The 133,671-nt window shown below is 44.5% G+C and overlaps 1 protein-coding gene and 3 long non-coding RNA genes across 13 annotated transcripts; 2 read left to right on the top strand and 2 right to left on the bottom strand.

The window, feature by feature from the left end:
• Positions 1-6,506: 6,506 nt before the first annotated feature.
• On the bottom strand, positions 6,507-8,231 carry Cldn23 (claudin 23). Its single transcript, NM_001033062.1, is given in 1 exon segment — positions 6,507-8,231. A coding segment is annotated over 1 exon segment (888 nt). The 5' UTR covers positions 8,130-8,231; the 3' UTR covers positions 6,507-7,241.
• Positions 8,232-20,764: 12,533 nt separating this feature from the next.
• On the top strand, positions 20,765-26,041 carry LOC120097487 (uncharacterized). Its single transcript, XR_005494920.2, has 2 exons — positions 20,765-21,223; positions 25,717-26,041. It is a non-coding gene; the product is annotated as an uncharacterized LOC120097487 (long non-coding RNA).
• A 16,811-nt stretch (positions 26,042-42,852) lies between these two features.
• Positions 42,853-51,347, bottom strand: LOC120097468 (uncharacterized). 3 transcript variants are annotated; one of them, XR_010058417.1, is made up of 3 exons: positions 50,918-51,278; positions 48,004-48,398; positions 42,853-45,160 (listed from the first exon to the last, which is right to left on the bottom strand). It is a non-coding gene; the product is annotated as an uncharacterized LOC120097468 (long non-coding RNA). The 3 variants fall into 3 exon arrangements; XR_005494880.2 differs by lacking the exon at positions 42,853-45,160 and adding an exon at positions 47,080-47,657; XR_010058416.1 differs by lacking the exon at positions 42,853-45,160 and having other exon boundaries at positions 47,080-48,398; positions 50,918-51,347.
• LOC102552468 (uncharacterized) lies at positions 51,061-73,047 on the top strand. 8 transcript variants are annotated; one of them, XR_010058420.1, is made up of 4 exons: positions 51,061-51,558; positions 53,312-53,437; positions 69,103-69,653; positions 72,771-73,047. It is a non-coding gene; the product is annotated as an uncharacterized LOC102552468 (long non-coding RNA). The 8 variants fall into 8 exon arrangements; XR_005494878.2 differs by lacking the exon at positions 69,103-69,653 and adding an exon at positions 54,054-54,206 and having other exon boundaries at positions 51,286-51,558; XR_005494879.2 differs by lacking the exon at positions 69,103-69,653 and adding an exon at positions 54,054-54,201 and having other exon boundaries at positions 51,287-51,558; positions 72,774-73,047.
• Positions 73,048-133,671: the final 60,624 nt, after the last annotated feature.

The following is a 133,671-nucleotide window of genomic DNA, read 5'->3' as shown; positions in this document are numbered from 1 at the left end:
AATCCAGTTTGACTTCCATGGAGCTCAGGCTGTGACTCAGCTCCAAGTCAGCCCAAGTCATGTGACCCAGTGCCAGTCGGAAGTTCTAGATTTAAATCTTAGCTCTGACACTGACTTTGAGATAAGTAGTCCTCTGAACCATGTTTCTGGTTCACCAAAGAGAGCGATCTTCTTGTCATTCTAGTTAAAAGCCAGGTTTTGGTGTAATAGGAAATGTTCAAGTATTTGGTCTTTAGCATCAATCACTACCCTGGACAAATGTTACTTCTGGGTTGGCAATTGTTTATAAAAAAACATTTATTTCCTTTATGACAATGTCAATCAATTTTGAAACTAATGGAAAAGATAAAAGTACTTTGCAGATATAGAGTCTCAGACACGTGATACGTCTCGTGCTATTTAAAATAACATCAGTGGATACTGTTGTCATCGACACAGGATATGGGCTACACTAGGATTAATCCTAACTAGCGCTTGCCCCATGAGGACCAAACAAGTGCTTGGCCTGCTAACATGTCTGCTCATGTTGCTAAGTGATAGTGCTTTCTGGGGAATCGAAGGCATTGAGTTTGTGATGTACATAGGGTCACAATGGTAGTGTGGTCAAAAACTTGGTAGGAGCAACCTTGGGCAAATCACTTTGTCCTGTACAATGCCTAGGTGTGGTTTAACATGGTGCCTGAATCCAGTCACATGAGTCTAAATTGTAATAAGCCCAATATCACTCGGGAGTTTCCTTGTTTGTGATCTTTTCTCGTCTTTTGCATTTTTGTCTCACAGAATGAGCTTATACAAGCCACTAATGAGAAGCCCTAGGCTTATTACTGCAGGCAGTGCATAAAATGTTCCCTGCTCTTCAATGGAGTATAAAATCTTCTAAGTAAAGATCAACTTGACCCGAAGAACAAATGCCAGGGGAGCCTCCCTTCCTGATTAGGCTGTGCTAGGTCTTTCTGGCTAGAAGGTAGGACAAGCATCACTAAGTTGTGCAGAAGCTCGGCTGTACCAGAGAAAACTCATCTCCACTTTCCAGAACTCAGTGTCCCCTGAGCCACAAAAGAATTTGTTTTTCCTACCTCCTAGGAGCTAACATCGCTGTTCATTCTGCCCTTGACAAGTCCCTGTCTTCACTCTTCACGCATGTATGAAAATGCCATGAGAAAAATCAGGCTTGAAAGCAGGTGATGCACATCACTATTGTCACTTTGGATAGGATGGAGTTGCTGCCTTGGTCCCCTCAGGACCTTTATCCTTCTTCCAGTCCTCAGGTCTTGTATTCTGGCTTACTCAGTCAGCCTCTCCAGGCTCAGTGCTTGACTGTGACTGTCAGTCACTCCTCAGACACAGATTGCAATGCAGACCCCAGGAATTCCTGCCATTTCAGGGGGAAGAAGGCTACTGACCATTGTCAGGCAGTTCCTCCTCCCCCTCCTCCCCCTCCTCCCCCTCCTCCCCCTCCCTCCTCTTCCTCCTCTTCCTCCTCCTGCTCCTCCTCCTCTTCCTCCTCTTGCTCCTCAAATCCTTGAATCCTTTGTCTGGACAATCTATGTTTCCTATGAGTGTATGCCAAGTGTACTCCATCCGAATCTATTGTAACATATCCCTTAATGCTTTTCCCTATTCAAGAATTTATACAACATACTGAATATCCTTTTCAGCAAAAGGACATGATTTTAGAATGGATTCTCCAGACTTTATTTAACAATTCCTAACCACCCGTACCTCCTGAGCTGGCTTGTCAATTTCATAACTTCCCCCCCCCCACTGGTAGAAATGATGCATTTTAAACCATAAGAGCTTTCTAGTATGACAACGTCTATGTTATATGCTAATGTGTCAGTGTCTTTACGTGTGTTCTCAGAACCTCAAGTTTATAGCGGTCTTAGTTAGGGTTGCTTACTGCTGTGATGAAACACCATGACCAAAAGCATCTTCAGAAGAAGAGGGTTTGTTTGGTTCAAACATCCTGAATCACAGCCCATTTAGAGGAACCAAGGCAAAAATGCAAACAGGGCAGGAACCTAGAGGCAGAGGCTAATGTAGAGGCCACAGAGGGCTGCTGTTTACTGGCTTGTTCAGCCTTACCTCTTCTAGAACTCAGGGCCAGCAGTCCAGGGTTGGCCCTACACATAATGGACTGGGCTCTCCCACATCAATCACTAATTTAAAAACTAATCTACAGGCTTGCACACAGCCCGGTCTTAGGGAGTCATGTTGTCAATGGGGTTCCCTGTGGTAAGACAACTCTAGCTTGTGTCAAGTTGACATAAAACTAGGCAGCATGATAACATAGTTGCCAATGAATAAATGGAACAGGAAATCTATAATAGAAGTGGAATCTCTGGGTGTTCTTCTGGAAAAATAAGGGTCTTTAGAATGTTGATTGACCTGTGCACATTAGGCTCAAGGACATACCACACACATGACTTTTGCTGGCTTTTTTTTTTTTTTTTTTTTGGCTAGCATGTTAAATTTAGCACTTTACACTTCTTACAGAAAACAACCAGGCAAAGGGGAACTCTGAATACAGAGTTTGTGGCTCTCAGATCAGCTTCTAGCTTGTTTTGCCAATCAGCTTCCTGAGCCTGCCCTGTCCGGATTCTATTCGTGTGCTTTCAGCCGAGCTCTGAACTGTTGCCTTCAGTGTACTAAAGGAAGGAGGCCCTCTGGTAATATCCAAAGTCTTTCCAGCATTACAGATGAAGCAAAGGCAAGTCTCATACCTACAGCATAGACCACACACATGCTAGGAAAGTGGACTACACTGTTTAGGCCCTGGTAACCCAGCGATAAGAGGACTCTATTTTGGAGCACCATGGCCATAAATGGCAGTGGTGTAGGGAGGGGTTTGGCAGGGACATTAGCCATGCAAGTGGCTAAGGTTCATGAAATCTGTGAAGTAATATTCCTGCTCTTTCAGGCCCTCTCCCTACCTAATTGCTTTCCAAGTGGGACAACTGACTCACCTCCTTGTCAGGGTAATGTGTAAATCAAGTCTTCTGTCTCATCCTCTGTTCTATTGTCTGGTGCAGGGTCTTGCTGTGCCAGCCAAACTGGCTGTGGACTCCCAATACCCTTACCTCAGCCCCCCTCCCCCAAGTGCTGGGATTGTAGATATAAACCAACACTGAAGGCAGCCCTCCGCCTTCTCCCACTCACCAGCAGTGGCCCCTTGCTAAGCTTTATCTGTGCTTTCCTTGGTTTGAATAAGTTCATCTTCGTGTTTGTGACCTCCTTTATCATCACAGGAGGACGAAGGGAAGAAGTCATTTCACTGCCTGCTGCAGAGTGAGGGCCCAGAGGAACATGGGTAGGGGTGAGTGTCACGAGAGGGTGAGAATTTCAAACACTTTTTTTAAAAATTTGAAGTAGTAGATAACAGAGTCCCTATTTTTATTCTTCTCACATGGGAAGAAGAAGCTCATCTGCAGTGACGCCCACCTGGGAATTGGGAACAGATATGTATGTATGTATGTATGTATGTATGTATGTATGTATGTATGTATATACATATATATGCATGAAAAATTATGTATGGAGGAGAAGAAAGGGTCTGTGTGTGTGTGTGTGTGTGTGTGTGTGTGTGTGCAGAGAGCAAGTATCACAAATGTCCCTAGGCTGACTACCAACTCACAATACAGCCTTTTATGACCTTGCACTTCTAATCCTCCTGTGTCTACTTTCCAAATCCTAGGCTTATAGGCATGCACCATCACACCCTGAGAATCCAAGTCTGTAGGCTTCCAGTTACTTGCCTGATGGTTCATGGGGCGACTCATACCTTGGCAGAATAAAATGTTCCTTGGTAGCTAGCTAGTCATGTGTCACATTACCTTTTATTCTAGAAGCATTCTCTAGCACTAATTGTATTTGTTCCAGGATGTGTCTCCTACTAAAGATACTATCATTTGCCCAATAGAGAGCAAATGTCAAGGTGTTCCTAGTCTTCACTGCTAGCTTCTAGTCCTTACCATGTGACTGTTGAATGAAGGAAGGTGAAGGACAGAAGAAAGGAAGCAGATCCAGGGAAGGGTACTCCAACATTACCTTTTCCCTTCTCACTGTTCCTAAAACATCATCCCCCTCCCTCCATCTCCTGACCCTGACTTACTGTTCTCCACCCTGTTCTAAGATATCCCTCAGTAGAGTGTGCCAGAGCCAAATTGTTTCCTTTTCCAGTGTCTACAAGTGTGCTTGCAAAATGTCAGGTGTTTAAAATGCTTACTGGGTGGATGACCTGTGCATAAAGAAGAGGAGGTTTTTGGAAGCAGTCTGCTGGCCCTTCCCATAGCCTCCCTGAGGATAAACAGCTTCTGGTCTAAAAACCACACCTCACTCTACCAGGTGAGGCTGGAGTCCCAGGGAAAACCCTACCACGGGAGAACCAGCAGAGCCAATGCTGTGCAAGCAACCCCTTCTCTTCTTCCAAGGGCACTATGGACTGCTAAGGCAAACTTGGGGAGCATAGAAAGCCTGGAAGCATTAAATGGTGTCGCATCCTCTGTGTGCTGACTGAAAGGGTTTATCATGGGTGTAAAAAGCTTGATGGCAGAGCCATCCTACATCAGTGAGTTAACATCAGGGCAGCATCCTTATTGGTCAGCATCAACCTGGGGTTCATATTCACAGCAAGGCTCCAGAGTTTGCCTCCTCCAGCATCTTGTTTAAAGCCCACTGTCTGTGGTGGCAGAGAATGATCACCAGGTCAAGAAAGGATCCCAACCCTATGCAGGAGTCTCCTCCCATGCTGCCCTGGACATTTTAATGACAAAATACCTGTATTTCTAAAAGGAAGTTTGGATCCATTTCTGCTGATGGAGGGGAGGGGGGTTTTAGCTTTCAGTGACCAAATTTCAATCACCAGAGAACAAGGAACTTTACCTATAAGCCAGGGAGAGTAAGTGAGGGAGGAAAGGTAAAAGGTTCAAGAGTAGTACACGCTAGCAGTACTTGGTGTCAAGATGCAGGTAAAGTTCAGTACTTTTAAGAAACCAGGTCCTCCAAATTGTTAGCTGCATCTGGACTTCAGAACCTCTTGCTTTTGTCTTTGACGTGGAGGCTGAATACATCCGGGCCACCTTTCTATATTCCTAGCTCCATAACCACAGTAGGCTGGGTAGTTTTAGGTCAGCTCATCCCAGGCTAGAGTTATCTGACAGGAGAGAACTTCAATTGAAAAAAATGCCTCCATTAGAGCAGGGCATTTTCCTCAATCAGTGATCGAGGGGGGAGGGCCCAGCCCATTGTGGGTGGGGCCATCCCTGGGCTGGTGGTCCTGGGTTCTATAAGAAAACAGGCCGAGCAAGCCATAGGGATCAAGCCAGTGGGTATCACTCCTCTATGGCCTCTGCATCAGCTCTCACCTCTAGGTTCCTGCCCTATTCGAGGTCCTATCCTGACGTTTTTTTCAGTGATGGGCTATGATGTGGAAGTATAAGCCAAATAAACTCTTTCCTCCCCAACTTGCTTCTTTTGGTCATGGTGTTTCATCATAGAAATAGAAATCCTGACTAATACATTCGGTAAGCTTCCACCTTCTAAAGCATCTCTGTAGTAGGTGCTCTGAGGTCTAATGATGAGTGGCCTCCTGCCCCCGACTGCAATTAAGTGAGCCACTTGGTGCACCTCCAGGACCCTGTACCTTGGGGCAGTGGTTCTCATCCCTTCCGATGCTCTGACACTTTAATGCAGTTCCTCACGCTGTGGTGACCCCCGACCATAAAATTGCTTCATTGCTACTTCAGAGCTGGAATTATGCCACTGTCATGAATCATAATGTAAATATCCGATATGCAGGATATGCACGACCCCCTTCGGGGGTCGCAACCCATAGGTTTCGAACTACAGAGGTCTTCTAGAGTCTACTTATGAAGCAGTTTTAGGGGAATCTGCATTTGGAAAAAAAAACCTCTAAAGTGATATGCCTAGATATTAAACAAGAAAGCAAGATGACCGCTCCAAAGTGGCAGGGGCTGTGAATTTCTACTTTCTTGGCCCTCCATAAGCTTCAGTTCCTTCAACTGTAGCTCTCCACCATCAGCCTTGCCTCCATGTTTGATTGCCACTTCTGAACTCTAAATAAACAGGTTCAGTTCAGTTAAAGGCACTTTTAACTCCAGTGTTTAGCCAGACAGAACTCCTGCGGCTTTCAGCTCCCTCATGCACCACAGCTGCCTACCTGGGACATGGAGTTCCTGGGCCAGAAGAGGACCAGAGCTCTACCATCTTGTCCCTGAAACTGGTGGTGCTAGTTTTTTTTTTTTTTTTTTTCCTCCCAACAATAGACTTGGCTTGCACTGAAAACAACCGGAGTCTGAAAACAAAGCCAACCGGGATTTAAGTGGGGCCCCTTGGCTCCTTTTAGTAATCTTAGGCGGAGAAGGACGAAGATGTGAGCGCTCGATTGCAGACAAGTGGCTCAGATGCCAGGAAGCTGCTTGGTGACAAATGCCACCGAGACTCCCAGCAGACACCAGAGACTTGAGCTTTTGAAGGGATACAGAAACTGACATTTACAATTTTTATTTATAAATAAGATATGTACATACGGGCTTTAGCCAATGCAGCTTAGCAGTTCATTTTGTACAAAATGTGTCTCTCTGTTCAGGGTGAGGTATCTAGGGAACAGGACAGCGTAGCATCGTCCTGGCTTCTGGAAGGCAATCTCTTGACTAAGCTCAACCTCCTACACAGAAACAAGTGATTAGAAAAGATAAATACTATGTATGCACAGAGAAATATAAATATGTGTTAACAAGTTACTTCACTTCATAAAAGACATTAAGGCAGCTGGCTTTGTGGCACAACCTTCAAATACAGCCAGACTTACATTTTTGGCCATTTGGGTTCACTGGAGACTGAAGCAGGGAGAAAAGCAAAACCAAACCAAACACCTCAAGAGTGATGTTTGTGAAGGCTCATGGGTAACTTAGAATACTGTATTTTCAAGGACTTCTTAAAGCCTGTTGGCTGATTGAGATTTTGTTGTTGCTACTGCAATTAACACTATGCAAAATGCCACCCACTCTTGTCACAGAAAACCTGGTCCCTCTGCAGAGAAAAAGTAAAACTCCTTAAAAGATAAATGAACCCAACCTAGTATCTGGAGAGGAGCTTGGCCAGGAAAGGAAGGCTTGCCCTCCAGTTAGAGGAAGGCGTCCAGGGTTCTGGTTGCAGATGTACTGGCCATGTAGAAGTTCAAGTCACCCTCAGACCACAGGTGGAGCTCAGTTGAGCCCTGTCTACAGGTCGGAGTCACAGGGCAGCGAATTTTGGCAGGGCCGAGTGCTGCGAGATGAGGAACCGTCTTGGGAGGAGGCTGTCTTCTTTTCTTCTCCCTCAAGCACATCCATCGGGTTGGTGTAGGCCTTGGGTGGCGGTCGTGGCATCGGGAATCCGACCTTGAGTTTGCCGGTGTCCCTTTGCTGGGCAGGAGGAGGTCGATGCTGACCCTCGCTGTAGTACTTGATGGCGGGTGTGAGTGCGGGTTCCGGCCAGTCCACGTAGACGGTGCTGATGCTGCTGCGGCGTGGGCCTGCTGGGGGCGCCTTGCGACAGCGGCAACAACGCTCTTCACACCAGGGCGCAAAGCTGAGCGCCAGCGAGAAACCGCCCAACAACAGCAGGCAACTGCCTAGGTAGCCCAGCACCAGACTGTAGCTGACCTGCACAGTGACCGGTTGGGCCGGGGCAGCCAGGACGTCAGGATCTGCCAAGAAGTGGTTATACCAGGAGACGGGGATGAGGCTGAAGAGGCCGGCGGCGAAAAGCACAACCCCCGAGAGGCCCGCTAGCCCGAAGTGGGGCTCTTCTTGCCAACAGCGCACGCCGAGCGAAGCCAACAGCAGCCCTAGGGCGGTAGTGGCCAGTGAAGTGATCATGAGTCCCCGGGCCACCTGCACAGGCTGAGTCCCGAAGTAGTTCCACTGGTCCGGCTGGCCGCACTCGCGCTCGCGGCTGCTCTGCTCGCGACATATGTCCCACAGCCCCTGGTACAGCACCACGTCCACTGGCTGGTCCCGAAAGCCCTTCAACAGCCGCCAGCCCGGGGCCAGTGTACTGACGAGATTGAGCAGCAACCCACAGGGCGTGAGCACCATGCCCAGCGTCATCACCACCGGCGTCCGCATCCCGCGTAGCCTCGTGGGTCCCCAGCAGCTGTGGCTGCTCCGCGGCGCACCGGGTCCTCAAGTCTGCGAGGTTGCCGGGCTGGGTGGCAGCGATGCTCACCGCGCTCTCTGGGAGCTCTTTGTCTCCCGCGCGGGACTGTCCCCACTAAGCCTCTCACACCGAGTCCCCTCCTCTCTCGCGTCCCGACCGCTCCGCCCTCTCGCCCAGCCGCTGTCCCTAATCGAAACTAGCTCGAGTCCGGTCAGACCGAAACCGCGCGCCCAGGTGCGGCCCCGGCGGCCAAACCCTACCCGGTGGGAGGGGCGGGAGCGCCGGGGCCACTTGGCAAGAGGCGACCTCGGACTCTGAGGACCCGGACACCCCACCCCAGCCCGGCCGCTCCTCCCCGCCCGCCCGGATGGTTTAGGGCTCGAGCAAAGGTCGCCCCGCCCTAGCTCCCTGGCACCGCCCGCGCGCTTGTGGGAGGGACGAAGGGGGCGGGCCGCTCCGTCGTCTCACCTGTCGCAAGGCTACACCTTCCCCTCTTCCCAGTCCTTCTCTGGTCAGGTCGGAAAGCATCCCTACACCGCCCCCAACTCTCCCCAACACTGCCTGTGGGCCCTGCCAACACGAATCTCCTTGCACTCCCAGCTGGTGACCAGTGTCCCTTGAAAGTTTTGCGCTGCGGTCCACAGCCATTTGCAGCAGAGCGGTGGGTCCAGGATGCACAGGACCAGTGTGCACCGTGGTTTCCAGGCCCAGGGTTGTATCCAAGCAGTTGCACATGGAAACTTTGCTAGACTTGCTCAATAAAGGCTCCACGCTCTGCCTGAAGTTCAACTTGTAAGAAAGGGAGAGTATTTTGGGGTTGAGGAGTTTCGAAAGAGTTTTCTTTTTAGTCGTGTAAAGTCCTGCAGTGACTTGATGTGTATGTGGGGTAATGCGGGGGGGGGGGGGGGACTGGCTCAGAGGAGAATGCGGAAGGATCTGAATGAGGGGGTATTGTGAGGAGAGAGGGGCTAATATTGGGATGTAAAGTGAATAAATTTAAAAATTAATAAACTGAAAAAAATTCAAATGGATAAGAAGTTGACTCGATTTTCCCGTTCAGAACTTGGCAGGCCTATGATGTATTACAGAAACCTTGAGGTTCTACAAATGAAGTTCCAGATAACTGCAAAGGAATGGAATATAATTGATTATCACCCAAAGAATGTCACTAGCTTTTTTTTTTTTCATGAAAAAGGACAAACTTGTAATCAAGGAAAATATGAGAAGAAGCACGATTTTCTCCTTGATTGGTTAAAAATGAGAGCTTGAAAATCTGCTTTGGCAACGGTAGGAGCTAGTGATTCCCAATGTCACTGCTTTAGTGTACAGCCTTTAATTAACCAATGTGACAGAATACAATGTTTACCATCCACATGCTTAGGTTTCTTTTTAAAAGGTTTTTATAATGAGTGTATAATTACCCACAATAACATACTGTGTTTTGCTCATCGAATACCACCTTCTTTGGCACTAGCTGTCAAACTCATCTTAACATTCCCGTTGGCCTAGGTCTGAGCTGGTCTCATTCTCCCTAAATACCCTAAATACCTTAGGGATTTGGAACATGTTCACTTTATATTGGGCAAGAGTCATGCCTTTCCTTTAAAAGTCTTCTCTTACAATATTTCTCCGTATTCTATATATTTCTTACAATGGAAATATATTTTTTATAATTTTCCGTAATTAAAACTATTTACTAAAACCAGACGATTTAGTGTTGTAGATCACACTGGTTCCCTGGTGATGTAGCTTCAGGTGACTGTGGGCCACTAGATGTGGTTGTTAGGACTCTAACCTTCATCTTGTACAGGAACAGTACAAGCTCTTAATCACTAAACCATCCCCATATTTTAAAAACTTCAACTGTTACTAAGGATGCAGCCCTAGCTTGCTTTCTGTTTATATGATAAGACCAAAACCAACCTCGGAAGAAAAGGGTATGGTATATAAGACTTTGTACTTCCATAAGCACCCCGGTCCATTGTTGAGGTAACTCAGGGCAGGGACTGAGGCAGAAGCAGAGGAACCACTGCATACTGGCTTGCTCCTCAGTTGTGAGCTGTTTGCTTTCTTATACAACTCAGGACCACTTGCCCAGGGCAAGCACCACCCACGGTGGGCGGAGCCCTCCGCATCAGTCCTTAATCAAGAAATACCTCGCAAAAGACTTGCTCACAGGCTAAGCCAAAAGATGCAATTCTTCAAATGAGGCTCTCTCTTCAAGAGTAACTCTAGCTGTGTCAAGTTAACGCAACGTCACCACCCTATGAACCTACTATAGAATTCACTGGCTTACTCATTTTTAACTGCATAGTTTTACAGCATGAGGCACACTCCCATTGCCCAACCAGCAGCAGCACCCTGCTCCAGAGCTTCTGGATCTTTCCAAACTCATACTGACTGTTTAGCAGTGACAAGTGTGCTCCTTCATCTCTGAACCCCTCACGAAACACCACTCTACCTTCACAGAGTTAACTGGATGCTTCCTGTAAACGGAAGCCCGCTGTGCCTACGTCTAGTTTATTTCACTAAGCAGAATGTCCTGAAGGTTTACGTGGCTTGTAACTGTATAAACTGACCTCATGACCAGTCCATGGTGTGGTTAAAAGGAAGTTGATTTTTTTTAATTGAAGCTATGAGAGAGAGAGAGAGAGAGAGAGAGAGAGAGAGAGAGAGAGAGAGAGACAGCCAGAGGCATCAGGAAGAATCCAGAGCAGGGAGAGTGAGTAGTAGAACGAGCATGGCCAGCAGACTGGACCTGACCATGAGAGAAGCAGAAACATGGTCAAGGGTTAGAGGGAGAGGGAGGGGGAGGGGAGAGGAGGGGGAGGGGGAGAGGGAGGAAGGGGGAGAGGGAGAGAATGCAAAAGAAAAGAGAGCATGACTGAAATAGCAGGGTTATAAGGAGAAGGAATAGCTGGAGGGGGAGGGAGGCCATGAGCTGGAGAAGCTTAGGGTAGGGAGGAGCTGAGAACTAGGATGCTGTAATGAATTCAGAAATTTGTAACAGGTACCTGTCATACTAAGGGAGCCTGGAGGCCACCATGCTCTTTGATATGCTAATAGGCACCCCAGATAAACATTAGTCCACTCCCAGTGTTAAGGAAAATGGTTCCTTTTCGTAGAAGGGAACTGGCTTCTGTCTAACAGAAGGAATCTGTGAAAATGGAGTTTCCTCTGGACCTAACAGTAACATGTATCATATTCTTTTTCAAGGCAGAATAAGTGTTTCCTGTGCTGTTTGGGCCTTTTGTGTTTATTATGCCTTTTCTCAACAGGCACTGGGTCCTTTGAACTCTTTAGGGATTGTGAACTATGCTTTCAACATGAGTGTCCTGACGTCTTCTGATCCAGTTCTTAATTCTTCTGAGTCAGGTCCAGGAGCAAAATTTATCCATATTCTCTCTCTCTCTCTCTCTCTCTCTCTCTCTCTCTCTCTCTCTCTCTCTCTCTGTGTGTGTGTGTGTGTGTGTCTGTGTGTATGTGTCTCTGTGTGTGTGTCTCTCTCTCTATGTCTGTGTGTGTGTCTCTATGTGTGTGTGTGTCTGTGTGTGTGTGTGTGTGTGTGTGTGTGTGTGTGGAAATCAGAGAACAATTTTGGAGAGACAAATGTCTCCACCTTCAGTTGATTTCTGGGGCTGAATTCAGGTTGTCAGGTTCATGCGGCAAGGACCTCTGACTGCTGAACCATCTTGCCAGCCTTTATCTTATTATCTTTGGTTTAAATAGATCTTTAGAGAATCCTATTTCTCCACTTTAAAAAGTACTTTCAAATTAAAGTACCTTAAAATACTTTGCTCTGATGCAAAGAACAGAGATGGATGGATGTTGGCGTTTCCACTGGGGTTTGGATAGGTGTTTTCAGAAAGAATGGAGAAAGGAGATGTAATCTCAGAGTTTAGGGAACCTTGGGAGGAGAGTTGTGAGTTTGAAGCCAGCATAGTGCTAGTTAGAAGGCGCTTTGTTTCCCAACAGGTCACCCAAGGCCAGCATGGTCCCATGAAAAGAGGTTTTTAATGAATTGGGGGGGGTGAGGAAGAAAAGAAAGAGGGGGGAAAGGGGGGAAGGAGTCAGGATGTCAGTCATTTATTCAGACCATGATGTAGATGCCATGTAATGAATGATGCGCACAGGTGAAGCATACACAAGGAGTGTGTGGCAGTTGCCATAGCAACAGACAAAAGTGGGCCCTTGTCACCTGGGAATGATGTCATCAATGGATTCAGAGGCTGACTGTAAAAAAAAAAAAGTTTCTGATGCTGACACACAGTGAGGCCCTGTAAACTGTAAAGAGGTGTATTTTAGTGGCTTTGTTGCCTATCTCACCAGCATGGACAGCACGACAGGAGTGAGCTTGCTTCTGTCTGTCCTGTGGTGGGAACCCCCTGAGCAGCTTACTGTTAGGTCTCAGGAAGTGCATGGGTACAGGAATGGCTGTCTTGACTTAGCTCAAGCTGGAATAAATACTTTATAAAAACATTCTCTAAGGACAAGTATTAGAAGTTACCGACCACCTCTTCCACAACTCCCATGTAACACCAAACCCTTGAGAAGGGCTGGATCCACTAACAGATCTTGATGCTTAACAAACAGGCCCAGATGCCTAGCTCAGTGGTAGAGTGCGGGCCTAGCCTGCCCAGGGCCCTGAGGTTGATCAGTATTACTGCAAAAGCCATTTGAAATGGTGAAAGAAAGACCAGATGTTTGCGTGAAGAGAGACAAGTTCTGGGATGAGTTTTCACAAGTTTAAGTACCTGGACTAGGTTGCTGTTACTCAGCTTTTCTCTCGCTGTGACAAAACACCAAACAAGGAAATGCTTGCTTGGCTCATAGTTTCAGAGGTTTCCATGCACAGAAACTTCCTGCCTCCCCACCTCTGGCAGGGCAGTGCATGAAGGTGAAAGGCTATAGAAGAGGAAACATGCTCGTACCGTGATACGGAGGAACACTGGGGACAAAAGTCTATCTTTCAAAGTCATGCCTCCACAGATTAACTTCCTCCAGCCAAAGACCCACATCTGAAAAAGACACAAAGACCTCAGCTATGAAGTGGGCTAAGCCATGAAAAGATCAGAGTCTCCATGAACTGGAACCATTCCCTTCTCAGAGACCCCACCTGTGAGCACCTTTGCCTCAGACCCAATCCTTCAACACAGGAATCTCTGGGGGTACATTCCAGGTCCACCCCCACAGTAGACAGTCTATGGGGCTAGGATTAAGAGCACTTGTTCACAGTAGAATGGAAATCCCCTGAGGCCCACATTGCTATGCTGAAACCACACTGGTGAATAGAAAGTAAAGTATGAGTGAAGCCAAGGAAGCATTTAGCAAGAGGGTGCCCATAGGAAGAGGGAGCTATCACTCACTGGGATTGGGTGGGCGGAACCCTATGGGTGATACCTGACTGCAAGAACACAGCTTCAAGACTGTAAAATGATCATTTGTTCTTCCTACCTGATAGCTTTTGATTACCACGATCTTTCTCCCCAACCCTGTCTTTCAGCCCTTGTAACCATATTTAGGACAAGTCAGAGTAACGACACACCATAAAGTATGGGGAAATGGGCTATAAGTGGCTGTCTCCGTTTCTTTTTACTTGCTGTGTTAAAACACTGTGACCAAAAGCTACTTAGTGAATAAGAGGATTTGTTTCGTTGCCTACTGTCAAGTTACAGCCTATCATTAATGGAGAACTCAAGTCAGGAACCCCGTAGGCAGCGTTCTGTTATTCCACACAGCATCACCTCTGGTCAGGGAACTGGTTCATGGCAAAGGGAACAGAAGAGACCACAGGGGATGTTGCCTGCTGCCTGCTGCCTGCTGCCTCACTCCCTGCTTAGCTAGCTTTCTGATACAGCCCAGGACCGCCTGCCTAGAGATGGCTCAGTCCCTCTCACATCAATGATCACTCGAGATGCCCTCAGGTCAATCTGATCTAGGCAATTCCTCAGCGGAGGCTTTCCACTCAGATGACTCCAGGCTGTTCCCGGTTGGCACTTAAAACTAAGTAGAATGCTGTCGTGCAAGAAAAGTCACGTAGATGAGGTACAACTGATGAGCCTACTCTGCATATATCACAGCTATTTGAGACCTCTCAAACCCAGGCTAACTGACTTGCCCATTTAACGTTTCAAAGCAGACCTGACCACCAGGTCCTCCCAGCCTATCTCAGCCTCTGCCTGTTAAAGGGAGGGTTAGTATATTCTGCCCACTACCCTAAACTTCTCCAGCCCAGAGGCTGGGCTGCTCTTCCTCATATAATCCAACCATTTTGGTTACTCATCACTTTGGTCTACCCTTTACCCTCCTGCCTCTTGGTCTGGCTGTCCCCTCCCCGCTTTCCTCATATGGCTCATGGTCATGTTCGCTCTGGACTCTCCCTGGTGTGTCTCCCTCAGATCTACAGTAACCGTCCTCTTCCACCACAGCAAGGAGCAGTCATGCCTTTGTTTTTATTGTTTTTCATCGTTCATTCCATCACCTAATAAACATATGCATCCATGCAAAATACCAAAGTAACCAGGATGTAAATGCATCGATGACCCTCAGAGTTGTCCCCATATTGAGCCTCTCTCTGCCAGGCCATCCCTGGGGACCACCTGCCTGCTCTCTGTCAATACGGAATAGTCTGTACCTTCTAGCGTTTTGTATTATGGAGGCACGGGGTACACTTAGCCTGCAATAGAATTTACCTTGTAAATTGCAGCTCATGGACTTTCCAGTTTGATCACAGGGACCACCTAGAGTGCCTGAGTCACTCTCTAAGGGAACACAGTGATCCCCCCTTTAATTTACAAGGGCCCAGAAAGTTCTTGGGCTAGGAAGGACAATTTCTGCTTTTGAAAGCACTTTACGATTTGCCTCTATCTTAGAATCAGAATTATTGTGCATGAAAACAGGTCGGGTGCATCGTGAACATTATGCTTTGAAACGTCTTCCAGCACCTTATCTGTGCCGCGTGAGCAAGCCCCAGGTATCATTTACCAAGGGGAGGAAGGAGCCCTGTCTACTTTCCTGAGTCACACTTTAGTTCTCTCCGCTTCTATTTCTTTCCTACTTCCTCTCTATAGACTCTTTAAGCTGATTGGCAGTACTCCTTTGGGGTAATTCCACTCTTCATTGTCAGCAAACCAGCAATTCGGTCCAATCACAAACACCAAACACAAATCGGTAGCAGCAGCTCAATCCAGCAGAAACTGCAAGGCTCCACCCAATTGACAGAAGTCAGCAGAGGTGGCAAGAATCAGCCATAACACCTTGAGAAGTTCCTTGGCACATTTCACTCTATGAAGTAAGACCATAGAAAACCAGTGAAAACTAGCAAAGCACTGCAAGGCGTAGCAATGCAAGAGCACCTTTCACTGCCTGGGGGCTTTACCTATACTCACTCCAACATTACATGTCCTCTCAAGCACCTGCTCCAGCAAAGCATCAGGTGCCTTCTCCCTTGTCTGTTTCAGCAAACCATCCTCTCTCAAGACAGCGTTCAGAAAAACAGCACGTGACACAACTGAGTCTTCAAAGAAATCAGAAATGTCCAATTCAGAGACCTTGTGCCACCCAGCTCTAACTCTGACTTCCTCCCTGGCCTCTTCCTTTCCTCAGTCCTCACCATCTCTACCTCCTCATGCTATATAACCCAGATGTACTGGCTGGTTTTGTATATCAGCTTGACCCAAGCTAGAGTCATCTCAGTTGAAGAAATGCCTCCGTGAAACCCAGCTGTAAGGCATTTTCTCAATTAGTGATCAATGAGGGAGGGCCCAGTTCATGGTGGGTGGTGCCATCCCTGAGCTGGTGGTCCTGGGTTCTATAAGAAAGCAGTTTGAGCAAGCCATGGGAAGCAAGCCAGTAACCAGCACCCCTCCATGGACTCTGCATCAGATCCTTCCTCCAAGTTCCTGGCCTGTTTGAGTGTCTGTCCTGACTTCCTCGCAATGATGGACTATGATCTGGAAGTGTCAGCCAAATAAACTCCTTCGTCTCCAACTTGCTTTTTGGTCACGGTGTTTCATCACAGCAGTAGAAACCCTGACTAAGACACCAGGAAAAGGCCTTTTTCCACAGCTTGTGTTCCCCCTTTCCTTCCGAAGCTCTGCATGCGCCTTCTTCTTCCTCTAGGGTTCTGTCTGCTTCTTCTGATCCACCAATCAGATCTTTGCCAGATGCTCATTTCTCTGGTAGTTTCCTCGTTGCTGGGTTAAGCTACCCTGTCCTATGTTGTACTTCCGTCACCCTGCTTCTGTCAGCCCACTTGCCACACCCTTTACACTTCAGTTCTACCTAGTGTGTGATTCCTGTGAGCTGGGGACTGCTCATCCTCTCCGACTGTCCTTGAGACCTGTCTTGGTGCTGGCCCACTCAACCAACTGAGTTTGTCCCTTTCTGCTATATATTCTTCAGTATTGTAGCCATAAAATTTTCTTAGGACTGGGTGCCTGGCCAAAATAGATAGTTATACACGTCTCCTCAGAGAAGCCTGTTTAAGGAATTTAAAGGCTCCTTCAGAATGAAAGGAGTCTCGGTTGAGGAAATGCCTCCATGAGATCCAGCTGTAGGGCATTTTTCTCAATCAGTGATCAATGGAGGAAGGCCCAGCCCATGGTGGGTGGAGCTGTCCCTGGGCTAGTGGTCCAGGGTTCTATAAGGAAGGCTTTATTATAGTCTTCTGATGAGACTATGCTAGTCTCCAACATAGTAAATAAGGAACAACAGGCTAGGTCGGGAGATTCATAACCAAGAAATGGAAGCCTTGGAAGTTTGCTCCCACTGCAAAAAGGGAAAGGAGGAATTGTACTAAGTATAGCACGAGATTGCAGAGCCGGCCTGTCTGTTCCACAGGCTCCTGAGCTGAATCTGAGAACCAAAGCTTGACTCAGAGCTGCCAGAGTCTGTTACTAAGGACAGCACTCCCCATGCCAGTTGGCCCCAGATTCTCCTTTCTGGAGAGCACACCCCTACTCTCACCCCTCACCCCTCACCCCTCACCCCTCACCCATCCCCATCCCATCCCCTGCACTTCTGTAAGGAGCTGTTGACAGCCCCAGGGCTCAGGACTGTGAGCATCCACTGACTATTTCTAAGCATTCTCACTGAACTTCCCATTAGTCTTCTGATCCCCAGAGCCCACCTACCACAGAGTGGCGACCATCTGCACTGAATTCACCATGGAAAGCCACATCGCAAACTGAAGTCAAGAGAAGTCACCAACCACATCAGTTTGTGGCCAATAGATGCCAGCAGGTTCTCTGTTGCTGGCCTCCATATTCTGTAGTCCATGATTAAAGCTTTGAACATTACTGCTTGTCTTCCTTATGATAAACCCAATTCAGTAGGGTCAAGAATACAAGTTAAACTGAAAAAGAATTAAACTGTAACTTTTTCTCTCCTTTTTAATGATGGCACTGCCATAGACTGTGGACATCTTGTGTTGATACAGAGTCAGCTGGTTATGTTTTTTAGCCATGTATACCAAAAATATAGACTATAAATAAAACCTTAACTTAAACCTAGTCCTTAGAAACTCAGTAACACATTACTCTGTTTGTTTGACAAACCCTTGATTTTCTTGTTTTAACTCTTAGCTCTGAGAGAAGTTTTCCTCAACTTCATGATCACACCATGATGTGTTCTTACCAAGAGAATAATCAAGCATAGACCAGAATTCCCAAAACTATACCACAACTCTTCCTCATTTTCTGTGTGACTATGTATGTATAAGTGTGTGTGTGTGTGTGTGGTTGTGTATGACTGTGTGACTGTGTGTATGTGACTGTGTGTTGTATGCAACTCTGTATGTGTGACTGTATGTGTGTGTGCATGTGTGCGTGTGTGCGTGTGTGCGTGTGTGTGTGTGTGTGTGTGTGTGTGTGTGTACCTACAGAGGTCAGAAGAAAACAAAGGCATTCTGTTCTACCACCCTCTACCCAAGTCCTTAGAACCAGGATTTCTGTCTAAGCCTGCTAACTATGAAGTCCTCTCGATCTTTTTGTCCCTGCCATCCACAGCACTATGGTCACAGGCCCAGGTGGCCACACCATGGGAACTGGAGTACAAACTCAGGCTCCCATGCTTGAGCTTGTGCCTACCAAACCACGTTTCCATCCTTAAACCCTTTTGCCTTGTAAATTAATTACCTCAGATATTCTGTTGTAAGAAACTGATTAACCCCATTATGTAATTACATAGAAAACAAGTGCATTCGAATAACCGAAAGAATGTAAAGGTGAGAATATACACGCAGGGTATGGAAAGACAAAAATTATGGAGAAGGGGACTCCGTGTATGGAAGTTCAAATTATTTTGATGTCAAACAGCGGAAATTTCAAACAAAATTAGAAGAAAAATTAGCTTATGCATCATAAAGGAAGTTAGTATTTTGTATTTATCTAGGAAACACAAAGAAAGCTCAGCCCTACAGTGAGCATGGACGAAGAACGTGTGGAGTCCAGGAGGAGAGGAACCCTCTAAGAGCAAACTCACAGATGACAAGACCTGCGCTCCTTCCATAAATGCACACCAGATGAGAAGACAGAACAGAGAAAGGTGAAAATAGTATTCAGTTGGGGTTAGCATCAGAATAAGATTTTTACTGGAAAGTTCCAGGCAGGGCATGGCAACGAGCCAGAGCTCTGTTTCAAAACAACAACAACAACAGAAAACAAAACAAACAAAAACTCAAAGCAAAAACCCCTCAAACGACTGGAGGTAGAGAAAAGGTGTGCTTAATTCTGAGACAGTCTGATATCTGTTTCTCGGAGCTTTACCGTGTGACTGATCTTTTATTTCTGAACTAGCATTTGTCCCAAAGAAATATGCAGTAAATATGGGAATATTTACTAGGAGGAGATTCACCAGAGTGTGCCACAGAGAAATGTTAAATCACCCTGTCAGTTTGGGTTAGCCTGCAGCGATGGGATTCACAGTTGGTTGGTTTCTTTTGAGCTCTGACCCAGTTCCTTTCTCAAAACAAAAAGATGATTTTTTTTAATAATTAAGTTGCTCTATTTCTTTTCCATTGAAATAAAAAATATTTTTTTATATTGACAGAGTTTCATTATATTGTCACCCCGCATGGCCTGTATCAACCAGACTGACCTTGTCCCAGAGATCCTCTTGCTGCTGTCTGCCTTAAAGGTGTGAGCTAGCTGTCATACTCTGCCAATCCTGTGTCCTTGGGACACTTTGCCTTCTTAATTGTGTGCATATAGTCAGTCGTTTATGACCACAATTAGGCCTAATCTGATACAGGAAGTTGGGAGCTAAGTTCTGTTTTAATGTGACATCAGGCAAGTCACAGAAATGCATGCACAGTAAGTGACAGGCACACATTCCATCTCCCTTATTAACATAAATTCATCTTTTGTGTGCATGACATGGAAATGCTATAGAAACACACAGCAGTAGACAAATTTGACTCATCAATCAGTTATAATACTCAAAATTTATAATTAGCATTATTTTAAACCTTAATGTTAATCTTATCTTTTCCTATAGGCGATCTTTAATATCACATCAAATCGGCGGAGAAATATTGAGAAACGCTTTTTTTTCCCCTTTCTTCCTGGAGTTCCGCGTACCCTTTCCTGGTTGCTAGGCAGATAAAACAATTCTCTGAATGACCTAATGCTTTGTTTACAGTGTCATGCTATGTGAATCCTGGTTATGTATGAAATTACCCTGAGCCTAAAACCAGAGACAACAACTATATGTGGCTTACTATAAATTTTACCAGGAGAATTAAACGGGATTTACGAGAGAATTTTAATCTAAAAATAAAGAGCAATAGATACTTCGCAGAAACTAAATAATAGAACAGCTTTACTATTTGGGATAATGTAAAAATTAATCATGGGTTTTGACTCGTGGGTCGTCCAGTCTTGAAGAAAAGCCGTTTGTAAGGCTAGGGCGGCTCCTCTCCTTGGGCAGTAGTTCCCTTTCGTGCCTCAAGGGGCAGGGCGCGCTTCTCAGTTGAAGACTGTACAGCTAGCTGTCCTAGAAAGTTCCATTCCTGTTTTCTGTTGTTCTCACTGAATTTTACAGAAGCAACCATGATCTGAGAAACAAGGGAGTCACGCGCAGCACCAGCAAGTGTGCTGACTACCTCGGGGCCTTGTGTCCACCGAGACTGAGCTGCGTGCTGCTCGATTTAGGCGAGGTGTGAGAGCCGATGTACAAAATGGATGTTATAAAATAGAGGCCTTTATAAACGTGAGCCTTTGAAAGGGGCCATTCTCGGGCAGTTGGGCGCGCGCGCTGCCTCCTCCGCCTTGTAGAAGCCATTCCGAAGGGAACCTGTTAAACTTGCAGAACTTGTCAGATGTTTGTGAAGCTCGATGCCATCGGGGAAGGCTTTTTATCAGTTTTTTCGGTGCGCTTGAGTCAACAGCAACACAATATCACTGACTGGCCAAGAATACTTGGGTTCCTGACCCTGAGAGGCTAGGACAACCTGAAATGCTCTGATAGGGATATAGGAATGCTCCTTGTCCTCATGCCTCTCTCTCTCTCTCTCTCTCTCTCTCTCTCTCTCTCTCTCTCTCTCTCTCTCTCTCCTCTCTTCCTCCCTCCCTCCTCCCTCCTCTTTCTCCCCCTCCCTCCCTTCTCCATTCCCCCTTTCTCCCTGCCCCCTTTTCTCTCTTCTTTCCCACTCCACGACTCCTCTTAGTACTGGGGAATCAAGCCCAGAGCTTTGTTCGCACTTTAGGGCTATCCCTAGCCTGGAAACATTCAGATAAGCCAATCATGACCCTCAGACAAGCTTACAACACATGTCTGTGAAGTGTCTAGATTTTTGTTGTTGTTGTTGTTGTTTGTTTGTTTGTTTGTTTTTTCTTCACGATGAGAGGTCTGTGGTCCAGAGAAGAAAGGCAGCTTGTAGAGGGATGGGACAGTCGCAGCTGCAGACAGGATCTGGGGCAGAGCTGAGTGTGGACAACAGGCTCAGCCCAGAGTTTTGCCTTAGGGCAAGCTGTGTTCTCCTAAGCCATTGTCCTGTGAAGCAGCTCGGCTTCAGTGGGTTATGGGTCAGGTGAGGAGGTTCCCTATGAAGCACACAGGACAGGTAGGCACTTACAGAAAGTCAGTTTTTAAATACCATTAACAAAACCTAGATAAGCCCAGTTTTGAACCATACTGCATTTCTACCTTCCACGCCTGTTTAAGATTTCTCAAGTTTACAAGGAAGGAATTGTGTGTTTAAAATGGGCCCTGTATTTCTGAAGAGGATGCTGTGGTATTGACTGGGGGGTAGTGGTGGTGGGTGGGTGGTGTCTTGGAGTAGCAGACAGCCGCAGTGTCTAGCTGGTAAACCAGAGCCAATGTAGGATCCAGTTTCAAAGCCAGCATGTGCATCGACAAATCAATACAATCGAGGGATATTATCAATAGCTAGTCTTTCACTCTTTTTCCATTTGTGTTTAGACTCAAGTTTTTCATGCCATTCATCAAAACTGAATGTTGAAAATGTATCCCCGTCTAAAATTGAAGTGGTAAAATAATAAATAAATTAATTAATTAATAAAAACCGAGTAACTAATTAATAAAAACTAAGCTAGTTTGGCAGAAGAGCTTGTCTAAATCTTAGCATTTGGTTCTAGCCAACTTTTATATAGAATAGTAAAGTAATTAAAAGTATTTTTTTAATTATTCAAAATATAACCAAACATTTCTAAGTCTGACTAACTATCTAATTGGAAAACCTGAATATAAAATCCCAAGTCGGGGTGATCAAATGACACTGTTAAGTGGACACATGCTCAGCTGGCGGAATGAAGATAGAAACCTACAGAAAATGAGGGATGGGGTGTAGCTAAGTTGGTGAACAGCTTCTTAGGGTACAAGAAACTGTGGGGCTCAACAGCTGCGAATAGGTCGATCACAGTGATAACCCCAGCATTTGTGGAGTGGAGTCAGGACGATTAGGAAATCAAGCCTATTGTTGGCTTTGAGGCTGTCTTAAAACAAAACAAACATAAAGGAAAAAAACTAAAACCTTATGAACTAGATATCTCTTCTTAGGGATCTTAGAGGGATGTCCATACTGGGTCTATCCCTTTATCAGATCTGAGAGATTTGGACTTGAATATAAATCTCTTAAGCACATGATTTTCTCGGAATATAATTCGTGGACAATTTTATTCATACACTCGCCCAGCTGCTGACTGTTCAGAAGAACGGGTTTAATTAATTGCCAGATGCTGCCACCCTTTTGGCCTGGGAATGCCTGCTGATTGGGTCCACTGGGAGGATGCTGTCTGGATTTAGGGGCTTAGTCAGCTGGAAAACTCTTGGGAGAAATAATGACCTCAGAGGCAGAAGTCTTGAGCTGCTACTCATTAGTCACCAGCATGTGAAAATGGCCTTATTCTCTAGTTAACAAAGCCACCTGGTGTGGGCAAAAGTCCCTCCCTGTATGTTAATTTAAAATATTATTTAATTATTCAAAGTGTAATTATTCAAACATTTTTAAGTCTTAATAATTTTATCTATTTGGAAAATCCAATACTCAGCCGTCAGAATGAATATATATATATATATATATATATATATATATATATATATATATATATACATATATATATTATATAATGGAGGGAAGAAGTTTCTGGAATGAAATGAATGAATATTGAACTCACAATAAGTATGTGAAAGCAAGGGCAGGACACGTAGGGAATGACGCACTGTGACTGACATAGTCTAAACCCCAAGAAAATAGACACTAGGTAATTGGTAATGAAGGGGAGTCTGTGCTCCCACACATGATCATGTACATGTATGTGTGGTTATACATGTGTAGGGGTTCACATAGAGGCTTAAGGTCAACCCGTACGTCATTCTCCAGGACTACCAATTTGGTTTTGTTTTTTTCTTTTCTCAATTTTTTCCTAATATGTTTCTCTTGTGATTCTTTTACTCTTTGTGAGTTTCACACATGTCTATAATGTGTTTGATCCTATTCACCTCCCCCTCCACACCCCACTGAACCCTCCAGCACATCCCCCTTTCAACTTCAGGTCATCTTTTTATCTGTATAACTCCATGAGTCCAGTTGGTACTTCCCATGGTGCCTGGGTGCAGGGCCAGCTACTGGATGATGGGCAGCCAATGACCACACACGGAGAGAAAGATGATTGTGCATTCTCTAACAGCTGTGGACCTCTCAGTGGGACCTGGGCTCAGCAGGTAGGCCAGGCCATTGAGTTCCAGGAACCCACCCGTTTCCACCTCCACAGCACTTTGGACTACAAGTACAGGAAGTCATACCTGGTTCTTCCATGGGAAGCGGGGAATCGAACTCAGGTCCTCATCCCATACAGCAAGCACTTTACCCATACACTTTCCTAGCTCCATAGTAACAGGTTTGGCTATTTAAATGGAACATGACTGTAACAGACTTACACATACAAGTGTTGAGTCAATTACCCTTTGTTACTTAAAAATTATAATGGTTCATGACTTAAATGACAGTTCTTTGCTGTTTGTTTTGATTGTGTGGCTTGGCTGGGTGACAGTTCTGGTATAGCCTAGGCTTCCTGTCATGCTGAGGTCAGCTGGCAGTTGGGATGTGAAAGCAGAATGTTCTTTTTCTTGTCCTCTAGGGGGCTGCCATATTTCAGAGTGTAACCCTGTCCTGCCTTTCTCTGTGTGGGCTCACATTTGCTCAGTTACAAGGACAACCCAGGGTGGGTTGGAGGATACAGTGAACATCTAGAGTGGAAGTTCTCAACCTGTGGGTCATGACCCCTTTGGGGGTCACATATCTGACATCCTGTAGATCAGATATTTACATTATGGTTCATAACAGTAGTGAAATTACAGTGATGGAGTAGCGACAAAAGTAATTCTACGGTTGATGGTCACCACGACCTGAGGAGCTGTATTCAAGAGTCCCAGCATTAGGAAGGCTCCAGGGTATGGAGAGGGTGAGAGCAAGCTGGAGACATCACTGAGACCTCCACAGTTGTGCTCAGCTTATACATGTAAGGTATTTGTAGACCGAACACGCATAACCTGAGAACACGGCCACTCTAGGTGAGGACCGTTCAACAGCTCTAATCCTAACGTGAATTGTGTGTGCTCCTGCCTGGGGTGCTTTAGTTGTGGCCCCTCAAGGTGTGTGAGTGCTGGAACCTTGGTCCCCAGTAAAGCAATGAGGATGGTTGGAAACCTTAAGAGGGGATAAGGCTACTCTAGGTATTGCGTTGCGAAGGGATTAGTGCTGGTCCCACAGGGGACATTAGTTGTTATAAAAACTGTAAGTCTGGCTTCTCCCCAGTGTCTTGCCTTCTATCTCATTATATAACACCTGTTTTGCTATCACTTATGTCCCCTCTTGGCCTTGTCTGCTTTATTGTAATCTAACCAGGAAAGCCTCACTGGAGCTAAATAGATGCTGTTCCTACACTGGGCTTCTAAAACTGTGAGCGAGACAAACCTTTTCGTGATTATCATATGCCTACCATTGGCCATTTGTTATAGCAACACAGGATAGACTAAGGCAACATATAAATTTCCTCATAGCCACATTATAAAGGGGTTTCAAACAAGCAACATTATTTTTAGTACTGAATTTTTAAAAGCCCAATGTATCCCTTAATGGTAAAAAATAAATTAAAAAAAAATAAAAATCTGCTTAAATCAATAGCCAACATTTGAAAGGGGTCAAAGAACAAAAAACGTTCCTACAAGCCAAGAATTCAAGAACTGCTTTTAATCACTGAAGGTCTAATGTGTGCAATTAGATGGAAACCTGAAGTTAAAGACTTTGGGGAAGGGGAAGGGGTGGTGGTGGCAGGGCCAGGGAAAGGCAAAGAATAAATCTCCTTTACAGAAGTGGCAGGGAAATAAAAGCTCCTTAAGGTTGCTACCAAGTCACAGTATTAAAAATGATGTGCCATGTTAACATAAAAGGGGAAGACATTTTGCAAGGTCCCGCCCCTAGACAAAGACCTCCAGGTAAGCGGTAACTGCAGAGACGAGAAACAGCTTCTCCCACGGATAAGCCCCCTGTTGAGTGTCCAATGCAGAGTGGTTGGCCCTGAAGCCAGACACACACACACACACACCCAAGAATGAACTTAGCTTGTGTGAATACACACACACGCGCACACACACACACATACACACACACACAACCAAGAATAAACTTAGCTTGTGTGAATACACACACACGCGCACACACACTCACACACACACACGCACGCACACAAACAAGAATGAACTTAGCTTGTGTGAATATATATATACACACACACACAACCAAGAATAAACTTAGCTTGTGTGAATATATATATATATACACACACACACACAACCAAGAATAAACTTAGCTTGTGTGAATATATATATATATACACACACACATATACACATATATATTTGTATTTACACACACACGCACAACAACAATAATAATAAAGAGCCTATCGACTTGAGATGGGGAGGCCTGGGAAGTGCTTGGGGGAGGGTAGCTGAGGGAGAAATGATGCAGTTGAATTTTAATTAAAAACCTATTTAAAATCGAAAAGTGAATATTGCTGTTCTATTTGATCATAGGCAAAGTTTAATTTCTCCCTTCATCGACTCGGCATGGCCCTGTGGTTTACCTTGCTCAATAGATCTCCAACGCACCTGACAGCAGCACGTGCTCAATAATTGCTCAGCTTGGGGCTTTTAGGAGTGAGCTCTGCTGGTGTGTGCAGGATGGAAGGCTTCTTAGCTGAGAAGCAAGTCCCAGCCGCAGCTGCCCCGAGGCCTCTGACGTGTCACGACTCCATCTTGCACCTCCATCCCAGCCAGCTGAATGCAGTCACAAGGAGCCCAGAAAAGATCAGAAAGAAACCGCTTATCAAAACCCAATAAAGTCAACTCTATTCTCCGAGTCCTTTGCTATGTGGCAGATTAACTGGTACAAAACACTGTTTTTAGAGCCATAGAATCGCAGCTACAACTTTTCAAATACCTACTGGTGTATTGCTCTGATAACAAGGGACACTGGAAACCAGACCTAGAGAAGCTAAGTGAGGCTGGCCCGGGACAGGATTGTGTTTAGAGTTAGTTCCCACAAAACGTTAATTTGTCTATCCATTCACTGGACTATGCTGGTGACAGGAAGAGGAAACCAGCTTTATTTGGAGGGACAGACAGACACGTTAAGTGCAGTCATGATCCAGAGAGGTAAACACAGTCAAAAGTATGTGTGGAGTACTATTTTTGGAGACAAGGCAAAGGTGGGAGGGTCACCAGAGTGACGCGTGCATTTGGTCATAAAGGGCTTGGCAGAATTGTGTGAGTCACAGACAGTTAGGACAAGGCAAAGGGCAAAAGCTCAGAAACACTCAAGGACAGGTCAGGAATGGAACAGGGTGGACAGTCTGGAGCTGCCCGGGAAGGTCACTCAATTTTTGTCCTTTGTCAATCTTGTTCTCCAAATTCACTTCAGAACATTAGCCTCATGACAAGGACACCACAAGACCTACAGAGAACTAACCTGGGGCCATGGGGGCTCACAGACTCTGGGCCACCAACCAGGGAGCGTGCTGGAGCTGGACCAGGGCCCCCTACACACTTGTAGCAGATGTGATGTGCACTGTGGTCTTCATGTGGCTCTCCTATCAAGCATATTGGGGCTGTCACATTCTGTCCCCTACTTTTGGATCCTTTTCCCCCAACCTGGACTGCCTGGTTGGGCCTCAGTGGGAGAGGATGGGCCTAATCCTGCTGGGACTAGATATCCCAGGGCAGGCTGGTACCAAGGAGGATTCTCCTCCTCTGAGGAGAAAGGGAGGAGGCAATGGGGGTGGCGGGGAGGGATTTGTAAGAGTAGGACTGGAAGGAGAGGAGGAAGAAGGCTGCGATCATGATGTAAAGTGAATAAAAAGAAATAAATTAGTGAAAAAACGTTAGCCTCAAATAGTTATAGCAAATTTCAGCTGACTTTTAAAGTCCTTTAAAAATATTAATTTTGTGTATATGTGTGTGCCTATACATCACATGTGTGTGTCACGCATGGCAGCAGAGACCAGAAAAGGACATTGGATCGCCTGCAACTGGAGGTACAGGTGTTTGGTGAGCCTCGGTGTGGGCGCTGGGAACCAAACATGGTTCCACTGCAAGAGCAGCCAGTGCTCTCAACTGCTGACGCGTCTCTGCTGCCCTCCGACCTTTCTAAGTAGTTCTGTAATGTGAAAACAACAGCTTCTGGAACCATCCGCCATAAGGCTTGGATGCACAGGTCTCCTTTCTGCCTGCCTCTCTTCATCAAGTCGTAAGCATCACCATTGACTGGTTTTATAACAGGCCAATCAGCACCCAAGCATGACGCTTGGAGGCGGGTCCTGATCTAAAGTGAACCTGTGGGTTTCTTTCCCATTAAATGGAAGGGGAGACCCTTCCTAGTTTCCGAACTGGTTTCCCATCTCTGAAACAGCGCGCCCCTTCAGCTGCCTTGTTGTGGTGTCTCTGAGTAACTTGTTCGAATTTGACCCACAGTCAAGTGTTCTTCATTATCAGCTGAGTAACTAGAGAATTATTTTTTTAGGGTTTTAAAATTCCAGTGCATCATCTAGTGATTTTTTCCCCCTACTAGATACGTGGTGAGGTAGATGTATCAAGCACTGTTAGTTTCGTGTAGCCACAGGATAGAGACTGCTCTTGCGGTAGCGTTAAGGAAACCAAGTAGTCATTTCCTAGACACCTGAAACAGGTGCTTTTTGTGGAAATGAGTATCATCTCCTTTCTTCCTTAAAGCTATGGGTGGGACTTCCAGTGGAGGGCGGGGGACACCAGCCCACACACAAAACCTTTGACCCAAAATCTGTCCTGCCTACCAGATGTGCAGGGATAAAGATGGAGGAGAGATTGAGAGAACAGCCAGCCAATGACTGGCCCAACTTCAAACCCACCCCACAAACAAGAACCAATCCCTGACACCATTAATGATGCTCTGTTAGACTTGCAGGCAGGAGCCTAGCATAACTGTCCTCTGAGACGCTCCGTCCAGCAGTGGATGGAAACGGATGCAGAGACCCAAAGACAAGCATTAGGAGACTTGGGGAGACTTGTAGAGAGTGGGGGGATGGCTTGAAGGAGCTGGAGGGCTCGAGGACACATAAAAACCTAGAGTTAACTAACCTGGGCCCATGGGTGTTCCTAGAGACTAAACTACCAACCAAAGAGTATGTATGGGCTGGACCTAGCCCCCCCCCCCATATATGTAGCAGATGTGCAGCTTGGTCTTTATGTCGGTCTCCTAACAATTGGAGTGGGGGCTGTCTCTGCTGCTGCCTGTCTTTGGATCCCTTTCCTCCTGCTGTACTGTCTTGCCTGGCCTCAGTGGGAAAGGATGCGCTAAGACTTGCTGTGACTTGAGGTGCCAGGGCAGCATGATACCCATGGGGGCTTCCCCTTCTCTGAGGAGAAGGAGAGGGGGTAGTGTGGATAGGGCTGCAATTGGGACATAAAGTGAATAAATAAATAAACATAAATAAATAAAAGTATTTTCAAGAGAAGAAAAGAGCTGCAGTGGAATTTCAGTACCTACCGTGAAAGTGAGAAAATGTCAGGCCCAGACCTTTAAACAAGGACATCTAAGGTCATCTCCTCTCCTGTGGCTCGCCATTATTGTCTCTTTGATGACCTATTTTCTCATTTGTTTAGTTTTCTTTTGCTTATGTCCCTTTAAAAATAGGGTTTTTTGCTTCTCAGATTTCTTTTTTCTGAGTAGCGCACTCTGCTGTCTAGACAGACACATCCGTGTGCCAGAGCCTTTGCGCTGAGGACTGTGGGGGAGCATGCCTAGTCAGAGCTTTTGTCTTGGAAGTGAGGGAGCAGAGGACACCCTAAGGTCCTTGACAGATGGCTGAGCGGTCACCAAGCAGGTCAAGAACAACAGGGAACAGACTATGGAGGAGAGATTCTGGAGGATTGTGAAGTGTGTATCTGCGTGTCTGTATAAATGTATTAAAATGTATGGGGGGTATTTAAACACCCAGAAGCATGTGTTAGTGTGCGTATATGTGTGTTCATGTGTTTGTGTGCATGAGTGTTTGTGTGTATGTGAGTGTGTATATGAGTGCGTGTGTGTCTGTATGTGAGTGTGTGTATGAGTGTGTGTGTTTATGTGTATGTGAGTATGTATGTGTATTTTTGTGTGTGTGTCTGTGTTCATGTGTGTGAGTGTGTCTGTGTTCATGTGCACGTGCATGTAAGTGAGTATGTCTGTGAGTGTGTGTGTGTGCATGTGTGTCTGTGAGTGTGTGCATTTATGTGTTTGTGAGTACGTGTGTCTGTCTGTGTGTGTCTATAAGTGTGTGTTTATGTGTATGTGAGTATGTGTGTCTATGTGTGTGTTTATGTGTGTGAGTATGTATGTGTATTTTTGTGTGTGTGTCTGTGTTCATGTGTGTGAGTGTGTCTGTGTTCGTGTGCACGTGCATGTAAGTATGTCTGTGAGTGTGTGTGTGTGCATGTGTGTCTGTGAGTGTGTGCATTTATGTGTTTGTGAGTACGTGTGTCTGTCTGTGTGTGTCTATAAGTGTGTGTTTATGTGTATGTGAGTATGTGTGTCTATGTGTGTCTGTGCATGTATGTGTGTGCGTGCGTGTGCGTGTGCGTGTGTGTGAGCCTTTGTGGCTTCTTTCCAACTGTTGGGAAGTATTTCTCAACTTACAATCTGGTTTGCATTTTATTACAAAGGTGGCATAAGCAAGAGCAAACAAATGAGAAAAAGGATCATCAAAGTGTGTGCATGTGTGTGTACACATGTGTGTACATGTGTGAACATGTGTATATCTTTCATCATTAAAATTGATCTAGGAAAGCTAGAGCTAGTTCAGAAACAACCCCAACATTGTTCCTAACTGGGGATATGGTCTTCATTTTGAGATCTGGGTAGCTACTTTTCTAAATATACTTTTAAGATTTTTAGAGAGAGAGAGAGAGAGAGAGAAAGAGAGAGAGAGTGTGTGGGTGTGTGTGTGCATGTATGTATGGTGTATGTATGTATGTATGTATGTATGTATGTATGGGGGGCCATGGGGGCCATAAGAGGTTGTCAGATCCTCTGTAGTTGGAGTTCAGGGCTCACATGCATGCTGGGCACTGAACCTCTAAAAGAGCATCAAAGACTCTTAATTGCTGAGCCATTCTCCAAGCCAGAACCGAGCAGTTTCAAAGCAGGGTGACATTGTGTTATTCCTGTCATTACTTATCAGCACAGTGGAGAGGAAGGGAGGAAGGAGGGCAGCTTGGAGAGGTACTGTAATGGAGGATGATGGATGTTAGCCGTGAACACTGTGCAGTCATGCTTTGAGAGGAGCAAAGCTGATGTATTGAGCAAGATGGGTAAGATGGAGTTAAGTGGAAGGGCCAGGGGGGTTGGGGATTTAGCTCAGCGGTAGAGCGCTTGCCTAGCAAGCGCAAGGCCCTGGGTTCGGTCCCCAGCTCCGAAAAAAAAAAAAAAAGAAAGAAAAGAAAAAAAAAGAAAAAAGAAAAGTGGAAGGGCCAGGTAGGAAAGGGGTTCTGTGGGGGCAGGCGGATGGCAAGGGGCAGGCTAAGCCATGCCAGTGAATGCATTTGATTCTAGTAGTTCATGTAGCTTAGAAAGGATCATCCTGTAGTGACACTGACATCTGAGATGGATGAGGGCAGGTCGGAAGCCCTTCCTTGGTTGCTCTGTGACTTCTTAGCTCAGTCTGCTTTGTCAGATTCTACTCACCTGTTTGGAAGCTTCCTCAACGTGCAACTCGGTTCTGGTGTCACACAATCACTGATAACATTTCACCCAATATTGTGTTTCCCTCTTCCCATTTAGTGAAAAGCCTTTTCTCTGACCATTTACTAACTAGTCACCATAAGTGTCACCTAGAGATATAGGACACACGGAGGTAGTGGAAAGGAACTCTGATCCCCTAATGTCACCTCCAAAACCCCCAGGATATGAGATTAGCCATGTCTCTGTGACCAGAGCTTGACATGAAAATATTCGGGGCGTATGTACCCTCAGCCACAGATAGGAACAAATACCTACTTAGAAATAAAAATGTTCCTCCCCAATGGCTAAGCTTCACAGGACTGGAAGGAAGGGGCTAGGCCGGCTGTTGGGGGAAGAGATTGGTGATCTCACCCAACGCTGGGCCTTGCTGGGTTCAACACCAACCTGCCAGGCAACCTTCACCCACCGGCGAGAAATAGTGGTACAACTGTTATGCCATAGCTGATTGGATTTGAGGCCTACTCCACAGGAGGAAACTTTATGTTTGGTATTATAGTTCTGGTCAAAAGCCATGGCTGGGCAGGTCATAGGCTGTAGAATAGAACCAGCTATTATTTTTGACAAATTAAACCATCAAATCCTCAACATCTATGTTCATACCCCGAGACCTGGGCTGCTCTCACTCTTGGTGAGAGGAGTTTCTCTTTGCTCTGGGCGGCAGTCAAGGCACAGGTGTGTAACTGGACAAAGAACCGAAAGTAAGAGACTGTGCCTTCGGTCCTAATGGGACCTCTGCACCAACCTCCCGTTATCAAGTCTCAGAGGGCACAGTGAAAGAGGATGTAGAGGGGACCTAAGAGCCAGACAGTGGGGACAGGGGCTGGGAATGTCTTCTATTTCAGGGACGAACCCCTAACAGCCATGCAAAGCCTCTACCGGATCAAGCCGACTGAGTTTCTGAAGTGGATGCCCTCCAGGTCTCATCCCTGACTGAGCAGCTCCCGGATGTGGAAGTTGCTGGCACAGGGAGAATCACTCTTTCTGGAGTGTGGTCACAAGTAGGTTTCCACGTGGGAGGCCCTGTACTCATTCAAACACGAGCAACATGGACTTGACCTAGTTGGTAAACAATGAAAGAAAAAACCATGAAGTTAGGAGGGCGTGCGTTAGTGGAAGGCGTGGGAGGAGTTGGAAGGAGAAAAATGAGGTGCGGATGTGATCAAATTCATTGTCAACACATGTGAAATTCTCAGAGATGAAGCTAGATGTAAGAACTTTGAAAAATTGAAATGCCAAGGTCCCTGCCTTCTTCTTTTGCCAAGCCTACCTGGGGCACATTAACAGTCTTGCCATGAACGTGCGTTGAGTGAACTACACCTAGCTTAAGAGAGTTCTAGACTCTACCTCCATTCCTCCTTTCACGTAATGGAACCACTGTTGTAAGAAAATACTCCAGTCAGTTTTGATTTCCAAACAAGTTCCACATTGCTGAAAGATTTGGGTGACTCAGAAACATTCTGGCTTTGACCACAGCCAAATCACTATTTGATAAGAGGATGCCTCACAGCCAGAAACCTGGCTCTTACTGGGAAGGCTTCTTAAATAATTCTGCCATCTTTCTTTGCTCAGCAGACAGTCTTATTGGGACAGTCAGGGTACTTTTCCCCAGTGGGTAGGCTTAAGTAGAAAGGATGCAGAGGCTTGGAAGTTTGCATGAAGCAAAAGCATAGTTGGCACCTTAGAATATTGAGTTAATATTTTCAATCAATAGTTCAATATTTTTCCATAAGGAACTTTCAAGTCTCCAGCTCAGTAATGGCAAGAACTCCACAAATGTTCCTTTTGGCTTTAAGATCCTCTCAGACAAATAAGTCATTGGGACAGGAACCTACTGTGAAGTCCTTTATATGAGCTGCAGAGGACAACCCACTTTGACCAAAGTGAATTAGAGTTTATTAGTCAGTATTTTGGTCTATATCATGATAAACAACTTCTTAAAGTCACAAGTATTATTCTGAGCAGAGTTTCAGAATTCAGAGATTCAGAGGTATAAATATTTGGGTGAATTTGAACTGTATTGTTCATGATAATTTGAGATGACCTATTTTGTTTTTGTATATAACAATCATCTCTCTCTTCCCTCTCTCTCTCTCACTCTCTCTCTCTCTTTACACACACACACACACACATACACAAACACACACACATACACACACAAACACACACACATACACACACATATACACACACACAAACGCACACACACACACAAACATACACACACATACACAAACACACACACATACACACACAAACACACATACATACACATACACACACACACACACACACACACACACACACACCAGCAGTAACTTTGATTTCCTGGGCATCCTTGCATGAAGCACATTCAGCCCACATCTGCCCTTCTCTTTTCTTACACCAGGCTGTGCCATTAGACTTTTTCCTGTGCTCTCCTTGCCTGGCAGAAGCTCAGATCTCAAGGACAGCAGGAGCCCAGCCAATCAGTAGAACCAGCTCTACCTGTATCACCATCAGCCAACACACCTCCAGGCTGAGCAAGACAAAGTGAAAACAAACAAGCAAACAAGCAAACGAATACCTCTGTAGGGCTTGGTGAGTGGAGGTATGCTGTGTAGGCTTAGATTTTTTTCAAACCTACTTTATGTACGGTTCTTAAACACTTCAATCTCCCCTCTAACCCACCAAGCAGAGGTTGGGGAAAAAGAAGGTTAGTAGAAAAGGGTATTGTGGACCTGTTTACAAGTTGTTCCTTGGAGGGATTCCACTCTTATTGTCTGGATACGAGCAGTCCAGTCCAATAGCAAACTCCAAACACCAATCAGTAGCAGCAGCTCAATCCAGCAAAAACAGCGAGCGCGGCTCTACGGAATGGGCACAAGTCAGAGGAAGCGGCCGAGTTTAGCTGGAACACCACAAGAACTTCCGCGCATTTCTGTCTATGAAATAAAGAGCAATGAAGACTAGTGAAGACCAGTGAAGACCAGCAAAGACCAGCGAAGACCAATGAAGACCCGTGAAGACCAGCAAAGACCAGCAAAGACCAGCGAGAACCAGTGAAGACCAGTGAAGCCTGTATAGCATAGCAATACAAGAGCGCCCACTACCTATTTGTGGAATTCCATTTCTATTCTTTCTAAACATCAAACACCCTCTCAAGTGTCTGTTTTCAGCAAAAACATCACAGGCCCTCTCACAAGACAGCTTCCAGGAAAACATCACGTGACACAAAACTGGGTTGTTAAAGAAACCAGAAATTTCCACTTCACAGCTGTCTCTGTAAGGCTGGTGCAGCTGGGTTTTAAGGAACTCTGGAGCAAAAGGCCAACTTGGTTTTTCTCAATACTTTGCTCTAAGTTTCTACAGGTTAAGCTTTCTCTACCTGTGGATGCGCTCCCATGGCTAACTACACGTTTACATTCCAGAAGCCGCTCCTTAGATTCGGCCGCTCCTGGCTAGGGAGCAGGCCTGCATCATGGCTAGGTTTAGTGGATTTCCTTTTTATTCACTGGTCTCGCTTAAGAGCTCCTTTCCCCTATGTTTGCTCTCCTTTGGGGTTCACGGGAAGAGAGAAGATGGAGGTCTCAAAAGAAAAAAGTTTCAGACTGAAATCCTTCTGTCTCGCCCTCTTCTGGGTGCCAAGTAGACACATGTTAATTTTTGTCATTTGGCGCCCTCTTGTGGCTACTTGGGAGCACATCCACTGGGCACAACCGTCTGCGACTCCATAAGTGCTCTGCTGCCGCTTTAAGAGTTCCTTTCTCCGCCGGGGCACTTCTAGAGGGTTTTCCTTTCTTGCAGCCCAGATCAAGGACAGTTTCCTTTTGCTGGGCGCTCCTCTGGTGCATAGGATCCGGGGCTTCCACTGTAGCCCTCTCCTTTCCGTTCCTTGCCTTTGTAAAGCTCAGCAAAGGATTTTGGCTGTGCAGATGGGTGTTTGACTGCCATCTAAATGACATGTGGATTCATTCTCTCACTCCGCTTTCCACATCTCTTTCCTGTATCTAGTCCGAAGTAGGTGAATGGTAGAGGGGGACTTTTTTGTTGTTGTTGTTGTTGTTCTTGTTGTTTGTTTGTTTGTTTTTACCTACTCCCACTGAATTTGCTGGAAAGGGAATCAGCTTCACGAACACACCAGGCCCCACCTCTCTTGTGATCCAAATTGAGCTGAATGTTCTGTTATTAAAAAAAAAAAAAGCAGAAAACCAACCAAACAACTAAGGACAAATGGAGTTTGGGTGAGTGCTTACAGGTCTCTAGAGTTCAGAACAAAGGCTCAGGATACCCCATGGCTTCCAAAGCCCTCTTTCCCTTTACTGTGGACTAATAGGATCAGAGAGGAAGGTGTAAAACAATTACATTGTAACACTTGTGATTACATTGTAACACTTGTGATTACAATGTGCCACTTGTTATTACATTGTGACACTTGTGTTTACATTGTGCCACTTGTGATTACATTGTAACACTTGTGTAAAACCAGAGATACAAGGGTATTGTGAGGTTCAAGACTCCCCCTTTCTCTGTCTTCCCAGGACACTCTTGTGTGATGTTGATGTTGAGAGTTTGTTTTCCATTGGTACTTGTAGTGATGTCTTAGGGCTAAAGCCCAGCAGAGCAAAACTAACCCTGTGACTTGACACAGGAGCCACCTGTCCCCTCCAAGTCTGAGGGCAGAGGTTCTCACTGAAAAGCTTCTTAGGGAACTGCACACCCTCTGAGAACTTAGAGAAGCTCTAGTCATTCCCAAGCAAGAGTAGGGAGCTAGGAGTGCTGCCGATTGGTAAGTGGCTCCAGCCACTCTTCAGGGTCAACATTCACAGAACACTGCCTAGCTGTGAATTTGATTCTCAAGTGGCAGTCCTGAATTCTCGCTCACAATACCCTTGCATCTCATTTTAGTTGAGTGTCGATAATACAATTGATTTCCACCTTCTTTGCTGGTCCTATTAGTCTACACAGAAAGGGAAAAGGACTTTGGAAACTGTGTATCCTGAGCTTTTGTTCTGAACCTGAACACTAGAGACCAACAAGCACTCACCTAGATTCCAGCAGGCATTGATATATATATATATGAAAAGGTGTACCTCAAAGGCTCGGCAAACATCTGCTGAGACAGACACTGGCTGAATCATGTCCCGTAGAGATCACAGGACTCTTTCTTACCTTGGAGCCAGCCCAGGGGAACTTGGTCGTTACAGTCTATGGAAACTCTAGTGCAGGTAGCTTGTGGCATGGTGAATTTTCACAACAATGCATTAGGTTTATTATGGGAAGTTAAAACTGGTTAATGCAGTATCTATATGATTTATATAATTTTACAGAATGTTTGCATTACATTATTTAGATATATAATATTTGTATACTAGTTATATATAAGGTATTCTAGTTAAACGTAATGCTTTTCAGAAGAGTAATCTGAATACTTTCAGAAAGGTGTTTTTAGCTGAAATTCTAAGTCAATTTCAAATAAATGAAAGTGTGCTGAGACTCTGTCTTCTAAGGGCATTCAAGGACAGTGTCCAAAGGCCATAGGTGATTGTTGTGCCCTTGTAGCCCTGGCTGAGTTTCTGGGATTATTCCCACAGATTCTCTGGAGCGTTGGGATAACCTTTCTTACATTGTGTGAAGGTGTGTCTCTGTATTTTCTTTTCTTTTTTGGATATTTCTTTATTTACATTTCAAATGTTATTCCCATTCCCAGTTTCCTGTCCATAAGCCCCCTATCCCCTCCGCCTCCCCTTCTTCTGTAAGGGTGTTCCCCCCATCTACCCTCCTTACCCACAGAGAGAAATACTGGCAGGATTCTGGTATTCTCATTTTGATGGCCCATCACTGGGTTTTCTGTTTTGTAAATACTCACCTGCCTAAAAGGCAATCTAGAATTGTCTGAGGATGTCTTGCTACTGATTGGTTGTAATAAAGATCTGACAGTCAAGAGCTAGGCAGGAAGAAGGGGCCCCTAACTTCCAGACAGAATGAAGGAGGTTAAGAAAGCAGAAGGGAGGAATTGGAGAGTGGACACAGGAACAGATGCAGACTGCAGCGGAGAGGAAGGTATAGGGCTAACCACAGAGCGGGCGGTGGGCAAGATGGTTGGGTTAAGTTAGATGAGCTGGGAAACTGTCCTAGCCAAAGGGCCGAGCTTTGAACTAAGAGAAGCTTCCATGCCATTATCTAGACTGCTGGTGGGCTGCTGGTGAGAAAGTCCTGCTAAACCCATGGGCGCTCCCTCCCATGCCTGCAGGAAGCTGACAGGTTGTGTTTTCCCCTAACCCACCTCTAGCATGGTCTCTGACACACAGATAGTTTAATAAATATATTAGTATGTAACAGTAAAATAATTATTAAGTTTATATCTCATGTAGGTAAAGATAAATTTGACTTTAAAAAAGTAGACAATGCCAACCTTGCCAAGTCTTAGGTTTAAGAGAGACGGTAGCAATGGGAGCCACAAACCCTCTGAGAACTTAGAGAGGCTCTAGTCATTCCCAAGCAAGAGTAGGGAGCTAGGAGCGCTGCCGACTGGAGATCAGATTCAGAGTTCACTGAAGCAAGCACTGAATAGTTTGAAAAGGTGACACGACCTTCTTGGACTTAACAGTTATTAAATAACAGTGAACCTAAATCCAATTATACTGCTAGGGACTTCGGTGTCGTTCATTTTGCCAACAGGCAGAGGAAAACACTTAGCTTTGCATTTGTCTGTTACTAGAAGGTAGCAACTGAAACCCTTTAGTGGAACTAACAGGCTGGCCAGCCTGATGTGTGCAGTGCGTTGCGGTTGTAAGAGATGGGAAACTCGGTGTTCGGTGCCGTCTACAGAACCCCACCTTTGACCCCGTGTTCCGTGTTAATTACTCCACTTGCCCCCATGCAAGTCTTTTACAGAGTGGCCCTCATCTCTACATGAACACCCACTCAAGTCTCTCCTTGCTGCTTCAATTAGCTCTCTTGTGTCCCAGAGAAAACAATAACTTCCTTATCTGTTATATCCCATGACTGATTGCCTGCCTTTGGAAAACAGTTTGGCACCACTGTCTTCCTCCTTGTTCATGGATGTCCAGGCTCGGTGGCCATGCAATGCTTTGGACAGTGTGCCTCCTTCTCCAGCCCCTAAGCACTCGTGTTTGGCTACACCAGGAATCTTCTCCTTGGAACCTTGGACCCATCAGACTCCCAGTCCTTCTCATCATTTAAGGGCTTCCCCTGATGTGGTTGGTGAAACGAAAGATTCCAACAATCTTTCATTGTGCCCCTGGAGCCAGATCTGTATGACACTTATCTCTTACCCTGTAGAAGCTCGCTCCTGTACAAGGAGCACCTTGTGAGGACAGACAGGTTGCCTTCCTCACTGTGCCAGTTAGATTTTATCAGTTCGACACAAGCTAGAGTCACCCGGGAAAAGAAAACTTCAGTTGGGGAATGGCCTATAGGCAAGCCTGTGGGGTCGTTGTCCCGATTAATGATTGACAAGAGAGGGCCCAGTCCACTGTTGGCAGGTGCTGCCCCTGGGAGTCACCTGGCAGGTGGTTCTGGTTAAGAGCACTGGCTGCTCTTCTGGAGGACCTAGGTTCAATTCACACGGTAGCTCACACACGTCGGTGGACTCCAGCTCCAGGGTATTCAACATACATGCAGGCAGGACACCAATGCACGTAAAGTAAAAAGTAAACAGTCATTTAAAAATAAAAATTAAAAAAAGAAAAGAGGCTGAATGAGCCATGCAGATTAGGAGAGTCAGCACTGTTCCTCTGTGCTCTCTGCCTCAGTTTTCAGTTCCTGCCTCCAAGTTCCCCCGCCTTGATTTACTGCCTCTGTTTTCCTCCCTGGTGGAGGGTAGCCCAGGAGCCAGATAAGGCTTATCCCAAGGTGACTTGGTCATTGCCAGCGCTGAGCAAACCTTGGGGACATGTTCAATAAACAGATGTGGGGTGAAAAGAAATTAAAGTGTTGACAGTCAGCTTTTAACTTACTTCCCCCCCCCCCCGCTTCTCCCTCCCCACTTTCTCTGTGTCTGTGTGAGTCCATTTCAGTGTGTCTTGTATGTGAAGATGTTTGCTGTGGTCTAGACATTTTAGGTCCAACGCTTTGGGTTAAGAAAACTTTGAAAAGTCAGCTCTGGTGTTTTGGGAACTTGTAATGTAGCAGGGGAGGTAGGTGCACTTTCTATATTGTGATAAAATATGTCTAAAATAGTACTTATCCTTTTAAGGATTTGTGCATGTGGCACTCTGGGGTATTAGATGTGTCCATTGTTGTATATCTTTACACAAGCCTTTTGTGATCCTTAGCATAAACTATCCTTAGCATAAACAGTAACTCTATTTGGCCCCACCTCCTGCCTCTACTCCTCTCCATTCTACTCTCGGTGTTTATGAATGCACCCACCCTAAGCACTTCGTGTGCCTCAAAACTCACAATAATTGTCTTTCCGTGGCTGGCTTATTTTTGCTTAAAATGACATCTTCAAGAATGGTTCACAGCAATATGTTTCAAATTCTTTTCCTTTTTCTAGGCTGAATAATATTTTATTATAGACATCACATTATCCACTTACCTGGTGATACATACTTAAGTCTCTCTCTCTCTCTCTCTCTCTCTCTCTCTCTCTCTCTCTCTCTCTCACTGTAAATGATGCTCCTTTTTATGGTTTGAATACAGAATGTCCTTCATAGGCTCCTGTGTCTCTATACTTGGTCTCCAGCTGGTGGCACTGTTTGGGGAGATTATAGAATCTCTAAGAATTGAGTCAAGCTAGGTCCTTGAGGTCGGTCTTCATAGTTTATACCCGGAGTCCACTTTCAGCTGGAGCACTTTGTCTCTTGGTCAACACTTCAAGAAACTTCCAGAGCAGACTCCTGTCACTGAGCCTGGGCATGCCGGCTGCCGTGCCTCCCCTCTCACAGTAGACCCTCCGAATTATAGGCTAAAATAAGTGCTTATTCCCTTAAGTTGTTTCTGCAAGGTATTTGGCCACAGTGATATGAAAGTACTTAACTCAGTACCCAAAGGTGTGCACACACATCAATCTGAGGCCCTTTTCCCAGTCATTTTGATATATGCAGAAACACAGACTTGCTGGACCATAAGGAAACCTTATGTTCAGCTTTTCCAAGGAGCCAAACTGTTTCCTCCAGCAGCTATGCCAGTTCAGAACCTGAGCGCAATACTAGACTCTTCAGTAGTGCATCTGAACTCTCTTTGTTTCCTGCCGTCTGGCTCGTGCATCCATCCACCCGGCCCCTTGAGCTGGGTGATTCTAATATTCCGTTGTGCCGGCTAGTTTTATGTCAGCTTGACACAAGGTAGACGTACCATCAGGACAGTAATGAGAATAAAGTGCTTCCGTGGATAACGTTTTAGGATCTGGACCAAGGTGCCCTGAAGGTATTTCCCCTCAAGGGAGGAGCTTCGCCACATTCTAAGAGAAGCGATGTTTGGGATCTTGCTTCTGTGGTGCTGGAAATGACCCCCTGGTACGGGGGTGTTGGGGGGGGGAGAGATGGGGACAGCAACACTAGCAGTCACGAGATGCATGGCCTGGCCTCATTAAATGTTGCTGAATCTTCATGAGTCGTTCTTGGTGTGAGGCCTCTGCTTTCTAACTTCTGTGGATTGAAGATCCTAGGGCAGTGAGAACGGAGTGAAGACCGCATTTCACAATGATTTTACAGAGCCACAGAGATATGCGTGTACACGGGCAACATGGCACTCAGCTCACGTACACGCTCAATGAACAAGAATATTGCTATCGTTATCGTGGTCAAGGGACGTACAAAATGTCTGACAGATAACGGACTGGCTGATGCAGGAGGGGCAGGTGTGGAGCAGACAAACATGAACGTGTACTGTCCTACCTCACGGCCCACAGTTCCCAGCCAAGCGTAAGGAGTGGAAAAGGCATGAAGTGAGCTGGAGCTCTGCTGTACGGTTTCTGTCTGGTCTTTCTGGTTCCATCTACTGAACAGAAGCAGCACTTCCTTATTCTAAAGGCTCAGATGGCTTTGTGTGGCCCGATTTTCTTTGTCAGTCTGTTGTTTGCTATCCACCCATGCTGGCTAATTTTATTTCGGCTCGACACGGTCTCTGAGAGGAGGGAACCCCAGTTGAGGAAATGCTTTATGATCACGCTGTACCTCATTTTCTTAAGTAGTTACTGGTGGGGGAGGGCCCATCCCATTGTGGGTAAGGTCATCGCTGGGCTGGGTGTCCTGGGTTTTGCAAGAAATCGTGGAGAGAAAACCAGTAAGCAGCACCCTTCCATGGCCTCTGCATCTAGGTTCCAGCCCTACTTGAGGGTCCACCCGGACTTCCTTTCCTGATGGACTGCAACGTGCAAGTTTGTAATATTCTTTTATATTTGTGATATGTACCAATCTGAGAACTTGGGGATGAACCACGATATGGAAAAGTTGTGTCTTAAAAGTGTTGGTTGTAACTACCTAAAGACTATACATGGACTGACCCTGGACTCTGACCTCATAGGTAGCATTGAATATCCTAGTAAGATCATCAGTGTAAGGGGAAGCCCTGGGTCCTGCTAAGACTGAACGAGATTGTTGCGGGGAGGGCGGCAATGGGGGGAGGATGGGGAGGGGAACACCCATAAAGAAGGGGAGGGGGAGGGATTAGGGGGATGTTGCCCCAGAAACCAGGAAAGGGAATAACAGTCGAAATGTAAATAAGAAATACTCAAGTTAAAAATAAATAAATAAATAAATAAATAAGAAATACAATTAACAAAAAAAAAAGTGTTGGTTGTAAACTGACAAGGAGTCAGTTGTCCTGGCTAATACGTCAACTTGAAACAGACTAGAGCCATCGGAGAGGAGGAAAACCCCGTTGAAAAGAATGCCTCCATAAGTTCGGGCTGAAGGCAAGCCTGTAGAGCATTTCTCAATGATTGATGTGGAAGGACCGGGTCCATTGTGGGTGGTACCATCCCTAGGCTGGTGGTCTCCGGTTCTACAAGAAAGCAGGCTGAGTAAGCCATGGGGAGCAAGCCAGTAAGTAACATCTCACCATGGCCTCTGCATCAGCTCCTGCCTCTGAGCTCCAGCCCTACTTGAGTTCCTGACTTCCTTTAGTGATGGACTGTGATGTGGGAGTGTAAATCAAATTAACTCTTTCCTGCACACATTGCTTTTGGTCATGTTGTTTCAGGGTTGCATTAAGTAACCCTAACTGAGACACCGCCTAAACACACCTTACATCAGTAGTAACTGGGTTATGGATGGCTCTAGAATTTGTTACAGGGAAGCGGGAGTGAGGTGTTGCTCAACATTACCCAGTGGGTGCCTGTGTGGTTCTGTTATTGGCTTTGGGGGTGAAAGGAATCATCGCTTAAATCTCAGAAGGCAAGCTGTTTGTGGCCACTGGGCAGTAAAGGGTTTGTGTGGTTTCGTGGAGGATTCATCAGGGCTAGCGGCGCAGCCTTAGACGCCGGGTCCGCTCAGTTTCCCTGGTCTCCTCTTGGGCTTTCTGCATTGTCTTCAAGTAAGTTTCGGTGGGCTCCTTTAACCTGCAACTTCCTGAAAGGCCCTTAAGGGCTTTTTATGAAGTCCCTTGGTGGTGTTGTTCTTCCGAGCGCCAGCAGGTGTCAGCACGTCTCAAGGAGTAAAATACCCGGTGCCGGCCGGGCACCTGTTCTTTTGTTAACTAAATTTGGGTGGGATGAGGTGGGGAAACCAGGAAGAAAATTATCAGTGTCTTTAAACAGTGCCAGCATCAGCGTGCCTGGGCTGCTTTCAAGAGGCAGCTCCATCTCCTGAAATCCTTTCAGAGCTTGCGATGTGTACATCAGGGGCAACTCCGCCATTTTTGCTGCCAAAATAATGTATGCTCAGGACCAAAGGTAAAATGTAAAATGGAGAATGGTTGTATAACTACCTCACAGAAGGAAATGTGAGGAGGCAGGCTTATAAACGTCAGTCATGTACGCTCGAAGCACAGAGTGGTCGTCCTTCGCTGGAGACACTATTGGATGGCACCTCTCATGGCTGGCAACAGGCTACCTAATAATTAGCATGTTGATTGACTGCCACGAATGGAACTTGTCACTTAAGGTAAAAGAAGATACGAAGAGGAAATCCTTGCTGGATTATATTGGTAGCTCTGAGAACAGGCTGCATCCAGGGATATTTCCTTTACTGGGGTGACCTGAGGTACAGCTCATACCCCAGACATTGGTACCAGGAGACAGAAGCAGGAGAACCAGCAGAGGTTTGGAAAGGCTTGTTCCGTACAGTCTGGCTTGCTTTGGAGAGAGAGGAAGTGGGGAAAGAAGGATGAGGATGGGAGGGAAGGGGAAAGGAGGGAGAGAGAAAAGGGGAAGGAGAGGAGAAAGCTCTTTCAAATGTAAGGTAGTAGGATGCAGTCTCCAGTAGAGGCAGGGGATCTGGAAGCTTCAGGTCTGCTCTTCCCCCCTCCTCAAGGATAGAGTTTGCTCACTGCCCTCTTCCACTGGAGCCTGATAATGTTCTTGCTAATGGGGGCACCACTCCAATCTCTGCCCTGTGGCCTGTTGGATCTTCCTCTGCCTCAATTTTTTAAGGACATGGGACAACGTTCAGGGCATACCCAGGCAACCCAGTATAGTATTGTCTTCACTTCCCGAGATCCTTTGCACAATGACCCCTGCAAAGACTTTCTCACGAAAGGTATCATTATGGGTTTCACAGAACAGGACAGGGTGTCTTTGGGAACTGTTTTTCAGCTTTAACAGTGGGAACTGAGGATTCTGATTTACAGCTAGACTTGGAGCCTAACAGCAAGAAGGGAAATCACCTGAGTGGATATTTTTTGCTCGCATCTTTACTTCTCTGCTTAACAGGGTGTGTTTAGAGCATTGGAAGGGCCTTTTCAGCTGAGCAAACATGGGACAGGAGAATGTTAGAGCTATGGAAGCCACTACAATGGAACATGAAGCCTTCCAAGGAAGCCCACAAGGTCTGCAAAACTGGAAGAGCATCCGGAAGAGGGCTTGGCAAATATTTCTTGCAACTGCTTCACTCTGTTGTGAGCGGGAAGCAGCTGCAAACGGCATGCTCGCCTTGGCTGTGCCTCCACTCCAGCACAACTTCCCTGCATCGCTTGCTAAAAAGGACTTAAACCCCTGCTGGCACCTCAGGGAAAACAAACATTCCCAAACTCTGAAAGGGCTATTATTTCCAACAAGTGCATGAAAAATGTATGTGCTATGGAACATGGGTAAAAGGAAAACTTGAACTATTGGGACTGGTATCTAGTTACATTTATTTGTGCAGAAGAGCATGTCAGATTTCTCGGGATTGGAGTTAGGGGTGCTGGGAATAAAACCCAGGTCCTCTACAAAAGCCGTACGTGTTCTTAACTGCCGAGTCATCTCTCTCGTCCCCAGAGACATGAATCCTTAAGACAGGTCCCTTGGAGAAGAGGACATCAAGATGGAACTCTGCGTGCGCAAAACTGACTGGAGGAGAGACTCAAGACATCGAGGAAACAGTGATGTAACACTGTGGCGTACTAAAAGGAGAGAAGGATGTGTTGGAAGCAGGACTTGTCTGCACAGCAGCTCTAAGTCTCGGCCAGGCTGTCAGGAAGCCTCTGCACAAATGGCCAACACGGGTTCCTCACACTGAGTGGGAGTGGCCTGGCTCCCACATCCTTCCTGCTTGGATCAGACTCGGGGAAAGATGACCTTCAAATGAAAGCCCCGATGGGTCAAAGGTGTGGCAGGTGTTGGCTATCCACCAGCCCTACTTCTTGTATTGGATTTCAGCATTTTCCAATGATGTACCTACTGTGGGAATTTCTGGTTTTGTTGGAGACCCAGTTGTGTCATGTGATATTTTTCTGGAGACTGTCTTATGAGAGGCTGTTTGGCTGAGAACAGTCACATGTTTCTCTGGAAGCTGCCTGGTAAAAGAGCACCTGATGATGTTTGCTGGGGTGGATGGTTGAGAGGACATGTGATATTTGGAAAGAGTGTAAGTATAACCTTACAGACAGTGGGTGATGCTCTGGCATTAGTTCACCTTGTGTAATTCACTGATCTTTGTGACTTCGTAGAGAGAAATGCACCAAAGAACTCCTGGTGGTGGTCTGGCTGCTTCTTGCTGTGTCTGTAGACTTGGGTCAATTGGTGGAGCCTTGTGGTTTCTTCTGGATTGAGCTGCCATGGCTGATTTGTGAGTGGTGATTGCCATGTGGACTAGACTGCTGCTGCTTGCTACTGAGTTGGCCTTTGGCTAGTGGACTGAACTGCTGACAATTTGTTGTGTTTTATAAAAAGAAAGAGGAGAGAAGGATGTGTTTGTTGGGGGCACAGACTGTATGGTGTGGGGAAGGGGGTGTCTCTGCAGCCCCATGCTGAGGCATCCCTTCCCCCAGGCACCAGCCACACAAGGATAGTAGTATAGAATAGAGTTTATTCAGGGCATGGGGAGGGGAGTTGAGAGAAAGGCAAAGAGAGAGAGAGAGAGAGAGAGAGAGAGAGAGAGAGAACCATGGGTATGTGGAAAGAAAGGGGGAATTGGGGGGAGGGAAGGGTAAGGAGCAGGAACAAGAATAAGAGAGCAAGAGAGAGGAGGGAGCAAGCAGCCCCTTTTATAGTTGGTCAGGCATACCTGGCTGTTGCTAGGTAACTGTGGGTGGAGCCTAGGCAAAATGCCAACAACAGTGAAAATTGAAATAACTCCAACAAATTATTTCTAAATAGGTCCACAGCCCACGGTTCCTATTTACCTTTCTTTCCCACCACCTCTGGTGGATGGTGGGCTGAAAGGGAGAGTAAAGCAATTAAGGACCCTTATTAAATTAGGTACACAAGCATACAGGCCCATTCTCTCTAATAGAGTTCAGCTAATGATCCAATCATTTATTTAAGAACATATCAAAGGGCTGGGGATAGGCCAGTCAGTAAAGTGGCTGCAGGCATAAGGACCTGCATTCAGATCTCCAGGAATCACACAAAAGGCAGCTTTGGTTTTGTAAACCACATTTGCATTTGTAACCTCCAGAGCCTGCGGTGAGGGGGAGGGGGGGAGAGGGGGGGATGGGGGGCGCAAAGATGGGCGGATCCCAGCCAATCATTGGCCAGCAAGCCTAGATAAATGAAGGAAATTCAGCTTCAGCTTCAGTGAGAAATCCTGTCTCAAAAAACAAGGCAGGGGGCTGGGGATTTAGTTCAGTGGTACAGCGCTTGCCTAGCAAGCGCAAGGCCCTGGGTTCCGTCCCCAGCTCCGAAAAAAAAGAAAAGAAAAAAAAAAAAAAAAAGGCAGGGAGTGATCACAGAAGAAGCCCTCCGGTCATCGAGCTCCGGCTTCCCTGTGCACATACCCGTGAACGTGCACATACACCGTATAGATAAACAAACAGATGCTATGCCAGAAAAAACGCATACAATCATTACCAAGTATGCAGACTTTTACTGAAGAACTGGGGGTAGAAGGGTGAGGGATGGGTTAGATCGGGGGTTCTCAACCTGTGGGTCGAGACCCCTCTGGCAACCCTCCATCTCCAAAAGTATTTACGTGGCGAGTCATACAGAAGCCAAATGAAAGTTATGAGGCATCAGCAAACATAATTTTATGGCTGGGGGTGTCACCACTGTGTTAAAGGGTGGTAGCCGTTGAGGACCACTGGTTTAGATGAAGAGGTAAGGGACTCACAGGACGGCTCAGTGTCTGAGTCTCTGGAACATATTGGACCCTCAATGTTTTCTTGCATAAAATGACACCTAGACTCGCCAAAGCAAAGCCAGAATCTGCGGCGTCCACTCCCCAACTCGGCTACTTGCCAACCAGGTAATCTGGTAATGTCATCTCTAGAGGTAAAACGTTCCCAAACATTGGGTGTCAGTTCACACTGTTTCCCTATAGGATTTGTCATGCTTCTCAATAGTAAGGGATAAGAATGAGTGGCTAAGGAAAAAACTATAAAATGTTGACTATAGGATTTGTTGAGGGCTGAGGCTGTAGCTCTGTGGCACAGCGCTAGCCCAGGCTATACAAAGTCGTGGGTCTTATGCCCAGTCTCTCCACAAGAGAGACTAAGTTGAGTATCATTATTAATAAAGACCCCATATAACTCCCAAGTCCCCTATAACAGTCCCACAGGTGGGACTTCTCTCAGCCGCAGTCTCATTGCACCCCAAGGACCCTGCAAGTCCTTCCTTTGTCTTGGCCAGGTCTCAGGTGATTCATGGCTTTATTAGTGTCCCTGCTTCTCCTACAGAGACTACCCATCCTCTGCCAACCCCGCTCACTGAAGGAGATGGTTTTATTTGACATTGCCCCTGCAGGGATGTGACTGGCCATGCTTAATTGAGTCCCAGATGTCCTTTATATTTAAACTCCATCATTAGTTCGTGTACAACAAAGAGAAGAAAACGCTGCCGAGGTTGAGTGGTAGTTTTGACAGTTGGATGGAGAAGTCGCCCCAGTGCAACCGGAGTCAGTAGGGTGTCCATAAAACCAGAAGCTCTGTCATGCTAATGAATGTCGGCCAATGCTACCGTGCCCTTGCCTGGGTACACTTGGACTAACGAAACTGTAAAATACTTGATTTGTTTTTGCAAAGGGCTGTGTGATAGTAAACCTTTCCCCCAGAATGAATATTCACTCCGCTCATAACAAGTAGTATGGTCCTGCTCTGGACCCTCTCCTGAACACACGGTAAGTTTTCCTGTCAGTGCGAACCCCTCTGGGATGATCTTGCTGAAGACATTTTACAGTGCAATTAAAGCCGACACATGGAGCTGAAACAAAGCACAAAAATCCTGAGGAAGAAGTGACAACAGCAGCAGCTGTGGACAAGTTTGAGCATGCAGGCACTGACAAGCCAGCCATGCTCCTGCCTTAGGGTCACGTGCATACCAGGAGGGTTGGGTGCTGGGGTGGACAGAAACTGTAAAATGCTCGAATCAATGCTAAATTCAGAGTTATTTCTGATTCCTAGGCTTCCCCCTTTCCTGCTTCATTCTCTACTTGTAGCATTTCTTTCCATTGAAAGGTGGGGAATTAGCTTCGGGTTTTAGGAAGTGAATTATGTGCCCCACCCTGCTCTCTCCAGATTCCTGCCTGAGTCACGCAGACAGCTCTCACCTAAGAGCTGGTTGGAGGCTCTCCGCCCTGAGGATGCTCGGCACTCTCCAGCCAGGCCACTTATCCACTTTCTCAGAAGCCCCAGCGTTATAATTCTTTCTGGCACCTTCCGCAGCATAGCAGTGTCTTCCTAATAAAGTGGGTGTCCTGCTGGGATGCTTGTGGCTTTAGTAACGTGCTGAGCCTGGCACTTGATGGTGGTCTGGAGGACATCTGCAGTGTGCTCTGCGGTGATAAGCCACGCAGGTCGGAGATGGCTGGAATCCTCCCGTGAGAGAGGACGTCTGGTTCTGAGGAGACTGAATTGCACCGTTGCATCGCGCAGTTGGGGGAGGGGAAGGTGGCCTGGCAGTTTCCACTAAATTACTCCATGGGCCACATGATCAGCGTTGGCCCTGGAACACAGTGTCATTGGAAAGAGGGGACAGGATAAATAAACACACAAAGAATTTAAATCACTAGTTCCACAGCTCCCAAAATATTTTCCATGCAAAAACATTTCAGTTTCCAGGGTTGCCCCCACCACCACCAATTGTTTTATTGTGCTAAAACATGGAGATAACATTTATTATTGAAACCATTTTTAACTAAACAGTTCAGTGATGCTAAAAATACTCATAGTGTTGTGTAACCACCTTGGCCACCCACCTTCATAACGTTTTTCATCTGTTAAAACCAATGTTCAAAACCCACTAATAATAACCTCTGGTTTCCCCCTTGCATCCCTGCGAATATCTTTTCATAGCATAATTGTCTTTTCCAAAAGAAAAAATATTTAATTTGGAAAATTGTATTATTGAACATTTTTATAGATGTTAAAAATTTGGGGATTGACATGTAATAATTGTTCATGCTTGTGATATTTTAGCATTTTTAGACACTGATCTAGTCAAGGTAATTAGCACCTCCCTGTCCTTGTCATTTATTTATCTTTGGAAACTTGGAGCTCCCCCTTCTAGGATTTTCGTATGCACCCACCCCAATGATTCTGCCTGTTCTATGAGGCAGGCACTCACCTCCTTATATCTCATTGGTTCTCAACCTTCCTAATGCTGTGGCCCTTTAATACATATTACAGTGACCCCCCCAACCATAAAATTACTTTTATCGCTATATTGCAACTATAATTTTGCTACTGTTATGAGTCATAAGGCAAACATTTTTGAAGATAGAGGTTTGCCAAAGGGGTCTTGACCCACAGGTTGAGAACTACGGTGTGATAAAACCTGGACAGAAAACATTGCAGTGCTGGGATCAGGTGCCTCATAGAGTTTCTTTGTTGTATAAACTTGGGTCACCATCACTGTGAATCTTAACGAGGTTAACATTTATAGCTAGTGATCCCCTGTCTGGTTACAGTTGTTTCCCTAGTGCATTTTAAGAGATGCACTGTTCTGTTTCGGTGTGTCCCATGTCTACACATGTACTGGATGTCTATGACCTCTCCCACATTGCATATGGATGTCATACTTTTTGACACTTGTCCCCTTTGGGAATTGTCTTGTGGTGACTTTAGGTTGCTCCTGGGTGGCTATGAAACAGTTCCTTCCAGTCTACCAAATAGAGCAGGTGGGTTTTTGTGTCCCTGTTGAGTGATTCTGGAGGAGACGATTAATGTAACAATATAGCAAGATGAACTCTTTGCCCATGAGAGCAGGTCAACTGGACAAAGAAAGGGATTAGATGTGATGTCGCAATTGCAATTTTGCACATTCATAGGACTCCATGAGGCTGAAGAGTTGATGTTGGTTAAGTTGAAACTTTAAGACATGGTGTTGCAGTAAATATTAAAAGAGAACTCAGGGCACCAGGCACCATGCCGCACAACCTCCTGTTACTCTGTCTCGGGTGGTCTCTCCGCCTCCATGGCTAGCCCCACACTGAAGCAGGCTATTCTCTGGCCCAGCAGCGGCCACCCTCTTGCAACTCTGCTCCCATTCTCAGCATCCACCCACTGTGCTTATTGTCACAATTCCCAATATCCCAGTAAAATCAAAACTCTAGAAGCTTGTAATTTATCAATCAGATTTATATCAGTATATTCTCACTCCACAAAACCTCCACACAATAAACTCAGAGCCAATTGATATTGATATAACCTGCCCACCTAGATAAGACAAATTGTCCTATAAAAATCCATCCTGTATGTGGCCATTTAAAGCCACACAGATCTGGGTCATCCTTCTCTGCCTCTGTCTTGGTTCTTCTACCTTCTCATCTCTCCCGCCTTACGAAAACTCTGCCCCCACCTTTCTTTTTCACTGTCCAATCACAGGTCTTACCTTATGTTGTGCCTGCCCTCACCTGCATACAGACATCAATCCACACATCGTTGGATTGTTAGCCTACTACAGTAGAGATTCAGAGAAAGGAAAGAAATCCAACACAAGAGCTCTGTTAGAAAACACACTGAGTAGCCTGGCAGTGGTGGTGCGTTACCAAAGGAAAAGAAACAAAAAGGAAAGAAAAGGAAATACGCTGAGTTATAATTAAACCCTTTGAGTAACATTTGCATAGACATGTACTCAAGCTGGATGACTGACTTCCTTCCTTCCTTTCTTCCTTCCTTTCCTTTTCTTCTTAAGTTTTGCTGCATAACCCAAGCTAGCATTTAACTTTAAATGCTTCTGTCTTTGCTCCCTACTCACTGGAATTACAGGGGAAACCACCATTCCTAGTTCTGGACTTCTTTTCTAACACATGGTTCCAGGTAGAATGAATTACACTAGACTTATTTTAGGCACCTAAAACATTTTATATATTGTCTTTATTAAAAAGTATTTTAGAAGAAATAATAGCATACAATGTAATTTTAATATTTAAATACTTTATATCATTTCATTTATTACTTTTAATATGTTAGTTAAATACATTAGATTATTCAATGTATATTGCTACAAACATAGATACTTACGCAACACCATTGTTCATGCAAGTTTCTGTAAGTCAGACATCCAGGCAAGGCCCGGCTGGTTCTTCAGCTCCGGTTTACATGAATCTGACTCATGATGACAGTCAAAGCTGAGTTTTGTGAGATTCAAAGTCTGTATCAGTCACTATTGGTGGGAGAATATACCTCCTTCTAGCTTTAGAACTCAAGAGAGTGTCACATCTTCAAGGATGACCAGCGAGTCTGTCTAGTTTCGAATTTCACTAACATAACTTAAAGCGCTCATCTGATTAAGTCAGGCTCATCCAGAATAGTCTTTCTCCGGATTAACTTAAAGTTAACTCAGTAGGACTCTTAAATGCATCTTCAAATTCTCCTCTGACATAAAACAATCGTATTGTGATGTCACATCCTAATCACAAGTCTTTTTCACACTCAGGGAAAGATGACTACACAGAGCTCTACACAAGGGGCAGCATTTGGGGCCCGTGGTAGAGTTCTATCTACCTGCCAAATGAAGTAAACACATGTTTAGCAACTTGAGATCTCTGTGAAGTAAATATCACCAAATAAACCCAGCCGCTCCAAGCAAGAAGAAAGCTCAGAGTATGATAATCAAATGTCAAGGGTGCAACTCGAAATGTAACGTCATACAGAGCTCTCAGGTATAGATTTGTGAGGTAGATCTGTCTGGAGCAATATTTAGTCTGGGGTAGATTACTTCCCACTACTGAGTAATGCGTTCTAGGGATATTTTTTCTACTATGAGATTTTTGACTTTTTTCCAGATAGGCTAGTTGGGAGTGGAGATAGCCTTCCCTGAGGAGCAATGGCTAACCTAATCCTCTCAGCGTTTCCCCTCTAGCATTGTGCAGTATCTTCACATGCATGAAGACACAGCTGATGCAAGGGGACCCTTCACATCTCCAAGGTTCTGTCTGTGCACCTCTCTTCTCTGGGTCTCTTTTCTTGAAACTGTAGCTGCCTGGTCTTTTGGACTCTCCGTTTTCTTGCCCTAGGAAGTCAACCATTGTCTGCTTGGGTTTCCCTTCCAGGGCGAGGGCTAGTCTCATCTCGTTTGCTGCTCATCTCTGTTTGTGTTTTCTGTCTGTGTGTGCGCATGTCAGGCAAAGGAAAAAATCTGTTCTTGGTGCTCTTTCCTGGGCAGATGCAATTCTTCAAGCAACAGCTCTTTGCACGCATTTAAAATGATCCCTCAGTCTCTGACTGACAGGCAAATGAGGTACTGGGAGGCCGAAGATGGAAGCCCATGGCTAGCCTGTCTCTGTTCATGATGTGGACCCCGTGGGAGGGCACACAGCCCTCATTTCTTACAAAGGGGTTCTAATAGCATCTTTCCAGCATAGAGCATTACTCGGGGATAATTACATTATAAGCACTGATGGGAATTATAATCGCAATTATGCCAATTTCTCTATTTACTGCCCAGGGTTGCTAGCACTTGAGCAATTAGAATTTATTAAGTGTAGCTACTTACCCATAAGTCTGCTTTAGAAACACCACCTCATACAGTATTTACCTTTTAAAAATGTCCAAGGAAGGCATATGTTTTTATAAGAAGGCTCTTTTGTCTTTATGTTATGCGACAGAACAAGAAAGGGAAATATGTCTTGTGTCTATTTTGACCCATCTACCAGATAGCCAGGCCTCTGTGGAGCTCCTGAGGAAAGATGTTAGAGAATGTTTTCTGAGGAACTGCCTCAGAGCTCCGATACAAACAGCTCGTATGGTGCACGGCAGCAAGTAAGAGTTGGTCACACGAGAAGACAGCAATCAGGACAGGAACTCAGACATATGCAAGGCCCCTTTATTACACGGCTCCAAATCGTAGCTTTATAAAGTGGAGAACCGTAAAAAGCTGATCCTCCGAATGGACGCAGAACTAAATGAGGCAGACTCAGATGTTTATGTTATTGTCACCAGTAAAACGAAACGTGAAACACTACTGACTCGTCCCGAGTCCTTATATTTCTCTGACCGCAGTCTCCCTCAATGGGGTGACTCCATTGAAACTCCTTTTACACATGGATCTGACTATATTTTAGAAAGCTTTGTACCGAAGCAGGCTTCCATATGGCCTTTCCAAAGTCTGTCATGTTAGCTATCTCTTCCCATACTCCTCCTCTCCCCTACCTTCCACCCTCTGTACCGTGTAACCCTTCCTGTCCTGTGTTCTATCCTCCTCCTATAACATTCCCCACCACAGTCCCTTACTGCTTTCTACATGTCTATGAGCCGAGAGGTTTGAACACATATCTGAAGAAAAGCTAGCACACACACATAAGGGAGAATTCGTGATTTTTTTTGTCTCCCTGGACCTGGTTTCCTCACTCAGGGGCAACTGATTCCAGGTCCTTTTAGTTACATAAAATTCAAATACTTTTATTTTTTTTCCAGATGAGCAGAAGTCCACTGTGTATCTGCACCGCATTTTCATTACCTGTTCACCGTCGGTAGACATTGGGGCTGTTTTTGTGCTTCCTGGCTGCTAGGAAGAGAGCAGCAATGAGCACAGACGAAAAGGTATTTCTGTGGTAGGGTGTAGAGTTCCTTGGGTGTGTGCGCAGCAGACGGAGAGCTCAATCATAGAGCAGATCTACTTCTAGCCTTTTGAGGACTCTTCCCGCCGATTCTCACAGTGGTACCACCCCAACCAGCAGTGAGTACAGGGTCCTCTTTCCCCACAACTTATTATACTTGATGCTTCGTATATGCACAGTATGTCAAAATAATACAAAATGCACCTAGTAAATGCATACATTTAACGACAAATATGTCTAAAAGTCTCGCGTGCCATACTAGTGGTTTGGTTTTAGAGTCCCATACAAAATGCATGTACAATGGAGTCTAGGAGTGAAACAGGCTGAATTATTATTATTATTATTATTATTATTATTATTATTATTATTATTAATACTTTTCCACTTGTGATCCCCACTTTCATCTGAGAACATTAAGTGTCTAAAGTAGATAAGCAAAACAAGCATTTACTGAGATACTAATTTTTACCACTCATTAGTGAAGAAAACAAAGTTTCAGGCTAATGAGACAGATGCATGTGCCTGTTTTTACACAAAGAATTAAATTTTGGCTGAGTCTTTGATGCTGCAGGGTGCACACCATTTTCGATATTTTTCAGAGTTGACATATTTCAGTTTTACAATCATCCATGCTGGCGACACTGCTCTGCGTAGACACACAGGACAAATGGCAGAAATATATTTATAGCCATTTGAGAAATTGATGGAAATTGTGTCCAAAACTCAAGCCAAGGACTTTTTATGAAGGTCAGGTAAGCCCCTTAAAAAGTAATTTTTAAAGTCAAACATTCTAACGGAATGCAATCCCAAAATGTACTAACGTGATACCCATATACTAAAGAATGACGGTAAGAAAATATTAAATGTCTCCGTTTTCTGTGGTTAAACCGCTGTGTTTCTGTAAAGGCAGAGAGAAACACTAGATAATGCACAGTAAAGACAGTTCCCTCCATCACGTACAGAACCCTAGAATCTGAGCTGCAGGATTCAGGCAGCATTGGTTAACACCGGCTTACATGAGGACATGTCTAACGTAAAGTGAGCGGTCGTGTGTCAGAATACAGGCTGCAGAGAAGCTGTGTGAGGAACTCTGGTGAGCCCGGCCAGAAACACACGAGACTCATTACATGCTTGAGTTCCGGTTTTCAGTTTTCGTGCAGCCGGAAACCTTTTACTGTTGCCGGAACATTCCCGATGCTTAGTCACGTGATTTCACAGGGACTCGTGGCTCACATTTTCAGAAGCTGCGTGGTGTACCGTGCATAAGTTTGCACAACTGTACTCTGATAGTCACATGATAGGACCAGCCGACGTTGTAATTATTAAAGTGTATCCCACTGGTAAATGAGGAGTCTCAAACTCCCACTAGGAGTTTTCAACACCGGAGCCAATCGGGTGATGCCAGCATGGAGACATTGATGATAAGTACCATAAACTAAAGTTTAAGGCTCCAGAGACAATAATTCTCAACAAAAAACAAAAAACAAAAAACAAACAAACAAACAAACAAAAAAAAACAATCAAACCAAGCCAAACAAAACAAAAAAACAGCCTGAGTCCTTACCCCCTCCGCATTACTCTCTTGGGTACCATTTCCAGTAGTGCTGTAAACATCCATACACTCTGGTCTTGAGCTTTCTTCTGTGTCCCCACTTCTGTACTCCATAGTCCTCACATCTCCATAGATTTGCAGTGGCTATGTATATATCTTTACACCATATCACACAGTGGCAATTTTGCAAACCAACACAGATATTTACAAATACTAGGCATTGTTTGAGCTGGCGGTAGAAAGAATATATAGGGCCAGTAATTAATTTTTTATTTCAGTCCGTCTCATTCAAAGGTACAAAATAGTATGACAGTCTCAACAGGGATTCTCTGTGTAGCCCTGGCTGTCCTGGGAGGACACTCACTCTATCAACCAGCCCGGCCTCAAACTCAGGGATCTGCCTGTCTCTGCCTATCAAGCTCTGGGATTAAAGGAGTGTGTCACCACCACCCAGATCAGCATTTACCTTTTTAAAGGAGAGTTTTCCAGTAGTGAGGGGTGCCCTCTTGGCCTGTCTCCCCTCCTTGTTTGACATACTGTCTTTCATTTGTGTTAGCATTTCTTCTAGGCTCCACCCCACAGTTACCTGGCAACGGTCAGGTATGCCTGACTCACTCTATAAGGGGTTGTTTGCCCCCTCCTCACTCTCTTGCTCTCTTCCCCTCTTCCCTGTCTGTCCCTTCTCTCCCCATTCCCCTCCTCCTCTCTCCATGTGCTCATGGCTGGCCTCTACTCCTCTACTCTCTTTCTCTGTCTCTACTACCCCCTCAACTCCCCTCCCCAAACCCTAAATAAACTATTCCATATTATATCCGTCATGTGGCTGGTACCTCAGGGGCAAAGGATGCTTAGCATAGACCCGCAGAGGCACCCCCTTCCCCTGCACCATACCGAGCCTCTACCAAACACATCCCTGACTTTCCTTTTTCTTTTTATAAAACACAACAATTTGTGACTGTAGATTTTTACCTTTACTTCAAATTTTAGTTTGTCCACATCCCCTGGCCCTGAGGTAAGTTTTCTTGGAACAGTAGCTCTTAGAGAAAGCAACTGATCTTCTAAACACAACTCTCAAAGTTGAGATTTGCAAAAAGCTTTAGCTTCCAGTTCTAGAATTGGAGAGAAAGGACCAGCAAGTTGTCATTTATTCCTTCTCCCCACCCCCTTTATAAACTTAGTAGCCAAAACAGGCTACTCCAAAGAACCGCCACAGGGGACACACAAGCAGCCCACATCAGGCTACTCCTCATGGGGACATTCTGAGAAAACTAGGCTGCCATCTGACCACGTATCTTTGGAAACAGACAGTATAGGTCAAGATTCCTACAAAGTGGACAGCCCTGCTGGGGCAGTTGTGGAGGTGTGGAGAACATTGCTCTTCTCTTTAGATCGGCACCTAATTTAGAAGTCAGGATGCTCTGACACCTCTGTAGGTCTGGGAGGCTGTCTTGGCTGAAGATGCTGGAACACTGAACAAGCTTTTGCCTGAGCACACACCGAGGGAACAATTCCTGACATCATGAATGTGACCCTGCTCTCCTTGTACTGGAAAAAAAAAAAAATAAGAAAAGAAAGGGAGAAGACTTGAATCCTGGCCAGTTAATAATGCAGCCCACTGGTTTGTGTCACACTGAATCTAAGGTAGACGTCTGCTCCCAAAAATGATCTATGCCAGCAGGAAGCGCATGCCCTTCTCCCGCCATGCATTTGTCTTTTAAGGCTCAGCTACCTTGAAGTCACCTCTTTAAACCAGTGGCAACAATACCTCAAATTAGTCTCCATTCACAAATTATCTCCCATGGAAGCGGCCTCCCCGGGAAAACATTCAGCCTATTTAACTGGAGAGGAGCCGTTGCCAAGACGTTAGCTTGGAGGAGCACAGTAATTAAATGGTGATAATATTTAGGACCTTGCAGGTATAACAAAGGAACCTTTCTTTGTCTTGGGTGGGGACATCTTGCCTGTGTCTGGGAAAGGAGACAAGTATGGGGCGGGGGGGGGGGGTAGGCGGAAAGGAGCTCTTGTGGGGGTGTGAGAAAGAGGAAGAGAAGACAGGAGGAGGCAATTTCTGGGGGTGAAACTCGAGGCAAGACTGATGCCACCAGGAGGGACAGAGACTTAATGTTGATAGTCATCAGAGATGGCCCTGAGGCGTTTCATCCAGAGACATTAGAATAGGTGAGATGGAACAAAGCCTCCAGTCCTTGTTAAATGGTTCATTGTCTGTGGAGGAATGGGAGGGAGAGGCGGAGGCTTATGGAAAGAAAAGGAATGCAAAGCAGCCACAGGTCACAGAGTATTTGAGCGAGCCTTACACTGTACAGACTGGAGACAATAGGCTGGAAGAACCTTCAGTTGTAGCCCCCTTTCACGGTCTTGTCTTGCTGTGAAGAAAGGCCTGCAAAGATTGAAATCTAAGGCCTATTAACCAGACTTTCCTCCTTCGGGCCACGTGACTCTCTAAACAATCAATCATCCATCTAGAAAAGAAGGCTGTTCCCTTGTCCGCCAGCCTGCCCTCCAGCCTGCATAGCCCCATGTGTACCAAGAAAGAGGTGCCCACCATGTGGGCCTACCGGTGTGTCCAGCAGTCTCGTCTGCCGCTGTGTGCATCGGGCTCAAAAGCTAGGTTGGTACGGAGATCGAAGTTATGCATACATCCTCCAACTCTCATAAATAATGACATCTGGTGCCACTTCCTTCCGCTCAAGCCATTTCAGGTTCGGCCGAACAAGAGGGATAAGCAGAATTGTGCAGCTTCCAGCTCAGAGCCAGGATTCCAAGCATGTGGGAAGAGTCTGCGTGCTTCCGCCATTACTGCCTGAACTGGAAGAATGCCACGGAGGCCCTAGTCCCTCATCAACCTCTCCACACCCTGCTAGAATTGAACTCCGGCTAAGAGAGTTTGAACCTCGGCAGGTCTCTGTGGAGTCAAATCGAGACTCTCCGCGTGGGAGATAGGGGCATACAGAGAGCAAGAGGGAAGCAGCGAGGGAGGAGAGTACAGCATTTTCTCCTACCCAAGAAGAACACATTTGACATGGCTAGCTTGCACATCTAACACTATCTGCTTTTGAAGAGGGGGGAACCCGTGAAGGAAGGGAAGTAGGAGAGAGCCTTCCCAGGGCTCTTGTTTTTTTTTATTTTGTTTTTAATTTTGAAGTCAAGACATATTTCATTATAGAGAACTTAAGAGAGCACACAAGGATCTTACGGAGGAATTTAATCCTAATAACTTAAAATTAAAAGATAAAAAGCATCAGCCTTTTGGAGAATTTTAGCATTTACTTGTAATTAAACATCCCGCTTTCGCCTCTTCGCAGTCCTTTGGAGGGCATTTTCCAAGGGCATTGCAACATCTGCGGAATCATGTCCTTTAAAAAAAAGCGGCTGACTCACACTTTGCAGCAGGGATAATCTGTAAGCTATTTGAACATTTCCTAACCCCAGGAATATGGATTTTTCCCCACCCTATGTACAAGAAAGGCTTCAGTGCTTGCAATGGTTTGCCTATTGTGTGTGTGGGACCGCATGAGATTCTGAAAGGGTAGTCATAGGAGCAGAGCTGCTAAATTCATTCTCATTGTGCTTCTAAAACCCAGCAGGCAGAGTATCACACTGGGCAGGCTAGCACTGTGCAGTGGGTGGGTATCTTAGTGTGTGTTTGCAGTATCACACATCTATAGTTTTGTGGTGTCTCTATGTTTGTCTGTGTAGCGTGTGTGCGTGCATGCGTGTGTGTGTGTGTGTGTGTGTGTGTGTGTGTGTGTGTAGGGTGTCTCTGTGTTTGTGTATAGTATCTATGTATTTATGTTGCCTATGTATGTTTGTAGTGTTTGTGTGTCCCTGTGTAACACCTCTGTGTGTGTTGTCTGTATTTGTGTGTATGGTGTCATATGGAGAAGGCACTAGCTATGAGTCCCTTGCAATTGGATAGTGCCCCAATCAAATATATCTCATAAAAAAAAAACATTGTGTGATTGAGGAAGACATCTGAAGCCAACCTCGACTTACATATTCATGCATATATGTACACATACACATGAATGTGCACATATACATGTACACACAAGAAGAGGCAGCCTTATACACACAGAGAACTCCATATAAAGACAGGTTTCATACTCACTTGAACCAAATGACTTCTGGAGACCTCTGGGTAACAGGCCTGGTTAAGGCCCTTCTATGATGCCTTCAGAGGAAGCAGGACTCTGTCAAGACCTTGACCCCAGACTTTAGGCCTCCAGAATTGTGAGAGAATAAATTTCTGTGGTTTATGAAGTTATGTGAAAGAACAAATAAACATTAACTCTGGAAATAGGTAAATTGCCTATTCACTTTGAAGCTCATAGCCAGAGGTCTGGAAAAACCTTTGGGTTTACCTACAAGGAGCTGCTTAGAGGTGGTTGAATGGTACATGGTGCTGACTTCCACTGTAGTATTGAAATTGCCAAATTTTAAATTTTTATTTAATATTTATTTATTTACATGTCTATCAAAACTCCTTTCCTCACCTCCCAGTCTTTTAATGTCCCTTCCCCCCATACTCGCTCCTCCTCCTCAGAAAAGGGGAGGCCTCCCATGGATGTTGACCCACCTAGGCATGTCAAGTTGCAGTAGGACTAGGCACACCTTCTCCTTTTGAGGATAGACAAGGCAGCCCAGTTAGGGGAAAGGGATATAAAAGCAGTAAACAGAGTCAGAGACAGCCCCTGCTCCTGTTGTTAGGAGTCCCACATGCATGAACGTTACACTTGTGCAGAGGGCTTAGGTCTGTCCCATGCATGCTCTTGGTGGGTGGTTCAGTCTCTGTGGGCTCCATGGGCCCAGGTTAGTTGATTCTGTCAGTTTTCTTTGGTGTCCTTGACCCCTGTGACCCCCTCCATTCTTCCTCCCTCTCTTCCACAGGCCTCCTCAAGTTCCACCTAATGTTTGGCTGTGGGTCTCTGTATCTCTTTCCATTGGCTGCTGGGTAAAGCCTCTTAGATGACAGGTATGCTAGGCTCCTGTCTACAAGTTTAGGAGAGTATCATTAGGGGTGTCATGAGTGGGTGCTCTCTCACGGGAGGGCTCTCAAGCTGGGCCAGTCGTTGGTGACCATTTTCCCAATTTCTGCTTTACCTTTGCCCTTGCATATGTTGTAACCAGGACAAATTGTGAGTAGAAGGTTTTGTGGCTGAGTTGCTGTCCCAGTTACTCCATTGGAAGTCTTGCCTGGTTACGGGAGATGGTCACTTCAAGTTCCATATCCCCCAACCCTAGGAGTCTTAGCTAGGGTCACCCTCATAGGTTCCTGAGAGCGTCCCATGTTTCTAGCTCGACCCGGAGATGTCCCCAACCCCACTGATTCCAGTTCTCTCTCCCTCTGTCCTCCCCACACTCATCCTTCCCATTCCCCTCCCCACCCAGCCCCCTTCATCCATCCACCCCATGTTGAAATTACCACTATTAAAACCTACTGACAGGGAATGGTGCAGACACTAACCTACATCTTTTATTTTCATGACATGAAATGCCAACGTATGCTTTGAAAACCACTATGTTCACAAGTTCTTATGTAAATATCTAGAACATAATGCCAAAGGTAAGCTTCCAAGACTCCACAAACAATGCAGGGTACAAAAGACAGACATGCCACCGAAGCTCTTCAGCAAGCTTTACTCTGCTGAAGGGTTCAGTCTTAGGTAAAGTGGCTTAGTAGTTCTGGATCTCACCCAAGTGATGACAAGATATACTTCATGCCAAGATTCTACCAGAAGCATATATGTAAGAGGCATCACATAATGGCATTGGAAAATTGGGTCATCATGTAGGAAAATGCAGCCTCAGTGTGCCCACTGCCATCCTCACATTCAAGTGGAGAAAGGGTTGGGCGTTGGATGGCCCAGAAGAGAGGGATTTCTCACTTTGGGAGGAGAACTGTCATAGTTACTGCTCTATTGCTGTGAAGAGACACCATGGCCAAGGCAACTCTTAGAAAAGAAAGGATTTAATTGGGAGCTGACTTACAGTTTCAGAGGTTTAGTCCATTATCATCATAGCAGGGAACATGGCAGCACACATGGTGCTAGAGTAGCAGGCAGAGGGGGGGAGGGAGAGAAAGAGAGAGGGAGGGGGAGGGAGGGAGAGAGGGGGAGGGAGAGGGAGGGAGAGGGAGAGGGAGGGAGGGAGGGAGAGGGAGAGGGAGAGGAGACAACACCTCCCAATCCTTCTCAAATAATGCCACTCCTGATAACTAACCGTTCATGTACATGAACCTATGGGGTTGGGGGGAAGGGTGCTATTCTTATTCAGAGAACCAGAAAGACTGGGAAAAAGAACCAGAAATCCCACTCTTCTGGGCCATCTAACGCCCATCCCTTTCTCCACTTGAATGTGAGGATGGCAGTGGGCATCCCTCTCTTTATATTGCTCACGTCACGTGTATTTTATTATTTGAAGAGAGAATCCATGGTCTCTGTTATGGAGTTCTGTGACTAGTCCATCTTTCCTCTCTGGAGATGGTAGCCTTTTAAAGAAAGGGAATATGAAGAGCTAAGACAGAACGGTATGAGGAAAAGGACTCAGGGAACCTCAACAGAAGTGCAAATACTAATCCTCAACCCTTGCATTCATCAAACAGATCAATCAAATCAAAATGCCTGGGTAGGGCTATAGCTTAGTGATGGGGTCCTTGCATGTGCATGGGTCCTGGTTTTATTTCTCACTACCCAGACTGAAAACAGTTCTCACCTCCGAGTCTTTAAATACCACACCATTTCCTTGCTTCCAGCTGATGGCTTTTCGGGGTCTCCTTCATATCCAGGATTTATGAGTTTGGAGGGAGAAGGGAGACATTGGTTTTGCCTGTATCTTGTGGGGGGTGAGGGAAGTTTCACTGGAGTGTCATTTGGGGAGGAGGGAGTATCAGGTGTAGTGGCATCACTTCATGGAACTTTCTCCACCTCACTGGATCCAGCATCCACTGAACGAACACCCGTTAAAAGCTAAAGCGGGGACTGACACCAGAGTGGAACTGTAAGGGAATCAGACCAGCACCACCTCACCCTATCCTCTTCCCCCAGGAAGATGTGGGAGGAACAACCTGAACACAAAGGGTTGTGTGCACATCTGGGAGTTGGAAGCATGTTGGCTAGAGGTGGGGTGGAAGGAAGGTGAGGCAGCTGTGACTCACTCTGAAAGAACTGGGGTGTTGGAGCTTGTACATTGTCAAGGACTAGAAAAGGAACTTAGATGACCTTAGATTTAGCAAATGGGAACATTGATTTCCTTTATGAAATTCAGCCAAATGCATTTAATTTCTACTTCAACATTGCCAGCAAGTATTTTTCAGTTCTCTCTCTCTCTCTCTCTCTCTCTCTCTCTCTCTCTCTCTCTCTCTCTCTGTATATATATATATATATATATATATATATATGTATATATATACACACATATATATATGTGTGTGTGTGACTTTAATTGGTTAATTTCACAGAAGGAGAAATAACATATAACTAACATATCACTCCCCTTTGGCATTTCTCTGCTGTCCCTTTAAAAAAATCTTCATCCAGTTATAATGTCTTAATTCAGCAAGGTACCCAACTGTTAATTATATTGCTCATAAACATGTCTTCCTTTCCTTTTCAGAGTCCTCCTTGTAGAACCGGCCTATTGTCCCGTGTTTATAGCACAACCGTATGCATATGATCCCCTCTCTGGCAGTCTGCCTCTAGGCTTACCTGTCCGCCCACCATTCAGCCAAGCCCAGTGCTGCCATCGTCAGCAGCAGAAAGTTGGAAGAACTAACTGGGTAACAACACAAAAGGAAAGCAGACTCTTTGTTGGCTCTCCTGACTGCGTTGTATCATAATTATCGTTTTATGCAGCCTCGGAATTATTTTTTATTCCCCTCAGGCGACGGTGCAGAAAGCAAATGCTTCTTTCATTTTTACATGCTTCAGTGTTAATACATGTACAGACCCTGTGAGCTGACAATTATTAGCAAATAAAGAATAGTTTATTATCTAACTTAGTTATTGTGATCATATTTTATATCACAACAGGGCAGTTTCACGGCCCCTCTTCCAAGGAGGCTGTAGACAAAACGCATCCCGGTAGTTTGAGAGATGGGATGCAGTGAGAGTCCCTGGCTGGCTGCCATTTTCCCTCTCCTGCTCCCATCCACCCCCACCCTAATGAATATTCAGCCTGCATCCTTCCACCAGGAGCCTGAATAGGATGCTTCCTGTTTTTCTTACTGAAGATTGACTGTTGTCCTGGGGGAAAGGGATTGTTTATAAAGATTTGCAGCTGGGAATTCCTGTTTGTTTTTATTTTTTGAAATTATGAGCCTGGTCCTGGAGACAACATATATTTCATAGTTCCCAATAACGTCTTGTGTCGTTTGGACAGGTCGGTTACTGCTGTCTGCGCCTCCTATGTCATTGTGAGCGATTCAAAGGCAGACACTGGGTCTTATTAATTCCTTTCTTTAGGGTGCCTACCACAATGCTCAGATCAAAACAGAAGCTAAGTCAGATTTGCTAGATGAATAGGCATGCCTAACTCTTCTAGAAAGAGGCAGTCTTAATCATCCATCCATAGGCTAAGAAAAGGGTAGAGGGAGATAAACTCATCTGTGTGTATGTGGGGGGTGGGGTGGGGTGGGTTCTTTTCCTTTTGGCAAAGCTTTGAATACACTGACTATTTCAGGGGTTCGTTTTTGTTTGTTTGTTTTTCTTCCAACAGTAGGTTCTTCCACACTTCAACTGGTGTTTCTTCCAGGTGTGCTTGGTCATGGTAACTCCGAGGATACTGGCTGCATGGCTTGTTGTGCGGCTGGGACGTCATTAGTAGATGTTAGCTATACCCTTCTTAGTTGTTACCGGGACTTCATAGAAAGTTGTCAACCCAGTGATGTCTTTATCATTTTATAGAATTTATGGGTGAAAGCAACCCCCCCCTCGCCCCGGAGCTGAGGACCGAGCCGCTTGCTAGGCAAGCGCTCTACCACTGAGCTAAATCCCTAACCCCTAAAAGCAAGTTTGAAAGTGTTGGTATTCTGTCTAAGCTCCACCCCCACAGCTACCTGGCAACAGCCAGGTATGTTCCACCCCATAGTTGCCTGACACTATAAAAGGGGCTGCTTGCCACCTCCTCTTCCTCTTCCTCCCCTCTTGCTCTCTCTTTGTTCTCTTCTCTTCCCTGTTCTTCCCCTCTTCCCTGTTCCTTCTCTCTACCCCTCTCCGTTTATGTGCTCATGGCCCGCCTTTCCTCTCCTCTCCTCTCATCAAACCTCTCCACATGGAACCATGTTGGCTTGGTGTGTTCTATCTGCAGGCTGTGATTGAAACCCCAACCTTGGGCTTAACAGAAAGTATGATTTCACTGAAGTCATTCATACGCAAGTGAGCACGGGCTATTTAAGACACGTAGTCTTTTAGTAGATGATTTAGACTTCTTGGGGGACAAATGTCTGGAGACCTTTCAGAGCAGAAAGATCCTGGGGTTGGCTGAACTGTTGTGGATGGTGTTTGCTCTTGTCCGAGAGGAGATAGAAACACCTTGGCATTTCCTTAGCAGTTGGATTTTTGGTCTTTTTGGTTTTTTTTTCCTTAGGTTTCAAATGTATATTATAAACATGAATCCATAAACTAAGCCCATGAATAGATACAATTAATTAGCATTTACCGAAACACTTCAGTGGCTTCCTGCTGCCCAAGGAATGAACCCCCAGGTTTTCTCTGCCTTCAACTCCTCCCTCTCTCAAGCACTGACCTCCAGTTATAAAGAACTAACAGGTTTTTAGCTTCCCAGAATTCTCTCCCCCTCTGGCCTCCAGCTACATAGGTCCTTCCACAAACTCTTCTCCGTGCCCATCACCCCTCCCAACTCTTGACCCTCTTCTGTATACAGAAATTGTACGGTCCTCTCCAGGCAACAGCTTCCTGATTCCTACCCCTGTTGGGCACCTTGCTGTTGCCAAGAAACTGAGATCTCTCAGCACAGACATTTTCAGAATAACTGCAGCTTTTCTGGTGACTTTAGATATAATTCGGAAAAGTCTGAGTTTGGGGCCGTCCGTCTCGGCACTCATCTGTGTCTTTCTGTTTAAACATGTGAACTGATACACAGAAGGAGATGATCTCAGAAGGAGATGCCAAAGCAGTGTGGGAGGGGATACCAGAATAAGCTTGTCCAACTTCTTGACGCGCAGCTCAGTCTATTTTTGTTAAACTACCTTAGCCACCCAAAGAAAAAGGACACCACACTGCCACCTCAGCCTTTTTCTTTTTTTCTGGATATTTTAACATGGCTCTTAGTAGACTGACCACACCAGATTCCCTTATGAGAAATTACTAGAAAATTGCATGACCTTTGTGATTCTAATACAAACTCTCTTTCACGTAGTATAGCTTCAGCACTAGGCAGAGGTTGGGAAGCCTTTTGGACAAAATAAACTGGCTTATGACAGTGTGGTTTTAATCCTGTTAGATGTTTAGTCTGTTTACTAATGTCTGAAGCAGTAGAGCATCAGAATAGCTGCAGAAGACCATGCCACCATTAATGTGAAAATAACCCTCAGAAGTCCAGTGTTCCCATCTATCCAGTGGGAAGTGGCGACATCAGCAGCTTCCTCATTGGGTGGCTGGGAAGAGGTAGATTGGAGTCAGTATTTTTGTGTAGCCGTCACCAGATGTCAGACAGAAACAGCTCACAGAGAGGAACTATTTACTCTGGCTCACAGTTTTAGGGGGCTTTTGGCTACTCTGGCTGGTGCCATTGGTTTGGGGCCCAGAGTGTCGCAGAACACCTAGGCAGCAGGAACGTGTGGAACTGAGCCCTTTAACCCATGGCAGCTGGGAAACCCAGAAAGACCGGTTTTCAGAAGGGGATAGAGAAAGATTTATCCTCCAAGAACATCATTCCAGGGCCCCACTTCCTCCAACTTGGAGTCATCCCCTCCCTGTTGTCACCTTCCAATAATGCTATCCTTGTACAAATCCATTCATTCCATTGTCTGTGTGAATCCAAAGGACTCATCTATTCATTAGGTCCAATTAGGTCCAAGTACTGTCTCTAGACACACCCTCACAGACACACCCTCACAGACACACCCTCACAGACACACCTTCACAGACACACCCTTACAAACACACCCTTACAGACACACCCTCACAGACACACCTTCACAGACACACCCTCACAGACACACCTAGAACTCTATTTTCCCAATCTAGGCATTTATCTTACCTCCAAGTTGATAAGCAAGACTCACCACTCCGAGGTGTCAAGTTAAGTTATGCATGGGTGTGGTTAGTGTTAAAAAGGCCTTAAGGTAAAAGCTCAGTCAAGGTTAGCTATAATTTTATTGCATGCACCAGACTCTTTTGCATGGGTCAGATTAACCTCTAGTGGGTACCTCAAAAGCAACAGCAGTTACAAGACAGTCAATTTCACTACTTTCCCTTCCTGTTTGCTAGAAAGGTAGATCAGGCTTCAAAAGTGCAATCCATAGCTCCTTAATGGTAGAGGTATGGCTTCTTGGAATTCTGAAGCACAGTGGGGGGTAACTGAGTAAGGATCAGACTCGCTTGCCCCCACCTTCTTCTCCACTATGGTTTCTTCTGTGTGTTCCTCATGGTGATTGGGATGGCTGTTTCCCCTGACCCTGCAGGCTGTGAACTTGCATCCTTAAGTCCTCATGCCTGAGTATATTGTCCATTCCAAGAATGTTTTGCTGGGAGGGGCATGCGGATGTCAAATAGCTGTTTCCAAAGAGGTCAGATGAAAATGAACTAATTTGGAGACTAGAGAGATGGTTCAGTGGTTAAGAACACTGAGTGTTCTTCCAGAGGTCCTGGGTTCAATTCCCAGCAACCACATAGTGGCTCACAATCATGTGTAATGAGATCTAATGCCCTCTTCTGGTGTGTCTGAAGACAGCTACAGTGTACTTATATAGTATAAATAAATCTTTAAAAAGAAAGAAAGAAAGGAAGAAAGAAAGGAAGAAAGAAAGAAAATGAACTAATTCTAAATCTTAAATTTTCTTTTCTTTTGCTTTTATGACCATGGTGAAAGTAGGAGATGAGATGGACCACATTTTTCTTCCTAATAATCAAGTTAATCAATGGACAGAGCCAGGACTTTACGTTGCTGCACAGCTCCTGTTAAGGGTTCGTTGAGTCCTTGATGTCATTGTTTCCCCATGGGTTGAGGCTTAGCAAACTTGAGTCTATCAAGTGGTATCGTTTGGGTCTTAGTGCTCAAAGCTATGGTGGACAAACTTCTGTTGAATCTTCTGCATATAAAAGAACTAGAGAAGCTTCCATAGACACACAGCTTCATTATCCTCCACTTCTTCAAGAATATGGACAAAACACAAATAAGTCAACACTCTTGGTTTCTGTGTGTTTGGGGGAATCCACTGGAGACTGAATGCAGGATCTCACCTATATTGAGATTTACACTGTAAATGAGCTATGACATCAATCACAACTTTATCATATTTTTTTTTGCCAGTTGCCTACTAAAAACATCTTTTGGTTCCAAGTGGGAAGCATGTTGAAGTCTTCTCAGCCCCCCCAGCTTACAGTCTCCATACCCTGGCTACCATCTCAGTCCCTTGGCATTCATTTCATCTAATGTCCCTGAGAGCCATGCTATGAGAGAGGAAAAATCTGGGTTCTTTGGCGCTCGAGAGATGGCTCAATGGTTAAGAGCAGAGGACCCAAACTTGGCAGGATACCAGGACCTATCTTGAGTTGCTAATAACTTCCTATAACTCCATCTCCAGGGGCATCGACTTCCTCTGGTCTCCCATGGGCAACTGCTATCACATACAGAGCATGCCCTGAACTTCGTGTTCTTTGAAGTTCCTGAGCTCAGTCAGTACTCAACTGTCCCCAGGAGGAGTTCATAGAAAGAATCAGGAGTGATGTGGGGTGCTAGGAAGCTCTACTGCTCTTTTCTTATTAGTTATATAAGTCTCCTTTTCAAATACGGGTCATTGTAGGATGATGTCATTATGCAGGTGAAGACAGGTAAAAGATACAACGAGGCCTGTCATTGGACGGGAAGGAAGGATGGGCAGGAGAAAAGTTTTAGAGAGGAGGAGGAGGCTGGAGGAGAAAAAGAGCAGCGGAGAGAACATGGAGGCCCATTTACATTTACAAGGTTATGAATATTCTTAGGGGATGGATGTGTACAGGATTTTGTATGTCTAGATGAGCAAATTATGTCTTATCAATTGGATCAGAGGTTATTGTGTTGTGTGTTCTTTCACGTGGCCATTTAATTGAGTTCAAGAGAGTGTGTGGTGACTGGACACACTGGACCGCTGTGGAATTGGGATGCGTATGTCTGGCATGGTGGCAACCTGCCTTGGAAACTAGATGGGTGGAGAGATTGTTTCCAGGCTCAGAGAGTAGCCATCGGCAGTGTGATATGGGATGAAGTAAAGCAGGTAAGATGCTTTGCTAACTGAGATGAAATTATCTGACAGATCCATGAAGCTCCATGGTGCCGGATCTAGTGCGGGATAAAAGAAGCCTTTTTTTAACATACCGCGACAGGTCATTGTCAGACTATTTATTGTTACAACAAATTCGGAAGCAGGATGTTCTGTTTCACAAACCTATAAAAGACACAATTAATTTGTTCCTAGCCCAAGGTATATTTGCAACATATACATGCTTAACCGAGTTAATGAATTTTGATAACTTGAGGAGAATTTTAAAATATTTAAATATAAGGTTTGAGCTGACTTGCAACTAAATCACTTCTTAGGTTTTTTATTTTTAACCTATTGTAGTATGACTGTTTGCTGGAGGGTATCCAACGAGTAATGAGAAAAGTGAACATGAATGGGGCGTTCCCAATTAGCCGTCAATAAAATGAGAAGTCAAAGATTTTTCTGCCTTGCGGGGATGGAATGGTGGTTACCGGAAATAGTCCAGACACACAGCTTTGACAAGTACCTGGAACACCAATGGGTCTGAGAAAAGACGAGGCCATATCATCACCCTCAATAACAAAGCGGCATGAGGTGGCAATGCATGGGAGAGATATGTTAACAGCCTCTGCTCTCACGTTTCTTTTCTCCCAAGGTCCTGATGGGGTCTCATCACTCTCTCCAGTTCCTTCCTTCAAGGCAGTCACCGGGCTCTGGCGCTTTCGGAGAGATCTGTGAGCAAGAGCTAAAAGTCAAAGTTTCTGTTGCTACCAAAGCTGCTTTTCTGGGGCGATTTCTAAAACAGTCCTATTTTGTGATCACATAAGGGCACTCATCAACATTTAGAGGACTGTTAGGACTCAAGCAAAGGCTTAAGAAACACCTAGTGCTGGGTTCGTGGACACAGTATGGGGATAGTGGGTATGGGCTGAATCCAGCTCCTCAGAACCCATGTAAAAGCTAGATGCAGTAGCATGCACATCTGTAACACCAGAGGCTCACCCAACAGCTTGCCTGCTTCCCTCGGCTTCCACAGATGCCCTCCCCATCTCAAACAAGACGTGAAGGAGAAGCCTGACTCCTACCAGCTGTCCTCTGACCTGCACATCTGTGCGTAGACATGTGCACTCCCTGTTCCCATCACAAACAAACAAAAAGAAAAGAGAAACACACTGTTGGCAAACCGGGCGTCATGTGAAAATATAAGTGAGTAAATACATATTAGGAAATGGAAAGTGTCTAGATGTTTCATTCTGGAACTGGGGGACCACTTGTTTCCTGGGCAATGGTTACTAAGGCAGAGTTCAGTCCTAAATAAGTTCCCAGATCCACCTTCCTTCCCTTTATCCCCTGAGACGGGGGACAAGGGCTTTACTTTCAGCTCTTCACTCCCCAAAGCATGAGCTTTCCTCGTGACTCCCATGCCACAGATATCTTCTAGCACCTATAAGGCCTTAGCACCCGTACTCCTTGCTGTGGCATAAACATGGTTTGTTCCGAGCAAAACTCGAGTCAAAATTCAAACCCCCAAAATAAGATACAAGACCAAGGCCTACAGTTTGACAAGTGACCAGTCCAAACACAAAAATTTCAACCCACCCAATAAAAGTCAAATAAATAAATAAATAAAATGCAAATTTAGAATAGAATCCCTAGTTCAGTTATGGAGCACAGACAGACGGAGCATACGCAAAGCACTTTGGGGGGCTCCCACGTGGACGGGCTAAAAAATAAGTGTCCTAAAACTAAAGAATGTATTTTAACTAACTTTTCTTAACATTTCAAAGGCTGCTAGGGAAATCCATGGCAGGAGACTTTATGAAGAAGCTTCCCAAATATTTTGAAGCTTTTAAAAGGAGAATTAAAAGTAGTATAGTCTTTGTTGGGGGAAGAGGTACTGTATTTTTGACACCCAGACAGAGAAGTGATTCACTGGACTGTGACCCTCAGTGTCACAGCAAGCCCACAGGGCCCAGCTATATTCCTCCATGGATAAACATGATCAACTGACCGCGCCCCTCGCTAAGGTTACAGTTCCACGTAGGCGGTACCCACCGCAGCCATTGTCTCCTATGACCGAGGCATCTTGAAACCACTTTCTCCTTGTGATGTTCCAGAGTGAGCTGCTGTGACTCCCATCCCCCCTCTATCCCCTCACCCCACCCCTACCCCACTCCCTGATGCTGACCCTACCTATTGCCACAAAGACACAAGTCAAAGCCAACCTACCTGTCTGACAATCCCAAGGCCTGGGCACTCCTCTTCAGCCCCATCCCCACCCCTGTTGCTCCTCTGTCTCCTCTTCAGCCTCACCCCTACCCTCCAACCCCCGTTGTTCCTCTATCTCCCACCTTCTATTAGTTCTTTCCGTTGTTTCTCTAGGAGCGCCTTTTGCTGTGGGAAGTTGGTCCTACAGCCGCTGTCTCAGTTGGGTTTTCTCCTGGGATGTCTGCTGTTCATCTTTTCTCTCTCATTTACTGTAGAAATGAACTTCATGCCTTGCAGGGGCTGCTTCCAAACATGCTGGGTATTTTGCCCTGAAAGAGCTGTGTTTGAAGGAAGGCAATTTGATTGGCGTAGCTAGAGGTGAAAACTCGGCTCCTTTGGTGTAGCTCCCCCATTCTTAGAAATGTTCTTTCTAGAGCTGCTTATGAACTGATTTTTTTTTTTTAACCCTGGAGTTGGAAGGCATTGCTCAAGCATTCCAGAAAGAGTTTTTCACCACCCTGTCTATGCAGCTCTCTCTCTAGAGCTGCCTATTGTCCTCCTGTAGCTATGGAGGATGGGAGCTTCTATATGCCTGCTTGGCTTCCTCCACAATACTGCTATCTTTACTCTTGATTTTTAGACTGTCTTGAAGCATTCATTTATTACACAAGGGTATGGTGAGGCTGGAGGGCCATGTCTGTACCTCTTAGCAGAGGGCCTGCCACACTGGTGTTCATGGATGGTGATTGGTGGAGGGGGAGTGAGCCCTAGCGTCAGCACCTACCGTTTATCTGACAGCATCTGGGTAGCAGAGACTTTCTCCGTTTCCCTGGTTAGCAGTCAGTAAGACTGGGTCCTTTTCTGGTAACCGGGAGGTGGAGGAGCACTCTTACCCTATCAGTCCTGAGCAACTCAACCTCATGGCTGTCTAGACTTCTTCAGTTAGGAGTCCTGAAGCCCTGTTGCAGTTCTTGGTGAGAAACACACTCCTGTTCTTTAAGGTTCATGGCTCTTGGGATTCCATCTCCCGAATGTAGCCTCCTGGAACCAGAGCTTTGCACCTTGCAGATCCTACCCTATAATGGTCAGGGCCACTTCTTGACTGCCTGAGTTCTCTGGCTTGCTCAATACTTCCACTTCTCTGCCATTGCCCCAGGTTTGTCCCGCCTGGGGCGTCTGTTCTTTGCTGTTAACAGTTTGGACCCAGGTAAATTCACTGGAGCTACACAATCTCCCTAGCTACACAGCAGGGTGCAGGGAGCAGGGAGGAAAGATGGTGGTCCAACGGACTAGGGCTGAGTCTCAGGCTTGGGGGTAATTTATGATTTCTTGCTGTTGGGAATGGTGGCATTGATGAAAATTGGCATTGCACAGGCAAGTGCCTGGTGCAGCATGGCTGTGATGTAGCAGTTGTCGTGGGTTAAAACCTCCACGGGAGAAAGCGAAAGTAAGGCTGAGGGTAAGCAGAGCAAGGTCTCTGGGGGAGTTTGGAGGTCTAGGTGCCTGCAGTTTTCCCTTCCATCAACTCCATTTCCTTTCTCCACTAAGCCCTGACCAATTAACGCTGACTTCTGCATATCCCTAGAGCACACTTGGTACAACCAAATGGGTCCTATTGACATCGTGATGCAAATGGCCAGGGGATAAGAATAACTTTAAAGTAGAACGCAGCCTCAGGGTTTTCAGTGAAGAGTCCCTACCGAGTTAGTTCTTGCGCACTTAACTTTTCTAAGCATGGGGGTGGGGGTGGTGTTCGGCGTACATGAAGTCAAGGCTATGAATTTCATGGAGTTGATGTTTTAATGAAGGGAGTGGGAGAAAAATATACGAGCCAAAGTGAGTTTGGAGAGTCCCTGTCAGATGCACAAGAGTGTGCACTTCCTCCTTGCTGCTGTGTACAACTCTGGGGGCAGGAGGAGTCCTTTCTGTGCATAGCTGCTGGAAGCCATCAAGGCTGGAAGTTCAGATCTGGCGAGGCGGTGAGCCGGCAAGCTTTTTAAGTCACTAGGTAGAATGCTTAGGAAATTAGCAAGGCTCTATTCTCATTAATGGATGGTGAATCATTTTCTTCATTATCATGCATGCAAATAACTGATTGATGGATTGTTCCCATAGTAGGTCTGGTATAAAAGTCACCTGACTAAGTTTCTCCTGCTCACCGCACGATGTCACGAGCCGCCTCAGAATTCTGCCAGGAAGAAGACAGTCAGCAGGTACAGGCCCTCGACCTTCAGAATCATGATTGATGGATAAACATCTTCTCTTTACAACTCACCTGTCTTGATATATTACATCATTGGCAACAGAAAATGGACTAAGATAGCATTTATTTGATGAAGATCAAGCTTCCTTTGTTTCTTTCATAATAAATGCTATTTGATATTTGTATTTATATGACTGTGCTTAAAATATTGCCTTGCATGGATGCTTTACAATAGATTAAATAAGTTATAAAGTAAATAAAGTAAATTTCAGGACATAACATTCACCTTTACACAAATTAGGTCCGCAATGGAGGGTAATCATGCCTACAGTTTCATAGATAAGAAGTTCGTGATGTTTTTCAAATAGTGTCTCATATTATTCTTAGTAGAAAATTCTAACCTTATGTACTGCATGTGTGTGGTCTTTTTGGCTTTGTTCTGCTTTTTGATTTTGTTTGTTTGGTTGTTTTGGTTTGTTTTGAGGAAGGGTATGGCTGTGTAACCTGGGCTTGCTTCAAATTTGGGATCCTCCCTGCCTCAGTTTCTCAATTTGGGGTTAGAGTTAAGTGTCACCACGCCTGCCCTAGAGCAAAGTTTTTAAGGTTATAAAACAGGGTCAGTGAAGTGGTTCGGCTGGCAAAGGCCCTTACTACAGGCCTCACAGCCTGAGTGTTGTGTCCAGGACCCATGTGGTAGAGGAAGAGAAATAACTCACAAGCTGCTCTCTGACTGCCATACACGATGTCACATACACATAAGCTCGCTCTCTCTCTCTCTCTCTCTCTCTCTCTCTCTCTCTCTCTCTCTCTCTCACACACACACACACACACACACACACACACACAGAGAGAGAGAGAGAGACCACAGCATGAGTAAAGAAATATAATTAAAAAATTAAAGTCATAAAAATTAAGCCTATATGTCTAGTAAAATTCTCCCTGTATGCTTAACTTTCCAAAACATACTCCTAAAATAAAGATTCTTTTCTTGTAAGGAAATCTTAATAATAATTTAAAATTGTAGACAAGATTGGACTTAGCTTCATTATCTTGAGTCAATGATACCAGTACACAGCCATTTTTTTCCTTTGTAATTCTTCTTAAGAAAAAAACATTATTCTCGTTCATTTAACAAATGACTACTATGTGCTACTGTGTGTTAGGACTGTGTTCACAATGAGCATTTCGTGTTTATGTGAAGGGTCTAACTTCCCCTCTTTTGGTTAGCATAATAATAAATTATTTGCCAATATATTTTATTGATGGTGCACATGAGGGGGTAGGCGCTCATGCCACGGTACACATATGGAGGTCAAAGGACAACTTGTGGGAGTTGACTCTTTCCTTCACTGTGCAGGCACCGGGAATCGAACCCATGTCATCTGGAGTGGCAGATATGGCCTTTACCAACTGAGCCATCTCCTAGTCCAGCATGTGCCTGCATGCTATTTGATCTCTTTGTAAGTGCCTTTACCCTCACACGACTCCTTTCAATAGCTGTTTTAGTCCTTTTCAAGCAGTACTGTATCACTGCAGGGACATTTTGGATCTCTAAGATACTTGTTCAGGAATACTTATTGGAGGAAAAAATGTATGACCCAATTAAGACATTTGACTCTTTGCCTTCTAAAACAAGGTACAAATGAACAGAGCTGGAAATCCATGAATTTATGGGAGTATAGGGGAAGTATGCAGCAGCAGGCTTGTACAGATAAAGAAAATACAAAGGTTTAGTTTAGAACGTGCCCCAATATTAAGGCGGGTGTGATAAACAGTGGGGAAGTGGTATATCACCCAGCTTAGTCTGACGCACAGTTGAGATTCACGAGGAGTTGCCAGCTAGACTAGAGGTTGTGACCCTGCTCGGGGAGAGAAGGACAGGCCTAGCTCAGGCGCCTCATTCCTAATCCAGTGTCTCCAACAAGCAACAAGCCTCACTAATTTAAGAGGGGCATCATTTTGGTACGTCTCCATGCACATACCGCCAGGACAAAGTAAGGACCGTCTGCACACACGGGAGTTTCATGTTACGGCATGAACAGCTTTCAGCAAATATTTCCACTTTCTTTCACACTGATAGCTTATTGTATTTTTGCATAGGAGGAACTCCAGACTGGAGCAAACAGTGTAACATAATCCTGTATTGTCTTTGAGGAAGCGAGCCAGGATTCGATTCATGCTTGACTGTGATATTCTAGGAATCCCTTAAACTGGTTTAAGGAATGAGTGCTTTCTGAGGATAATTTTAGCCAACAGACATGGGCTTTTCAGAAAGGAGATGCAGACATCACGTGTGTAGTTCCCCTTGGCTACATTCCTCTGGTCCCTTCTGTGTGGTGCATGCTATATACATTTTGGAATTTTAAGGGATTTCGGTGATATTTCAAGAATTTTTCATCACCAGTGACAGCTGAGGAGAAAGCTCAGAAATCTGTGTGTAAGAATTAGGCCATGTACTAGAGTATCTTACTCTGTCTCAGGATACACTTATGAGGACCACATATCCAGCTACCTCTCATAAACAGAAAGATTCCCCATCGCACCACTGGTTATGAGTTAGATAATCAAGTCTCAGTCATTGAGGGCCCAGTTAATTCTTCTTAACAAAGTCCTCCATCAATGTAAGAAGAGAACAGTAAAACAGGTCCTGGAATGTTGTGGGGGAGGGACACACAGGAAGAAACAATTTGCAAATGAAATTTTTGGTTAGCACACAAAGAAATGAATTTCATTGTGATATTTTTGTATACATGAAACATTATGTACTTTTTAAAAGTTTTTATTATTTATCTGCTTATTCTTATGTCAGACCACTCTAGCTGTCTTCAAACACACCAGAAGATCCCATTACAGATGGTTGTGAGTCACCATGAGGTTGCTGGGACTTGAACTCAGGACCTGTGGAAGTGCAGTCAGTGCTCTTAACCACTGAGCCATCTCTCCAGCCCCAACGATGTGTCATTTTAACAAATGATATTAACATGATAAGGATCTATTTTTTCTTGATCTACTGGCTTGTGCCACCCTTTTTATTAAAAAGATCAGGAGTAAGGTTATGTCATTCCCTAGATTCATCACCAGGATGAAAGAACTGTGTGTCAGGACAGATTTACACATATGAGATAGTTCATTTCCAATCGTAACATATAAAAGCTCTCTTTACAAGTAAAACTCATCATCAGTGGCCAAGCCGACCTATGGCTCTTACAGAGGACTGGGTTTTGGTTCTTAGCACCCACATGGCAGCCACAGTGGCCTGCAACTCCAGTGCCGGGGTACCTGACACCCTCTTATGGCAGGCACAGGACCACAAACTCACGCAGGCTCATTCACACTCATGGAAAACACAAATGTTATTTTTTAAAGTGGGTTAATCGTCTTCTGTTCTGAAGCACTAAATTCATCATAACATCATAACAAAATGCAGGAAAATCTCTGGATTTCAGAGTCAAAAGATGTTCTCAATGCACACATGGATTTAAACGTTTCTCCAACTCCTTAGTGAAATAGCAAAGTGATGTAAAGATTCTCCAGCTACTGAAGTCCAGAGTTGGCTTTCCTGCCTTTCATACATCTCACAGAAGCACATATAAGGGTTGTGTGTTTCCTAGAATAGCCTTTTGAGTGAGCGTGGTTCTGTAGGCTGTCCTCTTTCTACTGGGTAGGCTTATAGACCATTATAAATGACCCAGATTCCTTAATCTCAGTTTCTCTCCTATAACTCAGTCCATTGCACCTGGTCCTTTCCAGATCTCTCTATGGGATCTGAGAATCAGCATAAGGGAATTCTAGTTCTCCAGCCACCAGCTCCAAGGGTAATAAAATCTTTGTCTCTGAGCAGAAGTCTCGGTGGCTTCTGTTGCCGGTCCTGACAGTCCTGGTGAGTTGAGCTATTTATTTGTAAGTAGAAGATAACCAGAGTCCCTTGACATTCCTTAAAAATATAACTACCATAGATAGGACAGCAACAGAGGCACGGTTTCCTAGAAGAGGAAGATACCTTTATAAGAAAAGGAATCTGACTTGGGGAAGGTTCATAAAAATTGGAAATTGGTAATGAACAAACTAACTACTACCTTCTTCTCTTCTCTTCTCTTCTCTTCTCTTCTCTTCTCTTCTCTTCTCTTCTCTTCTCTTCTCTTCTCTTCTCTTTCTTCCTTCCTTCCTTTCTTTCTTTCTTTTACAAATGTTTACTAACATCTGATTTTCTTCCTTCCTTCCTTCCTTCCTTCCTTCCTTCCTTCCTTCCTTCCTTCCTTTCTTTCCTTCCTTCCTTCTTTCTTTCTCTTTGTTTTCCGAGACAGGATTTCTCTGTGTAGCCTTGTCTGTCCTAGAACTCACTCTGTAGACCAGGATGGCCTTGAACTCACAGAGTTCTACCTACCTTTGCATCCTGGACACTGAGATCTATGGTGTGCACCCTCACCACCTGGGTTATTTTGTGGTTCTGTTAATGATGTTTTTTAGTGAAGTGTGTGTTTGTGTGTATGAATGCTGGTACATGTGTGCATTGCTACACTGACCACCTTGGGTGTTCGTCACTGTATTCCTCCTCCTTTGAAGCAGGTCTCTTTTGTTTAGGGCTATATAAGGCAGACTAAATCAGAGTCTCTACCTTCGCTTTCCTTGCCCTTGGAGTTATTATATAAAGGGGATTATCTAGATATAAGTACTGTGAGACTTCAATCCTCAGTCTGACAGCCAAGACAGCTACTAAATGAGAAGTGGATGGGTAGCATATATAGTCTGGATACACTGGAAAAATAGGTAATTTTCTTCCCATTGTGTATGGAACATGTGGGCAAGACTTCACACCACTCAGATTAATGTAAAGCTGAAATTCAGAAATTCTTCGTTTGGAAATTTCTCTCTCTCTCTCTCTCTCTCTCTCTCTCTCTCTCTCTCTCTCTCTCTCGTTATATTAAATTAAAGGCAGGTTTATTGGAAAGCTGCTCTCGGGCAGGTCACTGGCCCTAAAAATTGAGGCCAGGGAAGCTGCTATGGGAAACTGGGGGGCAGGGGAGAAGAGAAAAAGAGAAAAGGCACATCCACAGAGAGAGAAGAGAAGAGAAGAGAAGAGAAGAGAAGAGAAGAGAAGAGAAGAGAAGGAGGAGGAGGAGGAGGATGGGAGGAGGAGGAAGAGGAGGAGGAGGAGAAAGTTTTCATCTTATATTTCCAAATCAGGTTTGACAGTGGGCAACTGAAGCCATAGAAAAGAGAATGAGAGACTCCAAACCATGGCAAGACCATGGTCAGCAACAGAAATACCAAAGAGGAATGATACCCAAGGTCAGGGGATGTAGCCACATTGCCATAGGAGCCAGGATGCTTAAGCAGTAGATGGAATTTTAGGAAGCCTGGCCTTTCTGGGAAGAAAAAAAAGACAGAGAATGATTTGTAATATTCAATTGTCCAAGTTTAAATCCCGACTTGATCCTACTTAAAACCACAAGGAAAAGAGATAAGCAAATGAAAGGAATGTGAAAAGCTAAATTAGTTTTCAATGAAGCCAAAGAGATAATGTTGTGCATTTAATGCTCAAAGCTGTACCTTTTAAGCCTGCTATATCATAGCCTCATTCTTAATCCCATCTCTGCTGCCTGTGTTGTTCCTCTCTCTCTAGTAGCTTCAATTATCTCTCCCCATTTGCTGCTCTGATTAGTCATAGCCCCTCACCCACCCCCAAACATCTATCTGTTGTTGTTTCCTCATGACCCTTAGCTACCGTTGAATTTCTTTCTCCTTCTACCTAAATTGAGTGTACACATGTCCAGTGTACACACAGCTCTTGCATTTGTGCCTAAAGTCATTATCATTTGTTTTTGGTAATTTATTCTGCGGAATTGAGTCTATGAAGTCAACCCTGGCCACCCCAAAGTTTCCACGCCTCCTCATCTCTATCTGTGATACATGTCGATGTGACCCCTCTCACAACCCTATAGTCTCTTCCATTTCAGCTATGGGAATCTGAGCTTTTGACAGCGTTGGCTAACTGACAGCCACCACTGAAGCTCTGCTTACCCTACCCTTCACTTGCTACACTTGGAGGTCAGAATGCAATGTTTATTTTTAAAGATAAATAAGCAAGTCATGGTCACAAAGCCCAAATGGTGGCCAGGATACAGTGTCGTCCGGCTGAGGAGCTTCTGCAGAATGAGAAAGCACTAAATCTCCCCAGAGACGGTGATATCTGGCAGAAAGAGTCTGATTTATGTCACATACATTTGCATAATTTATACTCATGATCCTTCTTGCTTAAATTTCTCAGAAGAAAAGCTACTTAGCCTTTGGGAAAATTGGAGTCAACACTGAACTGTGGCAGCTATCAGGCCTGAGGGACTGTTGTCTGTAATAAACCCTTGTAATGGACTCATATGAGACTGCATAGAAGTGTCTAAGCCTCGTTGCTCTGCAAAGGGAGACATCTTTGCTCATCTTTGCAAAGGTAACACTTTGGGAGCGATGCCGATCTCTCCATCAACTGAAGCCCTCTGCTCTCTGACTAGGAAATAGCTTTAGTCAGTGGTAGAGCGCTTGCCTAGCAAGCACAAGGCCCTGGGTTCAGTCCTCAGCTCCGAAAAAAAAAATAGCTTTAGATACAAGGCTGTTACTGGTCACCTTATCCTGTTGCAATAATGACTTCTTCATGATTGCATAGTCTCCTGGGTAGTTCTCTGAATGTGCATTATGCTGGCTCATGTTTCTGTAGTTATGAAGCAAGGGATGGCTGTGGACTGGATGTCGGGAACGGCTTCAAAGACAGGTATGGCTGTTGGCTGACTGTCAGCTGGGGCCGTGAGATAATGGAAACACGTGTTCCTCGTTGGCAGCCTGCTAGTCCAAGCTTGGTTTTCATTGTGGCTGAACAGGATTCCAAGAAAGAGAGCAACAGTACAGCTGAGGCTCACGGCTCCACCAATACCATTTCTACCTCACGGTCCAGATCGAAGCAAATCACAAGGCCAACTTAGAGCGTGGAAATGGAAAACTGGGCACCCACTCTACAGAGGTGTGTATGTGAGAGTAAGTTCCTAATGCTGTGAAGCTGCTAGATACAAAAAAAGAAAAAAGAAAACACAGAAAGTGTTCTGATTACCATGTTCCATGTAGGAGCAGTTCTAACAGTTTTTTTGTTTTTTGTTTTGTTTTTTTACCAATAGACGTGTCCCAATGTTGTTTAGCAACGGGGATAATTTGAGCATTGTGATTCACTACAATGTTCAGTTGTAAGAATTTTAAAAGTCTTTACAATAATTTAGAAGAATTTTGAACTTCTGCCTTAAACCAGGGAGTGTTCATCTGTAGGGAGGGAAGGATGACCTCCTGGTGTGCTTTCTGTGGACAGACGAATGTTCTTTACACTTGACGTACGTCTCCCATCTGCAGGTGAGGTGCACTTTCCCATGAGCAGTGTCTATTCACCAGAAGACAATGTAGGGGTCATCTAGGCTACTAGTTTTCAACCCTTCTCAGTTCCAGGAGATCGAAAGCTTCTACAGAGGTGGCCTGTGCGGTTTCCTTTGGTGGGAGTTAGGTATAGACAGGGAAGAGCAGAACTGTTGGCATATGAAGCCTTTGGAAAGATCTTAGTGGTAATGCCACACCCACCACACCCGTACAGAACCAAACGAGAGCAGAACTGCCTTAACCTATTTTGCTAGAGGTCTTCGATATATAATTTTACCAAAAGTAAGTGAAATATCCAGAACCCTAGACCTCAGAAAATAACCCAATGGGCAAAGGACTTGAGTTGGCATTTCTCCAAAGGGAAAAATATGCAAATCGATATTGCAATTGAAAAGCAAGCACAAAGCAAACCCTATATGAAATACATCTGATAACCATTAAGATAGCTACTATTAAAAAGAAAAGCAAACGAAACCCAGAAAATGACAAGTATTGTCAGGAGTGTGGGGCAATTGGAAACCCTTTGTGTTATTAATAAGAATGCAAAATCGTGCAGTCATTATGGTGTCTCAAAAAATTCAATTTAGAATTCCAAGATGACCCGCTGTTCTACTCCTGAATACACGCTTGGAAGAACTGAAGTAACTGGAGGCTCTACCGCAGTGTAGACGTGCTGTGCCACAAGCTCTTACTTCCATAGAGTAAGGCATCCTTCCATACTGTCCCCCGCATACTGACTCATGTGCCTTAAGTTATACTGTCAGGCATGTTGTTACAGCGGCATGAAAAGTATCTAATACAGAAAATTGGTAGCAAGAAGTAGGGTCCTCACTGTGAGGGACTCATTAATATGACTCTTAGCCCCTCAAAATCGTTTTGTGGGAGCTAAATAAATGAAGTCGGAGAGAGGGGCTAGGAAAGACCTAAAATGCTGTACACAGAACTTAGGGGGCCATTCTGATGAGAATTCAGCCTTCGGGGCTGGATATGGAGCTTCAGGATTTGCCATTGCTGTGATGGGGTTCGGTCTTGCTTTGGTGACGGTCTTTATTTGTGGTCCATTCGTTTAGGAATGGGGATGTTTGCTATGTACCTCTGCATCTTGGAAGTCTGTGACTTGTGCCTTGGCTGTATGAAGTCTCACAGATAAATATGCCTAGACAGTGAAGACTACTGAGGTTGGACTGAATGTATTTTGAATTATGAGATGGCCATAGCCTGTGGAGGCCGGGGCCAGAATGTTATGGTTCAAATATAAAATGTCAGGTCATGTGTTTGGTCTTTGATGCTCAGTTGGTGATAATGCTCTGGGACATTGTGGAACCTAGTAAGTAGAGGTAACACCATTTACCGTGCTCTAGAAGTAGACGCAGGCAACCACACAGGGCAAGTAGACGCACACAGAAGGAAATCCTGAGATATGCTACAGCATGGCTAACCCTCAGTAATGCTACACTAAGCCCAACAGAGCAGACGCAAAGACACAACTGCTTATAATTTCACTCACTCTGAAGCACATATAACAGGGAAATTTTCAGAGTGAGGAAGTCAAAGGTGGTTTCCAGGAGTGGGGGTAGGGAAAGGCATTTTGTGCTTAATGGAGGTAGTTTCAGCAACAGATGATGAGAAAGAACTAAGTTCCAAAGAAAGATGATGCTGGCCACACAACATAACTACAATGTTTGTCAAACAGCATGCAGACACTCTCGATTTGTGATTGATCTTAACCTTTAAACATAGCTGAAGTGCAGCTGGGTGGTGGTGGTGGCAGTGCACGCCTTTTATCCCAGTGCCGGGGAGGCAGAGTTAGGCAGATCTCTGGGTTTGAAACCAGTCTGGTCTAGAGAATGAGTTCCAGGACAGCCAGGGTTACACAGAGAAAACACATCTCAAACACAAACAAACAAAAATAGCTAAAGTGACTGGGGGTAGCCACCAGGAAGTCCCAGATGCCAGAAAAGCAAGAGGCTCCCAGGACCCAATAGGGATGACATTAGCTGAAATACCCAACAAAGGGGAGAGAGAACCTGTAGAGACCATATCCAGAGGTTAGGCAAGGCCCCTTGTTGAGAGATGGGGCCACCCACCCTTCACAAAATGTTTACCCAGAATTGCTCCTGTCTAAAGGAAATAGAGGGACAAAGAGTGGAGCAGAAGCTGAAGGAAAGGCCATCCAGAAACTGCCCCACCTAGGGATCTGTCCCATATTCAGCCACCAAACCCAGACACTTGCTGATGCCAAGAAGTACTTACTGATAGGAGCCTGATATGGATGTCTCCTGAGAGGCTTTGCCAGAGCCTTACTGGTATAGATATGAATGCTTGCAGCCAACCATCAGACACAGCACAAGGACCCCCAATTGAGGAGTTAAAGGACTGAGGTAACTGAGGGGGTTTGCAACCTCATGGGAAGAACAACAACATCAACCAACCAGACCCCCCGGAGCTCCCAAGGACTAAACCACCAACCAAAGAATATACATAGGGGGACCCATGACTCTAACTCCATATGTAGCAGAGGATGGCCTTATCTGGCATCAATGGGAGGGGAATGTGAAGGCTTGATGCTCCAGTGTAGGGGAATGCCAGGGTGGGTAGGGAGGAGTGGGTAGATGGGGGAGCACCCTCTTGGAGGCAGGGGAAGGGGTTATAATGGGAGGTTTTTGGAAGGGAATCTGGGAAGGGGGATAACATTTGAAAAGTAAATAAATAAAATAACCAATAAAAAATTTAAAGAAATATCTAAAGTGCTAAATTTTATGTGTGTGTTACCAAACATCTAAAAAATATAAACACGGGATGATAATTACTGGCCAAATTAAACAATTATTTTTCATTTGAGAAATGAAGGTTTTGGTTTTTGTTTTGTTTTGTTTTTTTTTATAGAATAATGCATGGTTTCATTATTAAGCTTTATTAAGTTCATGGAGAAATCGAAAGGTATGAAGGTATCTCAGTCACCCTTCTACACACAGTCTTCCACACCGTCATCGTCTCCCACCACAGTGAGCATGCATGTGGCTGACGAAGCTATGCTGAGGCCGCAGCATCGCCTGAAGCTCACAGCTGACACGCTGGCTCCGTCCTGGTGTTGGACGTTCTTCAGGTTCAGATAAATGAACAATGGCGCTCTTCACAGTATTTCACTGTCTTAAAAATCTGCCGTGCTTCAGTGTTCAGCTTTCCATCCTCTGTGACTTGGCAACCGTGAATCATCTCACGGTCGTCATCGCTTTTACCTTTCCCAGAATACCGTGCAGTTGAATCATACAGCAGATGGTCTCTTCAGACTCACTTAGTAGTAGACATTTAATTATCTCCTGTGTCTTTTCATAGCTTGATATCTCATTACTTTTAGTTCTTAATTTTCTGGATGAACTACATCCTTTCCCCATCCATTCACTGAAAGCCATGGTGGTTGCTTCAGAGTTCTGCAATTATACATAAAGCTGTCATAACATTGGTGCGTAAGTTCGTGGGTAGATGTAGATTTTCAGCATCTTTGAGTCAATGCCAAGGACTGTGACTTGACTACACAGTAAGAGTATCACACTGGCTTCTGAAAGGGCTGTAGATTTCTCATTCTGTCCAGTAGAAAATGAGGGCTCCACTCCCTTGCCAGGATTTAGTGTTGTCCCTGTTTCGGGACTCTGTTTATTTAAATAGTAGTGACATGTCCCTCACTGCTGATACACATTCCCTGGTGGTGATGAGGGACATCTCTCTGAGTCTTCCCAGCGGTATTTCTCTTCTTTAGAGAGGCACCTGCTAAGGTTTATGACCCATTTAAAAAATTCGATCGTGGCTTTGTTCCATTGATTTGTCTCATTGATTCTTTAAATTTTTCATTCACTGATTGCTACTTTATTTTTATTTCTTTTCTCCTGCTACTTTGGATTTAATTTGCTTGCTCTTCTCAAGTTTCCTGAGGTGACTGCCTAAGTGATTACCTTTGCATCTCCTTTCCTTGAATATGTACCTGCTACGGTGGGTTTTCTAAGATGGTTTTTCCATATGTCACACACTTGGCGAGCTATATTTTTGTTAGTCCAATATGTTTTGGAAGTTGTTTTCACATTTCTTCCAGGAATTATTTTAGGGCTGTGATGTTTAAACTCTTGTCTGGTTCAAGCATATCCTCCGTGTTTTCTATTGCTGCAAAACTTCTGAAATAAGTTTTATGGCCCCGAATGCTATCTAGTTGCCTTTATCCAGTGGGAAGGTGGCTCAGCAGTTAACATGCTTTCTATATGAACCAAAAGACCAGAATTCACGTCCCTAAAACTTATATAATGCCAGGATGGCCGTGGTTGCTTGCCTTGTAGCTCCTGCCTCAGAAGATGGAGGCAGCGGATCCCTGGAAGAAGCTGGCTAGTGGAGATAGCTTTATCTGCAAGCTCAGGGTTTGACTGAAAGACTCTGCCTGAAATAAATAGAGAGAGAAAGAGAGGGGAGAGGAGAGGAGAGGAGAGGAGAGGAGAGGAGAGGAGAGAGAGAGAGAGAGAGAGAGAGAGAGAGAGAGAGAGAGAGAGAGAGAGAGAAATGGAAAGTAGTGGAGAAGGCCTTCCCAGATTATCCTCAGGCTTCCACATGCGTGCTCATGTAAGGGGGCACCTAATGACACATGTGTGTCCACACATATACAAACATTCCTGCATATATATTCAAATAAGAAGACAAAAAGGTATATAGCTATATGTAGAATAAGTGAAACATATATAACAATATGCCAATGTTAACAAGAAGAAAGGGAGCTATGTTAACTTTAGAGAGCACAAACTTTAAAACAAGGAAAGTCACTGTGGTGGTTTGAATAGGTAAGGGCCCCGCTCCATGGACTCAAGTGTTTCAATGCTTGGCCCATCACAGACAGCTCAGCTAATCATGCCTCCGGAGATGGGAGAGCTAAGGGGTTGATCTTTTAATGCTCCAAGGGCCTTGTGAGGTGATATCCACGGAGATACAAGCCTTCCTGTACGGGATGTTTGTGTGAACCACAGGGCCCAAGGCAGAGTACTTTCACACAGGCTCACTGCTCTTTGAATAGAATGTCTCCTGTAATGTAGGGCATTGTGCCTTTTCTGGAAGAAAAAAAAAAAAAGGAAAACTTATGCTAACCAGGGGCTTTACAACGATGTGAGGAATGAATGCTACCATTTCTGTTTGACTGATCATCTCTGATGATGCCCTTGGGAAGCCCCAGCTTTCAGGATGATTTATTTGTCCATGTTTAGTTTTCATTCCCATAACGGGTTATCTGGCAAGCAGAGTGGTGGGCAGTGGAAAGAACGTAAAGGATGGAAGCAGGATGAAGAGGGGCACCATGTTTTTAGGACACAGCTATTTTTTTTTCTGATCTCTGAGGTTAAGTTTCTTTTCAAACAAAGAATAAACAGAGACCAAAATTGGATTCTGACAGATAAATGGGAGAGAGCTCTTCAAGGCGCAGACATCATGTAGATGTGCAGAGATAAGCAATGTGGCTGTCTCTTGTGTTCTCCTCAAAAAGAAGTCCTCAGGCTCTGGCCGTTTGGCATCTCTCCCACTCGCAATGCCTGCTGCGTGCTATAAAACAGACTGTACCCTGGCTTCTTGGCAAGCTAGTTTCCTAGGGGTTCTCAATAAAGTCATTACGGTATTTCCATACGCCAAAAGAAATTTAAAACCAAAGATATCCCAGGGTAAGTCAGAAACACCTCACCCTTGGCTCACTCCCGGGAGCCAAGCACGGGATCTCAAGAGTCTGAGAGCTGGGAAAGAGGGCAAACAAAGAACATGACCTTTTGAATCTGGGATTCAAAGCCATAGCATGTGGCAAGAGTACTGACCTCTACCTGAGCTCTTGGACTTCCTGTGGGTCCTTGTTGTGTAGTTGAACGTCCTCCCCACTTCTCCACAGATAATTTATTTATGATTGGCATTGAAATGGTCACTCACAGTGAATCATAAGGTTTCCTCTGTCACTGGATTTATAGCATAAGAAAAAGTAGAAAATCTGACAGCACAAGACAGATCTTGAATCTGTCTTTGACTAAATACCAGTGGAGTGCATGTGGTAATTTGAGTTGAAAGGAATCAAAACTTTACGGTTATGCCAATAGAATTTTATATCTTCACCCTCAAAGACAGATATAACCTGGCAGACAGTTCTGTCTAGACTTCGACAACTTCACTCACAAAACCTTCCAACCTTTAGTTTCTCTATACACGACTGGCTTCACTCTGGGAAGAAAGAAAAGTAACACGAATGCCATACATTAGAGGGATGTGGTATTTAATTCATTAATTAAAGGCAAATGCTTCAGGGAGCCCCACAATTCCTTGTGTTACCAACTGCTGAGAGCTCTATTTCAGCTTCACCGTGCAGCAGTGTTTGGGAACAAGGCTTTGGAGCAGAAAAGAGGAATTTCTCCTGCCAGAAGTGTCATTACCCGAGGCCTCAAAACTGAGAGTGGCTGAAAAGAGTAGAACCTGGTTACAAAAACTGACTGCCGATGCTTTTGACCTCAGGGATCTATGATGGCCTTCTCTTATTGACAAAGAAAAAACATGCAACTCCTCGCATCCCCCTGATGTTGCCTCATTTGCTTCTTTGCAAGCGAATGCTATGGCTTCTCACCTGCCTCTGCCAACTCTCTGTAAAAGAAACGACTTCTGATTTCAACTCATCGTTATTTCGTCTTGAAGGGGAATTCAGATGCATCTCTGTGAGATCTAAAACTGCCCCTCTTCAAGAGTCAACAGGAGAAGGAGAAGGGAATATGGTTGAAAACAATTGAACTGTCACAGTTCAGCATTACATGCCCTTCAGATCTTTATTCCATACTTAGAAAAATAATGGGAGAGACTGGTCACTGCATGAAGGTATGTATGTATGTGTGTATGTATATATGTATGTATGTATGTATGTATGTATCCTCATGGGGTGTGTTCCTTGTCTTAGGAGTTGCCACCCTCACGCCCTCATCAGCTTCATTGTCTCTAATTATCCATTGGTTTTAGGTCACCTAGGCTCACCTGTGTGCCTAATGGAGGCCGTAGCACTCCCTCAAAGCTGTTTAAGCACCTCTGGTCACCGGTCCCCTAACTGTCGCCCTTGTGCCATCTTGGAAGTACCCAAAGCTAAGGCAGGGAAAGCAAGGACAATCTCTTTCCACCTTCTAGGTTTAGATATTTCCAAGTGTTCTCTTCTCTAGCAAGGTTGGGGAAAATGAGAGCAATGGAAGGAAATGGATATTCTGACTTCTGTCCTCGTTTTCTTGCCTGTCTTCTGCTTCTTCCTGGTCCTCTGGATCAGCATGGTGTGAGGGTGGGGGCTTTAGGATTTCTCTTTATTCTTATGGGTCTTACTTTCCCTCTCTGGAGCAACACCTCCTCACCTCATGGTCTACATTACAAAAATCTCCCACGTTTCTATAGAAACAAATGTATACCCACACTTGTAGGTAACTAGCTGTTCTTTTGAACACTGTCCATGTTCTACAACCCTAATCATGCCTTCAGGACAACCAGAAGGAGAACACCTGGGCTAGCTAGCCGCCACCAGAAGGCTGCTCCCATCTCATTGCTTGGTCTGTTCTGACTGAGTAGTGCGTAGATAGATACTCTGGTTGCTGAATAGATCTCATGTCTACTAATCTCCATACTTCATACTACCTTACGACAGGGAAGATGAAACACAAAAAATGCCAATGGGTATATATGCTAATCTTTCTTTATTACTAATTTGTAAGTGGGCTCTGTTTTAAGCCTCTAAGCTAGCAGCAGTTCTCAACCTGTGGGTTGTGACCCTTTTTAGCAGATCTCTCTCTCTGAAAACACTTATGTCAGGATTCATAACAGTAGCAAAATTGCAGTTATGAAGTAGCAGTGAGAATAATTTTATGGATGAGGTCATCACTACACGAGGAACTAGCTGTATGAAAGGTTTCGCAGTATTGGGAAGGTTGTGAACTATGCCTAAGAGTCTATGCAAACATCAGTGAGGTGGGATGAGGAAGGCAAGTGACACTGGCCTTCACAGCACTCCTTTCTCCCTAGTGCCCTTCTGCCTACCAGTCCAGTTCATGTCCTTATCGCCAAGGCCCTTTGTCATGTCTGCCTGTGGGATTTTCTTGACATTTCCTTCCTTATCAAGTTCCCTACAATTCCCCGAACCACCTTTAATCAGCAGTGCCCAGGTTCTATAAACGGAAGGTATGTTTATTTTTCGTGTATCAACTCAGATTGGGGTGAGGAGGGTGGGGAAGTGCCAAGGAGGAACAAAGTTCAGCTGCAAGGTCCCAATAGCTCTTGGGGTTGCCATCAGGGGACTGCCTGGCACACTCCTCGGAGGGCACTGCCTTGTGTAACATATCCATGTATTTGCATGCTTTGGTCTTTGTTATTAGATTTGACAGTGCATAGATAGATACTCTGGTTGCTGAATAGATCTCATGTCTACTAATCTCCATACTTCATACTACCTTAGGACAGGGAAGATGAAACACAAACGATGCCAGATGAGATGGGGCCCTTATGCACAGACTTGTGCTATTAGGGCCCAAAGATAGCTGGGACAAACCAGTGTTATTGTTGATCACACTTCTAAGGCTAATGACAACCCTTTCCTATCTCAGGTATCGGTGTCTTCCCTAAATTGAATATTTTGTGGCTTCCGAGTGACTCAAGATACATCCCTTTCTATACATGGCTGTCTTTTGTGGCTCTATTTTTTTGCCTCTTCCCTTGGGGTATCTAGGTACTGCCGTACACCAATTCCCGAAGGATGAGCTGAGCTGAGTTCAACAGTCTTCGTCTTCTTGTGGGGTGTCTGGCCTGATGAACACCAGTTAGGGAAAGGATGAAGCAAAGTTTAGAACGGGGGTGGGGGTGGGAGTGGGGGTGTCCCTAAGATTTCAGTGTGGCAGCTCTTCTGTGTTATAGTTCTTTTAGAAAACAGTTCTCTTAGACAGCAGTCAATAAAACAGCATGTGTTCTTTATTTAAAGTGAACAAGGGCTATAAAAACCTTGAAAAGTGGGGACTCAGGTTCCAGGATACCTCATTTGCATGGAGAGGCAGTCTAGGAAGTTGAACCTGTAATTTCAGGTAGAGTGTTGGGGTAATGCTTCCCAGATAGGGAAGATGAAGACTTGCTGGGAAAGAGAGGTCTTCACCTTACACAGAGCTCAGGGGAGCTATCCTGACATGGTAGACTTCAACCTTAAATGGTGGGGTTTCCCAACCGTCTTAAGCACGGTATGAGTTGTGTTCATAAAGGCCTCAAACGGAGCTGCCTCGGCCTGGAGCTGCATGGATCACTCTTTGCCGTGTTAACACTAAGACACACACACACACACACACACACACACACACACACACACACACACACACACTGCTTCTCATTCCTGACCTGCTTGGTGTATATCTGGTACTTGGCTAAATGGCTTTGCGGGGAAGATTTCCTTTAGTCTGATACACATACACACCACTGTTATCCAGATGTTAGAGATGTGGAACGGAGGTTGTAAATAACCTAGTCTCAGGCTGCTAAGAAATCAGTAGAGCTGAGTTCACTGTGTTCCTCTGGGCCGGAGTTCTTTGTCTCGGCTCCACATGGCCTTTTTGTGTGTATGCTAGTTTCTCCTGTTGGCTTCTAGAGCCTTCTTGAAGGCAAGAGACATGATTTCCATATTTCAGACCTAAGTACTGAAATATGAGAGTTATACGATAAATACTTGTTCAACAATAGATGGATGGATAAATATTTGAATGCATTCTAGACGAGAGCTTGTATCAGAGCTAAAGATTTCAGATAATAAGGCAGCACAAGGAGAGGGCAGAGAGCCACCTCAGTGGGTAAGAAGACCAGCTTCTCTACTAGAGAATCTGGGTTTGATTTCTAGCACCCACATGGCAGCTCACAACCGTCTATAACTCCAGTTTCAGGGCCTCCAATGCCCTTGTCAAGCAGGTACCAAGCATGTAGCACACAGACATCCATGCAGGCAAAATTCCCATGTTAAATAAATAAATAAATAAATAAATAAATAAATAAATAAATAAATAAATCTAAAGCAAAAAAAGTAAATTTAAAAAAACAAATAAATAAAAGAAAGCTCAGAGATTTGGCCAAATGAGACACTGGCTCGGAACCTTTAACTTGGCCCACTTAGTTGAGGAATGGGGGTCTTTTCTTCAGCTTCAGTAAGGCAGACTTTCCTGAAAATGGTTTTTTTTTTTTTAAATTACTATTGTTGAGTAAAAAGACATGTACTAGCCACCTATACTGTTATTTTATTATTTAAAAAAAAGAAATTGCAGGGGAGTTAAAAAACAGAAGATTTTAAGCAAATAATATAATTTAAAATGTTACCATACATGGAATGACTTACAGGAAAGGAAAATATTTACCCCCTGAAAATGGACTCCTAGTAATGAACGAATCATTAGATATTTCTAGGACCCTGTGAGGAAGATCACCCCTGAAAAATTTTAATATCTTCTGCTTCTCAATTTTGCTTTTAATATAACATAGCTCTAGATATTTAGTTTGCTTGAGTGAGCCAATTTTATGGGGAAAATGATTTTTTAAAATATTTATTTATTCACTTTACATCCCAGTCACAGGAGAAAAAAAGATTTTTAAATGCCTTATCTGTCCCAATGGTCTGAGTGTTAGTGGCAACCTGGGTATCTATAAAGGACTGTGGTTGCTTAATTACTGAATTAGTTGAGTTTCATGTTAGATTCTTTGTATGTTCTAAAACAAAATGAAACAAAAACAAAACCACAAAACAGAAAACAAAGACCAGTGTCCACGAATAGCTTCATGAGGTAAAGTAAGGAAAAGCAAACCCTTGAGTGAACCCCCCAAATGCGAGAAAGCAAGGAAAAACCAAGTCCCCAGCTTCTGTGCTTCTTCTCCCAGGAGGTCTCCTTGAAGTAACTTTCATCCATCTGTCTTCCGAGATGGTGACTGGTCAAGGTTCAGGCTGAGTGGGAAGCGTTTACAGTTAATCTTTGGGTGAACATTGAAAGCAAACAGTGAGCAAAGACTTTAAACGTAGCAGCAGCATAGCCTGGAGCCGGAAAGATGGGGTTTCTGTCCCATTCTGAGGGAAGGGTTCTTGACCTTGGCTGCCTCCTAAAGTTATCTGTGTATCTGGGATGCAAGATCTATCTATCTATCTATCTATCTATCTATCTATCTATCTATCTATCTATCTATCTATCTATACCCTCAGAGATTCTGCTCTACTTTTCCTGGGGAAATAAGTCAAAGCATCTCGGGAAATTACAAAAGGAGAACCAAGCCACCATGGAGGAGTTTCATGTAACCTGAAATGACTGCTGATGGGATAACTTAGAAATGAAGGTGGCCTCCTGCCTTTGCTACAGAAGAGGAACCCCAGAATGAAATTCAGGCAAGGCATGGTCCTCAGTTTCCAAGCCGGTGGTGATCTAGATCTACGAGTGTCCTCGAGACCGGAAGTCGTGGGAGTACCTCGGTATGTGTCAGAAGAGCTGACTCAGAGGAGACCTTCGGAACTGAACTCAGTCTGCTTTCTTACAGGATTCCCAAGTGACTCACTCATACCGTGGTGTTTGAGAAGTCTGACCCAGATAGCGACCGGATATAACAGAATTACTAAGGGAGAAAGGCTTGCCGGGTGTGGGAGTCAAAGTTAGAGCAAAGATGGGCTTCTGGTGATAATTGGCATGTCTTCGTAATAGCCCCGGCTCCTGGACATCCTTCTGGATTAGAAAGTACCTGTATGTGGAGTCTTTCCTACCCCCTCTTATCTTATCTTGTAAGGGCGGCGCAGATGTGTTTGTGGCTGGTGGTAGTCTCCCTGCGGGAGATCACTCTTATCGTACATTAGCCCTAACTAGAGATTATAGGATTGACCAGCAGTGTATACAAGCCGTGTGAGAGCTCTGTTGTGTGGAAGCGCTAGTGTAGGCTAAATGTAAACACCACATTTTTCTCCTGAAGCAGGATACACAGGAGACAGGAATGTGGTCCTAAATCCCTTCTCCAGAGGAAGGCTCATGAGGAGAGTGCTGGAAGATGAGGCAAAGGGCGGAAGGGGGGGGGGGCGTTAGGGGGGCTGTCAATCACCAGCTGGGCCACTCTCAGCCTTCCTTTTCTCACCTAAAAAAAAAAAAAAATGAGAGAATAGTAGTTTACAATCAATTTCAACGGACCATGTGGGTATCTGGAGCGGGAATTACAACTGAAAAAGACCGTGTGAGCTATAAAGGTCTCTACACCTGAGGAACTGCTTCAGCTAGTACGTTTAGCTGGAACGCCTGAGGACCCTTTCTTGGGGAAGCTGGCCTGGGGACTCTTCTGATTGCTGAACTGGGATTTGACACAGTACAACTCTTATGTCCCTAAATCACGGGAACAAGCTCATCCCAGGCAGACTTGGAAAGATTTGTTTATCAACTCGGAAAGCAAAGCAAAGCAAAGCACATATCCCATCCTTGCTTGCTTAGGTGTTTTTTTTCACATTTCATTTTATCATTCATTATTAACATTTTTATGTTATTAAACATTATTTGAAAGTAAGATTTTTAATTCCCACTAAGTTTTTTTTGTCATAGGATAACATGCTATGCTTGTAATTTTGTCTCGTAAATAATTCTGTAGTGATTATCCTTAGAATTAAATGTAAATGTGTACCTCCTTTTTCTCAATGTGTATTTATAGAAATCAATTTATTGAATTAAAGGGTTTAGAATTTTCTGAGGCATTTTGCACATAGTTTGTGAAGTTTCTAGCGAGAAGTAAAGGTTTGTTTCACCATGACTTCGTGGCCGGAGGTATGTTCGGGTATTGTGATTGAAAGGCAAAAGATAATATCTGTATGTTGTCATTTGTATTGAACTGCTTTGGTTATTGATACACACACATGTATTCTCTCTCTCTCTCTCTCTCTCTCTCTCTCTCACACACACACACACACACACACACACACACACGGTTAGTCCTCCTGCCTCATCTCATGTTTCCTACACAAGTACTCCGCCACCGATCAATATCTTCAGCCTTTAAAACTTTCTAATTTGAAACAGGCCCTTGGTAAACTGACTTAGCTGCCCTTGAACTCACTCAGTGGCACAGCAGACCATGAACTCTTGATCCTCCTGCCTCTGATTCCTGAGTGGTTGAGATTATAGTTGGATAGCACCAGGCCCAGCTGCGATAAATAACCACACAAACTTTTCCTTACTCCTCACCTTTACCCCAGTAGTTTTCTTCCAGAATTCAGCAAAACATCTGTCCTCCTAATATCCTCATCCAAGCACTGACCCCAAGGAGAAAATGTTTGGCCAAATGGAATAGGAAGTGGGTCTCCTCCCTGTCCTCAAAGGGCCTTTTATGCTTATAAAATTAGCCACAGAGTTGTGGTCAAGAAGAAAAAATGTTATCGTCAAATACTGTAACTTCTCTTGTTTAAGCACTGTACAATTTAAGTCCTTTCAATTTCAAATTTGAATGAATCCAAATTGGCCAAAAGTCTGGGGGCGAGCTTGCTTAACTGACAAAGGAAAGAGGATCTGGTCAGTCAACCCAGCATTCTGTAGTTCTAATGTGCATTTGCCTATGCGATGTCCAGATTCCAATGTAGGCTTTGCTAACCTGATAGTAAAAGCAAGAATGTGTGATTGCCATAACCTCAGCACTAGAACTCAGTCACTCTCTGTTAGTTTCATAGAGTTCATATGTCTGGTGGAATCTGTGCATAGGATATTTATTCTGCTGATGATAATCCTTCCTAGCTATTTGCATTATACCCTCTAAAGTAGCTAGCAGTGTGTGTGTGTGTGTGTGTGTGTGAGAGAGAGAGAGAGAGAGAGAGAGAGAGAGAGAGAGAAGAGAAGAGAAGAGAAGAGAAGAGAAGAGAAGAGAAGAGAGAAGAGGAGAGAAGATCCATTTTTAACCCAGAGGAGACTTGCTCTCTCTCCTTTTCTTCACAAAGAACACCTGTGAGATGGCTCAATGGGTAGAGGTTCTTGTGATACAAACCTGCTGGCCTGATTGCTGTCTGTCACAATCCATGGAAGTTTAGAGAATTCTATTCCTCTGGTCTCCACATATGTGTTGTGACGTGCACACTAGCATTCATTCATGCACACACACGCATAAGAATAATTGCTTTTTAAAAAAAGTCCTACTTCTCTTGAACTCTAGCCAGTACCAGGGGCTTGGTGGGAGCAGAGTACTGAGAAACGGGACTCAATATGGGGTTGTGGGTGGCCTCGGTTGGTTCAGAGTCCGAATGGGGTCATCAGGTCACAAGGTCATTACACTAATGTTGCAACTGGTATCTGTTCCAGAGACTGTCAGTTTCCTTCTGGAAGTTCTGTTTCAGCCTAAATATTACTTCTGTGATTGAGAGAAATAGTGGTTGGTCCCCCAGTGTGGGTTTTCCCTGGAAAGCCAAGAGCAGCCATGGTCTGTGGAATCATCAATTAAGTCTTTGTATCTGAACCAGCTTGATATTAAAACACACCCTGGAAAACACTGAGAATCCACCAATTCTTACAGAGTGAACTTGCATTTGAATGAAATTACAAAATTTAAAACAGAACTGAGAAGTAAAATGTGAGTATGAGGCATTTAATCGCATCTTAACACTGACTAAACACAAACACACTCTCCATTTCTAAAGCTAGAAAGGGCAGAGCAAAGAAAGGTATGTGTAGACCGTGACTGAGGGCAAAAACGGGGAAGGCAAAGTTGGTTAAAGCAAATGTATCTGTGCAAAATTAAAGTGTTTCACAACAGTGTCCTGGAATTGCATGTCAGCTTGGGCTAACTGTTGTCAATCACAGCTTAACTCTTGTCTAGTTTGCTAAAGGCAAATCCAAGGGCTTCCTCTGAATCATTTTAATAGGGTCAAAATCTTTCAGGAGCTCGTTGGTCCTTTGACCAGTACTGTGGAGATTTAAAGAGCACCTCTGGAATGCAAACCTGCTGTCCTCCACTTCAGGTGAGGTGTGATGACGGAATTGCAGTGTATGTGACACATAAGATGCTGAAATTTTCCTGCCCTCATCGGAAATCTAGTAGCTAATATTCCTTATCGCCTATGTCTTCAGAACATGCGTCCTCTTAGTCTTCATACAATAACTCAGTGGTTAGCTTCAATTGTATTTTTTCCTTTAAGCGAATGAGGCTCTGAGATTGCAATTCAGGAACCTAAGTGTGGTTTACAAAGCTACAAGTCCAGACAAAGAAGCAAAGCCTGGTTCTTTGTTCTCCATGTATCCTAGTAAACTCAGTGATGTTCCTGGAAGCCTAGATTCCGTGCCTAGAACTGCCAGTGTCTGAAGACGAGACTCATTCTGTGATTCTAGATGAGGTGATTTTCCAAGTCACTGTGGTATCTTTATAAGTAACATTATTCCAATTAACTCAGATGTTCTCCATTTAATAACACTATTACCAGATTCTATTTCAATCAGCCACAGCTGGTTTTTTGTTTGTTTATTTAAGTTTGATGTTTGATTTTTTGGGGTCCTAGGGGTTTGCTTGTTTTTGAGACAGGGTTTCTCTGTGTAATAGCCTAGCTGACCTGGAACTCACTCTGTAGACCAGGTTGTCCTCGAACTCACAGAGATCCACGTGCCTCTGCCACCTGAGCGTGAGGGTTAAAGGCGTGTGATTTCTATGCTCTTGGTCTTGTTTCTCCCAGATGATGGTACACATGCCAGATGGCTTTGTATCAAGACCTTGTTAGGATCATGAAGCTATAATGTATAGCTATGTCAGCTTGATATAGCTATACAAACCAAGCTAGTTGAGATTTCTGGAGATTTTTGTTATTGTTCAACCTCAAACACGAGGGAGAAGGAAACAGATAAATCAATTACAGTTTAGCACTAAACTATCCTCACTCTAGTAAATGGAGTCTGTTTATGTGTGAGTGTGTGTGTGTATGTGTGAGTGTGTGTGTGACATGGGTGGATCCTATTCTGTTCCCAAAGATGAGTGAGGGCTGACTGAGCTTGGCTTCTCACCTGTGGTCCTGAATGCCGATAAACAGCTGTGAACAATGGAACCCGTTAACTGGGCGTTCTCCTTGATCGCAGGTTCTCAGTCACGGGGCAGGATGGTCTGGGGTGATTTTCCCTCCAAGTATCCCAGACAGCACAGTTGTGTTTGTTTGCTACAAACTGACGCAAGGAAGCTTTCAGCTTCCTCAGGAAATCTCTAGAAATCTCATTTCCTCCCCCCCACTTAAAAAAGCAAGCCAAAAAATTCATATTTGGTATCAAAGCTTATTTTAGGCGGTACGTGCCTATAATCCCAGTAATTAGGATGCTGAAACAGGATTGAGTCAGAGGCAGCCTGGGCTACAGACTATAGTGAGAGACTGTGTCAGAACCACAACATGAGCGTTATATGCAGCAGTACAGAGATGATGTTCATCAAAGTTTTGAGCTGAGTCTAGTCTTACCAAAGAATGGGGTGCAGCATGCCAACTTATGTCTCACAGACTACGACATAAGACAGAACCTCTAATGTTTTCATTGTTTCTCCTGTTGCTTTTAACATTATTCAACGAGATAAACAGAAGCAAACATCACTATTTTAGGAAATCACCGGAGATGAATGTAGCAGAGGTCAGACATGGTGGCCGATGGGAACACAGGCAATTCTGTGTCTCCAGATTATCTGTCACAAAGGTGGTGGCGTCGCAGAAACATAATCTAACAGGGATAGCTCCCTGCAGCTCCCAAGGAATGAGATGTCTTGGAGAAATGAGTGCCCACAGGAAGCGGCAACACCGGCATAATTGAGTGTAATTCTGACTAAGCTGTTTTCTCATTAATCATCGCACAGCAATCTGGGTCTAAATCCAGGCTACGCTCAATTGCAGCATACATTCCTGGCTATGATCTAAAGGTCTGGGCCAGAGACTGTAGGGAAGACCCAGGCAACGGGGTCAGGTCAAGAATTCACCTCCTAGGCCCCTTGAACATGCTGTCTCTGTGCTAACAGTTCAAACTGGTGGCGAGCCCTTCCAGGGAAATTCCCTGTGCAAGAGAGGGTGGGCTGCCGGGAGGAGAATCCCCGACAGGGGAGTGAGGTTACGAGACCAGTTGCAGTCTGGGTCAGTGTTTCATTTACAGCTTTTGTAGGTCATTATCAGGGACCTCCAGGAATCCATGATGACACACTGTGACAAGATCATCAAATTTATGCCAGGGACAAAATGGTGCTAAAGTCCTTACCTGAGAGCACTGAGTCTTGAAGCACATGGAGTTATCTTACCGTCTCTTTCCTTTATTGCTGCCAAGGGGAATAAAGGGTTTGCCCGTAAGAGCCTTGCTCTGATTCCCATCAGCCTTTGCTCGGGCTCTGCAGTTTCTCGTGGCACTGTTCACCCATAGAAAATTGAATTAGGCAGGACTTGAACTCCAGACCCGAGTCTTACCTCCCCTTTGAATCCTGGACGTGGTTGCCTTAGCTCTCTTGCCTCCTGGTTGCATGGCTCTGTCTCGGTGTGCATTCTTCTCTCTGCTCTGCTGTCCCATCTGACTCTGATGTCTGATACTGTCCTGACTGATGGCGGCCTGGGACACAGAGTGTTTCCTTTGCTTGCCTCTTTCTTGTCTTTCTCTCTTCTTCCTCTTTTCTTTTACATTTCCACCCTCCTCTCTCACTTGGACATTTTTATATATTTATTCCCAGACTGATCTTAAATTCAGATCCTTCAGCCTCAGCTCCCCAAGTGCACCATTGCCCTTGGCAAAATGAAACTAACTCATCTCTGTCTCTCTGTCTGTCTGACTGACTGACTTTCTAATCATATCTATCATCTGTCATCTATCTACTTATCATCTATCTATTATCACCATCTATCTATATTCATCATCTATATCTATCATTTATCATCTGTCTTTCTGTCTCTCTCCATATGTATACATATATATATATACATATATATATATATGTGTGTGTGTATGTATATATATGGAATCCAGAGCTTTGTTCATGTTGAGTACCTCCCAGCCAGTGTGGCAGGAAGGACAAGTTAGTGGCACATGGTCCCCATTGCTACTTTGTGAATACAGGTGCACACCGACCAGTCTAACCCTCTCTCATCCACTGTTGGCAAAGGTCGGGAGTTGGTCATCTAAGAGTCCAGGGTCTCAGAGTGTGAATGTCCCCATTAAAAGAGATGAGCTCTAGGCAACCAAGGAGGAAGGGAGTGGAGAAAACTCCACAAAATATGGAACACAAAGCTGAGTTTCAGAGGGACATCGTGGTGACAGGTGGCACTCAAGTCCTGGTAATCTAAGGCCAGACAAGAGAAATACCCTGTGTCAGAAAACAGAAACATGTGGAAAGTACCTCAAGACATTGTGTGTGTGTGTGTGTGTGTGTGTGTGTGTGCATGTGTGTGTGCATGTGTGTGTGTGTGTGCGTGTGTGTGTGTGTGTGTGTGCGTGCATAAGCACTCAATAAATAGTCATTGTGAGGTCAATGGTTATAGTAACGCATTAGATAGTGTTCTACCTGTGAATTGGTGAATGGGCCCCTTAGAAAAGCCTGTGTGTGTGTGTGTTTGTGTGTGTGTGTGTGTTTGTGTGTGTGTGTGTGTTTTCTATCTATTATTCATGTTAGGACATGGATAGTTGAACCTCAAGTGTTTTGATGTCGTTTTTCCTGTAGATTTCAGACCTGCTATTTGCCAACTGCAGGGCCTTAAGAAAGTGACCCTGTCTGGGTCTCGCCTGGTTGAGTAGTAGAACCCTCTGCATGAGGAATGAGGATGTCGTTGTAAAGAGGCATTTTGTCCTGAATTCTCCTCATGGGGATGACCATTGGTTTGGATTGTTGTCACTACTATTGAATTGCTTTCTGGCTTTTTTTTTTTTTCTTGGCAAGACCTTGACCTGCAGATTGGGCTAGACTGGACTAGAACTCACTATGTAGCCCAGGCTGGCCTTATGCTTTTAGTAATCCTTCTGCCTCACTTTCCCAAGTACTAGAATCATAGGCACAATATGCCACATCTGGCCTTACAGTAGAATTGGTATCTTAGATTCACCTTCATAATTTCTTGTTATTTTTATATAAGTGAATGCAGTAAAAGAAAAACAACCTATTATGTTTATAGGTTCAGTTCTACTGAAATATAGGGCACGGTTCTACTTAAGTACCAGAAGATACTGTTGTAGTTTTATATAGTATGACTGGCCCAGAGTCATAAACTGGATTTGTCAATAAGCTGAGATTAAAAGGGCAGTCTCTGAAGATTACAGTTAAATACAACATCAAAATCTCTTCAACATACAATTTTCAAATTAGCTCCTGTTCATTTGAATTTTGGATACATTCGTTGACCAAGACATAGTACCTCCCTATGCATGCTGGGTAGATTTAAACTTGTGATCTCCATGTCTCAGCGTCTAGTGTGTGTGCCATCCTACTTGGCCTGAAATACTGAAGATACTTAAAGCAATTCATTATCAGAGCCAGGAATGACGGCCGTGCCTGTATTAGTCCCAGAATTCTGGAGGTTGGTGCAGGAGGATTTCAAAGTCATCCTGGCCTACATAGCAATACTCCGTGCCAAAAAAATTAAATTAAATTAAACAAACAAGAAAATAAAAGTGAATGCAATTAGCAAAGGCTTTGGCTTCACCTCCCAAGCACTCTGGGACACAGTGGTAACGCCCCAGGCTATTTGCTCCCAGGTGCATGTGCACTCCTTTAGGTCTGTTTGTTGACTGTATTGCTGAAATACAGATGGCAGAAACTTTCTTCTACAGCATTCAACACAAAAGGCAATGAGGCAAAAGGAAGATAAATTGTCTTTCTAGGGGTCAAAGCAGAGATTTTCCTAGGGGTTTTAAGCCAAGAAGAGCTGAGTCCTGGATGGATGGATTTATGACTTGCCCCTTTCTGTATGCCATCTGGGAAGACATTCCTTCAAGACCTACATTTCTAGTCTGCTTCCAAGTACCAGCAAGTGTGCCGACCCCTAGTCTGCAGTGGACCCTTCAGAATAGCAAAACCCTGTTGCCCTAGTTCATGGAACTCCTGTTTGCTATGTAAAACAGAAGAATCTGGAAAGGACAACTGTGCCATTTGTTGGCAAAAGAAAGGCCACCTTTGAGAGTGAAAGGGGAATATGTAGCAAATGTTCTTGTGACTTAGTGTTTTGAAAGTCACCCACAGGATTCTTTATCAAGGAGAAAAACATATGACCACCTCAGTAAATGAAGAAAAGTACCAGCAGAATTCATGGGTCATCTGTGACAAACCAGGAATGGAAGGGACTTCCATCCATCTGTGAGAAAATATGCTGCTGACATCACACCTAAGGGTGGCGTATATAACATCTTCTCCCCAAGATCAAAAGCAAGGTTGCCTGTTGTCACACCTATGCAGTGTTGTATCTGAGAACCCTAGCTGGAAACAAGAAGAAAAGAGAGGTTACAGAATTGGGAATTAGAGGTAAAGACTATTCTAATTATCTGTGTTGGTAAATGGAAATAGTCCACAAAACCAGGAAGTGAATTTAGCAGAGCTGATGAATGTAATGTGTGTCACAGAGTTTGTATTTGCAAATATGAATTCTAATAAACAGCTAGGAGAAACTTAAAAGCAATTCTGCTTACATTGAATCAATGTAGAGCCTGGTTTTATACAGGTTTTATTTAATTAATTTTTACTTAATGTATATGAGTTTATCAACTCAAAGAACATAGCTCTCACCTCAGAGGGAATGGGAGTTTAGAGCCAAATCTGAGTGACTATGACCCAGGAACAGAGACTTGGGTTATTCCCAAAATCCATGTTTCAACATGAGATCAGTTTTATAACACTTCTCTAGTAACGAAACAAAGAAAGCCATAGATCAAGTCTCCTTAAAAATATATCTATGCTAGATGGTTTCATGTCAACTTGACATAAGCTTAGGTCATCTGAGAGGAGGGAACCTCAATTAAGAAAATGTCTCCATAAGACGGGGCTATAGGCAAGCCTGTGGGGCATTTTCTTAATTTGTGATTGGTGGGGGAGGGCCCACACCATTGTAGATGGGGCCATCCCTGGGCTGGTACTCTTGGGTTCTATTAGAAAGCAGGCTGAGCAAACCAGTAAGCATCACCCCTCTATGGTCTCTGCCTCAGGACCTGTCTCCAGGTCCTTGTCCTGAATGAGTTCCTGTCCTGGATTCCTTCAATGATAAAGAGTAATATGAAGTGTAAGTCAAGTGAACCCTTTCTTCTTCATTTGCTTTTTGGTCACGGGTTTTCATCACAGCAATAGTAGTCCTAACTAAGACAGTATCCATTGGTGAAACCATGAGAGATGCGTTTGCAGCAAGATACATCGATTTTTAAGCCATTGGATTGCACAGCTGAAAAAATTATAATTTTACTGTACACAACTTTTAATAGAACATGTAAAGGATCAAACCCTAAACCTGGGTCCTCAAAAATCAGAATGCATGATCATATTTAGTTAGGAGGCTTCTGTGTGTCACTCAGAAGGTGACAGGAGAGTCCCCACCTCTTAGGAAGGAATGATGAAAAGAATCAAGCAGGCTTTGAGCCTCCTCTTTGGTACCCAATGGAGATGGTACTGATGGGACACAGCAGGAAGAGGAAGATGACACAGGCCAACCAGGGTCCCCCCAGGAGACTACTTCCTATGCAGCAAAACCCAAGAAGTTCCCAAATGCCTGGCCATCTGCTCTCTGGGCACTGGGGGCAGGACTGCCAAGGCAGTTTTCTTCCTCAGTGCTGGTACTGGGGCTGATTTTCTGGCTTTGAGACTTTAAAGGGAGGTTGATTATGATCTGATGCATTCTGCACGCTGCCCTTCTCTCTGCTTGGATCCCCATTTTAGGGACTGTTTACCAAGTTAGAATTGTGCCAAGGGATTTGTTTTTGTAAGAGATTCTGTAGCAATGGTTCCTTTGGTGTGTTTTGGTTACTTCGTGTCTAGGCTGCATTTCACCTTTTCATTAATTAGAGGATCCTTGGAGACGAATAGAGGGAAAAAATAAGCTCTCTGAGGTGTTTCAAATTGTGTCACTGATGTTAAGAATATTTGGGAACTACGCAGGGTTGTATGTTCCTTAGCTACCCTCCCGTAGAGGAGAGACTATAATCAGGAGGTTCGGGATGTTTAAACTCTGCAGAGAATGAAGCACAAAAGCAGGGTTCATTCTGTTAAACTTGATTTCCTTCAAAAGATCTTCATCAACATGTTTCTCTCTATGATTTTAAAACAGGTTGAACATTACTTAAAAATCTAAAACCCTTGGGGTACCAGTAGGATGCTTACAAAGGACACCATAAAATAACCATTTAACTTACTATATAGGGTTGACTTTAGGCTACGTGTGTAAGGGGTGAGGTATATGAGACATAATTGAATTTCAACTTTACCCTTAGATTCCACACCTTTTGAGGTAGTACATTATGCATGTGTAAATATGTCAACATCTAAAATCCCTTCTGGTCCTAAGCATCTTGGTTAAGAGACAACTTCTTCTCCTCTCCTTCTGATTTCCCCAGCAAGGGTGATGGCTGCATCGTTCTCCTCACCTGGCAGGGCAGGAACTCTGGACTTATGTTGCCTCCTCAATCTTTCTTGGTTTCCACTCATGGCAATGGTCACCATGGCCTACAGGAGGATTTTCCTTTATCTATCTATCCTCTTTGGTGCCAGAAACACTTCCCAGGCTGAGGCCTTAATTTCTTCTTGCTTAGACATTGCCGTTGACCTTAACTGCCTTCCCTGCTTGTAGCTCCTGCTTTCTACTTTCATTTGGGTCTCTCCATCTTATCAAGTACACTGGTCCATCTGAGATCTTGTGGGCTCGCTTTCTGCCTTATAAGGAGAGTTGTACTTGCCTTCTTCTCCACTCACTACATCTCCCTGAAGGACAAGGATATTTTTCTTATCTTTGTAAGCCTCTCTACATTCTCACAATATTTAGCACATAGTAGTCATTGATCAAGACTTCTGTTGGCTTTTATCTAACTCTCCCTGTGAGCACTCTATTTATACTCTGTAAAGTCTTGCCGGGACTGCACTAGGAGGGGTGCCATTCCTCTGCTTTCCAATAGCAGAGCACTGTCTTCAGTTTTTATGACATGTTAGAATGAGGGGGGAGGACGGGAGACAAAGCTGATTTTCTTCGGTTCTCCATAATCTATTTTACACTTATCTCAGTTCTTGGGTATCAGGCAGCGTGCTGTCATGGCATAAAACATGGAACTGTGAGAGCACTGTGGACCTTAGACATTTTCTGGGAGACAGAATGAGCAGTGATGGCTTCCACCTTCCCATCTGCAGCCCAACCCAAGTGACAGTGGCTTAACATTAGGCTCAGCTTTTCTTCTGCCGGGCTTCCTAAACTCCATTTTTAAATTATTATATTAATAACAGAGAACCTAGAGCCTTACTCATCCAGAAAATACTATTTTAGTGTCTTAATTTTTTAGGTGGGGTGCATTCACATGCCAGAGTATCTAGGATTTGTTGAAGGGATGGACAGAAGAGTTTTTGGTTTTCTTGTTCTTGTTTGTTTGTTTGTTTGCTTGCCTTTTGTCTCAGATCAAAATGGTTTCTTACAGAAGGGAAAAAGGGCTAGATTTTATGATCATGGGAGTAGTGGAAATTTTTGAGGAAAGGGAATCCTCAAGGGGAGAAGCAGGGCAGAGTCTGAGGAGCTCTCGTATGCTCCTTAGCCGGAGATTTTCTTCTGACACGTCCGATGAAACTGTCAAGTGCTTCATTTCCCTTTAAAGATGAAAACTAGAGTCTCTGTAAGATGCGCCATAAATAATCTCCCAAGGGACTTCTGATAGATGACCTCGTCTCTTCCAAATAGATTAGTGCTGCCTGACTGGAAAGCCGTAGGGACGTTCTATCTAAGATGAACACTGGCCCCATGCTGCCCGGGGGTGACCTGGAATTCCATTTGTTATTTTTGTTTTGACAAACCATGAACTTCCCAAACCTTTGAAATTTGAGCCCTGGGTTCTTTCACTGCTCATCAGATGCTTCATTTGGACACGAGGAGATCCCACGTCTAAGGAGCTGCTCAGATTGATTTTCTGTTTCCAAAGACCTTGACGGACACTAATTTTATACACAATCTTCATTCAGTTTTCCCACCCTGGTGTCTTCCCACACCTTAACTGTAGAAAACAGTCTTCTGGAAGACAGCATGGAAACCAAGAAATGTGCTGGAGCCCACAAGGAGTTTGGAACTCAACTATCTCCTAGGAACCAGAGACCAAGGAAGAAAAGAGTTTGTGCCAGAGAGGCCACCTCCTGTCCCTTTGTCACAACAATTTCCAAAGCCTAAGTATTCTTCTGGGTTCTAATGAAGACCATGGCTCTGGGCCAGCTTGCTTCTAAGACAGTTTTTCCTGCAGCTAATGAGGCCTTTCCTCTGCCTGTGTTTCTACTTCCTTGAATTCACGTTTGCAACTCTTTGAAACTAAACACAGACGTGGCAAAAATTTAGCCAGAACATAATGGAAAGCATTTCAAAAATAAAATCTGAAACTATAGCATAGCAAAATAGACACCATTAAGTTCATATCATAGAGTTCCCTTTAATTTTCCAATAAAAATATAACTTAAATACACATGTTCTTTTAAAATATTCTACTCACAGTAGATGCATTACCATCTGTGTTTGTTTTTTATCTTTATATGCTGTCAATAAATGTGTGTGTGTGTGTGTGTGTGTGTGTGTGTGTATGTATTTGTTTTTTGAAATGTCAATTTTTCTGTCATGGATTTGAATAAAGCTGTAGTCATTAGGAGCAATTATTTTGTCTAATTTAATTAGGGCTCCTTGAGGGAAATATTATATATACAATTTAGAATAATGTTTCTAGATTTGAGCCTATAATATTTTCTTGTGAGCCACCATGTGGTTGCTGGGAATTGAACTCAGGACCTCTGGAAGAGCAGTCAGTGTGCTCTTAACCGCTGAGCCATCTCTCTACCCTATAGTATTTTCTTAAATGAGTTTGTGTATGTGGGAGGAGTACACATGTATGCATGTTTATGCATGCACACTACTTGGATGTGTATGTAAAGGCCGGAGGTCAATGTCTCGGTGTTTCTTACCACTCTCCATTTCAATGTTTGAGACAGCTCTCTCGAACCTGCAGCTCACCCGTTGACAAGAGCCGCTGGCCAGTGAGTCCCAGAGATATTTTTGGCTCTACCATCTTCACCGGGGCTGGGATTTTTGGTGATCATCATTATGCCTATGGTTTTGCATAGTGATCTAAACTCAGGTCCTCTCATACTGTGTATCAGGCACTTTATCAACTGAATCATCTCCCTAGCCCCAAAGTACTTTTAATGTATTCTAAATATTACCATATATCATTGTTGACAACCTTGTTACTTGTGACTCTCCAGTCTAGCTGTTAGTCTAAGTTGAAGTGTGCCAGGGTCCTCCCTGAAACGGTGACACATTCCTTTTATTTTCATTCATTTCTATTGTGGACCTCTCAGAGCCCTTTGTCTTGCTTTTGGCATAGAGTTTCCCTATATAGGCAGGGCCTGCGTGAATTCCCACATCAGCCTCTGGCAGGACCACAAAGTCTTCGATGTGCCATGGGTGCTTCTACCTGCAGTGAATTTTGGAAATAAAGTCCCGCCTTTGTTTGCTTGCCACGAACAATTCATCTAGGTCAGATGGATCCAGGGCCAGAGGAGACAGAAGGAAATTAGAATTAAGCTCCAGAAAACCCATACTTAAATATACATAATATATTCTAATAAATATATAATATATTGATATATATGTATATATGTATATGCATATATGTATTATGTATATAAGCTTTAAAATGCCAAAGGGTAAACCATTAGCTTAGTGTTTAAACCTAGGAATCCAAGATCACTGGTGTAATGTTTCTTCTGATTGGCTCATATATCTGACTAAGTCTTCATGACCGGGATGACCTCAATTTGGGCATCTTTGAGATCCAAGATTTCAAGGATTGGTTCCAGGAGTTGCCCTCTGACTTTTGTACAATTGGGAATGACTTTAACCTCTTTGTGAACTGGCTCCATCTGTACAGGGAGGTAATATACTCGCCTTCATGCAACACTTGAGAAAAAGTTATGAGACACCCAGAAGGGAGGTGTTCTTTAGTTTACAGAACAAATTCATCCTTTGTCCTTTCACCCGTGTTTAGATAACTGGCTGAGACACACAGTGCTGTTGAGTCCCCTTGAGTGGGTGCTTAGTAGTTTTCAGTGAAACAAGACAGGAGTATTCCAAGAATGTGGTCCCTGTACTTCTGAAAACCTTTCTTCCTTGTTGGGATGTCTCAGATGGCACCTAATAGGGAAGGCTGCCCTTGGGAAGGAAACTTGGAACCACCCACAAATTTAATTATGCTCTCTCAAATGTGCCGGGAGCTTTTCTCGTCTGCATGCTTCTGGCATGATATAGAGTTCTTTCTGGCTCCTGAGATCTGTATGTATCAGTTTTCTGGTGATCTCTGATTCTACGGTATCTCGAGGTGGACTCTGGGGGGTGGGTGGTTCTACCTGCCAACTGTGTCTCCACTTGAATACCTTTTCTCGTTTCATTTCTGTTGCTGTGATAAGATACATGGACAAAAAAAAAAAAAACAACTTAGGGGAGAAAAAGGTTTCTTCTGACTTCTAACTCCAAATGATAGTCCTCACTGGGGAAATAAAGGCAGGGACTTGAGCAGCTTGTCACACTACATCCATAGTCAAGGACAAAAAGAGAAGAAACCCATTCTTGCTGGCTGGTTTAGTCTCTGCTAGCTTTATCTTTCCTTATATTGGTCAGAATCCCCTGTCTGGGAAATGGTGCCCCCCACAGTGGTCTGCATCCACATATGTCAATAAGCAATCAAGATAACCTCAGACATACCCACAAGTTAGGCTGGTCTAGATAATTCCTCACTAAGAATCTCCTCCCAAGTGATTGTGTCAAGCTGACATTAAAACTAACTAGCACTAAGATTCCGCAGCCAGTTCCATTTTTAGTAGCCTAATAATTCTTCAGGTAATAATAATTCAGGTAATCCTTAAAGCTTGACCATTCCCTTTCTTTCAATCAACGTTTTGAACCATTTGGGAAGTCATGTAGTATTTGTGAAGTCCCTGCTCTTCTTATTCCCAATACCACTCTCCTATTTGCCCTATCATCTCTCCTATGACCTATTGCCACTTCCACTGTACTGTACGCCAGGCTCTCCTGGGAACTTAGGATATAAATAGTGACAAGATATACAGAAACCTCTGTCATAAAGAAGTTCTATTCCAAGGGGATGGGAAAGGCCAACAATGAAAATGTAACTAATGCCTGAATTACACACACACACACACACACACACACACACACACACACACACACGTATGTATGTATGCATGTATGTGTGTATGTATGCATGTATGTGTGTATGCATGCATGCATGTATAATTTTCATGTTTCTGTGACCAAAATAGCTAGCAGAACTTGAGTGGGAAAAGATTAATTTTTGGCTCACTGTTTCAAGACTGTCATTTTTTTTTATGCCAAGAAAAGCTGACTGAGTCAAATAGTTTACACAATAGTGGCCAGGAAGCAGGAATCGGGTCTAGGCAAGATTGAGCTAAGGATATGTCCCCGGTGACCTGCTTCCTTCAGCTAAATGTTACCTCCTAGTTTCCCCACCTTCCATTAGTGCCATCTTATTATGAATCCATCTAAACATTTATTGTTCCTTTACGTCAGAGTCCTCAGAATCTCTGGGAATACCCTCACAGACATACCCAGAGGTATGTTTTGCTAATCTCCTATGCATGTATCAGTTTGACCAGGTTGATGGTCATGGACGATTAATGATCTAAAATATACTATCATGAATGTTGGCAGGGACTATGATTTCAAACAGAGTGACTGGAGAGGGAGAGGGAGAGGGAGAGAGGGAGAGGGGGAGGGGGAGAGGGGGAGGGAGAGGGGGAGAGGGAGAGGGAGAGGGAGAGGGAGAGGGAGAGGGACTGATACTCTTTGCTTAGAGTTCTCACATCAGGATCAATTCCCTATCCCTACCCCTTTTAGCTACATATGGCCCTTTCATTTGGTACAGGAAGTCTTCCTATAATGTAGCCTATCTAGCTGTTCTTCCGTTGGCCTACAGGTGCTTTCCAACACCCTGTTCAATAATGGCTGTGCATCTTAGATAATGCAGGTTTGTATTGATGTCTTTCTTGGACTATGCCCTGTTTCTTCTGACACCGCTTTCTTTGCTGATTGGCTCAATGTCTACTCTACTTTTGGTCTTTTCCAGTAGGTGAACTGAATGCCTTCTATGCATGCCCACCTTCTCCCTCACACCTAGTTCTAACAATCCTCAGACCATGCCCACCTGTATCAACCTCTCCTTCCCTCTTCAGGTGCATCACGATTTACTTGATGGTAAGGTAATCAGCATTGGCTGCTCCCATTTGAAAGACCTAGGCTTTTATAGTAAGATCTGATGATTTTTTGAATTTCCTCTGAATCCGTAGTTATGTCTCCCTTTTCATTTCTGATTTTGTTAATTTGGACACACTCTCTGTGTCCTCTCGTTAGTCTGGCTAAGGGTTTATCTATCTTGTTGATTTTCTCAAAGAACCAACTTTGGGTTCTGTTGATTCTTTCTATGGTCCTTTTTGTTTCTACTTGGTTGATTTCAGCTCTGAGTTTGATTATTTCCTGCCTTCTACTCCTCCTGGGTGTATTTGCTTCTTTTTGTTCTAGAGCTTTTAGGTGTGTTGTCAAGCTGCTGACATATGCTCTTTCCTGTTTCTTTCTGCAGGCACTCAGCGCTATGAATTTTCCTCTTAGCGCAGCTTTCATTGTGTCCCCTAAGTTTGGGTATGTTGTACCTTCATTTTCATTAAATTCTAAAAAGTCTTTAATTTCGTTCTTTATTTCTTCCTTGACCAGGTTATCATTGAGTAGAGCATTGTTCAATTTCCACGTATATGTGGGCATTCTTCCCTTATTGTTATTGAAGACCAGTTTTAGGCCGTGGTGGTCCGATAGCACACATGGGATTATTTCTATCTTTCTGTACCTGTTGAGGCCCGTTTTTTGACCAATTACATGGTCAATTTTGGAGAAAGTACCATGAGGAGCTGAGAAGAAGGTATATCCTTTTGCTTTAGGATAGAATGTTCTATAAATATCCGTTAAGTCCATTTGGCTCATGACTTCTCTTAGTCTGTCTACGTCTCTGTTTAATTTCTGTTTCCATGATCTGTCCATTGATGAGAGTGGGTGTTGAAATCTCCTACTATTATTGTGTGAGGTGCAATGTGTGTTTTGAGCTTTAGTAAGGTTTCTTTTACGTATGTAGGTGCCCCTGTATTTGGGGCATAGATATTTAGGATTGAGAGTTCATCTTGGTGGATTTTTCCTTTGATGAATATGAAGTGTCCTTCCTTATCTTTTTTGATGACTTTTAGTTGAAAATTGATTTTATCTGATATTAGAATGGCTACTCCAGCTTGCTTCTTCCGACCATTTGCTTGGAAAGTTGTTTTCCAGCCTTTCACTCTGAGGTAGTGTCTGTCTTTGTCTCTGAGGTGTGTTTCCTGTAGGCAGCAGAATGCAGGGTCCTCGTTGCGTATCCAGTTTGTTAATCTATGTCTTTTTATTGGGGACTTGAGGCCATTGATGTTGAGAGATATTAAGGAATAGTGATTATTGCTTCCTGTTATATTCATATTTGGATGTGAGGTTATGTTTGTGTGCTTTCATTCTCTTTGTTTTGTTGCCAAGATGATTAGTTTCTTGCTTCTTCTAGGGTATAGCTTGCCTCCTTATGTTGGGCTTTACCATTTATTATCCTTTGTAGTGCTGGATTTGTAGAAAGATATTGTGTAAATTTGGTTTTGTCATGGAATATCTTGGTTTCTCCATCTATGTTAATTGAGAGTTTTGCAGGATACAGTAACCTGGGCTGGCATTTGTGTTCTCTTAGGGTCTGTATGACATCAGTCCAGGATCTTCTGGCCTTCATAGTTTCTGGCAAAAAGTCTGGTGTGATTCTGATAGGTCTGCCTTTATATGTTACTTGACCTTTTTTTCTTACTGCTGTTAATATTCTTTCTTTATTTTGTGCGTTTGGTGTTTTGACTATTATGTGACAGGAGGTGTTTCTTTTCTGGTCCAATCTATTTGGAGTTCTGTAGGCTTCTTGTATGCCTATGGGTATCTCTTTTTTTAGGTTAGGGAAGTTTTCTTCTATGATTTTGTTGAAGATATTAACTGGTCCTTTGAGCTGGGAGTCTTCACTCTCTTTTATACCTATTATCCTTAGGTTTGATCTTCTCATTGAGTCCTGGATTTCCTGTATGTTTTGGACCAGTAGCTTTTTCCGCTCAAAACTTGAAAATCTGCAGGAAATGGACAATTTCCTAGACAGATACCAGGTACCGAAGTTAAATCAGGAACAGATAAACCAGTTGAACAACCCCATAACTCCTAAGGAAATAGAAGCAGTCATTAAAGGTCTCCCAACCAAAAAGAGCCCAGGTCCAGACGGGTTTAGTGCAGAATTCTATGAGACCTTCATAGAAGACCTCATACCAATATTATCCAAACTATTCCACAACATTGAAACAGATGGAGCACTACCGAATTGGTTCTATGAAGCCACAATTACTCTTATACCTAAACCACACAAAGACCCAACAAAGAAAGAGAACTTCAGACCAATTTCCCTTATGAATATCAACGCAAAAATACTCAATAAAATTCTGGCAAACCGAATACAAGAGCAGATCAAAACAATCATCCACCATGATCAAGTAGGCTTCATCCCAGGCATGCAGAGATGGTTTAATATATGGAAAACCATCAACGTGATCCATTATATAAACAAACTGAAAGAACAAAACCACATGATCATTTCATTAGATGCTGAGAAAGCATTTGACAAAATTCAACACCCCTTCATGATAAAAGTCCTGGAAAGAATAGGAATTCAAGGCCCATACCTAAACATAGTAAAAGCCATATACAGCAAACCAGTTGCTAACATTAAACTAAATGGAGAGAAACTTGAAGCAATCCCACTAAAATCAGGGACTAGACAAGGCTGCCCACTCTCTCCCTACTTATTCAATATAGTTCTTGAAGTTCTAGCCAGAGCAATCAGACAACAAAAGGAGGTCAAGGGGATACAGATCGGAAAAGAAGAGGTCAAAATATCACTATTTGCAGATGATATGATAGTATATTTAAGTGATCCCAAAAGTTCCACCAGAGAACTACTAAAGCTGATAAACAACTTCAGCAAAGTGGCTGGGTATAAAATTAACTCAAATAAATCAGTAGCCTTCCTCTACACAAAAGAGAAACAAGCCGAGAAAGAAATTAGGGAAACGACACCCTTCATAATAGACCCAAATAATATAAAGTACCTCGGTGTGACTTTAACCAAGCAAGTAAAAGATCTGTACAATAAGAACTTCAAGACACTGAAGAAAGAAATTGAAGAAGACCTCAGAAGATGGAAAGATCTCCCATGCTCATGGATTGGCAGGATTAATATAGTAAAAATGGCCATTTTACCAAAAGCGATCTACAGATTCAATGCAATCCCCATCAAAATACCAATCCAATTCTTCAAAGAGTTAGACAGAACAATTTGCAAATTCATCTGGAATAACAAAAAACCCAGGATAGCTAAAACTATCCTCAACAATAAAAGGACTTCAGGGGGAATCACTATCCCTGAACTCAAGCAGTATTACAGAGCAATAGTGATAAAAACTGCATGGTATTGGTACAGAGACAGACAGATAGACCAATGGAATAGAATTGAAGACCCAGGAATGAACCCACATACCTATGGTCACTTGATTTTTGACAAAGGAGCCAAAACCATCCAATGGAAAAAAGGATAGCATTTTCAGCAAATGGTGCTGGTTCAACTGGAGGTCAATATGTAGAAGAATGCAGATCGATCCATGCTTATCACCCTGTACAAAGCTTAAGTCCAAGTGGATCAAGGACCTCCACATCAAACCTGATACACTCAAACTAATAGAAGAAAAACTAGGGAAGCATCTGGAACACATGGCTACTGGAAAAAATTTCCTGAACAAAACACCAATGGCTTATGCTCTAAGATCAAGAATCAACAAATGGGATCTCATAAAACTGCAAAGCTTCTGTAAGGCAAAGGACACTGTGGTTAGGACAAAACGGCAACCAACAGATTGGGAAAAGATCTTTACCAATCCTACAACAGATAGAGGCCTTATATCCAAAATATACAAAGAACTCAAGAAGTTAGACCGCAGGGAGACAAATAACCCTATTAAAAAATGGGGTTCAGAGCTAAACAAAGAATTCACAGCTGAGGAATGCCGAATGGCTGAGAAACACCTAAAGAAATGTTCAACATCTTTAGTCATAAGGGAAATGCAAATCAAAACAACCCTGAGATTTCACCTCACACCAGTGAGAATGGCTAAGATCAAAAACTCAGGTGACAGCAGATGCTGGCAAGGATGCGGAGAAAGAGGAACACTCCTCCATTGTTGGTGGGATTGCAGACTGGTACAACCACTCTGGAAATCAGTCTGGAGGTTCCTCAGAAAATTGGACATTGAACTGCCTGAGGACCCAGTTATACCTCTCTTGGGCATATACCCAAAAGATGCCCCAACATATAAAAAAGACACGTGCTCCACTATGTTCATCGCAGCCTTATTTATAATAGCCAGAAGCTGGAAAGAACCCAGATGCCCTTCAACAGAGGAATGGATACAGAAAATGTGGTACATCTACACAATGGAATATTACTCAGCTATCAAAAACAACGACTTTATGAAATTCGTAGGCAAATGGTTGGAACTGGAAAATATCATTCTGAGTGAGCTAACCCAATCACAGAAAGACATACATGGTATGCACTCATTGATAAGTGGCTATTAGCCCAAATGCTTGAATTACCCTAGATGCCTAGAACAAATGAAACTCAAGATGGATGATCAAAATGTGAAGGTTTCACGCCTTCTTTAAAAGGGGAACAAGAATACCCTTGGCAGGGAAGAGAGAGGCAAAGATTAAAACAGAGACTGAAGTAACACCCATTCAGAGCCTGCCCCACATGTGGCCCATACATATACAGTCACCCAATTAGACAAGATGGATGAAGCAAAGAAGTGCAGACCGACAGGAGCCGGATGTAGATCGCTCCTGAGAGACACAGCCAGAATACAGCAAATACAGAGGCGAATGCCAGCAGCAAACCACTGAACTGAGAATAGAACCCCCGTTGAAGGAATCAGAGAAAGAACTGGAAGAGCTTGAAGGGGCTTGAGACCCCATATGTACAACAATGCCAAGCAACCAGAGCTTCCAGGGACTAAGCCACTACCTAAAGACTATACATGGACTGACCCTGGACTCTGACCTCATAGGTAGCAATGAATATCCTAGTAAGAGCACCAGTGGAAGGGGAAGCCCTGGGTCCTGCTAAGACTGAACCCCCAGTGAACTAGACTGTTGGGGGGAGGGCGGCAATGGGGGGAGGGTTGGGAGGGGAATACCCAAAAGGAAGGGGAGGGGGGAGGGGGATGTTTGCCCGGAAACCGGGAAAGGGAATAACACTCGAAATGTATATAAGAAATACTCAAGTTAATAAAAAAATAATAGGACAATCAAAATGATTGGCAAGGTAAGACAAACAAACAAAACAAAAACAAAAACAAACAAACAAACAAAAAAAAGAAAGACCTAGGCTGTGTCTGCATGAATCTAAATTAAGCCAGATCCCTGGTCCTCAGGTCTCCCTGATGCAGGATACTGGAGAGCCAAGTGAGGTTGACAAGGCTGGTAGCTACCAACCCACTCCGCCTCCCTTCCGGTGCAAATCTGTAATGCCAGCATTGGGAGGCCTAGACTCGAGGCCTTGTGCTTGAGGCCAGCCAGCAGTACAGTATGATCTTGTCTCAGAGACAGACAAAGCACAAGCACTTTCATTAGGGGAATGAAGCTGACTTCCCTGTGCCAGCCTTGTGCAACAATCACCACAGCCCAGGGAGGTGACCAAAGGACATGTGTCCTCGTGGTTAATGTAATGCCAGGTTTCCTTAGAGGACAAAGATGGATAGAAACAGACGGGGCCATTTTGTAAGCTTTCTATTCAAAGAACATCAGAGAGAGAAGAGGCAGGGGGCTGGGAGGCGTATGCTAACAGAATGGAGCAGGTGTAAGAATTATCAAATAGCCTTTCAGAAGTAGCATGGCCCCCACAATGAAATAAAGACACCCCCCCTTGCTGCATTACATTGTCTGCTTAGCTGTCACATCAGGGGATCTGGGACCACAGCCAGGTGTACCCAGGCACAGCCTGGGCAGCTGAACCATGCCAAGATAATTTGCTGAAAGACAATGGCTTCCTAGCCAGCCAGTCCTGTGCATGTGCTTAGGAGAGCCACAGTGCTGTATTACATCAGATTCGGCTTGGCAACCTCACGTTCTTCTGAGGGGCAGAGGGTGGGGGAGAGCCAGGGGAGAGGAGCTGCCAGGCACAGTGGTCTGGGCTTTCAAACATCTCCAATGCCCGTGCCTTTCTCTGTCTTTGGTAAATTTCCTTTCATTAGTTTTGTTAAACCTCTGACAGCCTGGAATTGTCTCCTTCCAACTCAGCCATCTGTTCCCCTCTTGTCTATGATTCTGACCACACATTAAATAAGAAAAAGGCTTACTGTCAGAAAAAGGGTTTTCTTTAAAAAATTACAATGGAGGAGGAAATAAATGGGAATGAGCTTTTCGGAGGAGGCAGTCACTAGTAAGAGGTGGGGCTTTCTGAAGCAGGACCCAGGAAAGTGCATGGGGAGTCTCCTAGTGACTAGACAGAATAAAAAGCCCTTGGGCCAGCATATTACGACACAGTATATATGTATGATTAGGCTTCTCTTCTGTACAAGGGACCAGGCAGGATGCTGTGCTGTAGTCTAAATATGAGATGTCCACCCAGTAACATTGTGGGTTGAACATTTGGTCCCAGTGCAAAGCTTAGAGATGGATCTTTGGGAACATGTTTGGACCATGAGGTTCCTGACTTAATCAACCCATCGATGGATTCATAATTTGATCCTGTTATTGGGAGGTAGTAAAAGCTTGGAATTGGAGGATAACAGTCACTGGAAGAATCCCACTGAAGGGTCGATCTTATGCTCGCCCACTTCCTCACTCTCTGCTTCCTGGTGGCCATGGAATAAGATGTGCTGTACCATGTCCTCAATATGATGTGCTAGTTCTCATCGGCCTAGCGACAGTGGACCTAGCCAACCGTGGACTGACACCTCCAAACCTTGGGCTGAAGTGAGCCTTTCCCCCCTTCTTTGTTAGGAATAATTCTTAAATTTGTTTAAAGGCTCAAATTTTTATTCTATTTTTATGTGTATGTATTTGCTTGTGTGGGTTCATATTTACCACATGTGTGCAAGTATTTGGGGAGCCAGGAAAGGGCACTGGATCCCCTAGGACGAGAGTCACGGGCAGTTGTAAGTTGTCATGTGGGTGCTGGAAACTCCACCTCAGTCCTTTGCAAGAGCAGTTAGTGCTCTTAAGTCCTGAGACATCTCCTCAGCCCGTGTTTCAGATACTTCTTTATAGCATGAAAAACATAACAAAAAGGTAAAAACCTTCAAGAATAATGACTGCAGTCAAAGAAACAAAATTATAAATCTATAGAGACAATAACTCAAAAAATGTAAGACACAGGACTGCTGTAGACTAGGAATTCCACAATCACTGTGAAAAAGGTCAGCTAGAGGACTGGGGGCTCAAAGGAGGAAAGCAACATTAATAAGATCACTATGACCCACGAGTGCAAACAAACTGTCAAGTTTCTCACATCCAGCTGGATGCCTTCCATGGCGTGGGCCCCCTTCACCTTACAAATCAATTTAGTAAATGAATCGACGTTTCGCCTCAGCACAGAATTGGCATGAGCTTCCCTTGACTTACTTCTTTCTTCTTAAAACAAAAGAGAATTTTGTATGATTGCAGCCACAGAGGCTCCTTGGACCAAGACTCTGAAGACCAACCATTGTCCTCACATGACCCAGGTTCTAGCTGTCCTCTGTCTATATTTCAGCTGGGTAATATTCCCCCTCTAGGAGGATATCCAGCTCTGAGCCTGGCACTCCAGATGTGTTCTAGCCAGAGATCCTGTGACCATTGTCTATCATTTCACGAACAATTTTCTACTTACTGATGCAGGCGAATATTACTTTAGCTCCCATGATGCATTGCAGTAAGTAGCTAACCTGTGATAACATAGTGATGATGATGATGGCAGCGGTGGTAGCGATAGGTGTTGTGATGGTGATGATGATGATGGTGATGATGAAGAAGAATTTCCACTTAAACTTCCTATTGAAACAATTGCTTTATGCCCAACTGCCAGTCATGGGTTGGGGCAGGACTCAGATGGGGAGGCAAAGGCTTTCTGACTAGGGAGAAGTAAAGGCACTCTGGATAGAGAGACTGGATCAGGAAAGGCTATTCAGAGACTGGGTGAATACTGGCTATCAAATGTATTTTGACAGGAGAGTGAGTTTAAGAGGTTGTTTTTAGTGGCATGGATTGAGAGCTGACCAGAGCACAGGAACAGAGCCATGCAGAGTAAGTATATGCTAAAGAATTCCACTCTGGTAAATGCAACAAATATGAACTAGTCAATATGTGCTGTTATTGAATTTGATTTTCCATTTGGCTCTTTGTTTGAAGCTGTGATTTGATGCAGCCTATCTACCACTATGTATCCAAATAGGTCTGTAATGTAAAAATATAAAGAAACTTGAGAGATCTTCTTTTAAAAGACCGCAGATCCAAAAGAGAGAGCAAGAACCAGTAGTATGTGGATGTGCTTATAATGAGTTCAATTTTTAATTTTTCTGAAAGGAGTAGAGAGGTGTTTGCAGACTCTGAATTGGGATTAATAAGCAAATGGCTGAATAAATAACCATCCAGTAGTTGAAGGGTCTTAGCTTTTGGGCTCCCTACGGGTGAGTAAGGACCAATGAAGAGGCCTTGAGAGGACCAGACATAGGAGCCTCCATCCTGTACACATGTGACAGGATGTTCCAGTAATTGTCTGGTTCAGTGGTTCTCAACTTGGGGGTCATGACCCCTTTGGGTCAATTTGTAACAATGAAAACAGATCCTACATATCATATATTTACATTACAATTCACAACAGTAGCAAAACTACAGTTATGAAGCAGCAATGAAAATAATGTTATGGTTGGGGTCACCACAACATGAGGAGCTGTATTAAAGGGTCACAGTGTTAGGAAGGGTGAGAGCCGCTGCTCTAGCTCCTTATTTTTCTGTCTAGTTCTCACTTATGACAATATAGATGCAGGTCACCCGAGAAGCAGTCAGAAGGGGACTTGCAAGGGAGGAAAGGAGGAGGGGCAAAGTAGAGTCACGGGTGGAACAGGACCAAAATTCATGATGCACTTGTATGAAAATATCACGTTGAAATCTGTTCTTTTGTATAATCAGCGCAGGCTGATACAGAACTGATGCTAGCTCCAAACAGAGGCAAATGGAACCCTGGGGCCCAATCACATACACAGTTTTGATGAGTCCTGAAGTGACCCTTCATAGCTCCGCCTTCTTTCTCTGTGCCATCTGCCTCAGCTTTGGTTCTTCAGCTAAAAACATTCCCTTCATTCACCTAGAGACACAAGGTCTCAGTCTAGTTTATAAAATGCTTAATCCTGAGAGAGCAGCGTCGACTTGATTTCATGTTAAACCTGGCTTCTTCCACTGGGACCCACTGGGAACAAGCTTTTGTTGTTTTGTGCCATGTGGAACTGCTATATTGGTCCCATCCCTTGTCAGACATCAGCTTCCCTTAGATTTAAATGGACCCAGAAGAGAACATTCTACCTACCATCTTCTGCTCCCTAGGAAATATTCATGCACTACCTTCCTAGGAGCTCCCAAGCTCTATCCCAAGCTGATGACAACCTCTTCACAGCATGGCTGCCAGCTGGCCAACATCTCTCCTTGACTTCAAGATTTCTCAGTCAAAGTTAGGCACTCACCCATGTTACTGCCCCGGCCACCAAGAACAGGTTTTAAGCTCTGTTAAGCAATCTTATAAGGGCTATTTTAACTAACTCGTTTCCTTCAGTTGGAACTCAGCAACAAATTCCTCTCCCTTCAGGACCATGCTCTTCCTGGCTTCTGTCTCTTCTGACTTTTTTATGCACCTTGTCCATGGGAATAGCCATTAGGCACAGAGCTCTGGAGGCTCGTGAAGCAGTTTGCAGCTATTTCCTTTGGATAACCGATTATTGACTGTGTGTCTCTAAACGGACCTCAGAACGGGATCCCTACCGTGGGGCCTCAGTGGAATGTTTCAAGTGAATGCATTTTATGCCAATTGATGACTTTTTACCCCACATTGATAACTCTGATCCCATGGCTGAAACCATCGGGAAAACCAGTCTCTCAATAAGAACCCTTGGTGAGAACAGAACAAGATTTTGAAGATATATATTTATCTTGCTCTTTGAGAGGAAAGCATTCTTCAGAATGGTTCCTGCCACCATCATGCCCCAAAGCAAGTCACTGCCATTGGTGTGGTCTGCCAGCCTAAGGAGTAGGCTTTCTCTTTTGTTTTGCGTGCTCTCTTTCTCCGGGCATGCTGGAGGAGTCATGCCGTGAGCAGCCCCTTACAGAGAGAGCTTGATGAAGAACTGGGGTCTTTTGCCAGCATCTTGTGAAAGAAATTTGGAAGTGACTCTCCCCACCCCTGTTCAGCTTCCAACCCCAGTTCAGTCTGTAGCTACTACAGCACCTGCTGACAGATCAGCTTCAGCTTAATGACGTATCCTGAGCTTGAATTGTGTTCTCGGCTGCTCCCGGGTCTCTGCTCCTCAGAAGTCATATTTGTGATTTAAGCAACTCATTGTATGGCAAAATTTTTAGGCAACAGTAAATAGCTATTACATTGTCAAAAATAGTTGGACTGACAGGTTTTCGTTTTTTTACTTTTGCTAAGGATTTCATCCAGACTTTTTTTCTTGATATAACTGAAGCCTTCTTTCTACTCATAAGATAAAGTACAAATTTGTACTTTATGTCAATTTATAAGTTATATAATTTATAAATTAATATTTTTAAATGCTATCTCTATGCTTTCTTTACAATATCAGCAGACTAATTCGATCTGCTTTTCAGAAGTGAGAATTTAAATTAGGCACATTTGACAAATCGTAGCTTCCAGGTATAAGTGGGACTCTGAGAGGTTGGCTGAAGTTTTATGCTTGCTCTAAGAAGCTCTGTACCCTCACCTTCCTCATGCATCACAGCTATCGAAATTTTTAACAACTAAAAAGAAGAAGAGAAGGGGGGTAGGGTGCACCGTGTCAGCAGTAGTTGCTTTGTAATGGATGTAATGGAGCAGCTCAGCTCACGGCAGCAGGAACGCACGGTGGAGGCAACTGCGCATGTCACGATAGACCCTGAAGCATCGCGCAAGGTGGGAAGCAGGACCTGTTACGGCCTTTAAAGACCCACTCTGGCAATCTCTTCCCAGCTGAACCCCACTGGCCCAACATTCCACAGCCTCTAAAAGATGTCACCAGCTGGAGAACAAGTGTTCAAAATATTCGGGTGGGACATTTCTCATGCTGACCCTCACAGTCACAGTGAGGACCTGCTTGGAAAGGTGGCAGATTCTGCCATCTTTGTGGTTAAACCTTTTGACTGGTGACTAATGGCCTTTGTGTGTAAATGTTCTCATTTGTTTTTATTCGTTTGCATTCTGTTCTTCAGAGTAGAGATGAAAACTATTTAACATGTGGAAACAGAGACAGAATCGAGGGAGAGAGGCTTTCTGGACACTATGAGACTAATATGGGATAGGGAAGGGGGGGGATAAGTCTGCCCTGGACTGAGTGTGCTTCAGGTACACAGGGACCCAAGAGCTGTAAAGTAGAAAGATTACACAAGTCAGAGGTGGTAGATGACTCCTAGGAGACAATGTCTTCCTGACACAATTCTCACAGAGAGGGTGGCCTGGTACATAGGACATGCACAGGTTCAAACAAGACAAAAATCCCAGCACTGCAAAGAAGTAGACCCAAAGTCCCACCCCAACCAAGAAGGACTGATACCTGATGAGAGAGGGAAGACAGATCAGTTTTCTTTACTAAAGTGACACTGTATATCCACCTTACCCCAGGGCAGGCCCCATGCCCAGGGGGAGTTAGCCAACACAAAACTCCGTGTGCATGCGTGTGTGTGTGGGGGGGGGTGTGTGTGTGTGTGGGGGTGTGTGTGTGTATGTGTGTGTATATGAGTGCACTTGCATACGCATGTGCGTATGTGTGTGCCTGCGTGCATGTGTATATGTGCATTAATGTGTGAATGTGTGTGTTTATGTTGAGTGTACGCATATATGTGCATGTGTGTATGTGTATATGCATGTGTATGTGTATTCATGAGGGTGTGTGTGCATATGTGTGTTGGTGCATTCTTTTTGTTTCATTTGGTATTTTTTTTCCATCTTATTTATTTACTTACTTATTTACAGGAATATTAAGTTGGCTTGGTAGAAAGGTAAGTTGAAGGGTGGGGAAAGAATATAAACAAAATATAATGTTTGAAAAAATTTAATAAGTATATATACATATATATGTATATATTACTAAATAAATACGTTCTAAATTTAATGAATAAATATGGCCAAAAGCACAGCAGTGTGAGGGAGGCTGGTCAGGTACACAGGTATAGCAGTGAGACACAGTGTATAGGTGCTTAGTGGTAAACCCAGCCCGGCTCATCAGACCACTCTAGACTCCCAGAAACCATTTTCTGGTAGGAAGGAGGGACCACAGGTGAGCTCCTTCCCAGTGGTACATCTCCCTGACAGTGGTGTGGCAGACAGTGAGGGGTGGAAATCCGGGCATCCAGATGAACACAGGAAGAAGTTGGTGGCAGGGAGAAGCCTTCCCCAATTGGGCCTCAGTTTGCAGGGAGCTAGCAATCTTTAATCTCCAGGGCTTTATCCATCAGAACACAAGTGAGACAAATGTGAGCTATAGTGACGGTGGTGGTGGTGGTGGTGGTGGTGGTGGTGGTGGTGGTGGTGGTGGTGGTGTGTGTATGTACGGGGGTCATGTGAGGTAAATGGAACTGTCTTATAGAGGGTTAAGCCTGATTCTTTCTGAACTTTTCAGATCCCTAGCCCTTCTCTATTCTCAGGCACACTTTCCCTTTCTTTTCTTTATTAAAGATTGACTTATTTCATGTATATGAGTACACTGTAGCTGTCTTCAGACACACATAAAGAGGGCATCGGACGCCCATCACAGATGGTTGTGAGCCACCATGTGGTTGCTGGGATTTGAACTCAGGACCTCTTGGAAGAGAAGTCAGTACTCTCCAGTCCACACTTTCCCTTTCTTCGGAAGCTCTCTCTGTTCCTGTTCGCAGCCGCTTGCCTCTGATCTAATTCTTTGCCATCAGTACAGACCCTGGACTCGTTAGCCAGCATCCTGGGATAGTCCCAGAAGGTGCCCTGACACTCAGATTCAGGCCTGTAACATTCAGAAGCTGTATGTAAGTGAAGAACGTCCTCTCATCAAAGAGGGCAGTGTTTTCATCCTCACCCACTTTTAAATCCCACTGCCCCACATCACAGGCAGGCCTAGGATGACTTGCAATTCCACTTCTGGAATGGTGGAGTCTCCGTGGGGCTTCCTTTCTGAGCCAGCTGCCCACCTTACATGGTAGAGGTGTTAATCTCACACCCTGTTTATCTGAGAGTTTGTGAGCATGTTTGGGCATGAGTGTGGCCAAAAGCTACGTGCAGGTTCCTTGCCTACATTCAGGGGTAGGTGACCAAAACAACTACAGGCATCCTGGGGTACAATTGGCATACCCATAGACTAAGGACTGTCTTAATACTTAATACTTAAGACTTAGACTTAGTGCTCAACTTCAGGAGTTTCTGGTTCAAAGTTAGAGTTTTGTTTTGTTTGTTTGTTTTTTCTAATGAAGGATCGTTTGAAACTATATATGAAATACGAACTATAAAAATCAAAAGCCATGGAATCGAGTCACCAAATCGCGACAGGTCATGTTGGAAGAGTATATATATTTTCACCCTTGAGTTTGAACACAGGCATTCTACGTGTCAAGCCTATCTTCCAGTTTTTCTCTGATGCCAACTGCAGCCCTAGAACAACCCCCTTGGCAAGCCCATCTCAATTCAGTGCCCTCTGCGACATGGTAGCCCGTGAGCCTTACCACAAGTCCATCAAATCGTGGATGGGGTAAGGGACTGCCCAAGAACATTTTCCCTATGGGACATTTTGCCTGTCGCAAACTACCTAGTGCATGTTGACGGATGGATGTTCACTATTTAGAGATCGCCGGCATGCTGGAAACTGGAGAACAGAGCTGGTTTCTAAACGTCTGACGCTAGCTGCCTAACTCTAAAGTTGACATTGAACCACGCAAAGGAATCCGGAGTTTGACTACCGCTCAGAGGCTAACGTTCCGAGGGCGGGGCTACAGTAGGAAGGCCCCTCCCCCGAAGCGTTACTATGCTAACTGCAGGGGAGGCATAGTTTTCCTTATCTATACTTAGCAGCTGCCTGGTGTTTGTGGAACATCAGTATATATTTATTGAGCTTCAGGATTTGTTGGTCCCTTGTAAATGAAAATGTCTGATCCACACAGAGTGCTGGGGGGCTGAACTCCTTCCCGTGTGTGTGTGTGCCTGTGCGTGCACGTGTGTGTGCGCGCGCGCAAGAGTGCGCGTGCCTGCGCTTGAGTAGCAGGTGTTTGCTTTTGTTTCTGTAAATCCAGTGGTGGATTAGTCTGGCTCCACCTATTTCTGGGTGATCCTAAGTCACCTCACCTATCAGGCACTTTATCTTGTCAAAATTCCTTTCATTGTTATCATTCCTATCTGTCTTGACTCACAGTTGGGTCCATTGACAGACTAAGTGCTTAAGCCCCGAAATCTCTATCTCTAGTCTCTCTCCCCCTCTCCTTGCTGGCTCTGACGTGTGTGTGTGTGTGTGTGTGTGTGTGTGTGTGTGTGTGTGTGTGTGTGTGTGTTAGGGAGTGTTCCTTGACCTTGTAGCCCTGCGTAGACTTTTCTAAAGGTAAAGACTCTGAGGCCCATGGGTACTCACCTCTACCTAGGACCTCTGTGATTATGTGTGTGGTCCTGGTATCCTTTGGAAACACAAATAACGGTGTTAAAAGAACTGTGGCCTCTGCTGCCCATAGCCTGGATGCCCCCAGTGAGTTATTGTTTGTAACCAGTGCACGTCTCTAATTCTTTTTGAGAAAATAATGGGAAGGAACGGGAAGACTGTGAATTACCCTTAAACCATCCCAGCATGTAATTTGGAAGCAGGCCCAGCAAACCAGCAGAGAAAAATACCTGAATGGCAGAAATGTCAAAGGTGAAACAGATCAAGAGTGGCATCTGATGCCCAGGGGAGTAGACAGGCTACCTACCCCTACAGCCCTGCTAGCCAGCCTGTAAACCAAAGGTCTGCCTGAGATTGACATTTTCACCCTGTCAAGTGTTAGCTCTTCAGAAAAGCACTCTAGGAGCTCTGTAAGGTAAACCTACCTGGTCGCAACTGTCACTGTCATCATTGTCACCCCAAGAGGTCAAGAAAAGAGTGGTCTGGGTAATGTCCGCCCATTGAGCATGCGTGGCCGTCTCTGTGCAGGCTTCGCCCCTGTGCACGCTCCGCCCCCATGCAGGCGCCTCCCTGAGCGCCTACAGTGAAGTTTCTCCCAGAATTCTCTAATACTGCTACAACACACATCACTGGAATTTTTCAGATAAAGAAAGTGAGGCTTTGGGAGAATGCTCTCAAGGTCATTGGGCTTTGAATTCACAGCGTCAGGCTACTGATGGAGGAGCTGGAGCACTGGGAGCACAAGAGCGGACACCCACTGCGTTTACTCTAAGTGGTCTCTAGGGCTCTGGTGATAGTGACTGATCTGGCCTCACAGCTTCCAAAGGTCTTAAAACTCATTCTCATCTTTTCCAGAGGAAAAAAAATCGATAGCCTCGAGTCTTTCCTATGCCTCTGGGAGTATTTACTGTACATGTTAAAGATTATATATATATATATATATATATATATATATATATATATATATATATGGTTTTGTTTTGAGAAATGTTCTCATGTTGTCTAATCTGGCTTCAAGCTTACCAGAGAGCCAAAGATGACATTGAACTCATGATCTTCCCACCTCCATGCCCTCAGCACCACAACCCCAGGCATGCTCTGAAAGTGTGTTTTCAGGGTGTAAAGCATGCGCCCCCACATGAGCATGCAGAAGCTTGCATCAAAAACACAATCAACCCATCTAGGGCACTAGTAGAATAGTCCAGTTGATTTAAAAAATACTTTGAGTCCTTTGAGGGGAAAGAAAAAAAAAAAACAGAATAAAGGTTCCTTGCCATAAACGTTCTACAAGACAACGATCATTTTTAAGTTTCAAACCTGGACATGTGGCTGAGATGCCTATTCAACGTATTACAATGGAACAGGCCTTCATGTCCTCCCAGCATCCCTCAGTCCCCACCTGTTATAGGGCATGGCCGGCAACCTTTCAGCCCATGGGCTGAGATACCTTTTCTCCAGAGGCTCTTCCCTATCCAATCCAGACATTGGTTACCCACCTCTCCTTTTGCTCTGTTTGCACCATTGTCCTCCTGACTGCTGTTCCCCTCCCCCCAACCCCTCTTCTTCCCACATGGTTCAGAGTTAAGGCCACTCTGGACTCTCCCCCGATGTGTCTGCCTCTGGCTACGCTCTCCCACATATCTACATGTCCTTTCCTTTCCTTTAATTTCTTCTTTTCATTCAATCTTGACCCAAAGGATATTACCCCTACCAGCAAAAATCTATAAAGAAATCAATAAGCTCACAGTAGTGTCTGGCTTTGACCAAAGTTAATTACAAAGGTTGGAGTTGTGATAGAACGGTTGCCTGGTATCTATCTGTAAGGCCCTGGGTTCAAGTCCCAGCTCTACTAAAAATAAAACCAGCTAACCACGAGCCAGTCAGGTTTATTTCCTGACTATGTTTTTCCCTAACTATGTTTTCCTCTAATACCATTTGAGCTTTTGAAATCCTGAGGTCTAACCTCTTAATTGTATTAGTTTTATATGGCTAATATTAAAAGGACTTCAAATGCAGGGCTTACCGCAATCCAACTTTACTTGTTACAGCTCTGAAGATCGAGAGACTAAAATGAGTGGGGAGGGCTCACCATCCTGTTAGGATAGTGTTTCTCAACCTGTGGGTTGTGACTTCTTTGGGGTTTAAATGACCCTTTCATGTGACCCTAGGGTCACATATCAGATATCCTGCAGATCAGATATTGAAAATTCATAGCAGTAACAAAATTACAGTTATGAATAGCAACAAGAACGGTTTTATGGTTGGGGTCACCACAACATGAGGCACTGTATTAAAGGGTCACAGCATTAGAAAGGCTGAGAACTGCTGCTCTAGGTCTAGGAGAGAACCTTTTCCAAGCTTCCAGAGGTGGCCAGCATTCCTGGGTTTGTGCCCACCACCCTCCCCCCACCCCCACCCCACACTCCTTCTCCAGGCTTCTCAGAATCAGCAGCATGGTACTTTCTCTGACCCCTGCTTCTACCTTTACATCCCCTCCCTCCGCCTCTGGGCTTCCTGCCTTTCTTATCTGTGATGACTGGTCTTGGTTGTCAACTTGGCTGAATCAAGAGATCTATATGGCAGTTAAAAGGTCCTGTGTGTCTGTGGATGAGTTTTCAGACAGGAATTCATGAAAGCAAGAGACAGAAACTGGTCAGACAGGTTAGGGACAGGATTCTTGTCTTTGGCTAGAAGCCAGAAATGTCCTTGCTTATGCCCTGGCTGGAGGGAGATGTGTCACAAGGGGGCTCTGGTTTGTCATCTTCCTTCTCCCTTTACATGATGTACATTAACAGCACTCCCTAGAAGCTAGGAGGGCATGACTGTGACTGAGAGGCACCTGGACATCACGGGTGGGCCAACTGGACTGAACCATCCCCAGCCTCATAGCCCACCCCCATTCCTCAATTTAGAAAGACATTACTAATCTCCAGATTGAAGCCCTCACTGGTACCTCTCTCTGGGCCCTGCCCTAACCGTATAAGGGCTTCCTCTCTCTAAAACTCTGAGCTACCAACCTGTAAGAAAAAAACACTTTTCTAAAGATGCACCTTTTCTGTGGTCTCTGAGAACTCTGTTTCTGATTTGCTTTGCAAATCTGGATCCCTGGAACCAGGAGAAGTTTTGAATGGCCATGAACTTCTGGTACCCTAACTCCTACCTTGAGCCAACTCAAGGCAAGAAAGTCTCTGTCAGTATCAGATGGACATCTGGAGCAGCGACTTAGAGGGAAAGACCCACAGATGCTGGCAACACTCGCCAAACAGTGACCTAGGGATAAGCAGGTCCAAGGAAATAGTAAGATGCAGGCACCTACTCTCCCCTCCTCAGAATGGTCTGTCCTGTTACTGTGGTCCTTCCCTAACACCAGTCTCCAGCTTCCTTGGCCTTCCCAACAAAGACTCAATTACCCGTGCCTCTCTGCTGAACTTCTAGCCATTCAATCAAGGTGTCCATCTTCTTGGACAGTATATATAACTACATGGAGAAAGCCATTACCAAACCTTTATCATGTGAATCATGAGTTAGCTCTCCACCCCTGTGTGTGTGTGCGTGCGTGCGTGCGTGCGTGTGTGTGTGTGTGTGTGTGTGTGTGTGTCTGTCTGTCTGTCTGTCTGTCTGTCCTGTCCTGTCCTTTCGTCTCTTAATCTTTCTCAGTTCTGTTCCTTTATAGAACCTAACACACCACATGAATCTAGGCCCACCTAGGTAAGGGAGGATCATCCCTCCATCTTATTGAGACCCATGGCTTAGTTACATCAGCAAACTGTTGCCATGCAAGGCACGCAGATTCCGAGAATAAAGCCCTGGGCTCTATCACCACCCTAGCCATCAGGATAAGTGGGGGCAGGGAGGCACGCGCTGTTTCCTTTGCTCAGACATCCCTGGGTGTTTCCAGTGAGAAGCTGAAATGATGAGCCACCGCCCTGAATCATCTACAACCTTTGGGTGACCTTGTTCTCCTTCAATGGGACACTAAGAGGACACCTTCTTGTCTTTCCTTTAGAATTTGTTAACTTGCCCATCTGGAATATGGGCTGTTCTGAGATTAAGGTACTTGAAAAACAGGAGACATAGAAACCTGATCTTCATATATACATACATACATACATGCATACATACATACACACATACATATATATATATACATACACACATACATATATATATATGATTTTTATGTATTTACATTTCAAATGTTATCCCCTTTCCAGGTTCCCCCTCTGCCATCCCCCCTCTCCCTGCTTCTATGAGAATGCTTTCCCTCCCACTCACTCATTCCCACCTCAACACCCTGGCATTCCCCTACACTGGGGAAAAGAACCTTCACAGGACCAAGGGCTTCTCCTCCTATTGATGTCAAACAATGCCACCTTCTGCTACATATACAGCTGGAGCCATGGGTCTCCCCATGTGTAATCTTTGGTTTATGGTTTAGTCTCTGGGAGCTCTGCGGGTGGGGGTCTGGTTGGTTGATATTGTTGTTCTTCCTATGGAGTTGCAAACCCCTTCAGCTCCTTCAGTCCTTCCCCTAACTCCTCCATTGGGATGCCCGTGCTTTGTCGGATGGTTATCGACAAGCATCCTCATCTGTATCAGTAAGGCTCTGGCAGAGCCTCTCAGGAGACATCCATATCAGGCTCCTGTCAACAGCACTTCTTGGCGTCAGCAATAGTGACTGGATTTGGTGGCTGCATGTGGGATGGATTCCCAGGTGGGGCAGTCTCTGGATGGCTTTTCCTTCCGTCTCTGTGTTCCCTTTTAGACAGGAGCAATTCTGAGTTAAAATTTTGAGAATGGTGGGTGGCCCCATCCCCCAACCAGGGGCCTTGCCTAACCTCTGGATATAGTCTCTACAGGTTTCTTAAAAGCCAGAGATAGAATCCCTATATGAAAGATGCTCCCTTTTGCCCAGAAGGTATCATTGTTACCTTGAAGGAAAGAGGTGGAGCCAAGGGAACCTTGAGCGAACAACCCTTGTCAAACTAACCTGCTCCTGGCCACAACTCAACATGTTGAATTCTTCTATCCCAAGCCTCTGTGCCACACTGTAATAAATGTCTCATGTAGGAGACTAATGTCTAGCTCGAACTGCTCCTGTGGTGTCCATTCCCTTCACTAAAATGCCCCTGACACATGAAACTTGAATTTAATAAACACTCATGATGTGCTTCTGTTGATTTGCCTTATAGCTAGCTATTCTGTTCTAAGGTTGAGCCTTCCCACACCTCCAAACACTGCTTGAGAGAGCAGATGTAAAATTTTGATTCCCTTGCACTTTAATCATAAATACTGGATAATTTTTTCTAAGACAGCTAATAGTTTTATCAATAATTTCCAAGTTCACAAAGCTACACTCAGCTCAACAAGTGTCTTCGTTTCTGCCCCTGGGCATGCTGTGCTCGTCCCCTGTAAACTTGACAAGCCACTAAAGGCTTTTGCCCTCCTGGAAAATGGAGCCAATGTAAATCATTACTCTCAGAATAGGGGTGACAGTGGGGGGAAGGTACAGGGTCTATGATTAAGACGCCATCTGTCAACATGACCCAAGCAGGACTGGAGGGAAAGCCAGTCTCAGGTTTCTAAGGCCAGGCATCCTGGTCTGTGGATCACAAAGGACAGAGGCCCATAAACACTGTTCAAATAACTAAAACAAAAATAACATCCACAGGCACAAATCCACCCACCTATCCATCAATTATACCTTGCGGCTGAAAGCAAAGAGGAGCTGTGAAAACAGTCAGAGTAGAAGCCCTCCCTGGAAAACTTGGTCTCTCTCCAAACACATAAAACCTGGAGCAGTAATCCTGGCTCTGGTCTGAGCTCACTTAACTGCATTTTGCAACCACAGAGCTGAGAGCCTCTGGGTAAACGGTTCCCCAGGAACTGGTGGGAACTGTCAACACAGACACCTGAGTTTACTGTTCTATAGCTGTTCTTGTCATTTGACTAAAACACCAGGGTGTTCTTTCAGCTTTTCAGCAATGTGGAGAATATTCCTGGAAATGCTGAAAAGCCCCAGGAGGGAACAGGACGCTGAAGGGAGGTAGAGGTTAGACGCCTACGGCTCCCTTCAGGGTGTCACCCACCTGCCTCTTGCTCTTTTCTGTCTGCACATGAAGGCAAACCTGCTCCCTTTAGCACCAGGCTCGAGCTGATGGATCCCAAGGCTGATGGGGGTTTTCACTGCTGAAGAGGGCTGACATCATAACTTCAATGAGCCAGGGACCAAATTTCCCATGGCCCTGGTTTCCAAATCACTTTTGACCAGCGGAACCAACTTTCCAGATAAAATCACAGGTCTGTGACCGAAATGGAAAAGCTGTTTTCTAAGAGTTGTTATCGTATGTCTTAAGGAGGAAGGCCTGCTTGATGCTAATCATTTGATAACCTCACATTTGTGAAATTGCTTCCTTGCTAAAATGTATTTTTAACTCCCAAACCAATACTTGTGCTTTTAGGAGAAATTACAGACATCTGTGTGTCGATGAAAGGATTAAGATACCTGGGACTCGGATTCCTAGTTGAGGCTGAACGAAGCATAAGGTAGCCTTTTTTTTTTTGTTTTGTTTTGTTTTGTTTTGTTTTAGTGCCTACAGTAGTTTGAATAAAAAGTATTCCCCAGACACTCAGGTATTCGAACACTTGAATGTCAGTTGGTGTCTTGGTTAGGAATTCTATTGCTGCAACCCCGTGACGAGAAAGGATGTTGAGAAGAAAGGGTTTATTCAGCTTATACGTGTACATTGCTGGTCATCATTGAAGGAAGTCAGGACAGGAACTCAGACTGAGAGTCATTGTGTCCTGCAGATAGAGTCCCAGGGAGCCGGAGCAAAGCCTATCCAGATGTTTATCAGGTGCAGGAGCTTCATCAACTCTAACAAACATTTACCCTAAAAGGACAAAGAAGAGGCCTGCTTTGGGAACAATGAGGACGACCTGACCTTCCTCCGGTTTTAGTAATAGCCCTGTCCCAGGAACTAGCTGACCATAAAACACTATCATGAGGACAATCCTGTGACTTTGAGAGTTTCCCCTTGTGACATTTTTGGTATGTCCTTCTGACATCCTTCCATCTCCTGGAGCTTCTGACGTCTTCCTTTAAAAAGCCCTTCTCCCAGCCACTCGGGGTCGACACCTCTGTCTCCCATGTGGGATACGTGTCGGCCCGGAGATCTCCGTAATAAACCTCACCTTTGCATATTACATCCAAAATGGTCTCTCTGTGTCTGGGGTCTGCAACTTCCCGAGACTTGAGTAAGGGTCTCTCTTCGGGGATCTTTCAAGACAAGGCAGGAACCTGGAGGCAGGAGCTGATGCAGAAGCCATGGAGGGGTGCTGCTTACTGGCTTGCTCAGCTCGCTTTCTTATAATATCCAGGAAAAACAGCTCAGGGGTGGAACCACCCATAATGGACTAGGCCCTCCCCCACTAAGTGCTAATCAAGAGAATGTCTTACGGCTGGATCTCATGGAGGCATTTCCTCAACGGAGGCTCCTTCTTCTCTGATGACTCTAGTTCGTGTCAAGTTGCTACACAAGGCGGTCCAGTTGGTGTTAGTGTTTGGGGAGGTCTGGGTGATGAAACTGTGCTAGAGGGGTACATGTCACTGGGAGAGGGCTCCAAGATTATATAGCCTCATCCTTTTTCCACTTTGTCCTCTCTGCCTCTTGCTTGTGGTTAAAGACAAGAACTCGCACAATCCTGCTCTGGCTACCTCATCTCCTGCTATTGCCATATTTCCCCACCACAATGGACTCTTAACTCTCTGGAGACATAAGTCAAGATAAACTCTTCTTTCTGTAGTCACTTTTTTTTTTTTTTTTTTTGGTTCTTTTTTTTCGGAGCTGGGGACCGAACCCAGGGCCTTGCGCTTCCTAGGTAAGCGCTCTACCACTGAGCTAAATCCCCAGCCTCTGTAGTCACTTTTGGTCATGGTATTTTACCACAGTGACAGGAAAGTGATGCAGTGCTTCAGTGTCCCTTGTGTAACTTACTTAGAACCTTTGAGTTCTCATTCTTTTTAGCCGCATTGCTGCAAGGAGGCAGGAGTGCTCCTTGCTGAGAAAATGCACTGTTGGAGAAGTCCTGGTCAGGCTCAGGCTACAGTGCTTTTGGCTACGAGGTCAGTGTCAGGGAGTCAACACTAAGGATTAAGCAAGTTATTATAAACAGAACACACACATAAAGCAAAGATATGTATTAAGCGGTTGGCAAAATGTTGTTTGCAGAGATTGTCAGGAACTAAAGACTCCAGTTCTGTGCCTGCTATGATTTTTATAAGCCATGTCTCCTAGATTACAAGAAACAATTACACCTTTGATTAGAAAAACTATCTGGCTGATAGCATAGGTTAGATGCTGAAGCCTGAGGGACGGAAGTGGAAACCACCTCCAGAACAATAAAGAAACAGAGGAAAGAAAGACAGAAGGAGAGAGGTGACGCAGATGAAAGGGAGGTATATTTAACTGCATCCGTAAAATGCCCCAAGGGCATCCACCAACCACGGGACTGACAGAATGTTCCAGAAGAAAGAATATCTAGGAGACTTGGAGTGTTTGCACAGTTTGGGATCCTAAACTCCTGATTGACAGCTCTGTCTTAAAGTCTGCTGTTTGCTTGTTTACTTACTTATTTATTTGAGAGAGAGGGCCTCTTCCTGTAGCCCTGGAAAGCCTTGGACTTACTGAGAGCCCAAGTTTGCTATCTTATACGTACATTTCATAACTAGGGTTCTAGGGTTTGCTTCATTTAGTGCCACCGTGGACATCAGGGACTTCTCTTGGGCTCCAGTCTTTAATAGAGTGAGAAGCCAGAGCTTGGTGAGGATACTGGATATCACTCAACACACAGGACCATCAGAGTATACCCTTGCAGGGACCTGAAGACATCCTTGGTAGGACTTCTATGTCGAAGACTTTGGAATTGGATTCAAAATTACCTAGGCAATTTTACCTGCTCCAAGGTCTTGGAAGGCACCGAGTTTGTTCTGTTAGAGGCAAAACAAGACACACCATGCTACAGAATGCCTCTGACTTCTCCTCCACCTCAGCTCTGCAGAATGGAAGCTGCCTGCTATGGAACTCTGGGGTAACCACTGTGTCAGCAACAGAATAGTATTCATACCTTTTTAAAGTGTTTGCCCTGTGCACTCCCTGCATATGACCCTGTGAAAGAGTCACAGGGAGCTTCCCTGTATGTCTGTTCCTTCCCACCTGACACTCAGTTCTGTGGTCAGAGCCCACCCGAGAACCATGGCGGACCTGCTCTGGACACAGATTGGAGTCTTCCAAACTCCTGGTGGTCAAAAGCAGCCCTCCCATAGCAAGAGTCCAGGAACCTTTGTTTTTCTTCCTCTCCTGTCAGATTCTACTAGAAATCAGGGACCCAGACAGGACCCCAGCTGACTTGGCATGTTTCCTGAGGGATGGAGCTTGTCATCAAACAAACCTTCCACCAAAACGCAAGCAGGTCAAGGTCATCCCTGAGTCCACAGCCATAGGAGAAATGTTCTCACCACCTTTGCCGTTGAAACTCTCAGGGATTAGGTCCGGGTTAGGAAGAACCAGAGATGAGAATTTGTCACTCGGACCCTGGATTCTTTTGGAGCTTCACAGGGTTGGGGGTGCTGGGTGAGAGAGAAACAGAAAGAAGCTTTGCTCTGGTGGCAGTTCTGCACTGGGGACCAAGGACTCTTTCCTCCCAACTGGTTTGGCCTCTTTGCTTTTGTCCTGACCTCTGGGTTCAAAGCCCCAGGACTCCCTACTGTGTCCCTAAGTCCATGATGGATGCTGGCTGTCATCATGTGTCTACTTTACAAACATGCTTGATTTCTTCCTGTCTTCTTTTCTTCTTACTAATATTTCAGGCCATCTTCTCCATTTGGGCTTAGAGACCCACAGGTCAGTGACCATAAACACCCAGGGCAAGGAAAATTTGCTTGACATGCAAGCATGTATTGGACATCAATGATACTAAAAACAAAAGAAAAGGTGTTTACTTAAAACTGGGAGGTTCAGTGCCAGACCAAAACAAAATTTTTACAGATTTTTAGGAAGGAATTAAAGGAGTCTATAGGTGTCTCCTGGTAATATTAAACTAAATGGACCTTATGGCCAAACATAAGATCAATTCTGTAAAGTGTCTTAGGGTATGTGTTTATCTCAG

Source organism: Rattus norvegicus, chromosome 16 (assembly GCF_036323735.1).
Source record: "Rattus norvegicus strain BN/NHsdMcwi chromosome 16, GRCr8, whole genome shotgun sequence".
Classification (NCBI taxonomy): Eukaryota; Metazoa; Chordata; class Mammalia; order Rodentia; family Muridae; genus Rattus; species Rattus norvegicus.
This window is presented reverse-complemented; position numbering and strand designations above follow the sequence as displayed.